Source organism: Crinia signifera, chromosome 6 (genome assembly GCF_055691185.1).
Source record: "Crinia signifera chromosome 6, ASM5569118v1, whole genome shotgun sequence".
NCBI classification, from domain to species: Eukaryota; Metazoa; Chordata; class Amphibia; order Anura; family Myobatrachidae; genus Crinia; species Crinia signifera.
Window position 1 is genome coordinate 145,907,213 of NC_139222.1, and position 144,179 is coordinate 146,051,391.

General features: G+C 44.6%; 3 protein-coding genes across 5 annotated transcripts in view; 1 reads left to right on the forward strand and 2 right to left on the reverse strand.

The window, feature by feature from the left end:
- The first annotated feature begins 1,988 nt into the window (after positions 1-1,988).
- Positions 1,989-60,330, forward strand: VAT1 (vesicle amine transport 1). The gene is made up of 6 exons (XM_083147549.1): positions 1,989-2,569; positions 35,208-35,415; positions 43,480-43,650; positions 48,974-49,063; positions 50,945-51,186; positions 54,846-60,330. The coding sequence occupies exons 1-6, from the start codon at positions 2,132-2,134 to the stop codon at positions 54,945-54,947; spliced, it is 1,251 nt and encodes a 416-aa protein (XP_083003675.1). The 5' UTR covers positions 1,989-2,131; the 3' UTR covers positions 54,948-60,330.
- LOC146008348 (uncharacterized) lies at positions 59,937-115,552 on the reverse strand. 3 transcript variants are annotated; one of them, XM_083147547.1, is made up of 7 exons: positions 115,519-115,552; positions 112,365-112,467; positions 88,011-88,210; positions 86,709-86,812; positions 73,894-76,650; positions 67,684-67,892; positions 59,937-65,400 (listed from the first exon to the last, which is right to left on the reverse strand). In XM_083147547.1, the coding sequence occupies exons 1-7, from the start codon at positions 115,535-115,537 to the stop codon at positions 65,331-65,333; spliced, it is 3,462 nt and encodes a 1,153-aa protein (XP_083003673.1). In that variant the 5' UTR covers positions 115,538-115,552; the 3' UTR covers positions 59,937-65,330. The 3 variants fall into 3 exon arrangements, with proteins under 3 accessions (XP_083003673.1, XP_083003672.1, XP_083003674.1); XM_083147546.1 differs by having other exon boundaries at positions 88,011-88,213; XM_083147548.1 differs by lacking the exon at positions 115,519-115,552 and adding an exon at positions 94,073-94,129 and having other exon boundaries at positions 88,011-88,213; positions 112,365-112,511.
- Positions 115,553-135,241: 19,689 nt separating this feature from the next.
- IFI35 (interferon induced protein 35) overlaps positions 135,242-144,179 on the reverse strand; it is a 77,623-nt gene continuing 68,685 nt past the window's right edge. Inside the window, exons 7-11 of the mRNA XM_083147551.1 lie at positions 142,418-142,562; positions 142,066-142,172; positions 140,050-140,236; positions 138,287-138,393; positions 135,242-135,915 (exon numbers count right to left, since the gene is read on the reverse strand). Coding sequence (XP_083003677.1) covers positions 135,724-135,915; positions 138,287-138,393; positions 140,050-140,236; positions 142,066-142,172; positions 142,418-142,562 — 738 coding nt within the window. The 3' untranslated portion in view covers positions 135,242-135,723. The remainder of the gene's footprint in view (positions 135,916-138,286; positions 138,394-140,049; positions 140,237-142,065; positions 142,173-142,417; positions 142,563-144,179) is intronic.

Sequence of the window (144,179 nt, forward strand, 5' to 3'; positions counted from 1 at the left end):
ATTCAGCGACCATATTGCACTGTGCACCTTTTTTTAAGCGACTCTTCAGTTTTGACTGAAAAGTCAGCACTGAAAAGCCTCAATCACAGGAGCATGTGTACAGGGCATAACATATACAGAAGTAGCAACTATCACAGAAGTGACAACTGCATAAACCATGAAGTTGTATCATTAGAACATTAGCTTTGTGTCATACTGTAATTGTGTTTGTTTAACTCAGAGTTTAACACAAATGCAGAATCTTTCTCTGATGATAAAATCCATGTGCACAACAGGTGGGGCAAATGTAACATGTGCAGAGAGAATAAAAGTGCATACACACAGTGAGATTTTGGCTATGTATGATTATGCAATTTCCCTTTAACTCCCCTGAGCCCAGAACCATACAATCTTGACTATATTCACTTGAGAATTTGACTATATTTACTTGAGAGTTTGACTATTGCCAAGTTTGACTATACTAGAATAGTATACTGTAAATAATATAGTCTAAATTGGCTTGCCTGCAAAGTCTATTTTTTTCTTCCGATGCCAATCTCACGGGGGCATGCATCGGCATCACAAGCTTTAAGAGCTGATTTACACACAAATATCAGCTGCTTTACACATCATTTCTCAAATGGACAAAACCATATGCACTGCAGGTGGGGCAGATTTAACATGTGCAGAGATAGTTGGAATAAAAGTGTACCATATTTTCTAGCTTGATATAAGATGTAAGAAAATATAAAATAATGAAGCTAGTAATCGAACACAATGTAAATGAAGATGTAAAACACGTCATACATGGGGCGGGATGTACCAAGCAGCGGGGGTATATCCTGCCCCCCATTGCGCCGATGCTCATTGCATATGTACTAACATATGTGATGAGCAAGACAACGATGCTCATCGCATATGAGCAACAATCGCAATAACCTTGTAGCAGAAAATGAGGGATTGGGTGAAAACTGGAATGGTCAATCTCAGCCACTGTGGAGCTAGTAGAGTGCTTCATCATCCAGCCCATCTAAGGGTGGGGTGTCTCTTCCAGGGGACACACACCACATAGTAAGGCTGTAATCCCTCTCTACAAATGCTTAAATACACTATATATTTTTTTTTTACATATCATGATATATATTGACAGAGGTTTACCCACAGCCACAGTCAGCATATGCATCAAGCCCAGAATGCGATACATTCTAGGGCTTGGATGCCATGGGCAACGCCATCTTCTAATGGATGTTGCCTAAAAAAGCCAATGGGCTTTCTATTGGGGATTCCTGCTGTTGGGTGGCAAGATCACATACGATATATTGTATGTGGTCCTTTTGCGTACAATATATCGTATGCGTTCCCATTCCCCACTGCAAGGAAGCTATTCGAGTCGGAGGTCAGACTTGCAGCAGATCTGATCTACGACTCTGATGCCTACGGGACTGCGCATCAGATCAGATGTCAACCACATGCGATTTGACCACTTTTCACCCGATTTCTCAGCCCAATCCATCGGACTCAGGTGAAAAGTGGCCAAATCGCACTAGTGTATGGCCAGCTTTACCGCAAAACCCATTCTTTGCCAAATTCTTCATGCATATGGCCTTATACTCGATGGCGGTATGCACGCAGAGACTGGCATGAAGCATCGCAGATTGCTGCATTCAACCCAAAGTAATAATTGTCTATTCATATGTATTTACAGTAAAGTAGCAGTAACCTGATTTCTAATCAATTAACTGGTTTAATAAATATTTAATAAATATTAAACCGAAATCACATAATGTTGAATTTCACACACATTGTTGTGGAAATAGGTTGGCAGGTTTGGGAACATGTGACACTAGCCTGTTGCACTTTCAGTATCTGTGTAAGGGAGTGTATCTGGAACAGTGGTGTCAGGAGATCGCTGCATGTAGTTCAGTACGTGTGTATGTGCGTTTGTATGCACGTATGTTTGTATAATTCACGATATCATGTCTCTTTAATCGGGCGGAATAAAAGGCAGTCAGCTGGCAACCCCGAGACTCCTCCCCTGTCTCCCTGTCTCAGCTGAGAACCCGTCACTCCCCACTGGGCTGCTGCTGCTGCTGTACTCATTGTACCGAGCCTGTCTCCGGGATAACACTGCGTCCCCCGCATCCCAGCCACCATGTCTGCAGGAGAAGAAGCGGCCCCAGCCCAGCCAGAGCAGCAGCCGCCGCCGGCAGAGGAGCAGAGCCAGGCTGCAGAGCAGAAGAAGGAAGAGTCTCCGGTGCAGGAGGAGCAGAAGCCGGCAGAGGAGACCGGGGCAGCGGCGGCAGAGGCGGCTGCAGAGCCAGCAGCGCCCCAGCAGCCTGAAGTCACTTACAAGTCCCTGGTCCTCTCCGCGCACGGGGGCTATGACAAAGTCAAGCTGCAGATTAAGAAGGGAACCCCCAAACCCAAAGCCGGGGAGCTGCTAGTGCGGGTGAAAGCCTGCGGGCTGAACTTCGCCGACCTGTTCGCCAGGCAAGGAGTGTATGACCGTCTGCCGTCTCTGCCAACCTCTCTGGGCATGGAGTGTGCTGGCATTGTGGAGGAGCTGGGAGAGGGGGTGACCGACAGGCAGGTGAGTGTCCGCATTGCTTACTACGTGCCGCCATGCTATCCGTGTACTGCATGGCTGGCATCCTGTGCCCTGTTGCTGCTGTGTGCGTGATCCATATGCTGTGCTGGTATCAGGTGCAGTGCATCCCAATCTACTCCAGGGTTGCAGTACACTGGCACTGCCAGCTGATGTGGACTACATAGCGCTACCCACCTGATGGGTCTTAGGAGGGTGCGCCGGAATGGATGGTGGTCGCTGTGGGGGTGGAAGGTGGTAAGGAAATGACGTGGCCGCATTAAGTGGAGTTTATCCTTAATTAAAGCTACTATGGGGTGTCTGTGTAATGCGAACAGTTGTGAGTACTGATTGAGAGGCGTGCTGGCGCTGTCCCTGATTAGCCCCACGAGGGGGCGCTGGTGCTCCCGTAGTAATGGAGCCGCGCGGCATGGTCCCGGTGTCTGGCTGTAGTATGGGCATTAATCCTCATTTTCTGCCTAAAGTAGCTGTGACCCTCCCGCTTCATGGCCAAGCCTAGAACAGCGGCAGCGGAGCAGATTCTGCTTGTTCAGCCAATCCGGTGCCTGCTCATCTCTAGGCTTCATATAGTTGTATATTCATCCTTTGGTGTCTTTGTCTGACGGCCACACCCAAGGATCTGGCATTGTCTCTGTGAGCGAGTGCCTTATTGCGCTGCCCTGAAGGATAATCAGGATAAGTGTAGCCTAGCCGGTGTGAAATAGTGTTAAAGTTGTACTGTTCTCACGCTGTAAATGTGTGAACTGTAATTTGTCTTATTGATTTGCAGAGGGTAAGGTGTGGGTTATTTTTCCAGTTTTTTTTTTTTTTTTTTCTCGTAATCTAAAGCTGGCCATACATCAGAAAGATCGATCTTAAGATCGATTGCGCTTATGATTGTGTACAATTTCCCTTGAAATCCCCGGCAGTCCTTGGTGGTTTTTGGACACACAATCTACACACAATCGATCATACAATCAATCATACAATCCATCTACTGCATGATTGTGTACACAAGATGTGCACACAATCTGCATACAATCCATCAGTCATACAATCCATCTGCTGATTGATTGTATGATTATGTACATAAGATGTGCACACAATCTGCATACAATCCATCTTAAGCTGGCCATACATCAGAAAGATCGATCTTAAGATCGATTGCACTCATGATTGTGTACAATTTCCCTTGAAATCCCCAGCAGTCCTTGGTGGTTTTTGGACACACAATCTACACACAATTGATCATATGATCAGTCATACAATCCATCTGCTGCATGATTTTGTACACAAGATGTGCACACAATCTGCATACAATCCATCATACAATCAGTCATACAATCCATCTTATGATTGATTGTATGATTGTGTACACAAGATGTGCACACAATCTGCATACAATCCATCTTACAATCAATTGAGATTGTATGATTGGGTACAATATCTTTCTGATGTATGGCCAGCTTTACAATCAGTTGAGATTGTATGATTGGGTACAATATCTTTCTGATGTATGGCCACCTTTACAATCAGTCATACAATCCATCTGCTGATTGATTGTATGATTATGTACATAAGATGTGCACACAATCTGCATACAATCCATCTTACAATCAGTTGAGATTGTATGATTGGGTACAATATCTTTCTGATGTATGGCCACCTTAAGTGGTGGCTTCGTCGGTCTGCACAAGTTTTACCACAACCATGTAAAACACAGATCCTTTGGTCTAGTTATGACATTATGCAACAAACTCCTGGTGACCATGGTACACAACCTGGTTTGGGTATAAAAATCCAGAACAAATCCCATCCCCAGAACATCTGGCCATATTCTTGCGGCAATCTTAGCCATTGAGGAGATAGAACTTGAAGTAGCGTGCTCGGCTGGCCATCCCCAGGGAGGTGGGTGGGTGTGAAAGATCCTTTAATTCTACTTGGCTCTAGCAACTACCCACTTAGCTTATTAATGTAGCAACTATTTCCCATTGATTGTGGATATTTTCTAGTGGCTTTTACAGATTTTTTTTTTTTTACATGTTCCCAGGGCGTGGTATGGAATCCATGCTGTATTATAGAAATAGTTGCATGACTGTAGCAGGCAGCTGTCCTAAACGAAGCCATGGAGAGGAAGTACCAGACAATCCACCAGTGTGCATTTTATTTTAACAGTTGGTAACATGGCAGTTTTTGAGCTGGTTGGCTGGTACTTATATCTGCCCCTAAATGTCAAATGCTATGTTATAGCAATCACTGTGGCCTCCTCCCAACTGCCAGCACAATCACTCTAGGAATTCTACAGGTGCAATACTGGAACTCCATACAGTTATCTTCTTGGAAGTATTTTGCCATATACAATGTCTACGGGCCTAATTTGCCATCTCATTAAACGTCTTGGTTGTGTAGTGGTGGCATGCTCACTGGTGGGTGTGGCTGCCAATGGTTTGGCAGAGCTTCAAGCTCATTTTTGTCTTTATGGAAAGATCTTTGGTCCATGGATTAGCTTGTAATTGTGCATTAAAGGCTATAATTTGTTTCTTACCACAGCAAAGTGTTAAAATGTGAGATTCTAGGATCCATTGTAGCTAGGTCAGATGCTTCTGGGCTTTTTTTTTTTTTTTGTATCCCCTCCATAACCACGCCTAATTTCTGAAAGAACACAAGCACTACTGCAGGGCCTGGTTCTTAGTTTAACAATATTCAATGTATGAATAAAAGTCTGACTTGCACCCTGAAAGCATATTTGATTAATGTAACTTGTGGCATGCTATGACTTACAGATGCCTCAGTTTCTACAGGGTAATCCTAGCTATTTCCGTTACCCATGGCTGCAGAGTTTCTCATAGCTGTGGTTTTTCTGGTGCAATACTGTGGATTGCTGACGCCCAATAAACAAAGGCTTAAATATTGAAATATATAGCAATATAAAGTAGCTTAATTACACTATACATGAATGAATTACACGCCTCCGCTAATTTTGTCTAAACCACTGATTGCTCTGAGCAGCTATTTTAAGCTTCAGACTATTTCCTTCTGTAGAATATACAGTACATTGCTGGGTTTTGGACCAAATATGGGGTGTTCACTATTACATATGCTACAGGGGGTCATTCCAGTCTTATCTGATTTGTTTGTATCCACTCACCTTTGTCTGAATGTGTTGAGAATTCAACATTCAATGGGTGGCCTTCCTGAACTCCAAAAAATACGATAGAGAAGGCCCTTGGTGGAAATCCAACTGTGTTTTGCATATATATAGAGATCTAGATCTTTCAATCCGAAGATGAGAATTCATGTTTGAAGACTATCAAACAAATTTTAACCTTCCAGTTTAGTTGGGGGAGGGGGGGGGGGTGGATATCATGACAACGCATGCCTAATTGATTGACCCCATAGTCTGTTCTGGATCCTGGTGGCAGAATGGGCTTCTCTCCATTTAGCTGAATCTTACGTGCTGCACGAAAGATCAGAAGATTTCACATGATCTATAGCAGGCATGTCCAACGTTGGCCCTCCAGATGTTGTGAAACTACACATCCCAGCATGCTTTGCCACAGTTTTGCTATTAGAGAATGCTAAAACTATTGCAAAGCATGCCGGGATGTGTAGTTTCAAAACATCTGGAGGGCCAACGTTGGACATGCCTGATCTATAGGAACGCACACGGGAGCTTAAGAAAAAGTTTTGGTAAATATGTGCTTGCCTGAAATCTTTTGTCCAGGACGGACAAAAGATTTCAAGGCTAATTTATGTGCACATCTTATGATCGCAGATCTTTCGTGTGTGTGTGGGCACCTTCTAGATTCTTGGATCATACGTCTGATCAGTCGTGATTGGGTGCAGATAGTGAGTTGTTTGAACATGTGACCAGTCCTTCGCTAGATCGTACAACTGGCCTTATTTCTGACCGTTTCCCACACTCTTCCAACCTGCCTCCTCTGGTGCATGAGATAATGGATCATAAGTATGATCAGGGCTATAAGCATGATCAGGGCTATCTGAGTTCTAGGGAAATCTTAATACAATCAGAATGGCAAACTGGTCGTTGTAGTGTATGGCCAGCTATAGGGATTAACAGTTACTATGTATCCAAAGTAGTTCAGTCTGCTTCAATCGGTTTATCAGGATGTATTGATCTGTATCCTGGTCACTTTGGAGTAGTGGGAGCTGAAAATGTAAAACTATGGCAGTGGTCCCCAAACTATTTTGCTCTGGGACCCCATCAGACAATAAAAATGAGAGGACCCCAGCAAGTTACTGCAGAAGGTTATCACATGTGTAGTCAGCAGACAGCACATACATGGCAGCTATGGGGAGTGACAAAATGATGGGAGGCATATAAAATAACTGACAGATTTTTGCAGACTCCTTGAATAACTGACTGAGATTACAAGTGGTTGGCATGGAGTTGAGACCCACTTTGGGGCCAGGACCCACAGTTTCAGAACAGCTGAACTAGGGTATTCACACATACCTTGCATATCTCTGAGAACTTTTGCTCTATCATGGTAAAGGCACACATTGTCCTATAAGTATATACAAGTCTTCCTCCCACTCCACTGTCTTGACTGCAGTAACATTGTATAATGCAGTCCAATTGTTATAATCTGTGGGAAGATAACGTTCATGCTAATCTGTTCCCACCATGTTATCTGTCATCTTAAACTAATTCTAACCAATATGTAATTTTCATTCTAGAATGTTTAATATATATGAATAAACTACTTAACTTGTCTTAGGGTTATGTGTTTTTTACTGCAGACCTAGTTTCCCTAAAGTCTGCTGCCACTTCTAAAGGCCCATATACACTGAGCGACTTTGAGCTGAAAGCCGCTCAAAACAGCAAGTTTGAGCGGCTTTCAGCTCAAAGCCGCCCAGTGTGTATGCCCCAGCGATGAGCCGCTTATCAGTGCTATGCAAAGCCATCATCTCCGTGCAGATGTCGCCAGGCAGGGGGAAAGTCGCTCAGTGTGTACGCACTGTAAGTGTTTTTTTTTTTTTTTTTTAATCAACCAATTTCCTAGACACTAGTGACCTAATGTATGAAATTACTTTAGTATTAGCAGAACCTTTCCAGGTCTCTGGAGTTTCTTATACCCCATACACACTAGATTATGAGTGATCTCAGAGAACGTATGACATTGCCAACCCCTCACAGAGACAAGTGGTCATGGTGAGGATTGCCAGGTCTTGTACCCACCTTTTTTTAAATGTTTTGCGTAACATAATCAGACTTTAGTGTGAGGGAACAAAAGGCTTGGTGCAAAACTACAGTGTTTGCAACAACTAAGTAGTCATTCAAAGCTTTAAACAAACGTTTGTTAACACCTACCCACCCCCAATGTATTGCTATGTAGCAAGTCTGTCAGCCTTGTCCCCACCCTACATTATGTGGAACAGCCTGTAATTGCCATTTAGGTGCTGCAGTTTGCATAGTCACCTGCTTTTTGGAGAGTATAGGTCCATACACACTGGGCAATTTTGCCCAGAGTGTATGGACAGTGATTGTGGTCATCACTGGGGCAAAGCCGCTCAGTGCATACACTGAGCACCCCCCCTCCTGTTCAGTGCTGTGGGTGATGTATGGCTTTGTATAGCGCAGCGCTATGGAAAGCCATCCACAAGTTAATATGTAATACAAGTGCCTTCCCCAGCGATGATGCTAAATCGCCGTGTGTGTGTGGGGGCCTTATGAGTAAAATGGTTACTCCTAGATTTGTAATACTGCTGAGGAGAAATCTTATAAAAGTGCAATAGCTGGTAAGTGAGTCATAGCTGTGTAGTTAAATATTCCTGAACTCTGTGTGTGTGTGTGTATGTGTGTGTATGTGTGTGTGTATATATATATTTTTTTTTTTTTTTTTTTTTTTATTCTTGTTAACTCCATCCTATGGCGTCTGATGCAATGTAACTGTTAGGGACCATAATCCTATACCCCTGTCACATTGCAACTAATTATGGGTAAAAGCCGGGTTTCTTGCCAGCTCGACCTGGTAATTTGTGTGATGTTAAAGGGGTTGCCAGGTCCTGCAAAAGTGTCAACACGGCATTAAGAACTGGTTAAAAAGCAGAGTTCTTACCGGTTTGTTTCTGTGCAGTGTGAACGGGTCAAGCGACCAGTTTCCTGTTAACACTATGGAGGATGCAGTGTTGGAGCAGTGCCAACTCTAACCCCTGACTCCCCGCCGCACCACCGGATGCCGGTTCGCTGAGGGGATGTGAATATCTCAAAATGCAGGGTTGTGCCGGGACTGAACAGTGCGACCCTGCATTTTGTGATGTAAAAGCTTTACTAGTTAAAGGAAATGTTTAGTTTTGTTACTTGAAGCAATAATATTTAATAAACAGCAAGCCGTCTCAATCTGGTGGTGGTGCCATCTTGTCTCCAATATGTGCACACTTCCATTATGCAATCCTCAATAGGGAGCTTCTAGTATTCTAGATGATTGCAACATAAATTGCCAAAAAAACTCCTTGTAGTATATAGCAGCTACTGTAGCTAGCACAGGTGTGGATCAGTTGGTAACCAGCAAGTTGTTAGACAGCCATTAGGTTGACAGTCAAAAGGTCAAAATGGGGTTTTTCACTGTTTTGACCTGAATGTTGACTGTGGACATGGTTAAAGTGCACCGTGTCCCCTCACATGGCTCAGCACACTATTTTATTCTCCCCCCGTGGTGAGAGGTCCTGGCGCTCTGAATACATGTTAGGCCTTGCCCGGTGTTCTCAGTTGTGCAGGCTGGTGCGGCTATGTATATCAGGGGATCTGGCGGCACTCTGGTCTTTGAAATGAACTACAACAGATTCATTCTGTGGTTCAACGCCCTCAGTGTTTTTAAAACTGCTGAGGGTGTTGAAACGTTGAACCACAGAATGCATCTGTTGTAGTTCATTTCAAAGACCTAGTACCGCCGTATCCCGATTAGATATTTTATATAAAAAAAAATCTAGCTTCTCGTCATCAGGTCGTAAGCAATCTGCGGTCAAGTCTTATGGTTAACTCAACAATATGATCTGGAATGTCAAAACCTCATACAGGGGGTATTCAATCCCCACTGTTATATTCAACGGGGAAAAGTGGCAGGCGTCCTATTTAATGCTGTCTTGTATGACCGCATTGAAGAGGCAGACTAACAGAACAGGCCCGAATACCCCCTATTCGCCAATTGCAAAGCGGCACATTAAATCTTGCCTGGTATGTTGTCAAACAAAACGGGGCAGGGTCATAACTGTCAGGACAAATCAATAGTCATGACCCGGGATTGAATACACCCACATTTATTTTTATTTTTTCCTTGCATCTCTAAGGTCCCGACAGCTGTGATCCTGGCCCTGTCGGGCAAACCGCAAACGGAAGTCAGCAGGTGGGATTCAATGTCCTGCCTGTTGATCGGCAAAAAGGGGAGTGGCTGCGTAACTGCCATGGATTGTCAAGTTTCGGCTGGGATTATGACAATCCACGGCCATTATCAGCAGTACGTACTCGACTGCTTCTAAAGTCTGCTTCTAAAGTCTGGCCCTTTCTGCCATGATGCCTCTTCAGTGCTGTCTGTAAAGACAACATTGAATAGGCACCCACTGCTATTTCCCTGATCGGAAATGGCATCAGAGGATTGCATACCCCTCTAAAGGGCTATGCAATCCACTTTTGAGAGAAGTATTAACAAATCCAATCTATGTAACAAAAGAGGGAGCAGCTTGGCTAAAGGGAGTCATTAAGGTCGGGTGACAGTGTGCACTGAACAATATGCCCAATATATCATTATTCCAATTTGTGTCCCGATAACATATTGGCAAGTATCACTTAATGTGTACCTGGCCTTAGTAGACTTGGCAAGCCTCCACTTATGAGGGGTCTGTCCCACTGGTGATGGATGGGAGATGTCATTCGGGGTTGGCTGGTTTAAACAAGTTTCTGCTGCTCGCTATCCCCAAGGGTGGTGACATGAAATGCTTGAACTCATCCGTTTGAGTGCTCAAACAGGACTTCTCACATTGTGCCCATTTAGTATGGTCAGGTTTAGCTTCTATCTGTGGCTAAACCCAACCATAATGCACACTATGTGCAAATCCCCAAAAATATCGATTGAATATTGCCCTGCAATCTCTCATTACTTTAAGGGGTGTACACACGGGGGCGATCTGTGCTATTTTCTAAGCAATCTTACTAGATTGCTTAGAAACTAAGCACAAATCTCACCGTGTGTATGCTCCGGGCGATCCCGATGCGCGGGCCCGCACATTGGGATCGCCAGATTAGTAAGTCAGTGCATGCAGACGCAATCTAGTAAGATTGCTTAGAATATCTGCATGTCTGACTGCGTGTGTACAGGACGCGATCACTTCCGCGATCGCGTCCTGAATCCACTCCCCCCTCATCCTCATCACTTATCCCCTCCCCCCCTCATCACTGAGGGAGACTAATTTTGCCACGCGGCTGCCTGCATCTACAGCCACCGCCGGATGCCCGCCCGCCTCAGCTTACCAAGGTATATTGGCTGCACAACAAGTCCGGTTTAGGGATTCAAGTCAGAGCTCAACTCGCCACAGAGCAATGAATGCAATGGGCTCAAAATGGCTGACACAGCTATGACACCCACTTACCAGCTATTGCACTTTTATAAGATTTCTCCTCAGCAGTATTACAATTCTAGGAGTAACCATTTTACTCATAAGGCCCCCCCACACACACGGCGATTTTGCATCATCGCTGGGGAAGGCACTTGTAGGTAAAACAGTGGCCCTGTAACTGGCATATAGCACTGAACAGGGTAGGCATGACTATGTGGCAGTTGCCTTCTATTTGGGCACTGCTAGGTTTAAACCCATTGAGTGCCAAGTGAATTTGTTAAAATTGATGTAAAAATTGGGTACTTGTTTCCTATCTGGGCGCCCAGGTTTTCTACGTACGGCACCGTACTGAAATCGCATCGCATCGTACACATACACGATATTGAGCGATGCGATGCGATGCGATCCGATTCGATTTCCCATAGGAAACAATGTTAAATGGCTCAATTTAGCCAAATTATCATAGGAACAATAGTAAATGGGCCAAAAACACCCCTGAACATTGAAATGTCCCCCCAAAAGTAGTTGACGCCACCCCGCCATCAACGTGAACCCGAAGCGTGGCGAGCGCAGCGAGCCCGCGAGGGGCGGCGGTACGCGTCCTCCGACCTTTTCATGCCCTACTATCCACTAGGGCGTGGAGTGAGAATAGAATAGTGTGGCGAGCGCAGCGAGCCACCGAGCCCGAAGCGTGGCGAGCGCAGCGAGCCCCGCGAGGGGACGCGGATACCTTCACAGCTATACGCGTCCCCTCGCGGGCTTCCCAGGTGTCCATGGCGACGCGGACACCTGGGAAGCCCGCAAAGGGACGCGTTTACCTGTGAAGGTATCCGCGTCCCCTCGCGGGGCTCGCTGCGCTCGCCACGCTTCGGGCTCGGTGGCTCGCTGCGCTCGCCACACTATTCTATTCTCACTCCACGCCCTAGTGGATAGTAGGGCATGAAAAGGTCGGAGGACGCGTACCGCCGCCCCTCGCGGGCTCGCTGCGCTCGCCACGCTTCGGGTTCACGTTGATGGCGGGGTGGCGTCAACTACTTTTGGGGGGACATTTCAATGTTCAGGGGTGTTTTTGGCCCATTTACTATTGTTCCTATGATAATTTGGCTAAATTGAGCCATTTAACATTGTTTCCTATGGGAAATCGCATCGCATCGCATCGCATCGTTCAATATCGTGTATGTGTACGATGCGATGCGATCAGATTTCACTACGGAGAATAGCATGGTGCTCAATTAACTTAGTGGGCGCCCAGATAGGAAACAAGTACCAAAAATTGTTAAGCAAATGTTTTTTTAGTCATCATAATGACCAGTAATGTTTACCTTTTTTTTATACTACAATTTTTTTTTTTATATACAACCTATTTTAGTTCACTTTATATAACAAATGTGAGCGATGCTAAATAGCATCGCTCACAGCTGTTGGCACTCATATTTTGTGCATCACTCAAAGGGTTAATAAGAATCCTAGAAGGGTTTGTTTAGAACATGACTTATGGGGAAATGAAAATGCCTCTTAAGAATGAATGTATGTAATATTCTAGCTTGGCTGCTTCTTATCTAGTATGTGGTGTCTGATATTTGTAGGGCATTCTGGGAAACTGGTTTCCACGGTGACTGAAACCAATTACCTTGGCAAGCTGTCATTTTGGCAGTAAACATAAAAGGTAATTTTAGATGGGATGATGAAATGCAATTTATTTAGTGATGTCTGCTGCATGTGGAACAGATAACTGTTTTGTAGATTCTTGCCTTTTTATATGATAGTTGTGCATTAAACAAATTTTACTTGAATCTATGATGGGAATATATTGCTAGTATTGTACTGGCTTGATGTCTGTTTAAAATGGAATGGTTTTTATTTCCTAGAGGAAGCGGTGTCCAGCAAGGTTCCTCATTACCCCAGGCAATGTATCAAAAGTGTTTTTGCTGGGTACAGAATAAGCAAAATATTTGACGCGGCATATGTGGTAGGTGTAAACTGGGTAGAACCAAAGCTTTTGCTCTTTTCTATGCTTCAGAGTCTACTCCTACGTGGAGTCTTAGTGTTCGTTTTTTTCTTTTTTCACTAAAGTGTTCTGAAACCTATAAGAGTACATTACTCTAGTACAGGGGTGGCCAACCGGTCAGAGGTAAAGAGCCGAAAAATATCGGTAGTCAAGCTAAAGAGCTGACATCATGCGCGCGCCGAAGGCGCATGCACCCAAAAAAGGGGCGTAGTTTATTTTGACCCCTTGGGTGGGTGTGATACAAATATGCCTCCAATAGTGCAGTGCCATATATACATATGCCCCCAATAGTGCCAGATACACATATGCCCCCCACGGTGCCAGGTATGCACCACACGGTGCCGGGTATGCCCCTATGGTGCCAGAAAGCTGGTATACCCCCACAGTGCCACAAACTGCTATGCCCCCACAGTGCAAATGACCTAGCAGCAGCACTCACCGTTGTTGCTGCTGTTGCTGGGCGGGGAGAGGACAGTCTGGTGTCCCCCTGCAGTCCTCCTGTCATGTCACTGATGGGAGGAGAGCACAGCACACCGCGCGTCTACTTCCTCCTCACTTTCCTGTGACTGGGCTGTCCACCAATCAAAGCTCGCTGGCCGCCTCCTGATTGGCTGCTGGCCCACGAGCTCTGATTGGCGGATGGCCCAGTCACAAGGATGCACAGTAAGGGGTAGGAGAGATGTGCGATGCGTGCTCTCCTCCCCTCAGAAGGAGAAGGGATTCAGGGAACCGGTAGCAGGGGGGACTGGGACGGACGGTGGGCGGCGGGCAGCAGTGGGAGCAGGAGCCTCACTTTACAAGGGGGAGAGCCGCATGAGGCTCAAGAGCCACGGGTTGGCCACCACTGCTCTAGTACTACTGCCTGTGGAAGCACACTGCATTCTGAAGAATGCGTTGCTTTTTGAGTGCATTGACTTTACAGAAAAGACAACTTTTTTTTTTTTTTTGTGTGCATCATTCAGTAATTTTTCATCTATTGTGTATGCTATTTTGATCTTATGATTGTGCAATAAACATAAGTATATTAGGAATACTGTACTTCATTCCATGGCCCATGAGTGTTTGCAACTGGTTCATATAAATAGTTTTTGGTGCAGTTTGTCCACTGTATTTGGCCTATTAACACTTCAGGACAAGGATATGAAAACAAATTTTGATAAAGAACATTTCTACCCTCTGCAATATTGAATACTTCATTTTTACTATAGTTCATATGGGAGTTGGTTTGAGGCTTGCCATTAGGGATTTGGAAGACCTTGTCTAGTAATCTGAATGTTCCCTCATGAGTGTGGGTGCTGTTTCCCCACTGATTCAGTTTTTACCTAGATTTAGTCCTGAGGCATTAACCATACATCTGTGATTGCTTCAGAGGAGGAAGGCGTGGCCAGATGTGATCACTTTGGGTGGGGGTGCTGGGTTTAGAGCCTCTGCAGATATGCATCTATACTGTGCCCACTGCCAACCCAGGCTACTGGGACACTTCAGGCAAATCAAGGTGCCACTCACTAGCTTCAGACAGGATTGTGTAACACTCTCCAGCAAATCAATGTACTGAGGAGCTGTTTTGCCAATAGATTACAAATACCAATAGATTATTAAAACATGGTCAACCAAAACTATGCACACCACCACATAATTGAATGAAATTGTGACAAACAAATTTTATTATTTTTACGTATCAATCCCTTTTGGACTAGGAGTGCCGTGAGAAAATGCTAATACTTCAGGTTGCTGTGATTCAAGAAAATTTTGGGGACCACTGGCCCAGAGGGATCAATCAGAACCTGTGAACATAAGGTCACGCAGGCAGAGTATCATTCCCAGCCATTGAAAGCTAGTACTATTGGGGTTTCATGACCTGATTTCTACAAAAACAATAACTTTAATCATGAACTATTACTGCAGCCAAAAAATAGCTGCAACTCAATTACTCAGATCCTCACAGGCTTTAAACTTCAAAAAGATATTTAAACAGTGTACGAAGTACTGCATTAAGAGATTAACGGTTTAAAAATGAGTATCATAAAAGGTGGCATTTGCCAGTTTATACTGTGTAGATTAACACATGATCAGCTTTGGGGGAAAGTTTAAACTGATCATGTGGTTTTTTTTTTTGTTTTTTTTTGTTTTTTTGCTGAGTTTGACATGCTGTAAACTTCAATTTAATGCACTGAAGGGCTCTTTCTGGAAAGAGGATGCTCTCCCAGCACAGAACTTGTCACGCAGCTCAAAGTATGTGCTGCACACACTTTTTTGTACTAGATCTTATCTCCTTGCATTGCAAAATCTGCGCACCTTAAGGTCTGATGCAGGACAGTCACCCTTCATGCTTTCTCATGTGGTCACTAAACACTACTAAAGGACACCAGTCCTAAGTGCCTAGAATGTAGAAGCTTGATCCTTAGCATTGTTGCTAGAATTCATGACACTCGTTTATTTTCAGGAGACAGGATGTCAAATGGGCTTTTAGGAGGTCTAGTTCATGATCAATACAGTAGACTTGCTCTAGGAGTGTATTTATACAACTGTACTTAGTATGGCATGTTTTACACTTTTCATGTATCTGGTCAGGACACTCTCTGGGGTAGATTTATTAAGCTCGGTGAAGTGATAAACTGTCTTTACTGGCCAATCAGCTCCCACCTGTCATATTTCAAATCAAGCCTGTAATTTCACAGGTAGGAGATGATTGGCCGGTGATAAAAAAAACAGTATCACTTCACCGAGCTTAATCAGCCCCTCAAACTGGTTAATGCACGCTAAGGCAAGAAGTGGTCAGCGGAAAGTGTGCAGATGTGTATATTTACCACTTTCAGACAGAAAAATCCCAAAACCCAGGTATTACCCGGATACAAAAAACCTTGGTAGGATTCTGCTGAAAGCTGACCCCCTTTCACAAGGCACACAACCTGAGCATTTCCGGCGTAGACTGTCCTGACTGAGGAGGTGACTGCTGCAGTTCTCTCCCTGGCAGCAAATGCTGCCTGAGTTATGGCACAGCACACTAGCAGCCCCCAAACACTAGTCAGAGCCCTACAGAGGATTAACAGGCGTTCTGTTCTTTCATGACCTGGCACAATCAGTGGGTACCTGTGGCTACAGCTGATGCCGACTTGATATTAAAGTGTTCCTGGGCAACTAGTTAGGCTGCACCTCCTGTCTGTACGGGGGAGGTGACTTGCTGTGTAGATGACTGGTGAGTGCCAGTCACTGACGCTGGTGGAGCCACTCCTTGTCTCTGCCTGGATGAGTCTCTGGGACTGTGCAGTGGTACAGCTCCCTATCTCCTGCTGCCCTGCATCTACAGTGCCTTGCTGTCAACCCAGGTTTTTTAGAATGAAGAGCTGGGGGAAAAAACTTGGTAAATTCTAGGGTCAAAGCTCTGGCATTTCAGATCTGGGTTAACCCTTCCAGACAAACAGATCTACCCTCCTGGGCCAGGGTTATTCAGATTTTATGTTCTGCAGGAAGAGTCTTTTACACGTTTCCCTTAAATTGTGTTAACTAGCTGTATACTGGTGTTAAATGACCTTATTTAGGAAGATGAGTGAATGGTATGTCAAACCTGTATTAAAAACATTTTTAAAATCATATTTGATCACTAAGGACCTTGATTATAGAGGTGTTGCTATAACTATAGTCAGTTATGGCTTCACTATAGATCAACCTGTGAATGGCAATTGTCTTTCCCCCTCCTTCCCCTTCATTTTTGCATCTTATACCCCAGAAAATCCCCCAAAACCCAGGTATTTTCCAGATACAAAAACCCGGGTAGAACTAGGCTGAAAGGTCCTGACCCTTTCACACAGCATCAAAAACCTGGGTATTTCCTGTGTCAACCCCTTTCACACAGAAGCTGGGTTTTTCCGGCAAAACTGTCAGAAGAAAAGGACAGTTTCAAAGGCACACAGATGTCATTAAAAGTGGGATGTGTCTGCTCATTGGTTTAAACATGGCTGACAAGTTGCAGAACCTGGGATGATATGGTGTCTTGATGTAATACGGGGAACAGTTTACGCTGCCTGTCTGCTTTCAGGTGATCTCCAAGCTGCAGCAGGCAGGTATGAGTCTTCCTGCCAATACTGTTCCAATGCGTTTTCTCAAGAATAACTATTTTAGGACAAGCAGACTTGCTCTGGGTATGTGCAAGAAATCGGGGTCTACTTTTTTTCAGTCCACTAATTGAAAAGCAAAACCCCTAAAAAATGTGGGTTTTCAATTTCCTCCTCAATTGAAGCCCCCATTAATTGCACTGTAGCTTAGATTAAGGACATTGGTGAATACTATTGGCGGCAGCAAGTGGTCTTTTGGCTTCCTAATAAACATGTAGACATCTATGTAGTAGGTGTCCTGTGCTTTGTTGCTAAAGGAACCTTAATGTGTGTATTGAAGATTGTCATTGACACTTCCAAGCAGGGCTGCATCTAGAGAAGGGAACAAGAGTAAATTACCCCAAATGGGGTAAAAATTAAATTCCTGGGGTAATGGGCAGTTGCTTTGCTGGGCATGCATATGAATCTATATGCATGCTTGGCTTTGTCTCTGCAGCATGACCATCCATTATCCCCAGGCATTTCATTTCATTGCATATACTAGATTGTAAGCTCCTCCGAGTAGGGCCCTCTTCCCTCCTGTTGTCAAAGCCCACTTCTCTTCACATTTCACTCACAGCTCTCCTTTACTCCAACACTCTGTGACCATCTTCGTCTGCATACTCATCTCCACCATTGGCCTCAAGCCTCTAGTTGTATGTTGATTGGGTCCTCACTACTTACATTTAAGTTGTAATGTGTATTGAACTGTGGTGCTCTGTATTTGTACTGTATTTTTGTTGTTTGTTCAATGTTATGCCAAGTTTTGTCTCCCTGTATTGTTCCTTTTTACGGCGCTGCGAAACACTTGTGGCGCCTTATAAATAAAATTATAATATAGATTCTATAAGCATGTGTGGCTGCAGTAGTGTACAAGGACCCGACGTCGGGCCCTAGTGTAGAACACTCTTCTCTGCGGGATGCATAGGCAGGGCCTGCCTCAATCGGCCTGCTTCAGTAGGGTCAACTAGTTGCACCATCTCGGCAGCACGCAGTCTGTACTGCCACTGCGGTGCTGAGTTTCTTTGCCTGGTTATATGCTCCTGTCAAGAGATTCCCATCTATTGTATAGGGGAAAAAAATTGCACACTGTCACTATATCATCTTGAAATACTGACACTAATAGTTGCATGGCTATAGCACCCACAGCCTGGCAGCCAATTACAGTGTATGGCTTTGTGGTACTAATTGTCATACATGGTCCTCAACAATTGCTGCCAGACTGCGTACTGACTAGCAGGATATATCAATTTTCAGGGGGTACAGTATTAAAATCATGTTTTACTTTCTAAAATCAAGAGGGTAACCCCAGCATATCTAAGTATATTTTGGGGTAAAAGGTTCAATTATCTAGAGGGCTAAAGTGGCACGTGCCCCAGGTACCAGATTTGAGGGTGTGCCAATAAGCATGTTGAAGGCAATCTAAAGAAGCAGCACCTGGGTGGGGGCACCAAATTACTGCCTTACCCCAGGTAACACAACTAGTTCTGTCCCTGCTCTGAGGTATGCTGCTGCTTGGTGTTTTGCCGTGTAAACCTATAGTTCTCAGCAGTTAATGGCTAAAGGCTTTCAGTAAATAGGAGCTGTCCCTGAGGACGCTAGAAAAAATATCCTCTTGGCACTGTTTTACCTTCTCACTTAACAAACTGCAGCTGTGAGTGTTCCTCATGGGCATGTTTATTAACACTTTCAGGTCCAACATGTGGTCAGGCTCAACAGCCCTAGCGCTAGTAGCAGATCCAATGGTAAGCCACTTTCAAATAAGAACATTAACATCGTTCAACATTAAATTACTTTAAACCAGACGGTCTTGCAAAAAAGGGTTAATCAATCTGTTGGGTATATTGTGTAACATGCTGCATGTCACGTTAAAGGCCAGTGATGAGTATCACTAAAATGTAGAAGAAACCACTTTTGATCCTCAGCCCTCACATCAGTGCTGTCAAATCATATCCTACAAACCTGTGAACCTCAATAAGTCCTGCTGTTTGTATCTGTCATTAGGCCTTAGCAAAGCTGGTACCTAAATTGACTTCTGAACATCTTTCCACAATTTCTGGTGACTATGTATGTGCCCCATGAAGATCATGTTTGGGTTTTAAAATAGTCCCTAGATCTGGGATTTATGATTAAACACCCGCAGAGATGGGATCCCTCATATGTAATGGCAGTCTCTTGCTGAGATGCAATCCTCTTCCAGTTCATGGTAAACTGGTCTGTAGCCCACAGACTACAATGGATAATTTTATTTATTTACAGTTTCTTATATATAGCGCAGCAGATTCCGTTGCGCTTTGGATAATGTTGTGGCATTGGCTGCCATGGCAACTATTGTTAAATATCACATGGCAGATAACATAGAAACCGGTGTCTAAATGTGTCCCACAAACTTCTCTAATAGGGCCCCTTTTAGCTTACTCGGAATTGGTATCAATCTGTATGAAGTACTCAGGCACCGGCTGGGAGATTTTCGACTCGGGCAATTCTGGATTTAACCAAAATCAAGATGTAGTTAGCTGTTGGTGATGGACAGCTGCCATCCCCAGCTGTGTAAGCCAGATACTTTGCGGTGGCTAAGTCAAAATTGCTTTGCCAGCAGTCTTTTTGGCCAGCAGATACCTATTCCATGCATCCCTATTGTCCACAGTGTACATGCTGATGCTGGCTAACCTATGCAGTTTTGACTAGTCAAAATCGTCTGGTCAAATGGCGGTGTACATTATTTTAAGCTGGGTACACATTTCTGTCCAATTTTGTCTGGGAACAAAAACCTGGCAATGTAACAGATGAAAACAATTGTTTGGATAAATTTGTTAGAATATTGTTAGTGTGGATGAAGAGACAGACTTTGCACTGGGGATGCACTCGTAAAGAGAAATATGTATCATTCCGTTTAAAACTTTAAGCTTTATTAAAAATTCTTAAAAATAAGAGTAATTTTATTGGTGTTCGTTTATCATATAGGTTCACCAATAGTAGTTCTCCTTATTCGTTTTAGTAACATTTTTAAGAGGTTAAGAGAATTTTGACACGCAATAACAACAAAACAAATGTGAAAATGAGGTGCTTAAATTGCACCGATGAGAGATGTGCATTTAGATTAAAAAAAATAGGCTTATTGCCCAGTGTCAGATTGTAACTGTTGCTCATGTGTCACTGTTTCAAATTCTTTGGCTGTCTGCCTAGGAATTTAGTTATATTTTTCTTTTTGAATACAGTGGATTTTAATTGAGGCTGTTATAATTTGTTAGACAGCTTAACACATGTTTGTGACTGTGATATATATTTATAATCAAACTATTTTGCCTGGATTGCACCCCCGCCACATCGATCTCCACAAAGGCAGACCTCTAGAATCCCTCAATTCAGAGGGATCTAATATAACTGTGCAGATTCCACATACCCTCCCCAATCCCCCTTTAGAATATTGTTAAAAGCTAATTGATTTACTATTATGATCTTTTCCAGTGTTTCGGAGCAAATTAATATCCTATGCTCCCATACACTTCTGGATGTTTGTTTTCACCAGACAGATGAGACAACATTTTGTGTACCCAGCTTTACCTCTTCGGTGGAATACCCAGAAAGTATCCAGGCTAAGGTGCTGGCACAGGCTCTCTGGGAAAATGTCCAGGTATGCAACTGAGTAGGTGTCAGTGGTGCACCACCACCCATTGCTAACCCCACCCATCGCCGGGGACAGCCACAGCAACTCCTTCAATGTTGAGTATTTCTGGGGCAGAACAAACGTGCCCTGGAAAGTTTTTCTTGCCCCAGGAAAATCCACCACTGAAGGTGTTAGGGCTCATACGTGCCTGGGATCAAACGGGCAGGGACTACTGTGCAAGTGCCCTCCCTAGTATTGCCTATTTGTTAACAAGTGATAACACTGATGCTGCAGCATCATAGTCTTGATTGCAATACCTTTTACATATTGCTCCGTGTATGCCCTGCAGTGATGCATTGCTATCGCCCGCAGGGTAAGCCATTGCTTGCACTAGCTTTCCCTAGACTGCTGGCTTTGCCGATTACAAAATGGGCAAAGTCCTACTCAGCACACAGCATTGCAGTGCATTGTGGGTGCACAAAGATGTGTGCTGAGTAATTGTACTGAAGCACATCGCTCAGCCAAAAAGCTGGATTGCCCTGTGTATACAAGGCTTTAGTCTCTGGACAAAACTGAATAGCTTGTTGGGTGCATATAATATTACAATCTCCCTCATTGTGTGTCTAGACAATTTGGAATATATTAAACCTGGTATTAGTCAGCAATATCTTATTAGGACACACATTGACAAAATATATTTAGAAGTCCATGCCCCAGTGAAGTTTAAATATTGGCATGGGTACATTTGGCAAGAAATCTATTAAGTGCCATGGCGCACTAGACCATAGTACTGCATGCAGTGATATTTGCCCAGGACAAACTTGCACTCCTGAACATATTACACTTGTAAACTATGGCTACACTTTTCCATCCTCCTCCCCACAAGCATATTTATCCACTATGGCCAAGCTATTAAGCTGCTAAAACATGGTATAATGCCCACATACTGTTAGTTTGGAACAGAACCCCATGAAATCATGGTTGTAGTGGTTAATGGAAATGTCACTGCAAATATTTGGTAAATGTATCGTTTACACAATGCTGATGTCTGTTCACTTATTTGTAACAGAATACTGGAAATAAGACCTTGAGTGTAACTGTACCAATATTTACATGACTGCCAGCTTGTCACAGATCACATGCAAATATTTCAGTGATGAAGCGGTAGTCATGGGATATTTCTGCACCACAACAGGGCCTGTGGTCTCTGAATGAGCAAAATGTGGAAGGAGCATGATCAATGTGCTCTCCTGTCATGGAGATGCAACTGAACAAGAGCTGCTATGAAGTCCATGCAGACTGCTCTGGGTAGTGGGTTAGATTGCTTTGAGGTGTGTGTGCTGGTCTCCCTCTACCTCATGTTAGATACAGGGATGGGGCAAATTACAGCTTATTGCAAGAGCTGCCCTTTGCATATGTGATTATGGATGCAGTTGCTGGGAAAGTGGGTCTGCGGATATTAGGGCATCCCACCCTCAGACACAAATCCTGAGTTTTCTTTAATGCTGCTGTATGTAGGTACAATATAAACTTAACTTTGTGCTTAAAATGAATAGATGGCACAATAGCAAATGAGTGTTGCTGACTCTACTAGAGGTGTTCTGTTTGCATCCTGTTTAACTGGGCTTCTCCGTTGCTGCCTCTTTGAAAGCTAAAGAGACTATGGGCCAGATGTATCAAGCTTCAAAAAGTGATAAAATGGCTGGTGTTATCACTCTCCAATCAGCTCCTACAGTACCTGTCATGTTAGGCTTGATTTGATAATGACAGGTAGGAGACTGGCTGGTTACTTATCACTCAAGCGCTTTGAGTCCTGTTGGAGAGTTTAATTTATATAGTGCACTATATAAATTAAACTCTCCAACAGGACTTGTTTTCTAGATGGAAAACAATGAAACATTACGGTTTGAATAATTATTCAAATACTTTGAGAAGATGGCCTAATGCTTTCACCTCCCGGACAAGGGCTGGGGGAGTGGGGGGGGGGGGGTGCACAGGGGCCGGGGGCAGCCCAGCAGATTACCTTAGTGCTGGGGTTGCCCCCAGCGATCGGAGATGTCCTCCAAGTGGTGGCTCAGGAACCGCCTGCGCTGGGTGGGAGAGGGGTGCTGGTGTAAAAGGGAACAAATGCTGGGTTGCACCCGGCTTGAAGCGGTCCAAAAACCCGGGTGCAACCTAGCATTTGGTATAAATGTAAGGCCATTGATGGCAGACTATCTAAATGCCCTTTAGTCAGGTCGTGTTAAATATCCAAGTTAATTGAGATTCAATCTAATAAGCCTTCAAATTGCTCTACATGTACTTCAGTCTTGTATTTTCAATTAAAATGTACAGCTAGGTACAGACAAGGCAGCTTGCAAATCTGCATGTTGGGCAGTGTATGCACCTCTGCCATCATTGGATGTCTTATAATGGGCTCTGCTACATGGCTGACAGAAAACCTCTCTAGCATTGCAGCGTTCTGCATTGGAACGTGTGTATGCACTTCCAGTGTAGGGGTAGCTGGATCAGCCAGGTACACATTACCAGACTGCAGTGAGCTTTTTAGCCTCTTCCCTGCTCCATTGCAGTCCTGATGCTAGTGTAGTACCAGTTGGTGAGTTATGCTGCTTTCAGACCGCATAACTGGCTTTGACCCTGTATTTGAAAACGTTTTAAAAAACGGGTCTGCCAGGTAAAACCCCTTTCACACCGCACCTCTTAAACGGTATATTACTGTTAAGTGCTGATTTTTTTTTATTTTTTTTTTTTTGACACTGGCAGACCCATTTTTGGAAACTTTCCAAATACAGGGTCAAAGCCAGTGCAGCCTTCAGCGCCGCCTCCCTCCCCTCCGTGCAGCCGGTACCTGAGTTCGGTTGCAGATCCCGGCACTGCAGTATGGTCGGAAGCACTTATGAAAAAAAGTGTCTTTCAGAAAATGGCTGCCCCATAGGAAAACCTGTTTTAAAAAATTAAAAACTGTCTTTCGTATGGGGGTAGCCATTTTCCGATGGGGGTAGCCATTTTCCCGAAGTCATTTTTCTTATAAGAAAAGTGACTTTTGTAAAATGGCTGCCCCCATACGAAAGACAGTTGTTTTTTTTTTTTTTTTTTTAAACGGGTTTTCCTATGGGGCAGCCATTTTCTGAAAGACACTTTTTTTTTATGAGTGCTTCCGACCATACTGCACTGCCGGGATCCACAACGGAGGTACCGGCTGCACGGAGGGTGGGTCGACACGCTGGGGGGGGTGTTGACACACGTGCGCGGGGCGGCTCCAGTGCTGTGAATATTTAATGAGCGCTCATTAAATATTCACTGCGCTGAATTTAGGACCCAGCTCATTGGCTGGGTCCTAAATACCGTTTCAGACCCGATTTTGATCCCAAAATACCGGGTCTGAAACGGGTAGGACCCTGCATTTTAACCGGTTTGAAAAACGCTATTTTCAAACCGGTTAATTGGATCTGCACCTTTCAGACCGCACAGATTACCGTTTTAAAACCGTAAAAAAACGGCAATATACCGTTTCTTAAGTGCGGTCTGAAAGGGGCATTAGATACGCTGACTAAAGTCTGAATACAACTCTAGGCTACCATTGGAAAATGAAATTACAATCCTAATAGTGTACTAATTTTAGGTAGCTGTCTTTTGAGTCTTGGTTGCAAATACTGGTATCTGCACACTCAATTATAGTGTTAATGAAATTTTAAACTATGATCTTGATCTATACTTCTACTTAGTGTAAAACACCATACATGACTACAGGGATGCAAAAATAAACCAGTTTTTATCTAGACTGGTTATTGCAAGTCTAGTAATAAAGATCAATTTCTTGGCCTGTTGGTCAATTTAGTGACCGTGGACTTTGGGGCTGATTCAACTGTTACTAGGGAGGCACTTTAGCTAGCAGACTCCTGTGGTGTGAGCTGAAATTTGTGTAAACAGTGGTTTGTAGCTAAAGCCAGTGCTAATGGGCGTGAGTACAGGTCATGCACTCAATGCAACAGTTGAATATCCTAAGTGGGTGCCCAATATTTTTAGATGCCCACACAACAATTGAAAATGCCTAGGAGTCAGAAATCTGACTGGCTCCTGACATCAGGAGTACTGTGCAATATTAATCTTTCCTGACTAGAGGCCATGTGGAAAATGCATGTAAAAATGGTCTTTAATGCTGGGTACACACTGGACGATTCCCACCCAGTTATATAAATCGGTTGTGCCACAGAACAAAACAAGGCATACACACTGACGTTGCAATTTTCTTTTTTTAATCAAGGTAAAAGGAACTAGGTGCTGATGTGAGCTGTTTCAATACAAAAAATACACTGACGTATCTAACTATCGGTCAGTGAAGTCACCATTCCATACATGCAGTCGCTGTCCATGTCAGATTGTGCTGCAAGTACAGACAACTGGGGGTGTCATTAATTATGCCTGGGAGCATGTACAATTAATATTAAATGTACACATTGGCTGATCATCATGAGTGTTTAGCTATCAAGATTGTGGTTGTCAAACTATATTGCCCAGTGTGTACCCAACTTTTAAGAATCTTTCATCTAGGAATGTATTTTGTATAATAGAAATTGGATGTTCACGATCACTTCCGCTGTATAAGATGGATCACTTTTTTTTTTTTATATTTTTTTTTTTTTTTTTTTTATTTGGAGGTGTAACTAATTTAGTGCTCTAGTTTTGTTATACAGTGTTCCCACATATGAAGGTTTTATCAGGCTTTTTAAAACAAGTGGTCCCTTATTTATCTGTATAGCGCACATATATTCCGCAGCGCTTTACAGAGAATATTTGAACAATCACATCAGTCCCTGCCCCAGTGGAGCTTACAATCTATATTCCCTACCACATGTGTACAGTCATTCTTTGGTTAATATTGTTGTGAGCCAATTAACCTACCAGTATATCTTTGGAATGTGGGAGGGAACGAGAGTACCTGGAGGAAACCCATGCAAGTATTGGGAGAATATACAAACTCCACACAGATAGGGCCATGGTGGTAATCTAATCCATGACCTGAGGCAGTAATGCTAACACTTACAGTCTGTGCTTACCCCTTTCCTGATTTCTCCATACTGTGCAATATTTAAACAATTGCAGTTCCTATAACAAATTGTGGTAATATCTTACTGCTGTTTTGGTTAACAGCAATCTACAGATGTAATTGGCAGTAACCAATCCCTATAACGCATATGAATCCGACAAGCTTCCCATGTTAACGGACTACACATGCAGGCATTGAATGTTATGCCACAAACCAGTATGTGTAAAAGGCTCGTCCTGCAGAGCCTCAACAGAACTAAAAAAATCTGATTTTTATTTTTGCTGTACGGTGTAGTCCTAATTAAGTGCTCTGTTTTTGATTGCTTCCCATTGCAGTTTCTGGCTGCTGAATATCTGATTGGAGCTCGCCCACCTCCTATTTGCTTCATTAAGGCATGATCCATCTGTTGGGCTGTATGCATGTCAACAGATTTCTGCAAAATAGATACATTTCAGGGGTAACTAAAGTACTTAAGATATCGGTACCAATAGTGTGGTATCTTGTGTTTTTTTTTTTTTTTTTTTTTTATTGGGGGGGGGGGGGGGGGTTAACAGCGATAGTTAAAGGAGTTTGCTAGGTATAACTTTGAGCCTACAGCTGTAGGGCACAGTATGTGATTCCAGCTGGGCCTGTACACAATTGGTGAGCCTAGGGAGAAGGGTAACTGGGGATTTAGGCATTGATCTTGGGATGCCTTTAATTCTCTTAACCATTGACCCTAGAACACACCCTGGGGTGCCTTAGACTGGTGGTCCAGGACCAAGACAAACTTATGCTTGTGACCAGCAAAAACTAGTGTTGGTAGCCATTCATAATTGTGTAAAAATGGTTAATTGGAGAACCCCATCTCTTGCCACATAAGGATGACAAATACAGAACTGAAACTATAAACAGCCAGCCAGCGCCTAGCTCTCCACTTCATCACTTTTTGATGCTTGGTGCATCTGACCCGATTTTCCTACACATGTGGAGCCAATACATTACACTGTAAAGTGCAGTGAGACACAAAGCCCTGCACTATTCTATAACCTGTTGGTCAAAGATGAATAACTATACATCCCAAGCTAATAGCATATTCTGCTACAGTAATAGTTGAAAGTATTTGGAAAGGAAGGAATTGCTTTGTCGGACTTAAGCAAAGAAGTCATGCCAAATTCATACAGGAAGTGAAAGTTGGTGGGGTTTTTTTTTTTTTATAAATATTTTGACATTTTATATTGGTCTTTATTGTCCGATTTAGCAGTTCAGTTAGTAATTGACTAACTTTGGTTTAGTCATCAATACATGGACAGTCAGCCCTATTTGCTATAATCACTTGTTTAACAAATACCAGTCCTAGCAGTGGATATTAATTGATGCTCAACATGGTGAAACCTATAAATAACTTTAACTGTTTTTTTTAAAGCTGAATTCGTATTCTGCAATGGAACTGGTAGCTAAAACTGATCTTGTGGTGCTAGTGTCTATTGCAGTTTTTAAAAGATCAATATATCTAAGTGGACACTACAAACTAGCAACTCTTCATCTTTTGGTAGTCTCTTATTTCAGACAGGGATACTAGTGGCGGGCGCCTAGTCAATTATGTCTTCCTGACTGCATTGAAGAGGTATCTCTGCACAACAGATCCAACTAGCTGTCAGGACTGTTTAGCTGAGAACGGCCATGGATTGATACCACAGCCGTATCGACAATTTGCGGCCATTTATGCAACCACGCCCCCTTTTTAACAATCTAGACATTGAAGCCTGCTGAACAGGCAAGCAGGCTGAGATTGGGCCAGGGTTACCGTAGTATACTATCTATCTGCCAACATTTTTTTGTTCTCTTGTAATTTTTCGAGGGGAACATGAAAGCCTATGCTAAGTTTAAAACTTCACTGCAGTTTTCACCAGGGTACTCTAAAAAACTGGATTGCTCAATACATACTGGCTTTCTTTATGAAAACTTCTGTTGGGGGGCCCCCTACTGTACATCATAACATCAAAGTCCTTGCTGTTTTTTTTTTTTTTTTTTTGCTGTGAAGTGCAGCTACTTTGCATGCAAGCAGGATGCTGTGATAAAGCAGGTTCTTTTCTTCCCACACACCCCCCTGTGACCAAGCGCACCGCGAAACGTACGTCAGACGGGACTCCGATCACGTGGTGCACTCACGTGACCGGCCGGGCAGGAGCTCAGACAGGGACACCGCTACAGAGAGACAGCAGCAGACCTGACGCCAGTACCTCATCGCAGGCGGGTCAGGTCACCAGGTAACCGCTGGCTCAGTCCAGTGGCTCCCACCTATATTACCTACTTGATCTAATTTGTGAACAACGTGTATTATCTACACACTGCCTATTGAACTTATGCTATTCATGTCTCTAACCTGCAAACTCTACCTGTAGCGCTATATCGCCCCCTGCGAGTACTTACCTGATTACAGCTCAGTCTGCCCGATAGGTGACCACCGGTTTTTATACAAAAATGATCCGATGATTATAATCCTTAAAAACCTATACCAGTACCATGGTGAGATTATAGGATAAATGAGGATCAATCACAAAACCCTAAATAAAAACCGGTCGTCTCCCTTTCCCTAGGTGGCATAAATCTGCCCCTACCTAATCAAACACATATTTTTGCGGCGCCCCACGTACTTAGGGGAAATATTTTGAGGAACCTATTTTAAAGTATATCCAATAAACATTAAATTTTAAAGTGTATCAAAAACCAAACTTGCAACAGTGATAGAAGAGTGCCCCCACCCAGAGTTTTCTTTTTTCTCTCTACCTCTCTTGGCAAATCTACATATTGCTTTTCTAACTCCGGGGTGCACCACTGACCGTCCCACAAACAGGCACCCACTGGCGTCCAGCCACTGGGCGCTCTGGGACAAATTTATCCTATCATATAGGCATAGGTCAGTTCCTATCACTACTGCCTTATTCTCTTTGAAATCTTTACCAATACCGGTGCGGTCATACTCCCCCTATCCCAATCCCCTTTTCCCACCCAATATATAAAGCAGGTTCTGCAATCCGTTTTCCATTGGGTTATCCCAAGTTTCAATACCTTGGGATAACCCAATGCAATGTGCCGCCGCTATTTCCGACATGCTAATTAACGACAGCATTGATTCGGGGTCACGGCAGAACGGGCCCGACTTCAGAAGCAGTCGGACCTGTTCTGCCGTGGATTGTCATTAACCGGGCCGCAGATTGACAGTCCATGCCCCCCTTTGCGCCCATCGGCAGGCGGGACATTGAATCCTGTCTGTCGTTATGCGGTCTATCTGACCGCAAACGGGCCAGGATCACAGCTGTCGGCGGGGATCGACAGCCGTGATCACAGATTGCATACCACCCATAAGCTGGTAAAGTTGGGGACCATCCCTGTTTTTGGCTAAAAATATTTAGGACTGGGTCAAAACCCTTGGCCCACCCTCTTAATGACTATTTAGGCACTTTAAGTTCTTTTTAATTAGCCAATAAGGCTGGCAGTTCTGGAAGGAAAGTGATGTGGGAGTAATCAGTTTTAAATTCCCTTAATTTACTTAAATATAGTTGAATACCCCCCAACTTTGAGAACACTTATTTTAAGCAAGCTTGCTATTTCTTGCATATTGTAGCCATTTAAAACGTTTCAAATACCCCCGAATCTGTTATGCCCTTTAATATATACTTCAATTCTGTTATCCTGTATTACTTTAAGCTACAGGCTGTTTGTCTTACAACTAATTGTATACCCCCCAAAGTGTGCCGCTATGAGTAAATTAAATGCAAAGGAAAGGGATGTGTGGTTTTATTTTTTTCACACTATGTATGTAGTTCAGTCTGCACATGCCACAATGTTAAGGTGGTCCTACACTACGAGAAGTCAAGCAGTATATGGCCACCTGATTCTCGGCCCCCCTTGAGCGGAGTCAGGGGTCAGACATGTAGCAGGTCCAATCTCTGACGCGCACAGGACTGAATCGGATGCCCTCAGTTTTGGCCACACTTAACTCTCGGCCCTAGCCATTGGAATTGGGTGAAAAGTGGCCAAATCGGACTAGTGTAAGGGGACCTTTTTAGTGCCTTGTAGGAAGCCACCAACCCCCCCCCCGCACATGTTTAAGCTAAAGAGACTGGATCATAGCTGTTGTACTCAAGACAAATCAAATCAATAGGCAGTTTCTCAATATTCTAGAGCAGTAGTGGCTCTCGAGGTCACATTGTTGCTTCCACTCTAGAGCCACTGCCGCATACCACCTCTGACCTGTGCTGTGCCAGATTTTGATGTCATGACCTCACGCGAGGAGCATGCTGTACCTAGCATCAAGGGGTTGGAACAGATCGTGGGAGCAGGTCTGCGGCTGCTTAGAGTTGGTGTTGGGGCTGTCTATTTACTTTTGAGGTTTTTTTTTGTGTTTTTTTTTTTTTTTTTTTTTTTTTTAACCCTGAAACAAGCTAAATCAAAACATCTCTCTACTTAGAGGCACATGTAAGAACCCCTTTATGTATTTTTTTTGTTTGTTTCTGGTCTTCAATAAAAGCTACTCGCATACATACCAACCATTGGGTGGTTCAGCCTAATATTGGTTATTACAGACATGCTTAGAACTACCTTTTTCACAAACTCGTTTTATTTGGGTGCCGGACGACTCGGTCGGGATTGCGACAGTTATTATCCAGTCGTCGAATCACGACTGCTCCCTCGTGGGGGTACAGCCTATTGTTTGGATGTTTAAAACCTAACTAGCGCTTACTAGTGCACGACCACTTCTAAAGTACTCTAGTTTGTGGAGCCAGACTGCATGTTTAGGAGACTGCTGGAAATGTCACTGGTCCAAGTTCATTTGGCAAAGTACAAAGATCTTTCCATATTCATAACTGCTGTGGGTCAGTGTGGTGTGACATTCCAGCTCCCTTATAAACATACAGTATATAAAAAAAAATACGATAATCCTAAATGAGACTCTGCAACAAGTTGAGCAAAGTAAACTTTGAGAACCAAAATTCATTTAAGATTATCTGCATAGATAAGGGAGCTGCACAACGGTATGCTGGCTTGCTACCAATACACCATATGGCAGGGGTTCCCAAACTTTTTTGAATCACGGCGCCATAGAGCATCAATATTTTCAAGGCACCCCTAGGCCAAATGCTGCTTATCGAGAAATTCAGAAAAAAATATTAAATTTTCAGGTGAGGGACAGGATTTGCTTCTGTTTGTCCACATATTATGGTTAGCAGCAACAAGCACTGGTTTTGCCTGGTACATTGACCATAAATAATATGAATTGATCCTGGTCCACCAACCCAAGGCACCCCCTGCAAGTGTCCTGAGGCACCCCAGGGTGCCTAGGCACAGTTTGGGAACCACTGCCATATGGCATTAATACAGGTCTGGATTAAGAGCCTCATGGGCCAGTGCTAAAGATGTTTGAGGCCCTATTACAAGTGGAGGTGTGAGGTCACGCCTATGTAGTACCCAGGCATCCCAGGTATGGTCATAGGGTTGACCACTATTGGTCGACAGGCGATATGTCAACCCAAGGTACATTGGCCTTATTCATGTGTCGTTCTGAGTTTTTTAATTTTTGTATGTCTGTTGACATGGGCACTAAAAGTGAAGTGCACTGCTTCACTTAGTATACTTTGTGGTGGGTTGTTTTTTTTAACCAGGTGTTTCACAAACACCACAACCACACTTTTTAATGTCTACCCATTGTGTTGTGACCATGTCAACCTAATGTATGTCAACATATGGCCCGTTGACTAATAGTGGTTGACCCAATTGCTGTCTACCAATTCCCCACCACCAGTCATCTGTATGTAGGCTATCTGACTTCTTGAAATTGGTATACAAGACTGTTACAGATATTGCAGATTAATTACAATTTGGCAGAATGACTCTGGCCCAGACTGTAAATGAATAAACTTCAAACAAACTCTGGCAATATTCCAGTTTATAACTATTGTGTTTACAGAACAGCACAGCAACCTTGAGATCAGCTCAACCTGTAATTGCCTCATATTACTTACTGTAACAGAATGATTTTAGTGGAACAGCCCAATGACTGTACATCCTCTAGGACAGGGGTGGGCAACCAGTCAGAGGCAGTGATCCAAAATTATGTCTTATGTAAGACAAAGCAGATGCCATGGATGAAATGGGTGTGGCTTAGCTCCCACAAGGCCAGGGCTGGGCAACACCGGCCCTCCAGATGTTCATGAACTACACATCCCAGCATGCCTTGCATCAGTTTCAGCATGGCCACTTAGCAAAACTAATGCAAAGCATCCTGGGATGTGTAGTTCATTAACATCTGGAGGGCCGGTGTTGCCCAGCCCTGCACAAGGCCATGCACCATTTTTACATGTGAGGCCTAGCTGGCACAAGGCCATGCCCCATTTGAGTCTTTGCAATGACATTTGTAGAACATGTCAAACATCAGATTTTTGAAAGGCTGGGGGATGTATAGACAAGCACATTGAAAATGCACAATTTATGTAATCTCCAATTAAACAAAATATATATCAGTGACACGCCCAATAAGGGTCATCCTGCAATATTGTCAACCCTCCTGACCTACAAATGAACTATTCTTCTGCGCACCCCTGGTGGTGGTGAAGGGTTAATAATCATAACAGGCATCCAAAAAGTCCCAGCAGACCTTCCCTGGCATAATGGCACTTCTAAATTAGATGGTACCTTGATTTTTTTTTTTTCTATTTTATTAAAATTAAACCACCCCAACAATGGCCTTTTTACATATTTGTTGCTGCATACTGACTGGGTCGCTCTGTATGAATTAAATGTGAGGGCTGATTGCCAGCAATCAGGGTGTGTGGTGGTAAAATATTTTCAGCTTATACTGTAGACAGATGAGGGTTAAATATATACAGTTGGATTGTAAATGTGTATAAATCTGGTTCAGGGTCTCCTAGAAGTGACTAAACGTGCATCAACTATGTAAATGTACAAGTGTACCTAGTTTAGGTCAAATCTGATCAATCTGGCTCTGGATACCTAAAACTACATTTGCTGTTTAGCAGTGATAGTTAGGACCAACTTGACATAGGGTCACATTCCTCTTGCAGATGGGTGTTGTACTCCTCTGTAGTTGTGGGCATGAAATTGAAGCCTAGCGTGTGTTTTTCACTCTGCATTGTTACAAGGCACGCTGCAGATGTGACACGTCATAGTTACAGCTTAGATGTTGCCTGCATGTGATAGAACTGCTATTTCCTGGCCAAAACTCCTGACATTGTGTCAATTTCCTCTGCAGCAGCATTAACCCCTTTACATTTGATATATTTTAGACTATGTCTAAACATTGCTGCCGTAATTTAACTGATTTAAAATAGAAAAATCTTAAACAAACCTGACATCTTGAAGCATTCTAGAATTACTACAGTATGGATATAGAGCAAGCCTTTCACACCTGAAAAATGGCAAAAAAAAGCTGAAGTTTAATGGGAAATGTTATACATTAAAGGATCATATAAATTAGAAGATCCAACTCTAATATTGCTGGTGGCAGGGGCCTGGCAAGCATCGGCAAGTGCATACACATTTGCCGATGCAGCATGCAAGAGGAGCAACTGTCAACTGTCATGGTGCAGCATGACCATTGTTAAGTAGCTCACAGTATGTCATATCTTTATTCTCCCTGTGGAGGCAGCACAAGATGAGAATCTGGGTATTCTGAGCAAACAAGGTTGTAATGATCAATGTGGATTAACCCTTTGAGTGCTAACATTTTTGTGAGATCCTCAAATATTTGAATGCCAGCATCTCTAACTAAACTTACTAAACAGTCGCTGTGAGCAACGCTGGCATTTTTAGCAGATAATTTGAGGAGCTCATATCAATGTTGGCACCCAAAGGGTTAAGCTCCTGTGGCCTGCATAGTGCAGAGCAGGCACCCTATCACTGGAGAAAGTTCAGCATTGACGTACCCTACTTGTCTAGTGCATAATTTTTGAAGATTCTTACCAAGGGTGGGACTCGTGCTCTTTTGAAAGTTTTTGAAGTCAGGTAAACTTTCCATACCATTCATTACAAGCAGGTCGTGTAAATGATAGTAATGCAGTTCCTGCATTTTTAATTACCTGGTCAGTTATGGTAGGTGGTGGTACATTTTTACACTGACAAATACAGAAAAGCCTCTGGATCAAAACATTTCACATGCATATTAAGGTGTGGTAAAGTTGAAACATTGTTTCTTTCAGGGATGTCTGATGTTAAAATCCAAAATACTAATGGTAAACTTTTGGGGGGAGGGGGGCTTTTTATATGTATGCGTTTGATCGATGGTATAGAGAAAATGTACTCAAATTACCATATACCTGCTAAGAATTGAGGAGGCAGGTGACATGGAACTGTTATCAACAAATTTATTTATTAACAGTTTCTTATATAGCGCAGCATATTCCGTTGTGCTTTACAAAGGGGACAGTGATACAACAAAACAGGGTATTTACAGACAGTCAAATCTAATTTAACTTTAACTCTGTCAGTGATTAACCACATTGCAAGTAACATTGTTACTATGCTTCCTAGGTTATAATATCTGTAAATATTCTCCGTGCATGGCGAGCGTTTTTTCGCTCGCCATGCACTCACCGTGTATTTGCGGAGATTCTTCATGTTTGGAGATCATGCCCCTTCACAGATTAAAATTCCTGATTTGTTTTTTTTTTTGGACACCAAAATTAAAACAAACCTTTTATTGTAAAAGTTCATATTCCACTTCTCCATGAAAAGATGGAGAATTGCTACACTGAGACACGGCGAGAAGTGCACGTTGAATAGGGTTGCTCGCTTTTTGAGAGCAAAAGTCTGTCCAAGGCGAGAAAAGCACAAACTCGCCATAAAACACGGATCATTTTTCTCATTGAATACTGCCCTTAGACTACTGCACCTTCACTAGCTCCCCTCTTATATTACTATGTTCTGAACACTTGCTTAAACTGGCTCATTGTGGTTAATTCACTTTAGGGTGCTATTATGTCAGAATGCTGGTACTCGCAGGTCTAAAGAGAACTGGAATTCTAATTAAGTGTCCTGCTGTAAGGTTTGCGCCAGCCTAGGGCATTAAACAGCATTTCCAACCAAATTGGCATATTTTTGGTTTGTACACCCAGGAGGGGTGTAAGCAGAAATCCACTAGCCAGATATTCAAATGAGCAAGCTGCTAAGTAAGAGGTCCCTCCCAACACTATTAACACAAGCTGAATTGGTTTGACCCCCACTGAGAATGGTTACACGGGTCTGTCATCTCTAGTGAAAACTACAGACCATGTCATTCACAATAGCTAAAAGTATTCTGAAACGTTTATCTTTTCCAGATTGGAGATAATGTGTTGGTTTTCAGTCGGTTTGGTTTATGGCAAGAATTGGTCACTGTACAATCTAACCACACATATATAATGCCGGAAGGAATGAGCTTCCATGAAGGTGCGGCATTGCTGGTAAACTACATAACTGCCTACATGATACTATTCCACTTTGGCAACCTCAGACCCAAACAAAGTGTCCTAATCCACATGGCAGCAGGTAAGATTTCTGATTACATACATGCAGTGCTGATTGATAAGATGGCCATGGGTGAAATGTTAAATGTAATTCAACTTGCGCTATTATAAGAATTTAAATCCATAATTTACTGTACTTGTTGTTGGGAGAAGTGTCCGTGCTCCATAGCCTAACTAGTTATTTTGAAATTACAAAGGGACAGTTGCTGCTTCCTGCTAAAGCTAATATTTCCATTTAGGGATATAGATGGCTTTAGGTTTTGACCATTCAAATGTTTAGAATTGCAACTTGTAACATCCTTCGATAGTGCATATCAGAGCATTCCAACAATTGACATCACTTCCTGCTGTTTAATAGCAAGCCGTTAACGTGCATCCTTTCTTTCCTGCATGCAATGATCTCTTCCTGTCTGAGAAGGGCAATTCCTGTTTAGGTTAAAGCATTGTACTGAGGAATCTGACTATGGTATTTAAACAAAAGTGAATGGTCCCTTGACTTATTTTGGTCAGTGCAGCCCTATAATGGGATTGTTTAGGGAATGTGCACTAGATTTTGAAAGTCTACTTCTACAATATACAAGGTAAAGTCTTTAGTGCTCAGTCTATTGAGTGTAAGTATGATCCAGTTTTCTGTACTGCTGAAGGTCCACTAGCAAAAAACAATGTGAAACCATACCTCCCAACATCCTAGGAACATGAAACTGACCATATAAGACAATTTGCCACAACACTATTTCATTAGTCCTATGGGATACTGGGATGGTCTCAAGACACTGGGTATTAGAGGGTATCCGCAGGAGACAGGCACATATATAACTTTGTACTGGCTCCTCTGGAGAGGATGCACACTGCTGTAGCTCCAGAGCGTTTTGTCTTCAGTTACTAATTTTGGGTTTGCTGTGTTGGACTTCACAGCATTCCTGCTTCGTGGAAAGTCAGGAGAAGGGTTAAGTTGCAGGTACAGAGCTGTCCCTGCTGCAGGACCACTGTCCTGAGAGGGTTATTGTCATCTGGGCATTGCGCTGCAGCATTACCCACCACCCCCTGCATGCGTCAGTGGTGAAATAAAAAAAAAAGAGTACCCCAGTTCATTGTGCAGCAAGATGGTGGTGGCGGCAGTTGCGGTGTTCCTGCACAAGGACAGCGCAAGCCCCCAGTCAGACTGGATGCTAAGGGCTGCCACTGGACCACCAGGGCAGTTTACTCATAAGCGCTGTTTAAAACTGCCAGTATAAGTCCAGCATCATTGCAGGGGGCGGGGCTTGCTCAGAGCGGGACCAGAGCTCTGTAGGAACTAACACTGCTTCCTGCTGCACCATTGCTGCCTGACACACCTGCAGCGGTGAGGCATTGGAGAGACATCTGCAGCAGAACAGCAAGTGTTTAGAGCCCTGAAAAAGCGATTGTGTGTTACTTTGTGCACTCAATATTGTATGCATATTTGATGTGTATGTGCTTCTAAACTAACTTCTCATTCTGGGAGTTGAGGTTAAGGGTGTGCTGGTCCCCTCAGTATCTGAGTACTCCTCCTCCTCCCCCCCCCCCCCCCCCCCCCCCCCACAGGCTTGTTAAAGCTATGGTTAACACATCGGGAAAAACTCAGTTTCTATATACTTCACTGATTTATATCTGTATTTCACTGTTAGTGTTTGTGGGAAAATTACAGTCTCCAGTATGGTGAGAGAACCTGTGTAATCTGCAGCACAGTTTTTTTTTTCCTCGGTCCACGTTACAAATTACTTGTGAACAATGCATGTCTCCACAACTTAGTGGAGTGTCACCCCAACTTAGGCTCCTGGGAGTCTGATTGTGGCGTCCCACTGAGTGGGCTGCCAGTATTAAAACTATGCTGCAAAATGTGTCCTCACAATTGGCTGCAAATACTGTGCAGACCAAGCAGGTACAACAGTATTTTAACTGTCCTGTCGGCAAGGGTGGAATATCACTCCCACCATTTTGCCTGATTCTGATGTGGATTCACAGGGGTAGGAAGATGAGCAATTACAGGACCCTCATTCTTCCCTTCATGAGCCGGAACCTCTCATTATTGCAATTAGAGAGGTGTTGGATCTCCCTCTGGCTGCATCAGAGGAGGGCGACCCATTTTTTGTTTCACGGAGAAAACAGAACATTGTCTTTCCTGAACAGGCTGATTTAGAGGACACATTTTAAGGAAGCCTGGAAACAGCCGGAAAAGCGGTTTCAGCTATCCAAAAGTTCAAATCCACCTTTGACCCGGTCAGTAGGAAAGTGTGGGAGGAGCCCCTCGGTATCCAGGTTGTCCAAAAATGTGGTACTCCCAGTCCCTGGATCTGCCACTCTGAAGGATACTTCAGATTAAAAGCTAGATACCACCCTGAAAGCCATCTATACGGCAAGCGGGGCGTCTCAAAGGCCAGTCCTCACCAGTTGTTGGATGGCAAAGTCTATTTATACCTGGGCGTCACAAATCCAGGAGGGCATGTTGGCAGATATGTCAGTGGCACAAGTAGCAGACCAACCGCCATATCGGGACACTGCAAAAGTGCTCTGAGGCTCAAAAGGAGCTAGGTGCCATTAACGCTCGCACCTCAGCCATGGGGGTGTCTGGTCGCAGGGCTCTGGTTATGCCAGTGGGTAGCAGGTGCTGACTCCAAGCGTAGAGTGTAAAATCTCCCCTTTTTAAAGGAGAAGCTGTTCGGCAGTAATTTTCAAAGCAACAGCGGGAAAAATCGACATTTCTTCCAACCTCATCCACGCAAACCAGGCTCCCTTTCTCTGGGCCGTTATACCAGTCCTTAAGGCCTAAACAGAGGTCAAGAGGGGCTTCGAGAGGAGCCCGGGGCAAGGTCTTGAAAACCTTCGGCCCCAGCATCACAAGACTGTGCCCCTGTTACAATTGTTTCAAAGCCCTCCGTGTGACTCTGGGTACCCCACCAGAGCTTCTGGAGGTGGGGCGTTTAGCGCACTTCCGCTGAGTGGGATGCTTCTCAACTAGACTCCTGGGTGAGGAATCCTTTTTTTTTTTTTTTTTTTTTTTTTTTTAGACTGCTACAAACTGAGTTTGCCAGACAGTCCCCTCACAGGTTCTTCCTATCGGGATTACCAGCAGCTACGGAGGATCAGGTAATACTATGTCAAGCAGTACAGACTGGTAAAATCACTGGTCACTGTACCGGTCCCAGTTTCGGAACAGGGAAGGGGGGGTTATTACTCCAACCTAACTGAACCTAAAGACTCTATCCTGAACCTGCAAACTACAAAGTCTTTAAGGACAGTGATAGTAAGTCTAGAGGGAGAATTCCTAGCATCAATAGATGCAAGACTCCTACCTCCACATCTCTCTGGGTCCTACATCAGGCATTTCTGAGATTTGCTCTGAAAGAAGCATTTTCAATTCAGAGCCTTGCCATTCAGCCTATTGGCTGCTCTATGTATTTTTACCAAGGTGATGGCTGAAATGATGCTTCTGCTCAGACGGAAAGGCATCCACATCATCCCTTACCTGGACAATCTGATCAAAGCAAGACCAGAACAGGTCCTGATACAGGACATAGCCATCACCAGACAGGTGCTGTCCAGCCACTGATAGAATCTCAATATCCCAAATCATCCTTGACGCCAACACGCAATTTTTTGTTTTTGGGAATTATGTTGGACACCAAAACTTAACGTTGTTCCTTCCCGAGGACAAAATGATTGCCATACTGGCCAAGATGCAGGTATCAGTTCACCAATGTATCCAGCTCCTGGGGGAAATGGTGGCAACCTTCGATGCAATCCAGTTCAGGAGTTTCGCTCCAGAACATTCCAACTTGATTTGCTGAACAAATAGTCAGGGTCACAGCACCTGATGCAAAGAGCATATTCCTGTCGCACCAAGCTCGCCAATAGCTCCTATGGTGGCTCCATGCGCCAAACCTGTTGGCAGGTCGGTGGTTCGGGATCCAGGATTGGATCCTCGTAACGACAGAAGCCAGTCTACTAGGATGGGAGCTGTGACGAAGGGCAGGACCTTTCAGGGCCGATGGACCTCGGGAGTCAAAACTGCATATCAATGTCCTAGAATTGAGGGCTGTATTTTATGTGACCCTACAGGCCCAGTTGCTCCTCCAGAATTGGGTGATACAATTGGACTACGCCACAACGGTGGCATACATCAATCGCCAAGGGGGAACAGAAAGTCCTGTATGCGGGAGGTCACCAAGATTCTATCTTGGGCAGAACTGCATGTGACGGCACTCTCAGCCATCTTCATCCTGGGGGTGGACAACTGGGAGGTGGCTTTTCTCAGTCACCACGAACTCCACCCCGGGAAGTGGAGTCTCAACCCACAGGTGTTTGCAAACCTTGTGGATCGGTGGGGTTGGCCACAGATCGACCGCATGGCGTCCAGGTTCAACAAGGTCGCCAGGTACTGTTCGAGAACCAAGGATCCTCGACTGAGGCCATAGATGCCCTGACTACAGCCTGGTCCTTCGACCTGGTGTACCGTTTCCACCACTTTCATTACTGGCAAAGGTACTCAAAAGGTGGAGGCCATTCTAGTGGCACCAGATTGGCCAAGACGGGTCTTCAAGCTCTGACAGAATACCTTGGCATCTACCTCTCAGAAGCAATCTGCTAACTCAAGGGCACTGCGTCTACCGGGACTTAGGGCAGCTTTGTTTTAACAGCCTGGAGGTTGAGCAGCAGATTTTTGCTCATAAGGGTCTACACGCCTCAGTCATTTCCACGATGACTCGCGCTCAATCTAGTAACAGCGGCTCACTACAATTCTATTTGGAGGAAATCTGTAGGGTGGTGTAAGGAGAATGGACTTCCACCTGTGGAATTTAACCTGGATAGGTTGCTCCGGTTCCTGCAGGCCAGTCTGGATTTGGACCTGCGTCTGGGCTCATTAAAATTTTGTCCTGGTCTATTCTTCCAGAAGAAATTGGAGGCTGTACCAAAAGTGCAGACTTTCATTCAAGAGACTTTCATTCAAGGAGTACTACATGTACAACCTCCCTTTTGTGCCGCCCACAGCGCCTTGGAGTTTGGACATGGTCTTGTCGTTCTTAGTCGTTCTCGTTTGAATCATCTGGTTCGGTGGACATGAAGTACCTCGTCTGGAAGACTATTGCTTTTGGCGATGGACTCTGCACGTAGAGTTTCCGAGCTAGGAGCCCCTAGCCCCCCCCCCTCCCCCCCCCCCCCCCCCCCAGGAAAATTGTTAGACATATTTTAGTAAACAGTGCTTTATCATGTCTTATTGGTTATCCCATACACTACTAGCTGTGTACAATTCCCATGCTTTGTAGTATGCTGGAAGTCTCCTTTCTCTACAAGGACAGTGCAAATATGATAAAGTATCAGATGCAAACAGAATTGGCATACTTTCTGGTCTCTCACAATGTATTTTCCTCCCACACAAACGGGGAATGAATTCCAGGAATTTTCTAGAACAGATGACATAAATTTGGTGCAGACACACAGCAACTGCTTGTATTCACTATCTGAGCTTTCCCTTAGTCCTGCATTTATCACTAAAGCGAATGAAAAAAGTCTTGGAAAGTTGCTTCCGCAACCCCCTTCTTCCTGTTACCTTTGACAGATCCTTCGAGAAACTGTAGTTAGTCTGAAATTAATTTAGCACTCCCAGAACAATTTATAGTGAAGGCTACCAACATACCTCCCAACTTCTGTAGTTGGGAGGTCTGGACTCTCTCCCAAAAAGGGGGCGTGGGATGACGCGTCCTCCGGCCGCGCCCCAGTTTTCCGCCGCTCATCAGCGCTGAACAGACACTGTGCGCATAGCATCTTTTCTTGGCAGGCTGGGGGGACTCCCAACTGTCGCCCCCCCCCCCCCCGCGCGGGACAATGGCGGGAAGTTCCTGCGGGACAGTTGGGAGGTATGTACCAATCTTCTGTTCTGGACTAAGGTGTTAATACTACCGTGCATGAAGGGTGCCATGTCATGTTGCCGTCACTTTTTAACATTGAAAATGGGCTGAGGTCAGTCAGACTTAACGCAACTGTTCGGAGCCCTATGGGGTAGTGAGATTTTTTTGTTTTTATTATTTTTTTTGCAAGTGTCTGCACCTACAAGACCATCATAGCCAATTCCAAGGCTGGAAAACACTGGGCAATGTATATACCAGCTGATGTGAGGTACAATATATCTTGCCGCCATACACACTGCACAATTGGTGTACAGCTGCATGATTAACAATTACTTGCTGTATTTCCAGTCATCGGTGGGGTAGGCTTATCTGACATGCAGCACATCAGTAGGGATAACCCTGCTGAGCACAATACCTGGTCCACAGAACAATATAACCTATTCAATGTGTGCTGAGATTTCCAACAGTCGGAAACATCAGCACATCTCTTCAATGCAGCAGGTTCTAACTGCATTGTGGTGGGGGGGTTCTTAGAATGCACACCCTATATACATGAGGTGCCATGATGGGACTTATAGTTCTGCAAAGAAAAATACATGGTGCAGATGCACACTCCATATTAATAGCGGTTCTTGGTATATTAATTGGCCAAGAAATATTTGCCCACCAACCAGCTTCAGTGACCTAATTTCTGGTGGGTCCCTAATACTAAGTTTGAATCTGGGGCACGGAACCCCAAAAAGGTTGGCATAGGCCAGTCACCCCAGGACAGCACACAAGTGAAAAACTAAGCTAAAGGTGTATTAAGAAAGTAGCAGAAGCTATAGGTTAAAGTGAAGTGCAACGGACCATGCTGCCAAGTACCAGGGAATGGGTGAAAATGGGTTCAGTGTGAAAGGTACAAAACCACTAACTAACCAGGCATATAATGTTTATAACATGTAATGTGAAAGGGGTTTAAACTTGCTCTGACCAAGTTTAAGAATCGTTTCAAAAACTGTCAATGCAGGTGGGATGCAGTCAAAATACCGTCAACCATTGATCGGTCAAAATACCGACAAAGAAAGTAGACAGGTGAAAGTCCAACATGACTTTCAGTCGCGAGGTCGACATGAGTGTTTAAAATAGCATGCCATGCGATAAAAACGATTTCATTGTACATGCACCCTGATAGGTGATTACTATGTAACATGCACCCCCATTGTTACCGCCACTAACGCCAACCCGAATTGTGGCGAGCACAGCGGTACACTTACTCCGACCTTTCATACCCCCACTATCCACGCCGGCGTGGAGTTAATGTTATATAGTGTGGTGAGCGCATTGAGCCCGAAGCATGGCGAGCGCATGCGGAATACATGTGAAGTTTTATGCGAGGCTAGCCACGCTTTAGGCTCTGTGGCTCCCCACACTAAAATCGACTCCACGCTGACGTGGATAGTGGGGGTATGAAAAGGTCGGAAGGACGCGTACCGCTGCCCCTGGCGTTAACAATGGGGGTGCATGTAACATACCAATCACCCATCAGTGTGCATGTACAATTAAACCATCGTTTTGATTGCATTGCGTGCTTTCTGGTCGCATGCGATGTGATCGATGTAATAAGATAAAATTCATGGGTGCCGACAGGCGGTATTTCATGCCCTACCATCAACTAGGGTGTGGTGGGAGAATAAAATAGTGTGCCTAGCGAGGGGCTACAGTTGACTTCCAACTGTGTCCATGTCGACATGCAGGTCAAAAAATAGTGAAAAAACCCATGTCAACCTGACTTTTGGTTGACACTTTCACCTGTCTACATTCTATGTCGGGAATTTGACAGTCTGTATTTCATACCGAATCCACACAGGCAAATGTAGTGGTCGGGCAGCTTCTAGGTGTGACATTTATTTGTTCCCACAATGTCACTTAAAGATCTGCCCAGACATTAAGGGGGCAAGTCTGCCTCAACAGCACACAACTTACAGCCTCTTGCAGTAAAAGTCTTAATGACCATTATCTGGCCAGCAGTATAGAAGGACTTTTATATAGGGCCACATGCCTAATTGGGAATCCACTAGGTGAGCAGACTGCCAAAGATGATTGGTTGGGTAAAATGTTTAATATTTGGGAAACTTTTTTTTTTTTTTTTTTTTTTTTGTCTCTAGGACTATTTCAAAATAGTCCTGGGAACCTTATTCCTCCATACAAACACCTGAACTGATGGCAATTTCTCTTAACAGGTGGTGTTGGCACTGCAGCAACACAGCTATGTAAAACAGTGGAAGATATTACAATATTTGGGACTGCATCAGAAGCAAAACATGAAGCACTTAAGGAGCATGGAGTCACTCATCCAATTGATTACAAGACAAGTGACTATGTTGATGAAATTCGGAAAATCTCGCCAAAAGGTAAAATTGGATAAACTTTAATAGACTGCATGCATATTCAGTTTAATCTCCCTGAAAACAGCAGCTAGTTTCAGCCTCTCTACATTGAATACTCCCCATAGGCGCAAATTCAATTTTGGAGTTTTGGCAGCAAAGAATTCCTTGGAAGTCTTTCACAATCTTGCATTAGTGAACACAGGGATTGAGACTACCGCACTAGGTCTTATTGGTTCATAGGGGATCTAGGAAATCCCTCCTTTGTGTTAGTTAGAAATAAATGGTTGTCTCTTGAGGGGGTGCAGCCTCAGCCTCAGACAGTAATCAATTACTGGATACGAAAAGAGAAAAGGTCGGTTTGTGGAGCACTTGGTGGACAAATATATAGAATATAAATTTTCTAGAATTGGGAGTGGAACACTATACAGTATGCACAGGGAGAGGAAAAGAAGTGATCCAATCCCTGTACACTTCCTCCAACCTTTTCATACCCCCACTATCCACGCTGACACCTCCCCCTCCAGTCAGAGCAGCCGGGCACAGTGTTCCGCAGTGGCTGACCCATCTCCCCCCCCCCCCCCTCTTTAGCTGTTGGATGTAATTACCTTCTGCTTCCAGCCAACAGGGGGTGTGTTTGAATAATGCGCCCTGCTTGGTGATGGGGGGTGGTGTCAGCACCCTGCCCTAAAAAGAAATCCCAGGGTGAACAGTGGCCTGCATTTCCTGACCCCTGCCTCCCCCTCCTGTCAGCAGTGGGAGCATGATGCCCGATCACCGCCTCCCCCTCCTGTTACACCAGTGGCCCGCAGTGCCTGACCCCCTGTCTCCCCCTCCTGTCAGACTAGTGGCTACCTATTTTTCATGCAGGGGCTTAGCCCCCTCCACCTGCCAAAAGTCCCCCATTGGGATGCAGGTCTTTTCCCCGAGCCCTGCAGCTGCACCTCCACTTGTCCAGGGCACTGTTGAGCCCCACCAATGCCACCACTGGTACTTGTTTCCTAGAACGGCCACAATCGCGGGCATTGTGTACCTTAAAGTTAAGGTACACAATGCCTGCGATGGACCCGATTTCCTTTGAAATCAGGTCCATTTTGCCAGCAAAAGTAAAATCGGGGGCGTCCCGTGCATTAACATGGCCCGCGATTTTGCCATAGGCTTCATTGTTAAAATATTTTTAACATTGAAATCGGGAGCATCGCGTCGATCTTGTGCCATTATAATGGCACAAGATGAGATGGACTTGATTAAGTCCATCTCACATAGGAAACAATGTGAAATGGGCCAATATGACCCATTTCACATTGTATGGCCCCGACGCCAACCCGAAGCGTAGCGGGCCCGCGAGGGGCGGCGGTGCACGTCCTCTGACCTTTTCATACCCCTACTAACCACGTCGGCATGGAGTTGAGAATATAAAGTGTGGCGAGCCACCGAGCCCGAAGCGTGGCGAGCGTACGCATATATACCTGTGAAGTTATATGCGGCTCTCGCCACGCTTCGGGCTCGCTGCGCTCGCCACACTTTGTATTCTCAACTCCATGCTGACGTGGATAGTAGGGGTATGAAAAGGTCGGAGGACTCGCACCGCGGGCTCGCTGCGCTTGCCACGCTTCGGGTTGGCGTCAATCAGGGGGTCAAATTGGGGGTCTGGGGAATAGTTTACATTGAATCCAATGTAAAATAGGGTCTATTCACATTTGATTCAATGTAAAAATCGCGTCGGTCGCACCGCATGCGATTTGGTCGCATGCGATGCAACCGATGCAATTTTTCCGACACGATCACCCCGATGCAAATCGGTGTGGCCGTGCTAGGAAACAAGTACCCCACCACTTATTGCTGCTGGACTAGTGGGGCTGCATGGCTTCCAGCATGTAATGGGCAAATTTTGGATGCGCACCTTCGGCACACACTGTCCCTCTTATTATTTTATCTGGCTCCTAAATTTTCATCCTGGCTCCTAGATTTTAAATAAATGTGTCAAGCCATGCCTTAATGAGTTTAAGGACACCAAGTGTTGTAAGTGCACGGGGTAGGAGAATATTTTCTCTCTACCTGATGCGCAAAAACTTAGTGAGGATCTGTCATAACCGCTCATTACCTAAAATAAGAGGACACTAAATATTGTGAGCACACGTGGTAGAACGTTCTCCTTACCTGGTGTGCATAAACCGCAAACTATAAATCATTGTCCACGAACTGCTATCCACAGTGCCAATGGACTAGCACCTTGTTAATTGACAAAATAACAAATAATGGGGCAGATGTATTAAGCCTGGCGAAGAGATCAGCAGTGTTTGAAGTATGACAGTTGGTGCATTATCTCCTTCCACTTTTTCTCCAGTTTATCTCTTCGCCAGGCTTAATACATCTGCCCCATTGAGACTGTCCTTTGCACGCGGCGGGCAATAATTATAGCCCATGATCTGTCATTCTAAATGTGAATTTTTTTTTTATCACTATCACCCCATGAACATTGAAATATAAGTGAGCATTGGGGCATATTGTGTATACACCAACACAACCAATACATATGAATATACTGATATTGATCAGGCAATTGCGAGACCAATAAAATTGTTAGATGTATATCCCCTCTTTCACTGCATAGTGGTGGATCTGCTACCTAAAACATCTACCAACTTAGCAGATAAAGGGATACTAATCATTGCAAATGCACGGGGAGGGAGAGTTACCCTCACCCGATGTGCATATACAGCTGCCCACGATCTGCTATCCTAGCGTGGGCTGCTCACTAGCTTGACAGTAGGCAGAACACTAAATGCTGGAAACTCATAAGATAAAAAGAACATTCTCTGTACCTGACCAGCAGTAATCATAGCCTTTAATTTGGCAATTACAAAAGTGAACTGTATTACTATCACTGTATGCACACTAAGATATAATTGATTAGTGGGATATTTGTCGCATACGCTGATAAGACCCACAACCCACTTATGGGATCAAGGTAGTATTTACCAAACAATTGAGATCATTCAAGTGTCCTGAGATAGAGCTCTATCTATTTATTCCTGGTTATCAAACTACTCTCTGATATAAGTAATATTTCATCTTTATACGCCTAACACCAGACATTGAATAAATAATTATACCGAAAAATTGCCAAATATTAATATTTGCAACATAAGACATTAGAAGCAAATTCATTCTGGGCTTAAAGCCAGTGATTCCCAACCTGGGGTACTAGTACCCCTGGGGGTACTTGAAAATAATATTGGTAATGGCGGACGATGAAAAGGTCTTTTGATGGCTGAAGACCCATTGCCATGGAGACAAACCATGTTGTGTCATATATACCTGACCAGCAATCCACTGGGAGCTTCCCATGCTGCCCTCAGACATCAGCAGTCATCTGCTCAGCACTGACAAAGGTGGAGGAAGCAGCGGCATTAATCCTACCGGTGTTGGTGAGAATACACAACCAGTGTCTAGAGTAGACACAGAAGGGCATGATTCCTTGCTGTATACTGCTCCTCCTTAATATAAGGATCCGCATACCGCTAAGTACTGTCCATATTTCAAAATGAGAGGATGGGGTACTTATCAATGAAAATCCTAATCAAGGGGTACGGGAGCGAAAAAAGGTTGAACCACTATATTAAATAATAACAGATACATTGTGAACCTGTAACATCCAAAGTGATCTACTTTAGATTTGGCATACAGCCAATAACTATATAACATTTCACTATATGAATACATTGTACAAATAAATGAAGTGATCTGTCATACACTGTTGCATTATACCATCTAAAAACCTATTCCAGATAAATGAGAAAACTACGAATAACATCGGTCCAGGTGGGCCGACAAGTTATAATTGTCTGGTTAGGAAATTATACGATTAAATGATAAAATAAGCACAACAAATTGCACACACATTGGCAGGTATTCAATGCTGTGGGCGAGCAGGGCTTCCTGCTCGCTGTCCCCACTCACCCTGTCAGTATTCTATGCACACTCGCTCCATTGTTTTGAGCGAGGGGGAATTGGTGTATGTGGCTAAATACAGCGAGTTTTCTGCATTAGCCGCGGGTCTCTGTTTTGGCGAATTCTCGCCGTCCTGTGACAGCGAAGATTTCCCGATAACATTGAACAGAGCGGCCGGCGAGGGGGTTAAACAGTGAGGATCGCTGGTTTTCTGCAATCCTCGCTGTTTAACCCCCTCGCCGGCCGCATTGAATACCTGCCAGTGAGGTGATAACACAGCCTCATTTTTATTTCTTTGCACCAATCTTTAAACAGATTTTGCTGAAGTCTAGCATTTTAAAACAAATTAATAAAAGTTAATACTATTTTATTTTTCTTAAGTGTACAGGGATTGGATCAATTCTCTTTTCCTCTCCCTGTGCGTACTGTATAGTGTTCCACTCCCAATTCTAGAAAATTTATACTCTATATATTTGTCCACCCAGTGCGCCACGAACAGACTTCTGTTTTTTTTATCTAACAATCTTGCATTACCATAGGTATGTATGGTACTGATACCTGTGGCTATATAGGCAGCACAGCTAACTTTGACAGACCTAAGGAGCAGGAAAAATTACTCCCAGGAGGCCTTCAAAGAATGGCAATGCCCAGGGGACAGTGGGTCGCAGGGAGTGGTGGGGGGTGGATCTCTGACTCAAGCTGCCACATTATCCAACATGGATAAAAAAAATTCAGACACTCTGCTCAAACACTGCATGTAAGTCCCCCAAGATGTCAGTTGCACATGCCACCTTTAGTCATTGTGAATGGGGGTGTCAAGGGGTTCTAATTCTATTTTTCAGAAAAATTTAGGAACATTTTCTATTAATGCCTTCACTTAAACTGGCATTATACTTGGCTTTATAGGAGGGTTCTAGAATGTAGGACATTTTGACAATGCTGTGCCAGAACAGTTGACTGCCAGTAAGCTTAAATTCCAGTTTCTGTAAGTCTTCATTGCTCCTTTTATTTAGTGTGTAATGTCTTTTTCAGGTTGAATTTCCATTATCCAAAAATGCTTAGGGCCAGAAGTATTTTGGATAATGGATTATGTATTTCAGGATATTTTTATATTTCAATGGGGTATCTTGCATTTATGTTGTATAAACATATCATGTGCATGAAACAAGGTTTCTAAACGTGAAAGTTTACTTCGCATTCAAATTCAGTGCCTGAGACAATTTTGTACATATTTAGTAAGATATCCCGTATTGCTTTTCTCAAAGTAAACTATGTACCATAAGCCGTCATTTGAGTGAAGTTTCTGCATAAAACCACATGCTGCTACTGTATATATGGCTGTCACTTAAAAAAATAAAATAATAATTTCCCCCATAACTAACAACATTTATCTTAGGTGTAGATATTGTCTTGGACCCCTTGGGAGGATCAGACACCTGTAAAGCATACAACTTATTGAAACCTATGGGAAAGCTGGTAATTTATGGTGAGTAATGTGTAAGCTTGCAAAAATATTTCACCATACTGTTAGTATCTAGAGTTTGTCATACTGCTGAATCGCTTCAAGCTCCTCAATACAAGGTGCACATTGCTGTATTATAAACTAAGCTTGTTAATGTTATGTAGCACTTGATCAGAAAGTGGAGTGAGGGAGTTTGACCTCCTATTACTGGTCTATGCTTTTACCTCATATAATAGAATAAGCCAGAATGAGCTGGGCTAATTGAATCCTTAGCCTCCTTCAGAAGCTGACCTTGTTGTAATGGGTAGCCACAGCAGGCCCAGTGTGGTAGATATAGTGCTTGTTCTCAGTGCTCAATTATTGTAGTTTTAGTTTGTCAGGACTTATTGATTTAACTGTGATATTGGGGTAGATGTATTAAGCCTTAAGAGATAAATGCAAGGGTGATAAGGAGAGATAAATGTCCAGCCAATCGGCTCCTTACTGACTTTTTTCAAACACTGCCTGTAACATGGCAGTTAGGAGGTGATTGTTAAAGCTTAATAAATCTGCCCCGGTATGTGCTGTAGCACCTTCAATTGTGGTCAGAGGCCAAGTTAGTGCAAATTCAAGACTGCCGTAGAGCTTTGTCCCAATAAACACTTCTCAGTTTACCCAGCTGTGCAGGAATCCAATGGGCCCACACCTAGTATAAAAGTTATGATTTGTAACCATATAACTTATAAGTGGTGGTTGCCAGCACCGTCCTTCCTTGTGCTAATGTTTTGTTTAATGAAGCAGAATAACCCATGCTTTTATGTCACTAAACACCAGTCTGGGTAGTGGGGGTGTTGAAGCCAAAAATGTAATTTATAGTCCTGTTGAAGGAGGCTTAATTTTATCTAGTAATCTATCCTACAAGAATATTAAGCTTCATCTTTTTTGGTTTTAAAATGTTTAATGACTCTCTAAACTGTTAAGCATAAACTTCATAGAGCTGCATGTGGGGTATTTTTGGCAAATACCTTTTTTAACATTGCTTTTCTGGGTTGGACCTGGCATTTGTGCCAATGTGCAACTTGGCTTCAGACTGGCAGCCGTACCCTGCTTATGGCCGCATTGATGATGTCACTAGAGGCAGGTCTCGAGCTGGCTCTTGTAGATGAGAAAATCTCTCATGCCAGTCGTGCCGCATCAACTTGCCCATGTACACTGCAGCATGACCCTACTCTCTATCCAGGCTGAAGTTTTTTTTTTTTAACATGGGTAATTTCATTAGGGTGCTTTTTAAAACTGCACAATTATCCCAGGTTGCTGTGAGTTTACCTGTAATAACCTGTGATATCTATGATTGTTTAAAAATGGTATGTTTTTATTAACCTAGTGGTTCCTAAATTTTCATGAATTTCAATTTTTGGTCCTTTGTTCCTAGGCACCTTTGGGTGCTGCAGAATGGAGGTAGTTTGGTAACCACTTTGGTGACCTATTGCTTAATGTAGCGCCACCATGTAAATGAGCTTGCTAAATGGTATATGCATGAATAAATGAGGACTAGGCCACCTTCAAGTAGATCCAGACTTGAGCCTGCGAGCAGCATTTCAGAATGCAGTAATTTGGCAAGTAGCTTTTTAATTTGCTGTGTGCACTTGGTAAGACTAGCTATGCAGAATAGTCACATCCTGTCAAGCTTTAAATAACACTTGACAGGACTTCTGCAAAATACTGTGCAGGAAGTAAATAAAATGAAAATTGCAGATTTATATATTGTCAACATTGCTTTTGAATTATGTCCATGCGTTAATTTGAGAACTGTGGTTTCTCCACTTTCATATTTGAACACTAAAGACATTGACCAACTTTACTCATATATATTCTTTCTGTGGACAAGTTGTAACGGTCTTTTGGGAAAACCTTTTTGTTCTGCAGGGGCTGCTAACCTGTTGACCGGCCAAAAGAAGAACCTCATGGCTCTTGCCAAGTCTTGGTGGAACCAGTTCAGTGTAAATGCCATGCAGCTTATTCCATCAAACAAGGCAGTGTGTGGCTTCTACCTAGCCAACTTGGATAATGAAATGGAGATGATTACAGAGGTTGTGAATATTCTGTTTGATCTCTACAAACAGGGGAAGATTAAGCCCAAAATTGACAGTGTGTACCCCTTTGAGCAGGTAAGTTGGATGACCATACTGCAGTAGGATGAATTGTACATTTGCCACCTTAGTTTTAATAGCATTGAGGAACCAATATCTAAACTAGTAATTGCATTCGCTCATTCTGATGCATTGCTCTCTGTATGCCACTGACTTAAAATGGTACTTTCATAGTAGTAGTGACCCCTAAACATGGTTTTAATTGATCACCTCAAAGTAGTGCTTAGTAGGTCATAACTGTTATGGCTTTACAGACAGAAGCTAGATAACCTGAGGTGTAATGGAGCATATTAATTGCAGCTGTAGCTATGCTTGATGTGTAACTGTAACGGTGCCCATACACCGTACATTTGCCGGGTGCGATGAGATGCATGTTCCCGCACAGCTCAGTGTGTGCTGCACATACTTTGTACTAGATTGCATCTCATTGCATTGCAAAATCACAGCATCAATGTTTCTAATTGATGGCAGTAAACTGGAAATCAAATCACGTTGGCTATATTAATTTTAAGCCAAGATATGTATAGCCCAGATCCATTTTCTGCAAACAAGGTGAAAAACTCCAGTGTTTAAAATGGCACTATTATGGAAACTGACATGGCAAATGACAAGGGTAAAGGTGGCGGAGGCTGGAGGGCTTAGTGTCCTGGTGTAATGATGTGGCAATGCCCGGCCAGAGGCAGGTGGTGCTGAGGGCCCCAGGCAGAGCACCATTAGCAGCTCGGTAAATGTTCCCCATGTCAGTGCCCCTCATCAGGATACGTCTAGTGCGTTTCTGTACGTGTTATATAAATCTGTACTGTTACGGTGTACATGTTGCTAACCTGGCTGTTGCTATACAAGGAATGAGATTTGGATTGCTGTGAAAATATACTTGACAAAGCGGATTCTGAAATAAAATTGTATACTTGCCCTTCAGATTAGAAGCCAACCTATTGACCATTTTGGAAGGATTGGTTTGTTTTATAATCGATATGCTGTGAATTTGTTTAATGTTTTTCATGTTTTAGAATAGGTGTATCAATAGTGATATGAATCAGTCCCTAGTGGGTTTTTTTTTTCTGAGTAAAGTAACTTTTATCCAAGGTGCTCTGAGGTTAGGCAACCTAAACTCCAATACATAGTCACAATTCCGATGTTCGGTTAAATAGTCTACACAATATTTTGAGATTCTTGAGGCAGGACTGCTGGTGTATTTTGCATTTTGACAACCTTGTTACGATATGATTGTCACTCAAGTCTGTATAATAAAGTGTTTGGTCTTGTCCAGTCGTAGCATTCCCATGTTCTGTCTCGCTGTGGACAGACAGTTTGGCAATCAGTTCAATTTTTTTTACCCTCCAGTTTGCTAGCAAAGTCTTATTGGCATGCTCGGTCACATGGGGGACAATTTAATTTGGTGGCTAACAACCAAACCAACTAGCCTTATGGTGCCCACATTGCAATATGATGCGCATGCTCATAATGCACCAAATTCAAAAAGTATATGCAACACGTGCAGTTTGAGCCAAATGCAATACAATCTAGTACAAAACACATTGGCGCACATAACACCATTAGTGTGTTGTGCAAAAATGGTGGTCGTAGCGTTTCACAACAGGGAAACAATCTGGTTAGGGAAAAATTAACCCATGTAGATGACTTTATTGAAGGTTTAATCTTGGATCATAGATGCCCAGTTGGCAAACTTGGCAGTACATTTTTGCTAGCTCTTGGAATGCACTGTGGCTACAGGGAAAGCATGCCATGAGTATACTTGGTGGTGAAATGGATTAATCCCATCTCTGGGCTGGAAGGTACAATAACATATAAACTTGTACATTTTTTAAGCATTTTATTGGTGTCCTTATTTGGAGGGTTTTCTTTCATTTAATGTGTTATTCCCTCTACCATCTTGGGCAGATTATGACTTGATTGTGTTTTAGTTCTCTGGAATACTTCAAAGGAAGAATATATAGTGTCTACTACTTTTCCGCCTTGTTTCTCTCGAGACTTATCTCGATTGCTTCCCTTCTTGCTGCATCTGGCAGCTGCTCCAAGGAATGAGTGACTATCCAGATGTCTTTACTTTTGGGACACCTTCCTCATGTTATGGAAACATTATTTTGCAACATTAAGAATCTCCCACATGCAGTCTAGCATTCCAGTTGTATTGAAACAGCTTCCACCTGGGCTCTGAATTTTAATGGAGAAAGTTGACTTTTATTGAACATTTAACACGTCTTTTTTGCAAAATGTAATTTCGATCTTGCGGTTTACATATGTGAATGTCTTGGGCAGGGAGAGCACAGGTTAAGATTTGGTTTTTAAGATAATTTGAAATAGGCACACAAACGTGTATTACTGGATCAATAAATATAATTTCTTAAAGGAGCTTGAATGTATGGATTGAAGGCTAGAGTGGATTTACTGTATCGGTCAAAGTCAGCGTGTGTGTGGAACCTTTGAATCTGTCAACCCAAAGGTCCTTGTTGGTGTATTAACTTTGACACTTGTCCTGGTGTCTATATAGGTGCATACACATGTGATTTGAGCTTCCGATTTCGACTATAGTCAGAAAATGTAAATGCGCGCATTTATTTCGGGGGTTTTTTTTTTTTTTTTTTTTGTGTGTATACAGCTTGCAATGCACACCCTGTGGGATTGGCATCACAAGAAACTGTGCCAGTTAGAAAATGTAAACTATTGTATACAATCTAATGTTCTAGTATAGTCAAAATCAAGTAAGTGTAGTCAATATTGTATAGGTCTTGGCTCTGAAGTTCAAAGGAAATTGCATAGTGAAGTGCCTAACGGTAACATGCCATTCAGTAGCCTAACCCTAAATTATGAAAAACAAAGGGTCCACTATTCTCAAGGTGGCTTTTTGGCAGTGTTTACTATATGTACTATCTACCCCAGATACAGTTTGTGTATATAAGATTTGAAAAGCTACCCAATTGTACATGACTATACATAGTGTGGGTAGAGAATACCTCTTCATATGGATCTTGGAGCCTGTTTTTGCTGAATGCAGACCTGAGCAGAGGCCCCTTTCTTCGCTCACAAGGTATTATTCCTCCCCTATGGGGTGCATGGATCCCCACAAGGGAGAATAGACAGTGTGCAGCGGGATTCTGGCTGGTGGTAAGGTCCGCAGTCAGGATTTCAGTACCTGTATTGACCCCTGGGATCCTGACTGTAGGCAATTTAACTACATACCGACTATTTTCATCTGAACTGGTAAGCTGAAATAATAATTACTGACCATTAATAGCTGGTATGGTTTGATAGCTGGACACATCTGGGTGCTGCAGTGCCCAGAACCTTTAATCCAGTTTCTTCTGCTACCACAGGTAAGTATTCAGGTATAATGTTTATAGGTTCCCAGTCAGTGGCAAGAAAAATTTAAGACTTCTAGTTTTATAGAATCTACTCAACAAGTGGAAATTAAGAGTAGTTGCTATAGGAAATGTCTTCATGGGTTGTCTTTTGACACATGCCCCTAATTACTCTTATGTGGTGAAACTTGGTATCATACAGTCTGCAAGATGGCAACTAAGCACATCCGAGTATGTGATCATTCACAAATCTGTGCCGTCCATGTATAAAATCTTGTTAGTATGTGGATCGAATATTTTTTCCCAACAAATGGTTACCTATTTGGATGCATTTTTAGTTCTGTTTTCTTTCTGCAGGTTGGTGATGCCATGAGGCAGATGCAGGAAAAGAAAAATGTTGGTAAAGTGATCTTGGTCCCTGATGTGCCAAAGGAAGAGGATAAAAAGGAAGAGAACTAAAACTACTGTGCAGAAAGGAGCCCAGTATCCTGCAGATTGTGAAAACTGTCCTACTAATGTGTGTGTGTTTGGGGGAGTGACTGAGCCCTGTTGACGTATAACTGATTTCTTGCCAGGATGGCTGTACTAGCACTTGGCAGCAAGTGGGTTATACTTTATTACAAACAGTGTATGCTGGGGAGTGATGATAAATCTTGCTTAAAATCTGTAAACTGCACAAGATTTAGCAAAGAATCCTGAGCCAAGCTGCAGGGTGTTGGTTTTTGATTTAATCTGCTGCAGTTTTTGATTTTCTGAAAAGGATTTTAATCTTGGTCCTCATTGGGTCTTTATACAATAACATTCCAGGTATTTGTTGCAGTCTTGCTGAGGGCGGCAAAGTTTTCTATCCTGTCTTTCCATCGGACAATTTTGTAAGACTCCATTCTGTAAATGCTTAACTTCGTACAAACTGTGGTTGCTGATATCTTGTTTCATTAAATAAACGTACTCCTCTGACTGTACCGCTTTGTTTCAATATGAACACTATCAATGGGATATACATATAATAATCTGACCTTGCAGGCAACCACTTGACCTAGTGGTCTCTTTGAATAGAGATACTTTATTGTAAGCTTTAAATATCATTTAGAACTGTCACCAGTGCAAACTGCAGAATATTTTTTTTTTCTTTTCTAATAATCTGAAACTGTTATGAATGCTTAGCTTTCATAGTAGTTTAGCAAGCATTAGATTTTATGGCCATATAACACTTGCCAAAATGTCACAATGGCACTAGTGGCCTTCTAAAGTGAACATCAATAGTGATTTGAAGCCAGTGCGGGTGTCCTTCCATTGTATAGGCTATAGAGTTTAAGAAATTCTGCTGGTGGTCCAGGTTATTGGGATACAGATACTTAATCACAAGTGGGGAAAAAAATGTTATTTTGATAATCTCTGTGCACAAGCATGGATATAATTACAATGTGGAATGTAATGGCATGGTTTGGGAGACTCTCTTCTGAGAAGATTCTCACATTTTAGGAATAATTTGCTTAACTGCAAAGGTCTTGTGTATTTGCCAAGCATTTCTGTTACTGTCAGAAATGTGCCCATGTAACCGGTCCATGGTAAAATGGTGATAAGGAGCTTAAACATCAAACACCTGTTGTGTATGAAATGGTATCTATCCTGTTTATGGTCTCTCACTTTAGCAGTTAGGCAGGCTCTAAAGGTTAGGAAATTTGGAAATTATTTCTATGGTGCATGCAGAGCCTCATAGGAGAAATTGTTTAGGAATGGCTGTAGGACAGGTGGGTTGGTCAGCTGGTCCTTTATACAAAGGTAACAGGTTGGTTTCAATGGAAAGAAATAACTTTTCTGCACACTATTCCCAAACTTTATTATTGGCTGAAATGTGTTCCAGGTGTATCTGTGCTTGACCACTGTGCTGCATTAAACCTTCTGGCTGTATTGTATAACTAACAAATGATCTATGTTGTAACAAATCTGATAAGTGCATTTTAATGGTTAACATTAGCGGATTACACTATGGGTGCCCAAAGTATGAAAAGTTCTAGGATCTGATAGTTTGTCATAACGTTGGCTGTGAAGCTTTGGCTACTTGAGCAGTTTTGTTATCTTCTTGCATGTAAATTTTAGATCTTGGTTTTTCATCCAAAAAGCATACTCAAGCTATTATAGGTTATACTTTGGTTTTTAGACTTCCCTCATACTCACTGGTTGCCTTATTTCAAAGTGCATTCATTAACACTTTTTACTAGGATAGATTATAGCTGGACCACTGCCAATTGTTTACCAACATACCAATGTGCCAACCAACTCGTCAGTGCCAATGACAGTAACTGCTTGTCTTAAATGTAATCTATTTTAAAATGTCGTTTTTTTTTTTTTTTTTTATTCTAGTTCTACATTACAGATGACAGAGCCAGTTACCCCAAAATCCTTTTTAAGGGCTACATTACTGCAGCTTTATGCCAAAAAGGCTACAGACTTCATAGAATGGTGGCTCCAGATTTGCGTGGTTTTTTTTTGTTTTTTTTTTTTTTTGTTTTTTTTTTACTTTATGGTGTATTTATCCATTGCAGATGACATTAAGCATGGTTCTAAAATGTTTACACACCTATCAACTTGTATTGAATAGCTAGCTGAACATTTATCCACTGTCTTATATTTCTGCCTTTGAGCCCTAGAAAGGCCGTAATTGTACAAAGCACAATTAGTAAATTTTAAGTCTAGAATTGCTAATTAGTATTTGAGATCAGTGGTCCTGCAAATTAGGTGTGGGCTTGAGATTCCTTCAGCTAGCTAAGTAGTCTTGAAAATAACTTGGATCTAAGCTGGGTTGGTAAAATATGACATACCATCCATTGAGTTTTAGGCATGAAAAATGGTACGCCGGTCCTCCTGAGAGCTGGAACCAGTTTCTTGCCAACAAGGTCTTCAATACCCTTCCTGATCTCTTCCAGGGTAGTATAGTGTACTAGAGGAGTTAATTGGGTGAATATTAGGCTAGTTCTATAGTGCATGGGCACTGTAGGTAGCACTTGACCAGGCTTGTTTTTGGTACAAGATTGCTTTGTTTGGAGATTTCAGGTTTCCTAAATGAAGGTTTTTAATGCTCAGAATAAGCTGTGTGCCTTTATGCATATCTTTCACTTCTGTTTATGCTGGATATTTTCACATTAAAAGATGCATGTAAAGGAATTATACATTGGAAGAGTATATCAAATAGAAGGGGGTAGTGACTAGGACTTATACCATAAATCAGGAGGCTCTAACTTCATTCATAGACTATAGTCTCACTTAACCCAACCAACTTTTTTTTTTTTTTTTTTTTAAGGCAGTGGTCAGGGAACTCTGTCCTCATTACCCCACACAGTGCATGTTTTGCTGGTAACCGAGCAGGTGCACAGGTGTACTAATTACTCAGACACATTATAAGGTCCACAGGAGGTGTTAATTATGTCACTTGTGATTCTGTGAGGAGACCTGCAAAACATGCACTGCGTGGGGGTAATGAGGACAGAGTTCCCTGACCACTGGGTTAAGGCTACTACCTAGAGGTCTTGGCCCTTACCATTCTACTAGGTAGCAGTGGTCACCATAAATGGCATTGTGATTTTGCAATGCCTTGGATTTCCCTTGAGTTTTAAACTAAACAATTTGTTGTAGGAGAAAATGCCACTAAGGCTAGATCAACCATTATTTTTGGCCTTTCTGCTGGCAATCTAAGCAATTTTTGTATGAGGCATATCACAGTGAGGTATAAAGTAAACCTTTACAAATAGATGGTTTTTTTTTTTTTGTAATGCTCAACAATCGATAGCTAGAAAATTTTCACACCCCATCTTTTTTTCCCCCTATAAGCACTCGCAGTTTAACCCCTGCAGACTGCTCACCCTATTTAATGTTCTGGGGGAATCCTTGCTGTCAGGTTTATGAGGATTCCCCAAACAGCAAGGCTAATGCAGAGAACCCACTGCAATAGCAGTGAGCCTCGCTGTTTGGGCGGCTGCACACACAGTTGAATACTGACCCGAAAGCTGTGACTGCGAGCAATCAGCCAAAGAGCATTGAATACTGCCCAAAGAGTTGGACTACATTAACTAAAACCTTGCATGGCTTTTAATCCTGCCATTGATTTTCTAATTCTTAAGGGAGTTCTTTGAGAGCTAAATTAGAGTAGTATCAGGCAGGTTCTTTGAGTGACTGAAGAGACTGAGCCCATCAATACATTAGGGGTAGGAAAGTCAGTTAATTTCAATTTAGCCAAACTAATATGCAAGGATGAGGTATATGTTTAAATGGGCCTAGGCTTGAATGTTGGTACATGACTAACAAATCTACAATGTTCGTTACTACTACGACTTATATTGAAAGCACAAAGCTTCATGTATGACCAGCTGTGGATTTTGGTTTGTGGTTTCCCTCTAGTAGGTTTAGGGATGCCAATCCCACGGAATTTTTTTTCAATCCTGGTATTTGGGATTGAAAAGTGCTCAAGCCAAGAATTGGCATCACTAAGTTAAAAAAAAACAAAAAAAAAAACCTGCCCACTTAACCACAGATCCTTAGTGTGGCTTTGACTATTGCGTACACATGTACAGATTTATCTGTCCGATCTATCTGGTGGAAACAAAAACCTGGAAATATATGGGAGCAAATGGCTGTTCGAGCTTTTGGGAACAATGTTTGATTGTCAATTGCTCCCATAAATTTCCTGGTTTTTGTTCCTACCAGATCAGAAAGATCTGTGCGTGTACGCATCTTATGACTGTCATAGAAACTGTAAATGTATCCTTGGATAGAATGAATTTCAGATTAAATGTATCCATGGATAGAATGAATTTCAGATTTGGACTATAGGGTCTTGGCAGCCAAAGTGACTAACTTTTTAGAATGCAAAAGTTTTTTTTTAAGTGTATTAAAGGTCTAAAACAAACATTTATGTAACAAGTAAACTTTGAGAAGCCCTTAACGATTTACAGTAAACTGCATTCAATGTCAGTTTAAAACCAGGTGATCCTAAGCTGCCATTCACATGACCTGCCTTTTTTACTTCTAACTATTCTCGGTAAACAGTACTTTATTAAAGTCCATCCCGCTTTCATTACATAAAAGTTTTGTCACTAGGGCACTACAGTTCTTACTGTGAACAGTGCAGTTATTTGTAGCTAATAGCTGAGGCAGCTCACCTCCTAAGAATCCCTGTAAAGAGCATTTAATTGTAGGGAATGGATGGACCGCACATCCTGTCATGGTTGGAATGGGTTTCTTAATCCCTTGTTAGTATTCTGATATAACTGCACTTCTAGCGCGAAAGGATAAACCTTAGGGATGAAAGACCTCAGATCCTTAAATATTTACTACAATTTTTTTTTTTATTGTAAACCTGGCAAATGCTCCTGATCAGTAGATTGCAAAGATATGGACAACTGGCTTCATTGTCCCAGTAGCCATAATAGTCTTGCATAAATGATTTCTCAAAGTCGGCCCTGCTTTAACTTTGCCACTTTTTCTACTATGTCCTACTAACGTTTCACACTGTGAAAACCTAGACTTTAGTTGCTATGTGTGGTCAAGACCAGCTTGACCTGAGGCATCTGTTGAAGCTTGTACGTCAAATTATTAGATTTTATTAAATAAAATAGGTTACCCCAATTCCTATTTTTTGGACAAATGGTAAGCAAATTTTCATCCCACCACCGCTGAAACTGAAAGTAGACAAAATGTGACTGCTTATCAATTCCCTGCTTTGTATGTAAAAGTTGAACAAAAGTTTTGTGCCAATGCTGTTTACATGAAGTGTAAAGCTTTTCTGCCTAATTTTTGCCGTATGCCTTACATGTTTCAAATGTTAATTAAAAGCATATCAAAACTCTTCGATGGGTGTGGTGATTTTTAAAACTCTTCAAAATTCCTTATTCTGGGCAGTTTGTTCAGTGAAAGTTTAAGTCATGAAGACTGGTAGACTTCTGGTGAAATATGGGACCCAGCACATACAGATGTGTGAATTAAGCACCCAGTCGAGGGAGGGTAATTGTTTCATACTAGAGCATTTACTGGGTGTACACAACACTACACAATGACTTCTCTTTAAAAAGAGCAAACATATATATATTCTCTATTTGACCACTGAACTTTTTTTTTTTTTTACCCACTGTCTTTAGTACTGTACTACAAAATGTAACTTGCACTCTTGTTTACATGAATTGTTACACTAAACAGTTGGTTGTACAGGGACACAGCCACAACTTTTCCATAGAAAGCTATAAAAGTTTACATCAAACGCTGTATATGGGTTGATAGGTGTAAACTACTGTAGAATGTTCTTATATAATGCTTTTTATTATGACCATAAAGGAAATGCCTGGGAAATTCATATTAACTTAGACATTCTACAATTAGGTCTCGCATATTAAACTGCACAGTATTCCTGGGTGTTTTTTTCGCTAGGTTAATTTTGGTACTTATATGTTGGGCGCCCACTAAGCTATTTGCTTAGTTTTCCGCAGGATTCGTTGCACTCACCACACTATATAAAATTACCTCCATGCCAACATGGATAGTTGGGGTATGAGCATACTAACTATAGTGGGCACCCAACAAACATATAAGTACCTTAATGTCTTCTGAAAGGCTACGGTCCTCTCCATATGCCAAGAGACAACCAGTTACTCTTCTTGCCTTATAATTGCAGCATACCTGCCAGCCCTCATGTATATCTTGGCAACAAATCTGCATACCACATTTTGCTCTACTGCAGTAACCAATACAGGTTGCTTTAAAGATTATCTGGCACCTGATGTGTCGATTTAAAAAGAGGTGCCATGACCACCAGGTGCCTGTTGGAAGTTATGCTGCAGGGGAAGTTAGCCTCTGGAAGGGATCAAATAGGTTGCAGGGCCACTTTGTTACTCTGTGGGGTAGAGTTAGGCTGAGGGATTTAGATGCTGAAGTAAGGCTTGGTTAGGCTGTGAGGGGGTTGAGCTGTGGGCTATTAGGGTTTAGATAGTGGAGGGAGGGAAAGCTGTTGGGATGCCATTGTGTACTGCAGATGTTCAAGCAAAAAGATAATACAGCACTGTGCTGGAAAACTGGTGGTTCACATATTATATATACTGGTGTGGTTCACACCAGTGTATATATCATTTAAATGCTGCAAGAAGTGACTTCTATACACTATACTCAAGATTTTATTTTTTTAAATAAACTTCTGTCCTAGCACTTTCAATGAAAAACAGTTCTTGGATGCGAAGCAACTGCCAATGCTCCCAATAACTGGGCCATTGACACCAGAGAGTTGGTGGGGAAAATGCATCCATATGTAGATCTTTTAGTTTATCATTCTGTAACATCCATCTCCCTGCAGTTACTTGTAATGGGTTACAGCAGAGGCCTATTAAACCCGCAAACACTCCTGTGTGGGATCTGGTCAGTAGTATTTATGTTTAACATAGATTAAACCCCGGTACAAAACATTTAACCTAAAACTAATAGAAGGATAAGCTGCAAGTACTTGGTGTAATGTCTTGCCTGTTGCAGATCATTAATTTGGGAAATATTGTAATGTAGAACTGCCCATGAGTTACTGAAGACTGACTTAATTTGTCTTTATAAATATAGTAATTTTATATGAACTGGTGTGGTGAGGGTACAGATTTCCTTTTCTTCTAAATACACTTCTGGGGACTTTTTGCACTGTTAGTGTTCACTGTTGCACTAAATGCATGTATAGGTGCGTACACACGTCCAGATTTTCTGTCTGATCTATCTGGTGTGAACAAAACCCTGGAAATGTATGGGAGCAACTGACAATCAAAAAATTGTTCCCAATCACTTGAAGAGACTGATCAGTCTGATAAATTTGTTATATCAGAATGATTTAAACAATTTATCTAAGCATAGTGTTTTTTTTTTTTTTTTTTCAGTTTTGCTGCATTTGGGTGGAAACTGTTGAGCTCCCATACATTTCCACGTTTTTGTTCCCACCAGATAAATCAGACAGAAAATCTGGACATGTGTATGCATCTTATGACTGGTTTCTGTACACCGGTTCAACTTGGGTCAGGCCCTGTTTATATGGCACCTTGTAACTTGGTTATTCACACGTCGGCCACACTTACAATGATCATGGGTCTGTAATGTAGGGGAGCAAATACCGTATATACTCGAGTATCAGCCGAGTTTTTCAGCCCTTTTTTTTTTGGGGGGGGGGGGGTGCCTGAATGCCCTACTCAGCTTATACTCTAGTGTGGGTCTGGGGCAGTAGTGTTAGCACCCCAGTGCTGCACAGCAGTATCCTCTGTGCCCAGCGGGAGGCTCAGCACATATGAAATCTAAGACCTGACACTGCCCAGCGTGTGATGACCGTCGCTTCCGCGGCTACCGGAAGCTCAGCGCTGGAGGAGTTAACATCCCCTGCAGTTGGTCGGCTGGCTGTCTCCATGTTACTGAGCAGCACTAGGTAACAGACAGCTGCGGGACTCGGCTTCAGGGGAGGGAGGTGCTGAGCCTCCCATTGGGTCTTGCGGCTGTCTGTTACCTAGCGCGGCTCCAGTCACTAGACTGGTATCTCCCCTCCCCTGGCTCCCATTGGATTTCTTGCGGCTGTCTAATATCTAGCCTGCCTGGAGAGTGACATCCAGCCAGTATGTCAGGAGGGGGCAGGCAAAGCGCTGGGGAGCCAGCTCACCAGGGGAGATATGGGAGGGGGACGACGACAATATAAGCTTCTAGTAGGTGGCACACACACCACAGGCAGCAGCTCAGTGTAAGGGGGAAGAGACACATGCCTGCTAACATACAGCAGCAGAGTACATGAGATTTTTTTCACATTAATAAAAGTGTGTCTGTTTATGAGCATATTAAATAAATCATGGAACATGCAGGGGATGCATAGAGTAGCCTGTGTTAGGGCTCTTTAAATACATGCTGTTACTGCAAGTGTTGCGTTAGCATTTCCCATACATATGTGGTAATGCTGCATATGCGGGTTACAAATAGCTGCTGCATTTCCCACCCTAGACTTCTACGCAAGTCAATGTTTCCCAGTTTTTTTTTCTGGTAAAATTAGGTGTCTCTGCTTATATTTGGGTTGACTTACATTCGAGTATATACGGTAATCAAACATTTGTGCCCAAACACTGGAAAGCAGACAATGTCCATTAAGACAAATTGAAGTCAAATGGATTTATTTAATCAAACATTTATCCCAATTTTTTTTTTTTTTTTTTTTTAAATCCCTTTACCAGTATTTTGGAGCAAATGGCTGCCAGATTTTTGTTCCCACCAGAATGGACAGATAAATCTATTTATGGCAGCAGGTAATCTACCATTTGTTCACACATGCTGTAAAACCGACAGATGTAACATGTTTAAATGTATATTGCTTTGATTTAGCACATTTGCCAAATCATCTATCCATTTTCCAGCATTAGGGAGCAAATGGTTGATTTTTGTTCTCACCAGCCAGATTGGACACAAATCTATAGTTGTGCACCCATTTTATACCCTTGAGGCAGACCTCTGCATACACAGCCAATTGGCAGCATTTAAGTAGAAACTTGAAATTAACCTTGGCTAATAAAGGTTGAGCTGTTTTTACACTGCAGTTACCAGGGATTAAGGTAATTTAAACATAATTTATCAGAATAACCATCTTTGCCCATTTTGTGGCTTTTGGGTGTAAATGGCTGGTTGTCATTTTGTTACTTTACAGTACCAAAATTTTATTCTAACCAGATCTTGTGTATTCGGCATAAGGATTTAAAATATTAATATTAGTCTTATACTTACCACACTTATTTCTATATATAATATTTTAGTGGATGGATTTTGTGGTGCTCTGTATTTTAAACTTGCTTTCAGTTAAAGTGTTACATCTTATTGACTGACTAAATTCCGCTTTATTTGGATATAATGTAGAGCTTTTATAGCACTTTGGTCACTAAGTAATGGACAACATTTACTTCTGAGGATAATAAAGAAACTTGTCTGCAAGAACTTTTTTATAGTAGCAAGATTAACATTCACTCTATGGAGCTGCCCCTATTATATTGTGTAAAACGCCCAATATCACCTGAATGCATATTTTATATCCGGATAAGGCAGACTCAACCTGAGTAAGGTACAATAGTGAATGTTCAAACTAATGAATATCTCAAACCAGGTCGCCTAAACCTGGCTTTATTCCATTTGTTTCACAATGCTACACAACATGGTCTAAGAACTATGATACATTTTAGAATGAAATTCCTGCTTAAACTGTGTGACCCTCTCCTTCCTTGCCTGGTATAAGAGGCTTCAAATTAACATCACTATTTGGAGATGTCTTGCTGGAGGCTAGGTTAAAATTACCTGAAAATGTGTGTGGGTTTTTTTTATTAATCAAACTTTATTTACATCAAATCACAAAATATGGAACAGAATAACTGCTCTATCATAAACTATATAAAATCAACAAGTGACATATTTTACTCAAGTGCCTAAAATGTATTTACTCTGATATAGAGCCTTTCACAGGCAACCTACCATTGTAATTATTGCCCCAATGAATATGATTGGTAGGAGATGGGATTGCAATACTCTGCAAAGCATTCACTTGTAATTTTATAGCCTCAATAAACTAATCGTATATCCATTATTATTTTCTAATAACTGATTGGTACCTGGTTTTTTTTTTTTTTTAAAAGGAGCCCTTGGGCTTTACATGAGTAACTTGCTGTAGCATTACACCTTGTATACAGTTAGTAGTCCCCGGAGTTTTTGCCAGTTATTGACTTGCCAATCAACACACTGTCTCTTCCATCTAGTGGTGATTGCAGAAGAAAATGTATTTACAGTTGCAATGCTCTGCCACATTTTGTATTTAAAGAAGTCTCACTCGATGCCTATAGCCTTCAGCTGGGTTATTGTAGACTTCATGTACGCAGAGTCTGGATATCCATTCCTATGTAAAGTAAAGAAAAATGATCACCTGAATGCACAAAATTTAAATATGCAAGTCTTAAAAAGGGCTCCTTGATCGTACCTATAAAATCCTTTTTCCTAAAGCCATGGTGGATTTTGAGATTATGGGTATGGGTGTGCTGGGTCTGGAGGACAAGGGCCCCAAGGAGATAACTTCTTTAGATAAGTGCATGGCTCCTCCCTCTCATAACCTCCACTATACTCCGGAATCCGGTATTGTAACAAGCCGAGAGTAATAGGAAGAAGAGAGAAGAAATGCACAACAGGAAGGAGCATTAGGGTGGGATCCCAGCATCCACTATGGCTTCAGAAAAAATGATTTTACAGGTAATACCAAAAATCCGATCCTTTTAGCCTATGGTGGATGCTGGGACTACAGGACATCCCAGTCCCCTAAGGGTGTGTATGCTCCTGAGCTGCACTTAACACCCCTGAACATGAAAGCAGCATATGCCAAGATGGTGTCAAATCTGTAAAACTTTTTAAACATGCACAAAGAACCACAGAGCTTCCCTGCAAAGATGATATGTCTAGACTCCTGTACGCGCTGCCCAGGACATGTCCACCGACCTAATAGAGTGGGCTCTCACCAAATTGGCACTGGCTTTCTAGCCAACAGGTAGGTTTGGTGGTCTGGCATACCCAATGTGCCAAAATTTGCTTTCATAAAGGTCAAATAATGAGTTGGTTTTACAAAAAGGGGTGGTCCTGTTAACATATATACACAGTGCCCTAACTATTTCCAATGTCACCAATAATTCTGAAGCAGCAGATGGGTCTGGAGCAAATGCTGGAACAACCATCTCTGATATACGTGAAAACATGACACCACCTTAGGAAGATATTCCAAAAGAGTGCATAACACCATTCTTCCCAGAAATGTCCAACGATGAAACAAGGCCCCCAAATCAGATACCCTGTGGGCAGATGCAATGGCCAGTAGGAAAAAAAAAGTTTTCCATGGGAGAGCAACTGCTACCAAAGGCTCAAATGGGGCACCTTGAAGATGTCGGAGCACTAATGGCAAATGACAGGGCCGATCTGGGTGATGACATGGACCTGGTGACAGGAAGTCCGAACTTGCGAGGAAGATGCCAGGGAGGAGTGACCGACAACCTGAGAAAATACCTGTACCAGGGCCTCCTGGGCCAATGTGGAGCAATTAAGAGTGCAATTACAGCCTCCTGTTTCAACCTGTGCAGCAATCTGGTGAGCACAGCTACAGGAGGAAATATGTACATCCTTTGAGGGGTTGGCACAGATTGTATCTGTATCTGTGCTCAGAGACGACAGAGTACCACTGCCAGTTTCGCTAGTGTTTCCTTAAGGGCTGGCCGGTAGTGGGAGACCCGTTTACCTGCTGGGAGAGGGTGAGGGAGCTGTGTAGTAGCCACACAGCATGCTGCAGCTACTACACAGCCCACAATTGTAAAAGAAGAAAATAAAACAATCAGGAAATGTAATAAGAGATTTTCAGGACTGCAAAGCAGCCCACTCCTAAAAAGGCCCCGTTACCTCAGTCACCATGAAAAAAAAATGGTTCCTGAGGACAGATGAGGGAGGAGGAGCCACGGGCTGCACTTGTCTAAAGTTAACACCTTGGTGACCGGGTTCTCCAGGCCAGCATACCCAAAGTCCCAGCATCCACCATAGGCTTAAATGAAAAATACTTTATTTTTGCAGGACAGAATATTACATGGAGGTACTGAATTCTAATGCTGACTTGCAGGTCTCTGAATATAGGGCCTTATTCTGGTTGCTTTGCATGGGGACGATGATGGTGATGTGCGCATTTCTTCGTATATGCATATGCAGGGTGTGTGCACCCACGATGAACAGACTGTTTGCCAGGTGCACACACCCAGGACAGCGGGCGGGGGGATGAGAGGAGTGTGAGGTGGCCTCATTGGCATATGAGAACCGCCAGCGTTTCATGGGCATTCTCATGTTAATGAGGCCATGATGTGGGTAGTTAACATCACCGGATGTGATGTCAGCTGCCCGCCGATTTCCTTCCCAGCGTGAACGCATATGTAACGCACGCACCACATATTTGATCTGTGACCATCGAAAGATGTGGGCGTCTCCAGCCAACCATTTGCAAGGCGGGGTTTGGTGGACTCGCAAGGCTGCAAATTAACCAGAATAACCCCTATAGTTTAGTCACTCAAGGTCAAGTCCTATTGGACTGGATGTGTTATATTGGACAGATTTATTGAAACTGGACTATTTGGAGATATGTATAACTTCAAACTGTACTTACTTTTGCTTCCCTCCATATGGTGAAGTCTTATGAGGAATTTTATGCCATGTCACCTTATCTCCTGTTTCAAATGTCCTAATGTGAAATGTGAGACCTTTACTAAGGGCTTTCTCCAGGAGCAGAAGTAGCTTCTTCCCTTCACGGTTGTCTGGCAGATAGGCTTCAAACCTGCCGCCTTTGTATTGGCATCCTGGGTGAGGGTCACCAACCTTATTAAAAATGACAATGAAGTATTTATAAACTTTTATTTTTATACATAAATTGAACTTATGTATTTTGTTTGTATGTATGGTGTCACATGAGGTTCACAGTGCCTTACAAAGAAGAAAATGTGATTTACAGTACAATGCATTGCAGTAGTCCTGCTGCTCGTATAAGCAGGGTGGCAGCACCAAAGAGATACCACTGTGTGTAGTGAGGAGGTGACTGCTTAAGTGTGGGAAGGATAAGCACATGAGGTAGTCCAAGGGGAAGGGACACACTGCATGGGGCATAGACTCAAGCACAGGTGCAATACTGCATATACAAAGGGTTAGGTCTAAATTCAAGTGGGCTCAGGGACCCAGTGACGTGACAGGGGAGAAGAGGAGAGAGGAGGAAGAAGGGGACCCAAATGTATGCTCGCCACGTTACAGGCACATTGGCTCGCTTCACTCGCCAACTGGTTACTGAATGCAACCAGTGGTGGCATGGATGCCCTGGCCTTGCTCCTCCCCCTGGGTTTGGAAGGTCCTTCAGCCCATTACAAATTAGCAACTACCATATACAAAGTGACCTGGGAGAGATCTAACAACTAAAGGAGCCCATACACGCTCAATTGTGTCCAGCTTCGTTCTGTACTATGCGATGTGCGCTCCCGCGCATCACATAGTACGGTACAAAAAATGTGCTGAACATACTTTTTGCACTAGTTACACATCGTATCGGATCACAGTGCATGCACAAGGCATGCGATCCGATACGATGTGTACTTTAAAAGTACATAACGGAGCCAAAAAACTGCGTGTATGGGCTCCTTCAGGCTAATTAAGACAAGCACAGATTGACAGTTACCAGTAAGGGCACAGTACTTGGGGAATACCGCAATAAATACTACAGTACATTATTGGGACGTTATTTACAGCCAAGGCAATCATCAGTGGGGAACATAGGCTCTGATAATGGTTGGTCCGCAGCTTACCGAGCACCAGAGACGCTGCCCATTCGAGCTGGGCCCCACCGACGAGGGGATGTCCAACAAAGACACATCCCCATGCATGGTACCAGATAATCAAATGATTTCTCCTAGCTTTGCAATTAGAAGTGGAAAGTTACTTTTTTTGGGGGGGGAAAAAGACATCGGACGCGCTGACCTTGCACTTAAATGCAGCTTTCTCCTAGATCTTTAAGAAATGTTCCTGTGTAGGTAAGTATACTGGATTCAGTATGAAATCCCGGCGGTCGCGATCCCGGCGTTCAAAATCCCGACCGCCGAAATCCAGACGAGGGGGGGGACGTGGATCGCCCCCCTTGCGGGCTCGCTGCGCTCGCCACGCAGCGGGCCTGGTGCCTCGCTACGCTCAGCACGCTAATTTATTCTCCCTCCAGGGGTGTTGTGGACACCCATGGAGGGAGAAAGTGTCGGGATTTAGGTGGTCGGGATTCCGGCGTCAGGATTCTGAACGCCGGGATCCCGACCGCCGGGATTTTAACTGCATCCCAGTATACTATATATCAGTTATGGGGAACCTTGGCACTCCAGCTGTTGTTGAATTACACATCCCAGCATGCCCTGCTACAGTTTTGATATTTGGCCATTCTAAAACTGTTGCAGGGCATGTTGCAATGTGTACTTCCACAATGGTCTCTGCCCAAGATCTACAGCTGAATTTCACTCATCATTTTCTCCCATTTCTGACAGCTTTCAAACTGTAAATGTATTCCCTCAAAGCCTTTCTTTTTTTCCCTATAGATTGTAAGCTTGTGAGCAGGGTCCTCCTACCTTTTTAACGGTCTGTAAATACCCAGTTTGTTGTATCACTATTTCCAATTGAAAAACACAATGGAATTTGCTGTGCTATATAAGAAACTATTAAGAAATAAATACATTCCATTTGGTGCTGCCAGTCCTTCTTTACTACTCCTTGTTCCTATCTGTGTAGCACTTGAAAATGCTTGTTGTATATGGTAGAAGTATGATGAGATAGAGATATACATATATACATGCATATATACATACATACATATACACTGCTCAAAAAATAAAGGGAACACTAATATAACACATCCTAGATCTGAATGAATGAAATATTGTTATTAAATACTTTGTTCTTTACATAGTTGAATGTGCTGAAAACAAAATCACACAAAAATTATCAATGGAAATCAAATTTATTAACCCATGGAGGTCTGGATTTGGAGTCACACTCAAAATTAAAGTGGAAAAACACACTATAGGCTTATCCAACTTTGATGTAATGTCCTTAAAACCAAAATGAGGATCAGTAGTGTGCGTGCCCTCCACGTGCCTGTATGACCTCCCTACAATGCCTGGGCATGCTCCTGATAAAATGGCGGGTCTCCTGAGGGATCTCCTCCCAGACCTAGGGCCTTATTTTGGTTCATTCTTTCTGACAAAATCCTTCTTAGATGGGCAAAACCATGTGCACTGCAGGTGGGGCAGGTGTTACTTGTGCAGAGAGAATTAGATTTGGGTGGGGTTTTACTTCAAAGTGAGATCTATATTGCAGTGTAAAAATAAAGCAGTCAGTATTTTCCCTGCACAGAAACAAAATTACTCACCCAAATCTAATTCTCTCTGCACATGTTACATCTGCCCCCCTGCAGTGCACATGGTTTTGTCCATCTAAGAAGGATTTTGTCAGAAAGAATGAACCAAAATAAGGCCCCTAGACTAAAACATCCGCCAACTCCTGGACAGTCTGCGGTGCAACGTGGCGTTGGTGGATGGAGTGAGACATGATGTCCCAGATGTGCTCAATTGGATTGAAGTCTGGGGAACGAGTGGGCCAGTCCATAGCATCAATGCCTCAAGGTGCCCATACACGTACCAATTACCCGGTACTTTTTGTGCTAAAATAGCATCGTTGTGCATATGTTGTGCATGGGATGCGATGCTATTTTAGCACAAAAAGTACCGGGTAATTGGTACGTGTATGGGCACCTTTAGTTTAGCAGGAACTGCTGACACACTCCAGCCACATGAGGTCTAGCATTGCCTTGCATTAGGAGGAACCCAGGGCCAACTGCACCAGCATATGGTCTCACAAGGGGTCTGAGGATCTCATCTCGGTACCTAATGGCAGTCAGTACCTAAGTGCGCCCCCCAAAGAAATGCCACACCATTACTGACCCACTGCCAACCCGGTCATGCTTGAGCATGTTGCAGGCAGCAGAACATTCTCTTTGGCATCTCTAGACTCTGTCACGTGCTCAGTGTGAACCTGCTTTCATCTGTGAAGAGCACAGGGCGCCAGTGGTGAATTTGCCAATCTTGGAGTTCTCTGGTAAATTCCAAATGTCCTGCACGGTGTTGGGTTGTAAGTACAACCCCCACCTGTGGACATCGGGCCCTCATACCACCCTCATGGAGTCTGTTTCTGACTGTTTGAATAGACACATGCACATTTGTGGTCTGATGGAGGTCATTCTGCAGGGCTCTGGCAGTGATCCTCCTGTTCCTCCTTGCACAAAGGCAGAGGTAGCGGTCCTGCTGCTGGGTTGTTGCCCTCCTACGGCCTCCTCCACGTCTCCTGGTAGTGTCTCCATGCTCTGGACACTACGCTGACATGTTGAGACTCCCGCGCCACTCCCCCGGAGTCTGTGGGATATGCCAAGGAGGCAAATAACGTAGGCCATATTGAAACACCCGGAAGGGAGAGGATAATGAATAGCGACACATAACACCACCATGTTGGGACTCCCATGTCACGGACCTACCAGAAAAACGGGACTTCTAATAAGAAAAACGTATATATATATATATATATATATATATATATATATATATATATATATATATATATATACTGTATATATATATATATATGTACACACCTTGTGATTTGAGTGTTCTCTATAGATTTTATCATACTGTATGTGAACCCAAAAATTGTTATTTTAAAAGAGTTAGAGAGAAAGTTTCCTCCCAAACAGGAAATGGATATGCCACCATTTTTAATTGGCCACCTCATAAATAGCAAGTCAGAAAGCAGCTCCTCCATGCCTTGATAAAGAGATTTTAATCTTGAAACGCGTAGGAAGGAGAACTTGCTATTTTAAACCCTTTGTTTGCTGAAAGAACTTGGTATCGCGACGCACCCCGGGAGAAAGGTAGGATCCCCGTTTTTCATAAGCACATGCCGTAGAACCGGTCTGCAGCACTGTACTTGGACCATACCAAAACTCCTAGGGATGCGAACCGACCCTCTAACAGCAAAGGGGTGTTTTTATTTTTATCTGTAAACTCTTAGCATATCTTATGCTAAAAGAGGTTTTTTATTAGATGTCCAAATAAAATCTGCACAGAGATAAAAGATACCTTGATGAGAGTCTTCCTTCAATGATAATCGTGAGTACCGGTACGCCATTTTAAAGATACCTTGATAAGAACGTTACAGCATTTTCTCATGTGAGTGAGGTACGCCAACGTACAGCTTTCTCCTCAAAACTGAACATCAAAAGAAACCCAGATAGGTTTCCCCTCACTATAACATTGTGTAAGTGAGGTAGGAACCGCAACACATCCGGGCACAAAAGAATTCCTTTCCTATACTGAAGAATTAATGCTAACATATTTCCCTTAAAAAATCTTTTCTCTCCACATACCCAATGAGGATATACCGACGAAAGATAGAACGAGCTTAGAAGCTGGAATGCCAGGAATCGAAGCTAAGTATTTTCCAGTCCTCTATACTTAACTGATGTAGGGCCAACACGATCACTAAACCCTCTCTGTTAAATTGTAACTACGCTGACAGACACAGCAAACCTTCTTGCCACAGCTCGCATTGATGTGCCATCCTGGATGAGCTGCACTACCTGAGCCACTTGTGTGGGTTGTAGACTCCATCTCATGCTACCACAAAAGTGAAAGCACCGCCAGCTTTCAAAAGTGACCAAAACATCAGCCAGAAAGCATAGGAGCTGAGAAGTGGTCACCACCTGCAGAACAACACCTTTATTGGGGGTGTCTTGCTAACTGCCTATAATTTCCACCTGTTGCTGCACAACAGCATGTGAAATTGATTGTCAATCAGTGTTGCTTCCTAAGTGGACAGTTTGATTTCACAGAAGTGTGAATGTCTTGGAGTTACATTGTGTTCCCTTTACTTTTTTTAGCCATGTATATTTATTTTATTGTTGAAAGGAAGCCGGCTTTGAGGGGTGGAAACATGACATTTTCTGGGTGTGTCTGAAAAAACACAGGTGTGCCTAGGCATACTGTATATTGGGTGGGTCTCTGATGTCAACGATGAACATTTCCAACCTGATTCATGTGCAAATTAGTCCACCTCCCCAGACCACCGCAGATGGAAAAAGATGGTTTGGTTTTTGCAAATGGACCTGCAGATAAATTCCTATTTGAGGTTTATCTTTGGCTGGGCAACGGCTTTCTGCCCTCAGTCCACTGCAAATTCTCGGATTAGTGATCCATACTGAATTAGGCCCATTGTTTGTACCCATCTTACAGATCACATGCCTGCCTTCCAAAAAGGCCGGCAGGTTATCTGAAATATTCCTTTGTCTTAAACTGCAGAGTTCAGTATTTAGTAGTCTACCATTATTTCTGCCACCGATTCATAATCAGTCTCATGTGAATGTTGTTCATGTGTGATGATAATGCTTCAGAACTGCAGTAACCTTTGGACATGCTGTAGTGGCACGTGCTAAGTATTTCTTACTTGGGGCCTGATTCAGACCTGTTCGCAGCCTAATGAACAGGTCGGCGTCACCCAGCCCTGCTGAACCCCCCACCCCCCAGGTACGAGTGGGTCTGAATCGCCAACTTGGAGCATTGCAAAAAAGTTTAGAGAACAAAAAATGAGGACACCACTTCTTAATTTGCTCATAGCCTATATAGCAATATTCTGTAAAATTAGGTACAGCACATATATTCCTTTTTTGTACTAAACAAAATAAAAAATGTTTTTGACACTATATGGACTAAATGGAAAACACAATGGACTATGGCAAACTCTTGTCACTTACCCCCTGTACTCCATCAGACACCTCATATATTATCTTGAAAGATGTGTCTCGTTCATATCCAGGTATGCTTAGGCTCATACTTGTATGAGTCATGGTAACTCTCAGGGTGCTGTTGTCAGCTGATGCTGTACTATCTAGACATAGCGCACACAAGTTATTTTTTGTTGAATGACAATTATCACACAGATAGTGACCACAAGCCAGTTTAACTACTTTGTTGCTGTTCTTGCATAGGTCACAAACCATACCATTCTTCTCAGACTCTTGGCCAACTGCAGGACTTCTCAATTCAGATGATGTGCTCTCAAACTGGGGTAAGTAACCTTCTTGCAAAATGCCTTTTTCACTATTTTCAGTCTCCAGTCTATTTTTAACATCTTGTGAAGGGGAGATGGATTTGTCTATTAAAAGTCCACTGGTATTATAAGCAGCATGATCATAAGTATTCACATCGGCTTTGAAATCTGGCAAACAATGCTTGTATGTGTAGAGGTTTGTCTCAGAATTCTCCAATAAAGAGTTTTTGGTTTTAAAGCAATCTGGATCTTGAAAAAAATGTCCTTTTACATAATCTAGAAGCACTGGAGGTTGCGGAGAGATTTGCATGTTTTCAGCCTGATATGGTGACATCAAACTGCTAAAGAAGGTTTTGGTTTCACTGGTGATTCTAGATAATGTGTCCCTGTCATCAGCGTGAAAAGCTTTCTGATCTTCCAAACTTGTAATACCTTGATAATCATTCATTTCCGATACAACAGCTCCAATCCCCAAGTCAGATAATGGTGGATCTTGAGGATTACTGAACAACATATTTTTCACAGAATCTGGTTTGTTCCTCAGATCTATTGTTTCAAAATGTAAAGAGGAGTGACCATCATCTGCAACCATTGATGGTACATTGCTATTGGACTTCAGTTTGTTTTCTACTAGCTGCCTATACTCTTGTACAATAGTGTCCTGCATTGTTTTGGGATATATAAGAAGAAGCTTATCTTTCTCCACTTTAGTGCAGAGTTTTTGGAAGCAATTCTGGAACAGATTGCACCATTCATGTACTGCACTATCATCTGGACCTTTAATCCCTAATACGGAGTATTCAATACAAGAGTTAGCAATATTTACACCCTCTTTCCAACACAATAATTGCATTTTTTCCTTTGCTATGGATAACATGGGTTTGCTGACTGCCTTTAGTTTTAATACAATGCTTCCATGAACTTGCTCCTCCAATAACAAGACATCTGAACATGCAATTTCAATGTCCAGCTTGTGATGCTCTCTTATGTAATACCACAGCCAATCCTCCACTGTGATTTCATCTTTAAAAGAGAATATGTCATCCCGTTGAATGGGTGAGGTGTTCTCCCTAGAATATATACGGGACAAACTATTGGATCTTCTGAGTTTACCTTCCGGTATTTTAAACTCTAAGTTGGGAGACTCCACATCTACTAGGCTGGAGTAAGATAGTTCACTTGATGCTTTGGTAAATCGTACAGGCTTCAGTGGACCAGAGCTTTTAGTGGTGGATCTGTGCTGCCTTATATCCTCTCTACCAGTTTTCAGTGCTGGAAGAACATCAAGTTTTTTGAATGGTGGTAAACTCTTGTTTCCAGTCTTCTCATCTGTTTGTGAAAGACTAATATCTTCGTTTTTATTAAGATTAAGTGCAGCTGTGTGGGCTTCAGGTGTCTCCACTGCTTTATCACTAATTGCATATCTCTCATGATCAAACAGCTGTCTGTTGTTAGTATTTGATGAAGTCAGATATCTTTCTTCAAGATGTGTTCTTGTTAAATGGGAACTGTGGTCTGTGGGTAAACTAAATGTTGCAGCTATTCTACTTCCAACTTTGGTTTCAGGGTGTTCAAATCTATAAGAAGGGGACCTGGACTTAAATAACTCTTCCCCTGTGGCACCCTCCTGACTTCTTCCAGGTTGTGTGCTATCAAAGTTTAGATATTTGGATGGCTTGTCACCTTTTAATTGTGCATCACTGATATACTGTTTGCCTTGAGCCACATCAAAACCATTTCCAATAAGATACAAGTATTTTTCATCTTCATGGCACAGGAGCAAGGGATACAACTTTTCGAGGTCACATAGTAGGGACCTCTGTAAGTTTTGATATCTATTTATGTATCTCTTATCCATCTGTTCTTTCCGAAGGATTAGTTCCAATCTTTGGTAAAGTCCCATGAGTTCAAAGTGTGCAGTTCCTAAATCTGTCAGATCATGTTGGGCACCGTTTATAGTCTGGAGGTAAAGTGTAGTGATTCCATCTGAACTTTCATCCACTGCTTCAACATAATATTTGCTTAATATATTCTGAAACTCCAAATTATGATATCGTTTTATATACTTGAATATATCAGAATCCCAGACAAACGGTTCCTGTAATTGCTCAAATGTCTCATGTTTCTGAATATGTGGCGCTTGGTCAGCTTCGGAATAAAGGGGCACAGATCTTTTATCTCTGGTCTGTGGAATACCTTGGACACCGGAGTGACTCTTGCCTCTTCTCTGCGTATCCACTGAGTCTTGCTTTAAGCTTTCATATCCAAGTTCTAACTTGTTTACAATCTCCTGCACCACGGCTTGAATCTCTGTGTATGTTCCACTTATATCACATATTTTTGACTTTTCATTAAAGTCGAATTTGACGTCTTTGTAAGTCTTTCTTAAACTTTTCAAAACATTTGCACAGTTTTCTGGGAATCTTTTATAGTGCACAGTCACAGACGATTTTTGAAACACCTGTAAAAAAAAAAGTGAAAAATCATTAATACTTATGCATAAATTAAACATTGCCTAATTAGATATTGCCTATCGAGCAGTAAGAATGTTTACACTGGATATAATTCATTAGAAAATAGTTTAGAGTCAGTAAGGTAAATTCCCCATATTTTATCTATTAGCAATGAATCAGATTCAATCTATTATCTTCTAGAAGGTGCTAAAAAAAAAAAAAAGGTAGAATCTAGTAAATTTACCCGAGTAAGTCATTGTTTCCCAACCCTTCTGCTCACAAACATAGAGGGTGAGATTTAATAGGACAAGAGATTCAGAAAGTGAGAGATTTGGGACGAAATCTCCAGTTTTTTTAAAGCGGCAGTCATTTACACTGCAAAACCAGTTTCATTTTGCAGTGTAAATGATTGCCGCTTTAAAAAAACTGGAGATTTCTTCCCAAATCTCTCACTTTCTGAATCTCTCATCCTATTAAATCTCACCCAGACTGTCATCAATTTCTTAATAACCGTATGTGCAGCACTGTCCATGCTTAACACTATTTAATTGTTTTTACTACTTTAATTAAAATAACAGCCCAGAAATAGATCTTGCCATTTCTGTTACTCCTAATGTATGTGACATGGACCAAACATTTTTGAGACTCATATTAATGGTAGTATCCACTCAAATCTTAAAATGATATTATTCAGTATTAACAAAACATTGGATTGTAGCTCTGTTGAACAGCAAGGTATTACCTCCTACACCAAATTTCAGACAGCTGACACTGTGGCTACATCTGTCCTTCTGTGATCTGATACCGGTCAAAAAATTGAGAAGGCAGTCAGTGAACCACTGTCCATAACTGGCCCAGCTCTGTGTATAACTTAATGCCATAATGCGACCATGTTGGGGTTGTAATGATTAGGCCCCACCCCTTCTAGTATAAACATTGTGGAAATGTTTACAAGCTAGGAAATAAGGGAGAGAGCATTAAAGTGCTGTATCTCATCTATCCTGATACTCCTATACTCTGGGATAGCATCCTTTGGGATCATGAGAGATCATTAGAAATGTAGTAGAAATCAACTCTGTACTGCATAAACCAAGTCCAAGGATAGAGGTATATAGCTTATATTTGTCCCACCCTGGTTTCAAAATACTCAGGGACACCCTTATGTGTAGAATCACTTGAATTTTTTTTTTTGGTACTTGTTTCCTAGCACGGCCACAATCGTAAGTAATCGTGTCCCTTAATTAAGGGACACGATTACCCCGATGGACCCGATTTCTTTTGAAATCAGGTCCATTTTGCCGGCTAGGAAACAAAAATCGGGGGCATCGCGTCGGTCGGGACCATTAACATTGGTCCCGACGCGACCGACGCGATGCCCCCGATATTTGCATTGACTTCAATGGTAAAAAAAATTTTAACATTGAAATCTTGTCGTGAACGGTAAAATATCGGGGGCATCGCGTCGGTCGGGACCATTAACATTGGTCCCGACGCGATGCGACGCGATGCACCCGATTTTTACATAGGATTCAATGTTAAAAAATTTTTTAACATTGAAATGGTGTAAAAATGTAAAAAAATGTGAAATGGGTCAATATGACCCATTTCACATTATAAATGTCCCCGTCGTCGCCCCACGATAGACGGCAACCCGAAGCGTGGCGAGCGCAGCGAGCCCGCGAGGGGCGGCGGTACGCGTCCTCCGACCTTTTCATGCCCTACTATCCACTAGGGCGTGGAGTGAGAATAGAATAGTGTGGCGAGCGCAGCGAGCCACCGAGCCCGAAGCGTGTCGAGCGCAGCGAGCCCCGCGAGGGGACGCGGATACCTTCACAGGTAAACGCGTCCCTTCGCGGGCTTCACAGGTGTCCGTGGCGACGCGGACACCTGTGAAGCCCGCGAAGGGACGCGATTACCTGTGAAGGTATCCGCGTCCGCTCGCCACGCTTCGGGCTCGGTGGCTCGCTGCGCTCGCCACACTATTCTATTCTCACTCCACGCCCTAGTGGATAGTAGGGCATGAAAAGGTCGGAGGACGCGTACCGCCGCCCCTCGCGGGCTCGCTGCGCTCGCCACGCTTCGGGTTGCCGTCTATCGTGGGGCGCTGTGTACGCGCTTCAATTTGGGGGGGTTTGGAATTTTTTCCATTCAATCCAATGTAAAATTGGGTCCCAGGGACCCAATTTACATTGGATTTAATGAAAAAATCGGGTCAAAAATCGGTCGGTCGCGTCGATCGCATCGCATGCGACCAAATCGCATGCGATGCGATCGACCCGATTTTTTTCAGCACGACCACCCCGATCTTAATCGGTGTGGCCGTGCTAGGAAACAAGTACCTTTTTTTTGGGGGGGGGGGGGGGGGGGGGGGGATAACTAGTCATTTTTCCTGCAATCATTTTTCAGCAACCATTTTTTTAATTGGGTAAAAGGTATAGCGAAGACATGCATACCCACAGTAATCCAAAATTGAGATCAAGTTTTTTTTCTTTACCTCACTAAGGGGTATTCAATCCCAGGTCATTTCCACTGACGTGAGCCTGTCCCGTTTCGTTTTGCTGGACCACAAATCACCAGGAGGGATTCAATGTCCCGTCTGTCAATTGGCGAAAAGGGGGCGTATCAGCGTAAACAGCCATGCATTGTCGAGATCTGGCCGTTCTTGGCAAAACGGGCCCGACACATTTTAAAGTCGGGCCCATTCTGTCGATCTGCCTCCTCAGTGCTGTTGTGAATACTTCCCTGAACCTTTATCCAAATTGAAACCCCACTTATTGATTAGTGATCAGACAGGTAGCACTATCAGCCTGCAGTGTAGAAATATTAATAGAGATGGGGATGGCACTTAACGTAAACAATTTCCACCACCCTTGCATACACTCTGGCTGGGATACACTCATTTGAAAAAGGGATGTGCTATTTTAAGCAATATGCTAAATTAATCTGGCCATACACCTAAAGATTTATTGTCTGATCTGGCTGGTTGGAACAAAAAATCTGGTAACTTATGGGAGCAAATGACAGTTGACCATTTGCTTCGAAATGTTGGAAAACTGACAAAAATGGTCATTCAGATATTACCAGAATAATAGAATTATTCAGATATTTTTGTTCCAACCACACAATAACATGGAAGATTACTGGAAAATAAAATCAGTTCAGCAAGATTATATAGGTAAGACAAAAGCTAATGACCAGTTAAATCATGTTTTAGGTCTGTAGGAAAATGAATATAGTATAGATATGAGACTAAAATAACAAACTGACTGCACTAATTTCCATTTAAAGTTCTCCATAGCTTATTTAAGGAGGAATATTGACAGTCTATTGAATTGAAAGAATGATTACAAGGCCTTATATTTAAATATGCCACAACATAATCATTATATACTTCATATTTCACTCTAATAGTAGGAATCTAAATATGTCCCAATAACACATTTATTGCACAATTACTTTTTGCTTGCCAATATTCACAGCTTGACAACAAAAAAACAGTGTGTGTAGCATGTGCAAGTGTTTGCACATGCAAATTAGAAACTCTTCCTTTGACAGAAATGACAGCGTCTAAGCATTTGTTGCAGTGTCTTGCTAGACTTGCTTTAGGGATTGTTTCACTGTTTTTGGGGTGAAGTCTTCTAGACCTTGGATCCTCTTGCAGATCCTCTTGCAGTAACAGTCAGTGTTTCTAAACTTCAGTCCTCAGGACCCCCAACAGTGCACGTTTTTCAGGTCTCCACACAGAATCACAGGTGAAATAATTAGCTCCATCTGTGATCTTTTAAAATGTGTCAGTGAATAATGAGTGCACCTCTGCACCCGCCGGGTGACCTGTAAAACGTGCACTGTTGGGGGGTCCTGAGGACCGAGGTTGAGAACCACTGGTTTAGATCACCCACAGATTTAAAACAATATTGAAGTCTAGTCGCTGCTAAGGATATTACATTCAGCAAATAATTATTGTGCTATCTCTAATGTGCTAATAATATATAATACCTTCCTACGGTCTTTCCTTCCTTCAACATGCACAAGCTGTTGGAGGGGTGGGCAAGTGCCGCCTCTCCAATGGCTCCCAATGCAGAGAGCAACAGCCTAGACAAAAAGGATAGAGAACCCACTGGGAAGGAGTAATTATGCAAGCGTGGATAGTGTGAGGTGTCGACAGTCACCTGGAATCTATATACTACTGTACTAAACAACTGGTAGTGTTTCATTTCTTACTTTCACTTACAGATCCAGTGAAACCTACAATTGGAACAGGTTGCTCAATTGTTATATTATTATGTGTCATATTTTTAACAGGTTTGGATGTATTGGTGCATCAGATTTGGGTTAACCAGAGTAAAACATTTTGTTGCGCCCTGTTCTATGGGTTATTTCTAATTCAAATTTAACATTAATTAACATTACACATGTTCTATTTTCCTTAATATACCAGCCCATATGCACTAGTTACACACAAAACACTATTTTGTATTACTGTTGACATTTCTCTCCACTGTTCTACTTGCCTACTCCTGTACAAGCCAGGAGCTTTCAGAATCTTAAATGGTGCTCCCAACTGCCTGAAAGAGCATTGAAATCTCCCGCAGCTTCCCACCATCCACAAAGTGGGTAGCATAGGAGGCAAATAGCACATTTCCTACTGAAGAGTGTCACTGCAGCCATGCCCCACTTTACAATGCCTGTAATATTGGTATGGGTCATAGGGTCAACAGAATTTAGGGCGATAGTCCTTTGGTCAACAGTCACTAGGTTGACACATGAAATAGGTCAGTACGGATGGTGTAATGGTTAGCATTACTGCCTCACAGCACTGAGGTCATGGATTCCATTCCCACCATGGCCCTAACTGTGCAGAGTTTGTATATTCTCCCGTACCTACGGGTACTCCGGTTTCCTCCCACAATCCAAAAATATACTGGCTGGTCAATTGGCTCCCAACAAAATTACCCTACAATGTGTGTGTATGTGGTAGGGAATATAGATTGTAAGTTCCACTGGGGCAGGGACTGAGGTACTTGTTTCCTAGCACGGCACCCATCACATTGCATACCATAAGGCATATGATGGTATGCGATGCGATGTTATACAATTTTAAATTGTATACCATCGAATTGTTTGACATTGTATGGCATATACAATGGTATACGATTTTAAATTGTATAAGCACCCTAATGGGTGTTTTCAATGTTAAATGTGCCCCCTATAAGATAAATAATTGTATAAGCACCGTAATAGGTGCTTACAATGTTAAAAGCACCCCCACGCCACCCGTACTATCAACACGAACCCGAAGCGTGGCGAGCGCATCGAGCCCGCGAGGGGAGGCGGTACGCGTCCTCCGACCTTTTCATACCCCCACTATCCATGTCGGCGTGGAGTTGATTTTATATAGTGTGGCGAGCGCAGCGAGGGGACGCGGAATACATGTGAAGTAATGCGCGTCCGCTCACCGCGCTTCGGGCTCAGTGGCTCGCTGCGCTCGCCACACTATATAAAATCAACTCCACGCCGACGTGGATAGTGGGGGTATGAAAAGGTCGGAGGATAGTGGCGTTGATAGTGGCGGTGGCGTGGGGGTGCATTTAACATTGTAAGCACCTATTAAGGTGCTTATACAATTAAAAATCGTATAGGGGGACCATTTAACATTGAAAAAACCCGTTAGGGTGCTTATACAATTTAAAATTGCATTGTGTGCCACTGAATGCCATATACAATGGTCTACAATTTTAAATTGAATACAATGCCATACGACTGAATATCGTGGGCGCCGTGCTAGTAAACAAGTACCGGGACTGATGTGACTGTTCCAATATTCTCTGTAAAGTGCTGCAGAATATGTGAGCGCTATATAAGAAACAAAGTGGGGATAAGGCTACTATGACACAATCATGCCTTCATGCCCTCATATTGCTTGTCTATGCCACAAATACCTCGAACCCCCCCTCTTACCCTGCTCAAGGATAACCTGGCTGCAAATCAGTGATCATTAACAAAAAAAAATATGTATTATAAGGAATAACATACCCAATACAGTAATGTATTACACATCTTAGGGTCCCAAGACCTGAATGAAATCACTAAATGACATTGTATAGACACACAGATTTGTTTATGTAATGTATCTAATCTTTGCTTTTTCAAGTTTATTTTTTCTGCAGTGACAGCTCAGCTGTATAAACCTGATCACTGAGTTTTAGTTCCTTAATGATAAATATGGCATGAAAGGGGTATCCTGTTTCCTGTATGTGTACACTGTCCATATCATAAGACATACAGAGCCAGATCTATCTGTTTGTCTTACAGATCCTGTTTATTTAGAGGATTAGACATAAACCAGTCAGCGGGAGAAACCCCAGAATCTAATTACCAATAATACAGTGTAATTTCTAATTAATCAATCACAAATATTCTTCATAACATGGCACCACTTTAGTTATGGGGCCTACACAAGTAGTACATTAGGGGCATTTTCTAAGCAATCTCACTAGGGGCCTTATTCTAGCTCACTCTTAGAGGCAAATTCCTTCTCAAATGGACAAAACCATGTGCACTGCAGGTGGGGCAGATGTAACATGTGCAGAGAGAATTAGTTTTGGGTGGGGTTTTTTTCTTCAAAGTGAGACCTATATTGCAGTGTAAAAATAAAGCAGTCAGAATTTTCCCTGCACAGAAACAAAATAAATCACCCAAATCGAATTCTATCTGCACCTGTTACATCTGCCCCCCTGCAGTGCACATGGTTTTGTCCATCTGAGAAGGAATTTGCCTCTCAGAGTGAACTAGAATAAGGCCCTAGATCTCTTTGATACTGCCCCTACACCGCTCCGTGTGTAGGGGCATAGCAATAGCGATGCACAGCCTCATGCGTCGTTATCGTCTACCGATTAATATCCAGCATGCTGGATAAATCTAGTAATATCGCTGGGTAGGGCCAGTGTTCTCACAGGAGAACACTGGTCCTGACAGATTGCTCAGCACACAGTGCTGACACATCGCTGCGTGCTGATCGACCTTTCTGAGTGTTCTCTAAGTGATCTAGCATGGCTCAGAACGCTCAGCAAATCTCTGCGTGTGTAGGCCCCTTTAGCGTATATGCAGATACTACACATACAATAACCTGTGCCCCGTGTGGCAGCTGGGGCAGCAACTACATTTGTGTTGCTAAATATATTGTTCTAAATATATTGTTTATGAAACTACTTCTAGGCTAAATGGGGTATGGTGTCCCGTTTCCCTTGCTGCTGTACGATTATGCATACCTACAGGTCAGAAGCTCCTGTAATCTCATGGGCCTACTGTTATGCAAATGCTGGTCAACCACCATGATGTCAACCACTAGGGTACGCGTTATAATAATTGGGGGTCCATGCCAACATCTCCACCAAAAACTGTGAAAAACACACGTCGACCTTTTCATGTGTTGACCATTGCCATGTTGACCTATTGCTTGGGTCAACCTTTTGTCAAAGTGGACCTAATGCATGTCGATCTATTGACCATGCCGACCAATAGTGGTCAACCTACTGACTGTCACTCTAATTACTGTCAACCTAACAAACGGAACAAAGCAAATGCATATACTGTAATGAATGTAAAACCATGGTTTTGTGAGACGCTATGGCTAAAAGGTCTGGTCCAGTCTAATGGGAGCAGTTGGGAAGGTGAATGACATTCCATGAGGAGAAAGTGATTGCACCAACATGAATTTGTTTTGCGGCATGAAGTTTAAATTAGATGAAAATGGTATGACGAGTGACCTGGCATCCTTTATGTGCAAATAGTGATAGGCGGAACATCGTATGCCTTTAGGACAGACAGGCTAATGTCATAAACAGACTGAGCTTACTATCAGGGTCAAGCTCAAAAAGAATAGGAGTGCGTGTTGTTTGTGTTACACACATCACCTCGAATTTGAATATTTGGTAATTATGGAAAGGTAGCCAGAGTGGATACATATGGATGTCTGGCAGATGGGATGTCGGCGGTCAAAATACTGATGCTGCCTGAGGCAGCTATCCTGGATGGTGGCGTCAGTATTGTGACTGCCCGGAACCAGGTCGTTGGGATGATAACTGCATCCCACAAAGACCATAATTAAGGTTAAAAAAAGATTAAAAGGTTAAAAAGATGATAGTCCAACTGGTTACTACCCTTTTGCACATTACCATTGAGATCAATGATCCCTATCTTACATATTGTAAGAGACTGAAAGTAGCTTAGGATGAAGGCACTGTAAACCAATAAAAAGCAGCAGATGGGCCCTTTATGCACTTTATAGTAGAATTATAGCAATGAATTATTGCAATGAGACTTAGCTGTCATTTTTGTAGAACGCAATATAGGTAGCATTTGAAATGTTAATTATAGAGCAAGGGTTCTCAAACTCGGTCCTCAGGACCCCACACAGTTCATGTTTTCCGGGTCACCTGGCAGGTGCACAGGTGCATTCATTACTCATTGGGGGTTATTCTAGTTCACTCTTTGTGACAAAATCCTTCTTAGATGGACAAAACCATGTGCACTGCAGGTGGGGCAGATGTAACATGTGCAGAGAGAATTCAATTTAGGTGGGGTTTTTTCATCAAAGTGAGATCTATATTGCAGTGTAAAAATAAAGCAGCCAGTATTTACCCTGCACAGAAACAAAATAACTCACCCAAATCTAATTCTCTCTGCACATGTTTTGTCCATCTAAGAAGGATTTTGTCAGAAAGAGTGAACTAGAATAAGGCCCATTGACACATTTTGAGGAGTCCAACAAAACATGCAATATGTGGGGTCCTGAGGACCGAGTTTGTGAATCTGTGGTATAGAGTATGCAATGCCATTTATCATAGGAGTAGACAGGGTCATTATGCTGCTGGCACCTCTGGAGTCATTCATATAATATCCAGGGCCGGCGCCACCACTAGGCAGCCTTAGGCATTTGCCTAGGGCGCCGGCCACTGGAGGGCGGTAGTGAGCTGCAGGAGGAGCAGCAGCAGGAAAGCTACTGCCGACCGTTGTGTGCGGCAACGCTTTCCAGGAGCTCCTGCACTATGGGTGGGGAAAGATCGCAGCTTCCCTCACCTCCTTATCTCTCCTCTCACCCCTGTGCCTCCCGAGCAGGTCCCCTGACGCCCGGCGGTGCAGGTCACGGAGACGGGGAGCGTCCCTCCAGTCTCCCACGGGTTGTGGCCTAGCATCTCTGCCAGGGCCTCGATTTCCGGCGGCTAGTTCCGGCCACTCGCGGTCTCACCCGGACTCCATCTGCGGCTTCCTCCCGGCCTCCCATGATGCCCTAGTGCCCGACCAGCATGGGAACCTCCGGAGGCGGCCTCCAGACCGCCCGTTCTGCCCCACAGACGCCCGAACGGGTCCCAGCCCCATGACTGCGGCCTGCTCCTGAGAGAAGGCAGAGGTCATACTACAGGTTAGTCTGGGTGGCAGAAACAGTGCTCCTCCTGTGCCCGGCCCTGTATCTGGAGGGTCCTTCTCAGGTGCCTTGTTCAGCTGCTGCCTCTTATGTGCAGGCCTCCTCCACCACCACATAGCCATCTAACTACCTGCATCCTGGTGCAGGCTAGGGAGGTGAATTAACCCTCAAGCACCCCCTCTTTCTATACTGTGGGTTGGTACATACCTGACCATCCCATCTACCATCCCACTGATCTCTAAAAGGTGTATGTATCTCAATTGTGTATGTGAGAAGCGAAGGGGGAGGGGGGTTGTCGTGGGAAACAAGGGCGGTATCCTGTAGGTTTGCCTAGGGCGCCTACGTGCCTTGCACCGGCCCTGATAATATCAGTAACAATAAAAGTCACATATTCACAGTCATACAGTTGGAGCAGTAAGTGGATGAAGGTGCTCTGCAACAATTGTCTGATTTTTTGGGGGGGGCAATTTTATATGACCTATGGAGCAAAATGTTATTCCAAATAATGGTATCTTTTTACTGATATATTTTGTGACGAAAACCGCTGTCTCCAAATTTTATGTCGATAATAATAACTTTTATATATCAATTTTTTTCACATTCATCCACTGGCCTCTTCCGTAATCATATTGGTTTCCATACCTCATCAAGTTCCAACTTGTTGGTGACTTCACTGACCACCATTTTATATGTCTTGTCATGAACTTGCAGAGTGTGAGTCTTGATTCTCAGGACAAACTCAGCCACTATAAATAAACATCAGAACAGTGTTCAGATGGAGACAGTACACAACCAAATGTATTCATATGAGTCAGACATCCTCTCTATGCATCCGAATAACACTCTTGTGTATAGAGAAGCCAATCCTTTCCCATGTTTGTAACCCCGTTATCAGGATCAATAAAATGTCAATGTTCGGATTCCCAATTTATTTCCGGCCATATCATATGGAAAAAAAGCACATATTGGTCTGTACTGGAACCCCCCACAGACACACACACAGAAAAAGGACAATGCCCCAGATGTGTCTAATGGCATGTGGCTGTATTGCCTATGAAGTCACGACACTGCCATGCTGTTTATAGGTCACAGCCCAGGCCTTGTCTAAGCCACAGGAACAGAGCTGCCCAGTCCAAATGAATTTAGCACTGCAGTAACCCCAATCCACAAATTAAAATCCTGGCCTTTCTGAGGCTAAATACCGGGATTCCCCAAATGTGCACATGTGATGTGCAATTTTTTTGTACATTTTTTGTAAATTTGCACATTTAATTGAATCTTTGAATGAAAAGAAGTTAATCCACACTCTACAGGAATTGCATATTGAATTAATAAACTTAAAAATGATGGTAAAATAAGTAGCGGCAAACGTTTGGTACCAGATGCAGGGGTTGGACTAACTACTTTTCTCTTACAGATTCAGTGAATACTTTTGGTGACAAATAGAATTGTATTATGATGTATCTTTCTGTAAAACAGCTGTGAAGGTTTGTCCAGGGCATCCTCATAAATATTCACTCATGTTTTCCCTTATACCTTACTTTGGAAATGTAAAAGAAAACTTTTCATGGCGATCATCTGTCAAAAGTCCTGAATCAGGGTTGTACAATATTACATTGCCACAAGGAAGCTAATTCAGCAGTGATTTGGTGTAAATAGACACCTATCTGCTTCCATGATCAGCTGTTGCATATCAAGGCGCATCATTGGATCACTCTGTGTGAGTCATCTAAGTAACCTTTAAGGTGCCCATACACTTATGCGATTTGGGCCGATCCTGAAGAATTGGTCCGCGAAATTGGCCCAAATTGCATGTGTTTGACATCCCCTCCAAACTGATGCGTGGTTGGATCGGAGTTATCTACAAAATATTATATTTTGTTATCTACAAAATATACCTGCCATCAATACTCCTTGGCACAAGTTACTAAAATGGACTTTTACCTTTGTCTTCTTCAAACGTAACAATGGCATATGATGGAGTTCCAGGGATGATATCAATGTTTTCCACCTCTCCACCCCCATTTCGGTTCCTCAGGAAGTGTATAATGAGTTTATCCTTTAGACGTTCAGCTGCTATGTCAGTCGGAATTCCATCTACCCTGAGCCTTTTCTTCTCCATATCTGCCAGATGCTTCAGGAAGCTGCTAATGAAATTACACAATGGCAAAATAGAATTCAGAACGAATCTTGTAACACAGAATAATGACACTATTTTTGGAACCAAGAAGAAAAGGTCAAAGTGCGAAAACCAGGTATTTCAGTAACCAGGCCTTTTACTTTTTACTCCTTCCTAGACATAATTTATTAATTCATTTTCAGTTGCAGGTATAAGTTGAAATAAAAAGAAATTAGCTGCTCTGATTATGTACTACAATTTTTATCATTTCTATTGATTATACTTTTCACATTTTCAGAACTGTTATTATATTGCGATATAAATAAAAACAATGACATTCCCTAATTCTCTGATTATGACCTAATGTGTGGCGGCCACGGATATCGATTCGGCGCGGCAGGAAGGGATGGCGCGGTGGCCATGCTGCATTGAGCATCTAGCAGATCGAAGCAGAAATAGACTTGCCTGCACAGTCTATTTCTGATTTTGATCCCGATCAGGATTGAATCTCGATCGAATGTGGCTGCACATGTGCCTGTACAGTCCAAATGGAATAGAAAGTGACCCTGAATCGCACCGTGTGTACACAGCAATACTGTATTGCTAGCAGTTTCCAAGCAGTCCTGGAAAAAAGTTACGGCGGGTCAGCCACCAGCCAGGCTCGGTTCATGTCCGATTGTGTTATTAGCTGCATTAAACCGGGCTCCAGGAACTTGGAAGACCTATCGTTTCTACATTATGTGGATCAGAAACTTATAAAGCGGATAACTTTGTATAACCTGGAGAGCAAGGATTATCTATGTCTCTGAATACGGTATCGCCTAATAAGCTTTAATACATTTCTATTCTGCTCTGGACACTGAATAAATGCCCATCATCCGTAAATTGAGCTCTGTAAACTTAAGGGGCATACACATGTAGAGATGTGTGCTAAGCTATATAGGGTAGGCGATTTCCCTGTGTCCAGATCGCCCATGGAGAGCACATACACATGCAGTGATTTGTGCTAAGTGATTTTGCTTAAACAAAAAAAAAAGGCGGGGTAGTGGTTCAGAATGAGAAAACCCTATCACTATCTCTCATTCTGTACACACAGAGAGATTTGCAGTCACTTGCTAAACAATTTGACTGCATTCACTGACTTAGTTAGCAGGCGATAGCAAAGTGTGGGACCACGCATCGTAATCGCTCGGGGCACACACACTGAGCAATCTGTGCTTACTTTCAAAGCAATCTAGTCAGATTGCTTAGAAAAGAGCACAAAATCACTCCATTTTTTTTATAATACTGTAATAAGATCAAATGCAGCCAATGCATTATTGCCTATGAAGCCACTTTAGCTACAATATTTATAAACAGATGAAGCCACGTTCGTTGCACCCACGGTGGGCACACTTGGTGGAGCAGTTCTTAAAAAGTTATTTTACATTGCACGGAACCTTTGTTTTACAAAACTAATTAATATGAAATTAATTAATATTAATGAAAAAATACATAAATAAAAGGTAATATTTGCAACTGCTTCACAAAGCACTTCAGATGTTCCAGGCCACTTGTGTAATTAACTGCAGATTTCGGGATATACTCCCACTCACTAAAGGGTTTATGTCCATCATCCTATATTTAACAAACAGTAGTAAATGTAGCTTGTGTCCAAGTGGCTCTAGCTGGCGCAGTGTGTATAAGTGGCACTAATGTGTGTTGTAATGTGAATTGGTACTATTATGTGGAAACGCCCCTTCCCCACAAAGCTATGCTGTAAATTTTTTATTTTGATTTAGTCCCTGTTTGGGCCATTGATACTCCCCCCTCTCCACAATAGCCACAGTTACCAAAATAAAATAAAAATAGGCTCGGCCCAGCCCTCAGCTCAGGGTATATGCCATGTGGGGGATAGGAGGAGGCTTCTGTATGTGCCATGCGTGGGGAAAGGGGAGAGGAGTCTTTATTCCGTTGGGACCCAGAAAAGGTCAGGTAGGACACCGAACTTTATAACTGAGCAGTTCCAGTGACCCCCTATTTTTGAGGGTTTTCGCGATCACTGGATATCTAACTTGCTTTCACAGGTATACCTTAAAACTAGGTTAACTCAATAGATAAAACTGGCAGGTGTTCTGGAAAATTATCCTCACTGCTGCTAAGGGCCTGATTTTGAGTAGTATGCAGTAGCGCCTATGTTTGTGTGTTTTACCAGTCACACATCTGCAACTTTATTAAAATATGGTCCTTTCCTTGTGTACAGTCATGCCGCAATCATGTCTAGTGCGTCTTTAAATGCAACTAATGGGTAGGGCAATGATAAAACACAGGGTGCCGCAACATTTTCATTGGTCATGTCTCGGCCTGCAATTACGTTGTTATACACCAGTGGTCAGGGAACAAGGGTAAATTACCCCAAATTGGGTAAAAATGAAAATTCCTGGGGGTAATGGATGGTTTCACATCTATATGTATGCCTTGGCAGCACGACCATCCATTATCCCCTGGAATGTAATTTACTTGCATATAGTATCTATATATAGATTCTATTTGCATGCCCGGCTGTGTTTGTTACAGTAGTAGTGTTTTTACAGGGCAAAAAGCACCCTGCTCTGCTAGCAGCGCCCTGCTAAAACAGCCAGGTGCCTGCCCTGGCTGTGTGCACGGGGAAGCGCAGCGCCGCCTTAGATGGCGATTCCCAGTGCTTCGCCGGCAGCACGGTAACTTCGGCGGGGCCTGGCAGGCCCCCTTTAGTGACGGTGGCTGCCGGGCCCGCCCCCTTTAGTGACTGCGGCGGCCGGGCCCGCCCCTTTTCATGACGTTGCGGCCCGGGCACGCCCCTTTTGTGACGTCAGCTGCCCGGGACCGCCCACAACTGTGACGTTGGCGGGCCCGGTCCGCCCCCCCCCCCTGCGCTGCCCCCGTGCAGTGGCGCCCTGCCCGCCCTCATTTCTAGAGGGAACACTACAGTACTGTAGTGTACAAGGACATGACACACTTCCCTGCGTGATGCCCTGGGCCCCGCCTCCTGCCTCCAAGTCTGCACACTTCTTAAGAGTTGACTAATTGCTGTGCTATCTTGGAAGTGCGCGGTCTGAACTGCCACTGCGGTGCCGAGTTTCTTTGCCTGGTCATAGGCTCCTGTCACACACAGCCATACATGGTAATCATTATCAATTGCTGCCAGTCTATGTACCATACTAACAGGATATATCATCAATTTCAGGGGGTACAGTGGACCTTATTCAGATCCATGCGTACAGACCACTTTGTTCGTAAGGGGTCAAATGGTTTGTGTCTGCACATGCGCAGGGTAATTTCTGACACTGAGTGTGTGCGCCCAGAGCGTACAAACTGTTCGCTGGGTGCACGCATCCATCCTTGCAGGCGTGGGCCCTGAAATAACATATGGGCGTACCCATGAGAATGCTGGGCGTTTCCATACTAATGGGCCAATGACGCTGGGGCACGGGGTGAGCAGCTGACATCACCAGATGTCAGCTGTCCAACCACTTTCCCCCCAGCATCCACACATATATAAGTGACTTCAGAGTCACTTTTATATGCGTGCGCCTTCACCATCATTCAATGGTCGCCGACCATAGAATGGATGTGGACGGGTCCCTCAAGGTTGTGAATGGATGTTACTGTGTAACACCCATTCGCAGTCCCTGCAAGCAAATCGCCCTTGCGAATGGTGGGCCAGCGTACGAATCAACCAGAATAACCCCCAGTGTATATTACAATTATACAATTTCCTTCCTTTCACATCAAGGGGTTAACGTCGGCATATCTACAGTAAATATATTTTGGGGTAAATGGTAAAAAAGTTCCCTGACCCCTGTTATACACAGTTGTAAAGGCTCCGGTGGCTTACTTGTGACAGACATTCTGAGCAGCCACAGGGTTGCTAAAGTTTTGTACACAAGCAGGATCAGAGACTCTGTTAGTGGGCATCTATGTACAAATCCCTGTGGCCATCTGGCTCATTAGTATATTTGGAGAAGCACATGCGTCAATCTCTGAATCAGGGGCCTGATTCTGGTTCACTTGCAGAGCACATTTTGTTTGGACAAAACCATGTGCACTACAGGTGGGGCAGATGTAACGTGCAGAGAGAATGCGATTTGGGTGAGTTTTTTTTACTTCTGTGCAAGATAAATACTGACTGCTGTATTTTTAGACTGCAATATAGATATAATATAGATATCAGTATGAAGTACACACCCCACCCAAATCTAACTCGCTCTGCGCATGTTACATCTGCCCCACCTGCAGTTCACATGGTTTTGTACATTAGCAAACCAAGGGGGTTATTCTAAGTGTTACGCTCCCCTGTGTGGTTGAGCATCTGCGCATGCACACTTTCGAGCATATGCAGACGCTGGGTGTGAGCTGACAGTTCGCCATCCCGTTCTCACCTAGCAGTGCGGACGGAGGGCGTACCCATGATGATCTGCCCATGATGCGGATGCGGGGGGGTGGGCAGTGGTGTCAGGTGCCCGCCCGCTTCCCGCACAGGTCACTCGCAAATTTAAGAGAGGTGTCTTACATCGGCGAGCAGTGGAGAAATCATTTGAGGCTTGGCGTCCATCGAATGATTTCAACCCTGCACCCAAGGCAGTGCATGGATGTTTATGCTTAACATCCATTCGCAGCCTTGCGGAAAACTCAGCGAGCGAGGGGGGGCGGGCGGCCGTGCAGGTGGCATTACATCCACACGCAATGCTGTGAATTTCACAGCATTGGGTGTGGACCAGAATAATGGCCCAAATGTGCTTTGAGAGTGAATTAGAATCAGGCCCCAGATTCCATATGGCAGGAGCTGATATGAATTATACATATTCTCTATAGAGCAGTGTGTATATTGTTGGTACTATATTAGGTACTTGTGTATTATCAGGGCGCCCACTAAGCAAACTAAGCTTAGTGCCCTATTCTGCGTAGTGAGATCGCATCGCATACAATTTTGCATGCGATGCGATGGTACTAGTTCATTTTCACTGCACCCCTGGTCGCGAATCGAATTGCACGCAAATCGCATGCGATTTTATAGCGTGCAATGTGATTTAGCACACCCCCCACTATCCACGTCTATGCGATGCAATGCGATTTAGCACACCCACACTATCCACGTCACCCCGAAGCGTGGTGAGCGGGCGCGGAACGCGTCCTCCTGACCTTTTCATACACCCACTATCCACGTCGGCATGGAGTTGATTTTAGTGTGGCGAGCGCAGCGAGGGGACGTGGATTACTTTACACGTATTCCACGTCCCCTCACGGGGCACATTGCGCTCGCCACGCAATCGAAACTCATCACACTTTATAAAGTCAACTCCACGCCGACGTGGATAGTGGGGGTATGAAAAGGTCGGGAGGACGCGTTTCGCGTCCACTCGCCATGCTTCGCGGTGACGTGGATAGTTGGGGTGTGCTTAATCGCATTGCATGGCATTGACATGGATGGTGGGGATGTGCTAAATTGCATCGCATGCAATTTGCGTACGATGCAATCTGTGGCCAGGGGTGCCGTGAAATTTAACAAGTACCATCGCATCGCATGCGATGCGATCTGTACGCCGGCATACGTAGGCAAATGGGGCGCCCTGATAATACACATGTACCCTATATTATTATTATTATTATTATTATTATTATTAATAATAATAAAAATAATAATATATTAAAATTATAACAACAGCAAACAACTAGAGGTGAAAATACTGTTTACTTATTTTTCATAGAATGTTGATTATTTAATAAAACTTGTAGCTATAATTTTTCCCAGTTTCTAAAAAAAAAAAATATTTAATCCCTATGATAGTACCAACTTAACCAATCATAGTTTCATTCATGTGTTCAAATCAAACAGTGATTTTATCCTTGAATTTAAATAGGTACTTACCCACAATAGTTGTGCTTCTGTCTAGCCTGGCATGAAAAGAAACCCTTGCTCTAGCACCTGCCAGATTTAAATTATTTATCTGTCAAAAAGACTGACATAAAAGCACAACTTTAATCCTCAATCACACATGACGTCAACCCAATCTGAAAAATAGGGACAATGGTGCTGCTAGTTCAGAACTCAACTGAGTGTGTGGATTTTATGGTGGGAGAAGTTGTATATTTTACACTGCCAAAAATTCACTAAGCTGATAAACACAACAGAGCGTCACCATGAGGAGCATTGTGTGTGGTCAGTAAGCCAGTTTGATCAGATAAAACAGTTGCTATATAGCCATATCTATAACTCCACCATTTCATGTGACTTACAGGACAATTACAGATTAGCTGATCTGCCATCCTGATCACATTAACTCACAATGTAATTTTTGGACCCCCAGCAAGTTTTATGCAATGCACAGTACAGTCTAATAATGATGGTATCGAAAAGAAAATAGGGTGCGCAGCAAACCCAGCTGTTTATGTAGAGCTCAGTATTCAACGAGGAGATAATTCAAACCTTCAAGAGAGATAAAGTGGGCAAGTTAGATATAGCAACCAATCAGTTTCTGTCATTGTATAGACTGAGTTAGATCTTCTCAACTTTATATTTGTGTTCGGTTTGATACAACTCACCAACAGCCTCATACTTTATGTAATCTTGCATATATATAGAACTCTACATATTAAACGGTAGGCAGTGCAGTCGGAGTATGGTCATAAATTTATGTGATTAAAAAAAGTAAAGAACAAATATGTAAATGGTCCACATAAGAAAAAAAAATACCAATTATTAAATAACTAGTAAAAGCTGTGCAGTGAAACATGCATTGGTATTTCAGGTGTGTGTCTGTGTCTCCTCACATTATTGGCAAAGCAATGTTTGTTATAGCTCCATGTATGTCAGGGAAAATCCCAGCCCAAAAAAAGATTGTCATGCTCTGCTTGCTACTAGACTTCTAGTGCTGCGTATCAACACTCCATTCTATTCTCAGTTACAATGAGATTGTGGATCTCAGCAGCTATAAAACAAATGAACAAAAAGAAGCAGCGCTTTAATTACTATATATATACCTAATGTTCATGTGTGTGTCTCCGAAGCACTGCCATCTGTTGGCAGTGAGTGAAACTACATCTCTTTCTCTCTCACACATGCGCAAACACAGAGGTACTGTAGCAGACTAGCTTTCGAAGCATTAGCTTTGAGCGGGTTTACTAATAATACTGACTGTCAGGCCAATTTCGCTTTAAGATACATGTTATGAAAATAAAATGTTTTGATACAGCTATTAAAAAGATAGCAAATGGTCTAATGGTGTGTACACACTGTGCGATATGGCTTACGATGTTGCCGATATAGTGAACATCGGAAGCCTATCGCATGCCGATTGTGTGCTTTTTAGGGCTTGCAAGCCGGATGTGCTTCCGATGCGCGCTCCCGTGTGAGCACAAATCGGCAGCGAAATAGAGAGGGTGGGCAAGACTATATAGTGCAGATCTGCACTATATAGTCTTTGTGCCTTACATACGCAGATAGCCCCGACGGCCAGAGGGGCTTCTCCTGGGGCTGCAGGGCCGATGTGCAGTGACCCGGGGCGGAAGTTATCCGACGTATAGAGGGGGGGTCACATATACTGCTGTGTGGCCTCTGCTGTATGCATGGGGGGGGGAGGGGGCGGTGGGGGAAAGCGGTCTCTTACCTTGGGGAACTGGGGCATGCCATCACTACACACTGTGCCCCTGCCCGGCACCTGCAGCGGCGGCACTGCGTGTGCGCTCTGCCTCTCTTGCACGCACTCTAGTACTGCCATGTACAGCGCCGCGTTGTGACAGTGGACGGCGCATCTGGGGGGCAACATGAGGATGGTGACTAATCGCCTCTCTCGTTGCAGGTATAGGTACTGTCCTCTCTCTCTCTCCTCCGGTCAGTGATGCATGCCGATCAGACCGCATTGGGACTCGCATCGCACGGCATCTTGACCGTGTGTACACACCATATCTGTAATATTAACTTTATCTCTACAAAAAAAAGTATGTGAAAATGAAAAAAGAGATAACACTGATATATTTTACTTATGGGGTATATTTACTAATGTTTGATTTTGTAATAAATTTAAATTAACTGAAATTGAATCAAATCAGCATTTTTTGCCCACTGTCCAAATAGTTAATTGGCTCGCTTTTAATTCTGAAATCGATTTTAACAAATCAAATCAAATAAATAATTAATTTGATGTGCGTCAGTTTTGACTAGTGGTTTCTTTTTTGGTTTTCGATGTCCATTTTAAAATCAAATGTAAAATCACACATGAAATAGAATAGAATGAAATACAAAAATCAATATACACTTCATAAGGTATTCCTATTGGACTAAACATATCACATGCAAGAAGCAATTGTGGTTCCTCTAAATTCTCATTTGTGTACTTTTCAGATGTTGGGGTTCCTGTACTGTTTTGCATAGATCTGCGTTGGCAGGGTGCTGCATCGTCGCACATAGTGCCCCACAACCTGCAGCTTGTCACCATTTCATGGCAGGGAATATAAAGACCCAGAAGCAATAAATCCCATTATTCCTACAGCTTCAGTGAACCACATGTTTTTATTAGAGAGGTGAACAACCCCTGTGTTTCTTGTTTTTTTTTAAGATTGAAAAACGTTGAAAATAATGTGATTTTGACCTGTCACACAGAGCCGTTACGGTATTATTATCTGGCCTGATTTATTGATGGCCGCTCTGGCATTTGCAGCTGTAATTGGATTGTTATTCAAATTATTGAAATGATGGAAAAAGCAGCCATGAAACAAACAGCGCAGCCATTGCACAGGCACAGCCACTGCATACACATTACCGATACATCCTTTGATTATCATCAGCTTGATAAAATCAGTGGCCACACAGCATGAACAGAGTGGATTTGCAGACTAAAACCCATAACACACGAGCATTTTTGACACCTCTCCCGTCGACTCTAACAAACGGTGCGTGACTGTCACTCATTTTAACATATATCCTATTAGCCCCAATGCTGGCTCCCCTTCTCCCATTATGCCTTCTGTTACAGACAGATTTTTATATTTTGAATCATCGATCCAGAGCACCTGTTGCCATTTTTGTAAACCCCATGTTTTTGTGTATAGCGGAGTCACTTGGACTTATGTCTACATTGAAGGTATGGCTTTTTGCATAGTATTGTATATTACACAAATATACAATCATTTTAACTGATGTAGAAATATGCGTGAACCCCCTGCAGTATTTCCTGTACAAATTATCCCATAACACAGCTTATTCAACTCATCTAAAAATCAGCAATAACCAATTTATACCTCTTTCACACTGCAGCTATAACCCGGTAATTTGCTGATTTTTAACCACTTCAGTGTGAAAGTGCCTATAGCTGCAGTGTGAAAGTGCCAGTTTTAAATGACCAGTTCAAGAGAACCGGTAATTCAAAACGGTTAAAAAGAAGGATCCTACACGTGTTCAGGCCCGTTATTTTTGCAGTGTGAATGGATCTGAACCAGTATTTTGGACCCCACAATGGACCCCCCCTCCCCTGGCCAGTGGTATGTCTCTCCCCCCCCCCCATGAACCTGGCAAGCGGGGTCTCCCCCCCCCCCCTCTCTGGGAACCGCGGGGTCTTCCCCCCTGCCCAGGTACCTGGCAAGCGTGGTCCATTGTATGTATTGATGGGGAGGCAGCGGGGTCCCTTCGGTGAATGGGCTGTGTGCGGACCCTGCTGCTACAGGCGGACACGCGAGAGCAGGTGCTCCGGTTGACCCGGGCGAGCCGCTGCTCCTGCTGTAATACTACCGGGTGTTGTGCCAGCGGGACGGGTCCCCCAGAGATGCTGCATGTCCCTAATGGGGGCACACCGCACTGGCACCCGCTGTTGCCCAGGGAAGGGGAGGTTACTAGGTGCTGGCTGTATTCTGCATTACGGGGTATGGGGGGGCTGCTGCTTTACCGACACCTGTGGCTGCCGCCTCCGAGTCACCCCCTGAACCCGCTCTGCCTACTGCCGGCATTGCAGCTCTAATGCCCGGCAGCGGGGTCCCTTTGCTCTGGTGAATGGGTAGTGGAAGTACAAGGGGAGGGGGGGCCCATGCCAGTACCGGGGGGGGGGAGAGCACAGGCCAGGTATCAGGGGAGAGGGGTGCAGGCCAGGTACCAGGGAGTGGGTGGTATATTACTGGTTAATTACCGTGTACCTTTCACAACGGGTTTTGCAGTGTGAACGCAGCATCAGACAAAATAACATCTTGACACAATGATGCCGTGCCATATACAAAATGTCAATAAATCTTGCTAAAAAAAATATAACAGGGACTACATCGCCACCTTGTGGGAACACATGTCACTAGAAAAATCAGATTTGAACTTGCAGATACTGAATCTAATGCCCCTTTTCCACTGCAGGCTTTACACGGTAAAATGCCGTTTTTTTTAGCCTTTTTAAATGGCTAGAGCTGCAGTGGGAAAGCTCCAGGTTGCTTTACACGGGTAACAAATACCGGTATTTGTTACCCGTGTAAAAAGCAGTGTTTTTACCGTGTAAGAGCCGTTTTTTTGGCAATGGGAAAGGGTTTTAAACGGTATTTAGAAATAATAATAAAGGTTAAGAACCTGATTGGTGCATGTGATGTTTTTAATGACAGGCAAGGTTTACTAGAGAGTTTAAACGTGTTGCTTTGTGGTTTACATGGGTAAGTTTGAATGGGACATTTACTGCTTTTAAACGGTAATTTACTGTTTAAAAGCTGCAGTGGGAAAGGGTCTTTGTGGCTCTTACCCGGGTAAAGACCCGTTTAAAAAAAACGGGTCTTTACCAGGGTAGGCAGTGGGAAAGCAGCATTAGGTATTAGTGAATGGGTAGCCCAATCAAATCACCTTAAGTATTCATGGAAAGTACTCTAATATAGGGGTAAACTCTCAAATGTATACCACTGATATTCATTTAAGAGTTTGCCCATGTTTAAGAGCACTTCCTACTTTCGTTTGTCTATTTCTTTTTTTGCTCTAGGGTGTACCTTTTACCCTCGCCAATGATCATTACTCAGAGACAATGGATTTCTCAGATTAACTTTACCGTTCTCAAACCTAAACTCCTCCGCAGACCTTCATTCACCCTGTCCCTCTACTTTTCTTACACATTAAGTATCCACTAAGATGTCACTGATCCCTGCATTCCTCCTGCTACTGACCACAAATACGCTCAGCACTTCTACATTTTAAATTGCAATGCAAAAGCTGTGTTCTAACATCCTTCAGTTGTAAACATTGGTCCAGTTGTGTGTGGTCCACCCTCACATGGCTCTATAGTGGTCGCTGAAGAATGCCTAGGGGTAGAAATACCCAATCTATGACATGTCCTTTTCCTATGTTTATACACACAATGCATTGCAGAATTGGCATGAAACACAATGCAGGTGATGTAGGTTGGCACCACAGGTGAACTCATTATTGAGAAGATGGACGAGTCACCTGACCATGCTACCTGCCTCCTCTGTGAGATAGTCCATTGCCTGTGCTCTGCTGTATATGGTGTATACTCTTGTTGGACAGTTGTTGATGAACCTTGCACTTAAATCACAGTATCAAATTTGTAATAAATTAATCTGCAGTTGCTTGGCTATATTGTCTTGTACTGCACTTTTGCCCACTATTCTCTTTTTCTGATGAGGTTATCTCTCTGAGTTCCATGTTGACATCAGCCGCTTAGAAAGCTAAACTATATTGGTCTCTGAAGCTACTTTCAAATATGCCATAACAATCGCCAATCTACTGCAGGTGTTCCCTGGCTGTTGCACTTGCCGCAATTACCGGGAACCAGGCAGGTCCAGCATTTTTTTATGTCCCTGGCCATGCAGGGATGTTATTTGCTTAACTAAAGCAGCGGTTCCAAAAGTGGGTCCCAACCATCTCAGCATGGGGTCGCCACTCCATGTTGCTGTTCAACCGGCTAAAATCTTCTCTGATCTCTCAGTCAGTGATTCAAGAAGTCTGAAAAATCTGTTCAATTGACTGCTACCTCAGATGCTCGCATCATTTTGTGCCTCCACCATGCTGCCATGCATGTGGGGTTTAAGACCCCACGTCTCGCGACCATTCTGCAGTAACTTGCTTGGGTCCTTTTATTTCTTTTTTATGTTCTGATGGGGTCCCAGAGCAAAATAGTTAGAGGACCCCTGAACTAAAGCATGAACCCCGTCACTGCTTTTCAATATTGCTGGTGCCCCTCACTGACCATGAGGGTTTAATTTTCTGTCTAACTTGTAGTTACAAAGATCCACGAAGGCCTACCACAAGGTGGCATCGCCATTCCAAAGATTAATGAAAAAGAAGACAGAGCGAGGGCCGCATAGGCTGGAGGGAATATAAGAGCCTGTGAATTTGTTGTCCACAAGCAATGTACAGCAGAAGCATCTGTGTAAAGCCCTATGGAAATAGTAGTGGAGTGGCAGTTAGTTCTGCCAATCAGGTAGCAGGGGGGCGGCAGCCAGAGAGGGTTATATCAGTGATCAGAGACAGGTAGTGAGCCTCTTTGATTCTGGATCAGTCTGGAAGCACAACAGCTAAATCTTGAAGCACAGCTAAATCTTGAAGCAGGATAAGTAACTTTTCAATTGCTCACATTCTCTCTCATGCCTCCTCATTCCTCCCTGTACAGCTTGCTTTTTCTGTCTGTGTACCATAACTGCTCCTGCTTGCACAAAATACCCTGTCCTGTATCACAGCCACATGTAGACAGTGTCAGGGCTGGGGATTTCCATGCTGGCAGTGGTGATAATACAGCACCACTTGCTGGTGCCCTGGTTACTAGGTTTTATTTCACTTGTGGCATTTAATATGGGGGGTGTCTTTGAGGCACAATGCCTTCTGTCTGTGGGCTCCCTGCCTCACTTGGGAGGGTGCAGCCATGCCTGTTACAGTTGGCCACCATTTCTGCCCTCCCTGTTAGCTAAAACAGTGGTGAGAGCTGCTCAATGAAACTAGTAATGCCCCCCAGGTGCTGCAAGGGAGGGGGATTTAACCCCCAGCACACCAAAGGGCATTAGTAATAAGATTTGCAAAACCAACATAATAGAGGGTCATTCAGAGATCTTAGTTACATATATTTTGCAGAAGATATGATAAGCTTCCAGGCCTCGTCACGGCTTCTCTGATGCCGGAAGTCCTACACTGGATATAATTGTCTTACTGTAAGGCTACATGATAACAGCACTTAATATATCTGAGTTGAGAGCCAGCCTATCAGGAGTTACCCCTAAATCCTCCTGTGGCACTACAGGAACCAGCATGCCCTCCAGGGCTCACTCCATGTGGCCTCCCTGCCTACTGGCATAGCCGGGTCCCAGTCTGAGCAGCCTTGCTTACAGGGCCTTATGCCTCTTAATTTTACCACGAGTTTACCAGTAATGTTTTTGTTGCTGGTGGGTCACCAGTTTGCAGAATACATGGTTGTTTACCTCACCTCTGACCGCTGGGCACCTAGTTGTTTATACTGGCTTACAGTAGTTTGGTTTCCGGGCTTTTCCATTGCAGCAGGCTGCATATCAGAAATACGCCCCTGTACGTACCTGTGTGGGCTGGCACATCCCCGCTGCAGTCCCTCGTTTGGTAGTCTGGCGCATTCTCAAGCTTTTCTGGGCTAGTTTCCCTTCAGCTAGGGTCTCTACACATTCCCCTAGTTTCCCAATGTGCCCCCTCGCCCTGAGGGCCGTGGGTCAGTCGAGGTGACATCCCACCATGTTCTTTCCCAGGGTCTTTAGGCTGTGATGTCTCATGCCTGTGTTTTTCTTTCGAGGTCACAGTTGGTGCAGATTGTATTTCCTCTGCGGCTAATCCATCACCACTGGACTTCGGTGCCTGCCGTGTCGGAGGCTGCAGTTACCCGGGTGATGTCAGCAGTCGAACAAGGGGCGGAGTCCGCAGATGCTCCACAGAGTCCACACCACGGCAGCTGCGAGCACTCCCCAAAGCGGCCATGTCAAGCAGGGGGATATCCCCGGCGGCTGAGGGTACCGGCCTCGCAGAGCGTGGATCCGGCATGCCGGCTCCTTTACCTTCAGCCGAATCAGAAATCCCGGCTACGTCTGCTGACGAGCACGGAGGCTCCTCCATCGATGGTGAGAACACTGAATTTTCTGTGTGTGCAGCATCCCCTTTACACTCTTCCGCTAGCAGCGGGGAATTTGGGTCCCCCCAGCGCCCGCACGAATTTGCGAGGTTGGTGGCGCGCGCTGTAGCTCAGCAGGTTGGGGGTCCAAGTGCACCCAGAGTGGGAAGGCCCCATCAGGTTAAGGGAGGTCAAAATACATAATTAGAAGGCGACAGCTTTTTGTAGACCGTTTCACACTAACCACATATGCGGGAAAAGACTTTGCAAGGCCAGACGGTCCTCAGCCAAGGGTGAGTTCGCTTGCCAGGGTTTTAGCAATTGGCTTAAAAGGGGTTGCCTGTTACTAGCCTCGTGTTACCTCAGCACCAGGCCCGATGAAGTCGTGAACATACTACGTTACTTGTTCCCGGTTAACGTCACGTTCATAATGACAAGGACAGCGCATGGCGTGATGACTATGTAAAGTGTTGTCATACTCACGAGGGGTCCAAACCCATCTTAAAGGGTGCAAACACGTTGACATTCAGCTGAGATCATAGGTAGGGGCCTGCCTTCGGTGTAGCCTCTAGGCAAGAAGCCCTTTACAAGGGGGAAACACGGGGTGAGATCCGGCAGCAAAGAGAAGCGCTTTGCCTTTCATGATGGCAAGTGTGACCAAGGGGCAAAATGTAGTTTATGTGGGGCAGGTCACCCCAAAAAATTTTATAGACCTGCCGCAAGCAATGCAGATCAGGGCGGGGTCGGCACTGGCAGCCCGAGGTGACGAGACCAAAAGGTGCTGGCGGGAATCTAATGGGGCAGAATGGCGGGGCCTTTCCCAGTCTGACCCGCTGATTGGGATTTGTTTCTCCCCTCTGGGGGTGGTCCCTAAGAAAACCCCGGGCAAATATAGACTGATTCAGCACCTTTCTTAACCCCACGGGGCATCCATCAATGACGCCATCCCCGAGCAACATTGTAGCGTCCACTACCAATTTGTTCGATGAGGTTCTAGGCATGGTCCGGGGCTTTGGCAGTGGGGCCCTAGTGGCTAAATCGGACATAGAGTCGGCTTTCAGGCTCCTCCCCCTACACCCAGAGTCCTTCAGGTTCATGGGTTTCCATTGAGACGGGGGTATATTTATTGACAAGTGTTTGCCCATGGGATGCGCGGTATCCTGCTCCTACTTTGAGAAATTCAGTTCCTTTCTGCACTGGTACATTCATGACGTCACAGGCTGTAGTGGCGTGGCGCATTATTTGGATGATTTTCTCTTTGTGGGGCCAGGCGGGCAGGGCACGTGTGCAAACATCCTGGCATCCGCCATCAATGGCGTCTTTAGGGGTCCCCATTGCCGCAGATAAGACGGAGGGCCCTGCCATGGTTCTGTCTTATCTGGGCATTGAGATAGACACTGCAGCAGGTTGCTGCCGGCTCCCTGAGGACAAGGTTTGCAAGCTGCAGGCTCTCATTACTGTATGCAGGGAAAAGAAGAGAGTCAGGTTGCAGCTCATACAATCTTTACTGGGCTCTTTCAATTTCGCATGGCGCATTATCCCGATGGGTAGGGTGTTTTGCCATAAGCTAGAAAGGTCCACGGCGGGTGTTAGCCACCCTCATCACACCGTCAGACTATGTGGGGAGATGCGGAACGACCTTTTAGTTTGGTCAGTTTTTCTCGAACAGTTCAGTAGGGAGCTCATCTGGCCTTCTGACCCCGCCTCCAACGTTGAACTGCAGCTGTTCACTGACGCGGCGGGATCCACGGGTTTCGGGGCGTACTTCCATGGGGAGTGGTGCGCCTCGAAGTGGCCTCAGTCGTGGGTTGATCGTGGTTTCACGGTCAACCTGCTGCTTCTTGAGCTTTTCCCGATTTATAGTTTCTGCAGAGCTGAAAAAGGTGCTCCTAGTTAGCTAACCAGAACATAGTGTTCTGGTGTGATAACCTTGGGGTGGTGCATGCCATTAATAATCAGAGGGCGGCTTTCCCGAGGCTTTGCGTCTGCTACGGCACTTAGTTCTGCTCTGCTTACGGCATAACATACAGTTCAGGGCCAGGCATGTCCCGGGGGTGGATAACAACATAGCGGATGCCCTTTCAAGGTTTAAGTTTGCGAGGTTTCGCGAGTTGGCCCCCGAGGCTTCGCCACTTGGGCTTAATTGTCCCCCCTTTTGTGTGGCAGGTCATAGAGCCGGCATGACAGACCTGGCTCTTCTGTCCTTGGCCCCTCCCACTCGTAGAACTTATGGGGCCGCATGGCAGGACTGGGTGAAGTTTCAGGGCTCCCCCGAGGCTAGCGGTGAGTCGGTCGAGGACCGGGTACTCGCTTTTGTTTGGGGTCACCATAGGCGGGGCAGGTCAAAGTCGGCTATGGCGGCGGCGTTGGCAGGCATCGCTTTCTATTCGCGCTTACACGGCGATCCCGACCCCACGAGGTCTTTTGTATTGTCCAAAGCCATTAAGGGTTGGACACGGGTGCGTCCAGTTCCCCCGGATTCACGCAAACCCATAGACATGAGTATGCTGGGGGACCTGGGGGGTTGTTTGGCTAAGGTTGCTGAGAGCGAATACGGAGTTGCACTGTTTAAGGTTGCATTTACATTTGCGTTTCATGGCGCTTTTCGCATCAGCGAGCTGGTGGCAGCCAGCAAACTCTCCCGCACTGGCATCCTAGGGGAGGATGTAGTATTCCGTGAAGGACAAGTGCTATGCGAGATTAAGCGGTCCAAAACGGATCAGATGGGCAGGGGCCACTGGGTTACCCTTACTGCACAGGCTGAAGCGGCTGTGTGTCCGGTTATAAGGATATAGCTCCCGCAGACCAGAGGCCGCCTTGCAGTTTTTGGCACACGTTGATGGGCTACCGCTGACCCGATTCCAGTTTGCGGCTGTGTTTCGGCAATGTTTGGTAGAATTGGGTCTGCGGGAGCAGGATTTCGGAACGCATTCGTTTCGAATTGGGGCTGCTACTTGCGCAGCAGCGGCAGGAGTATCACCTTCTGCCATTCAGGCAGTTGGCAGGTGGAAATCCTGCCATAAGAGTTATGTAAGAATAGATAAGTTAGATAAGTTGTAGTTCAAGCGCCTGTTGCGCCGGCTCAAAAACGATTGTTTACAATCGGTTCTGGAATGACTAGCGTTCCGGAATCGATGGTGTGAAGGGAATTTTTTACTTTTTCCTTCATTGTGGACTAATTCAATTGGCTGTCCCCTAAAGTTCACAGAAGGTTTTTTAAGTTTTTCACCTTCACTTGGGCCGTAGTATGCATTTTGTTGTGTTAAAGTTTATCATGATGTTAACCACTAGGTTTTTCTCTTTTGCAGCCCCTCCCCCTTCCGATATGGCTCTGGGTAGGGTCTGGTTCGTAGGGCACTCTTTTAATTTTTGGGCTGCTAGGCACCCACTAGCCTCCAGTGCTCCTGTTCTGGAGAAGGCACTCGCTGTTAGCTGGTTTGGAGTCATGGGTCTCCTTTGGGATAGTCTATGGGAGCTGTTATCCGCCAAAGCCCGTAAGTGGGGCCGCCCCGATGTTCTGGTGATTCATTTAGGTGGCAATGACCTGGTCAAGAGGACGGGCATCGAGTTCACCATTAAGATTAAGACAGACTTTGTGCATCTGGTGGACCTCTGGCCCGGTGTGAGGATTGTGTGGTCTGACATAATTCCCCGCATTAACTGGCGGGGTTGCCGGAATGTGTCAGCAATCGAGAGGGCCATGAGGAAGTTAAACCATGCGGTGTCTAGGCATGTTGTGGCTCGGGGCGGCAAGGCGGTTAGACATCCTACTATTGTTAAGGACTCTGTGGGTTTGTACAGGCCAGATGGCGTACATCTTCCTGACTCAGGCATGGCAGGTTTTTGGAGGATATTTTCTCTAGTTTAGGTTAGTTTAGTGTAGGTTGTTATTTGTTTGGTATGGCGGGGCCTGGTTACGCGTGGTGACCCTGCGGGGTCTTTGTAACACAGGCTGTGGCGAGAAGGCGCTCTCGACCAGCAAGCAGGTGGGGTGTCAGGTGGTCTCTGTGCGGTATTGCCCCCCCTTTGCCAAGAAGGCGGGCGAGTCCCCAGTTCCGGCTGGGGGCGTTGGCCTTCATGGGAGGTCCACGTCATGCAATAGAAGGGGGCGGTATGTCCGTCACAGCGCAGGCTGTACCCACAAGAAGGGGTGTGGCCATTGGCGGGCGCTGAGTTCGCTACCATGGCAACACCCGCGTTTATGGTGCTGGTCTCAAGCGCTTTCTTTGCCATCCCTTATACAAATAGGGGTCATACCACTTAAATAAACAACTATGACCTTTTTAACCTTACGCAGTTGGTGTCAGTGTCGTTATTTTTAGATAAGGTGTTTGTGTCATTTATTTCTAGGCATAAGAGTTAAGTAATGGTATGAGTTAACAACAACATAATTCAATAGGCGCCTTAGACAGAGCGAGGGCCGCATAGGCTGGAGGGAATATAAGAGCCTGTGAATTTGTTGTCCACAAGCAATGTACAGCAGAAGCATCTGTGTAAAGCCCTATGGAAATAGTAGTGGAGTGGCAGTTAGTTCTGCCAATCAGGTAGCAGGGGGGCGGCAGCCAGAGAGGGTTATATCAGTGATCAGAGACAGGTAGTGAGCCTCTTTGATTCTGGATCCCCACCCTCCCTACCCTTCTTTCTGTGCTACCTGGCATCAAGCCATTTCCACCAAATTTGGTTCTCTATTTCCTTAGCTTTAGTTAACAATCGGCGAGAAGGCGCTCTCGACCAGCAAGCAGGTGGGGTGTCAGGTGGTCTCTGTGCGGTATTGCCCCCCCTTTGCCAAGAAGGCGGGCGAGTCCCCAGTTCCGGCTGGGGGCGTTGGCCTTCATGGGAGGTCCACGTCATGCAATAGAAGGGGGCGGTATGTCCGTCACAGCGCAGGCTGTACCCACAAGAAGGGGTGTGGCCATTGGCGGGCGCTGAGTTCGCTACCATGGCAACACCCGCGTTTATGGTGCTGGTCTCAAGCGCTTTCTTTGCCATCCCTTATACAAATAGGGGTCATACCACTTAAATAAACAACTATGACCTTTTTAACCTTACGCAGTTGGTGTCAGTGTCGTTATTTTTAGATAAGGTGTTTGTGTCATTTATTTCTAGGCATAAGAGTTAAGTAATGGTATGAGTTAACAACAACATAATTCAATAGGCGCCTTATGAGGAATGTGTAAACAAACGGGTATCTGGACGACTGACAGACACAATTTTGTTACATTTTTAGGACTTTTTTATATTTTAAACATCCACAGGGATGCCAATTAGGAATGTTCCACAGCATGGCAACATGTCAGGGGACGCAGTGCTCTAACTGGGGCTCCAGGTACTCAGGTGTCGACATCATCACCAATAAAAGTGAAAAACGAATGTGAACTTTTTCATGTGTCAACCTTGTGCACGCTGACCTGGTACAGTGTTTCCTCCTCTTATATGTAATTGATAGACAAACTGTGCACATTGTGTAATAAGGTACCTCTTCCACACTGATAGATAACAAATAAAAATAGACTTCCTACCCAGTGTACTAAATAAGGAGAATGCTGTAATCCCACCAACACTGCCATCTGTTGGCAGCAAGTAAAACTACATCTACTAGCTTTCGAAGCATTAGCTTTGCGTGGGCTTACTAGTTATTTATATGTATCTACAAGGTTAAGTTAAGTCTGATTGCTATCAAACAGGTCATAGATGTCTGAGGTGACATCCATGATAACAGGTTTCTTACCATCTATATATGAAACTACATCTCTTTCTCTCACACACATGCACAAACACAGAGGCAATCACAAGGTAGCGGACTAGCTTTGGAAGCATTTGCTTCAAGCCTGCTTACCAGTTCTGTATAACGGTCCTCATGTAGGGCCTTATTCTAGTTCACTCTTTCTGACAAAATCCTTTTTAGATGGACAAAACCATGTGCACTGCAGGGGGGCAGAAGTTACTTGTGCAGAGAGAATTAGATTTGGGTGAGGTTTTACTTCAAAGTGAGATCTATATTGCAGTGTAAAAATAAAGCAGCCAGTATTTACCCTGACTCACCCAAATTTAATTCTCTCTGCAGTTTTTACATCTGCCCCCCTGCAGTGCACATGGTTTTGTCCTTCTAAGAAGGATTTTGTCAGAAAGAGTGAACTAGAATAAGGCCCGTATTGAGGGAATGCCGTGATCCCTGATGGCCAGGTTGGGAATCATGTATAATTAAAGGCGGTACTTGTGTATTATAGCGGCGCCCCCGATGTGCATCGCGCGATGTTGCCCCCTATGCGATGAAAGATCGTATAAGCCCCATAAAGGGTGCTTTTAAGCACCCTAATGGGTGCTTACAATGTGAAATGCACCCCCATGCCACCCCCCCCCCCCCCCACTATAAACGTGAACCCGAAGCGTGGCGAATGCAGCGAGCCCGCGAGGGGCAGTGGTATGCGTCCTCCGACCTTATAATACCCCCACTATCCACGTCGGCGTGGAGCTGAGAATAGAAAGTGTGGCGAGCGCAGCGAGCCACCGAGCCCGAAGCGTGGCGAGGGGACACGGATACCTTCACAGGTATCGGAGTCCCCTCGCGGGCTTCACAGGTATCCGCGTCCCCTCGCGCTCGCCACACTTTCTATTCTCAACTCCACGCCGACGTGGATAGTGGGGGTATGAAAAGGTCGGAGGACGCGTACCGCCGCCCCTCGCGGGCTTCACGTTTATAGTGGGGGGGTGGCGTGGGGGTGCATTTCACATTGTAAGCACCCATTAGGGTGCTTATACAATGTTTAATCGCATCGCATTGTATGGCATTGTATGCCATGTACAATGTCATACAATTTTAAAATTGTATGACATTGTACAGTATCGCGCGATATCGCGTTGCATCGCATACCATCGTATGCCTTATGGTATGCGATGCGATGGGCGCCGCCAAAATACACAAGTACCTTAAAGGCTAACACTGCTCCTCACTTTTATGGGGGGAATTAAAGTGTTGCTGTCTTCAGCCACCGAAGCTGCCATTACTGTTAATATTATGTTGTTCCTTGCATTTTGACGAGCTGGTAACTAGTCAGAAATATTAGACAGGTTTGAAAATCTCAACTGTTTTCTGTCTGGATCGGGGATTCTAGCATTTTAACATATTTCATTTCCCTGATTTCTAAACGGAAAGCCGGTCAGTGCTGTCCGCCAATCAGCATACCCAACATGACCTTCTCCAGGAGGGACAGAATGCTCTAATTTCTCAGTGCATCAGGTAGGTTGGGGAATCGGGACATACAGTAGCAGCCGATATTATACTAATAAATACTTAAGTGTTGATATATTGTAAATAAATAAATAAATATACGATCTAACATGCATATATATTTACATGCAGTGGCGGCTGCAGCAAAAACTTAATAGCGCGGGGAATGAAGGGCTTAGCACATATAAACATAAATGCAGAGATGTATGTACAAGGCTGGATTGAAAAGTAATGCCTCCATGGTTGTAAGTTTTTTATTTGAGAACACATTTGAACACTTTTTTGTACATGATAACTCTGTCATGCACTATTCCCTTTTCCACATAGTCCCCATCCCTTTCCACACATGTGCACCAACACTTGACGAGTCGGGCAAACCTGTCGGAAAAGAAAGCTGGTTGTTGTCGAAACCAGGACCGAGTTCAAGTGTTGACCCTTAAGGTCCTCTTTTATCTTTGGGAAGAGGGTTGCAGTATCTGCATTTCAATTTGGTTCTGCCACACCCATCGTACAGCCCCGACTTTCTCCTCTTCCTAAAGATGAAAGAGGACCCTAACGGTCAACACTTCCTCTGACGACAAGGTGAAAGCTGCTGTTTGGTCCTGGTGTCAACAGCAACCGCCAACATTTCCCCGACTCATCAAGCGTTGGTGCACATGATTGGTAAGGGGATCAGCAGCTAGGTGTCTGCCACATACGCCGTGCGGTACCCGGTCATCATTTCCCCTCTAAGCTCACCCCCAGACTCCCATTGGCTAGGTTTCACAGGAGTCTGGGTGTGCTTTGAAGCCAAATGCTGCACACAGAGCTGCCAATTCCCAAGGGACCTGCAGCCTCAACAGTTACATAAACCTATACATATATGATTATATATATTTACTAGGGATTAGGTAAAAACCAGAACAGAACCTTTAACTCTGGACTGGACAGCCTAACGCTGCCATTCCAGAGTTTAAAGTGTGATTCCCTCTCTGGGGCGTGTTCTGTCCTGGGGGGCTGTGACAGCTGTCACTGGGGAAGGGAGAGATTACAGTCTGCCCTTATAATCCGGTCCATTCTGATTATTACTACATCCCTGGACTATACAGGGAGGCTGTAATCTCTCCACGTCTCCCTGGTGACAGGTGTCACAGGCACCCCCACTGAAGGGGACTGACAGGAGGAGCACTACAATCAGAGACTGCTGCATGGAGCCAATCTGGACTGGTGTTAGTGGTGTGGACTGTTCTGGTTTTTGCCCAATCCCTATTTACTAAACGGCTTTCCCCTGCAAAATGTGGTGTGTGCCAGCCACTACTGTATTGTATCCTGCAGTGTAAGTTCTTTCTTCCCTCTAAGTGTCCTCCTTTACGTCCTCCTTTATTGCCCTTAAAAACATTGCTGTGGCTACGGCTTCCGCTATCAGACCTCTCTGATCGTGGCAGAATAGCGGCGGAGAGTACTCACCCCGGGTTGCCAGTCCTCGGTGCAGGCCGGGGATCCACACAGGCGGCAGATGCGGATGACCGGTCAGGCGGTGGGCGCGGATGACACAGCTCTTCGGCTGCAGTGAGGGTGCCGGAGAGCTGCGTCATCTTCATACGCTGCCTGTCCTGTCATCTGTGCCCGCTGCCTGTGTGGATCCCCGGTCTGAGAGCACGCAATGAGGACCGGCAACCCGGGTAAGTACCCCTACCCCTTTCACACCGGCCAGGACCCCAGGTTGAACTCAGGAACAACCCTGCTCCATAGCAGGGTTGAAATCCCCGGAATTTAGGCTAGTGTGACTGGGTTTGTAGGACATGCCCCCAAATTTCAGGCGTGTGCCTATGGCATGCATTGATGTCTCTCCTGCTGTGGACTAGAAGTTGAGAGATATGGGTGCACCTGGGCCTACAAGTCGCTAGTTCTGCCACTGCCCACCCTGCTAGTCTGTTTATTCACGATATTTTTTTATCTTCAATTTAGGGACTATGTAAAAACCGGACCGGACTACACTCCGGACCGCCGGACAGGACATCACCATCTGCAGTCCGGAGCTTGTAGGGTCCGGTCCGGGGGGTGTCCTGTCCGGGGGGTTTCTTGTCCGGGGGGTCCCTGTGATAGCTATCACCAGGGACATGGGGAAGGGGTGATTACAGCCTCCCTGTGTGGTCCGGACCGTCCGGTTTCCGGACCACACAGGGAGGCTTTATTCTCCCCCTCCTCCACTCCCTGGTGACAGGTGTCACAGGCAGCCCCCCCGGACAGGACACCCCCCGGACCGGAGGCTACAAGCTCCAAAATGCATAGTTTGATGTCTGGTCCGGCGGTCCGGGGGTTTTGTCCTGGTCCGGTTTTCACCCATACCCTTCAATTTATTTGTGTCCTCCTTTTCATTGTAAGAAAGTTTGTCACCTTAATATTACAAATAGTTGTGTATTACATTTATGTTCAGGTTGTGAAGTTTTAAAGTCTATAAAATAATACTGATACCACAGGGGATATTTATCAAATATTGGAAATAGATAAAAGTGAAGACGTTTCCATATAAACCAATCACCTGTCATTTTACAGTCTTTGCTAGACCAATGACAGCTTTGGACTGTGGGCTGGTTGCTGTGGGCAACACCTCCACTTTATCTCTCAGGTATTTGATTGATTTCCCCCCAACTACATGCCAAAGCATGTCCTATCAGTTCAGAGTGACTCGCTGGCAGTACCCCGGATAGCTACACGTTGTACGTGCACCCTATCTGGTCTGATCTTACTAGTAATAATTACACTGTTACTATAATGCAATTAATTTGTTGCCTTTCCGGAAAATGGAAAAAATAACGTGCAAGTTCGTAGTGTAACTATTGGCAGGAAGTGAGCCAGGAATAGGGGAAGCTTCTCTAAGAGCAAACTATTAGTGAAATAACAAGGAACTTTGTGTCGCTTACCTCCTTATACACCGGTATATGTGGGTGCTGCAGGGCCGGGTCTCCCCACTTGCTAGCAGCAGCTGTAAGGTGCAGCCAGTCTTGGTGTCGCAGTTGTTGTGAGCTACAAGGAAAAACAGAAAGTTCGTTTTTGCAGAAATGAAAGTGAAAGACCAGAGGGTTGCTGCATATGCTGCTACAGCCACAAGAGGGCGCTGTGGCTCTAATGACGCGCCGATGATGCAGGCAAGCCCAAGCCCCTGGCAGGGGAAACTGTACAGTATATCACGGTAATAGAATAGATCAGAGGTTTATTTTGCTCTGGGATCCAGTCAGACAATAGAAATAATGACAGGACCCCAGCAAGTTACTGCAGAAGGTCATCATTTCACATGTGTGGTCAGCAGACACCACATACAGGGCAACATTGTGGAGGCACAACATGATGGGAGGAGTCTAAAATAACAGACAATTCTACAGATTTTTCAGACTCCTTAAGCATACTTGCCTACTTTTGAAAAGCAAAATGAGGGAGATTTTAGATGCTAGCAAAATGCACCGAGCGCAGCGTCGCGCAACATTGACGGGGTGTGTCAAGTTTCAACCAAAGGGCGTGTCTAGTGACACATATGGGCGTATCTATTTCCACCCAGGGGTGTGTCCTGCAGTGGCTGGTAGAAAAAAATATATGAAGAGCCGCATACCACCAGAGCAAGTATGTATATGGGCAACCTACGAACAGAAACTGTACAATTGAAACCAGCAATCATGTGTTTGCTCCCTCAAGCCAAAACATTTCCTGCGCCCCTCCCCAAAACATTTCCTGTGGCGCCCCCCCCGCCCCCCCCCACATAGCATTCTGGTGAAACAAACAGGGGTGTTTCTAGACGATATGGCTCCCAGTTGTAACAGTAAAAATGTGCCCCACATACAGATATTTTAAAAATAAATAATGCACACATTTCAAAACGTACATGCGGCCTCGCTTCAAGGGGTACTGCCCTTTCCAAAAATGCTGAAACACTGCAATTCGCATTAACAATATGTCCCTTAAACATTATGCTACACATCGCAATGTCCATTACACATTATGACACACTGTAATGCCCATTACACATTATGCCACAAACTGCAATGGGCGTTTCACAATATGCCACACACCACAATGCCCTGTATATATGCCACACACTGCTATGCCCATTACACAATTATGCCACACACTGCAATGCCAATATAGATTAGAAGAAAAAAGATTTTATTCAGCTAGTAGAAAGAATTTCTTTACGGTCAGAACAGTCAAACTCTGGAACTCTCTTCCCAGAGAGGTGGTAACAGCTGGCTCATTAAATGCGTTCAAGGCAAAGTTGGACAAACATTTACTGGAGAAAAACATCCATGGGTACAAATAAGAAATATAATTTGTCTGTAAAATACCAGAACCTACCAAATCAGCAATGGATATCTATACCAGGTTGAACTAGATGGACGCAAGTCTTTTTTCAGCCTTACCTACTATGTAACTATGTAATCACAAACGACTCTATATGACACAAACCATAATGCCACTTAGACGTTAAGTCCCATATACACACTGCTAATCTGTATATATCTGTATATATATATATATATATATATATATATATATATATATAAAAGTACTGCCTTACTGTTACTTGTGTAGATGGGGCGGACAGGCTGTGAACAACTAGAGAGAGCCTGCATCTTCCTCTCCGACTCCTACAGCAGGTCCATGCCTCCTCCCTGCAGCCTGCGTGCTCAGCCAGTCACTGAGCCGCGGGCTGCTGTGTCAGATACGACTGGATAGCTGAGCCGTCGCTCAGCTGTCCTGTCCTCTATGGAGCCGGCGGCTCAGGCTGTCAATCAGCAGCAAACTCGGAGCAATAACACACAGCCTGTCTCCAGGGCTGCCATTAAAGATTTTGGGCCCCAGACAGAATAAGATGGGCCCCTTACCTACCACCCCATCTACCAGAAATAAAACTAAAAACAACCTTAGTGGATGAATTGAGCATACACACTGAATAGTATTTGTGAACAATATCATTCAGTGACATCACAATAACGATATTGAGTGTTCACACTAGGCATTGTTGTTAAACATATCTCGTGCTTGTATGGGGCTTTACACTGTATGGGGCTTTACACTGTATGGGGCTTTACACTGTATGGGGCTTTACACTGTTCATTTATAAAACAATGATGGGAAAAAAATTCTGTTTACACTGAAAAGCATATTTCTCATTCTTATCTATATTATATAATGCAAGGGGGTGTTGGCACAGCGCAGGGAAGCCTAGACTAAGCATTAGTCACAGGGCAGTGAAAGCTGGACTATAGGGGCACAGATCAGGGAGGGCAGGGCTAGGGGGGCACAGGGCAGGGAAACCAGGGCTAGGGGGGCATACGCACAGAAAAGGGAAGGCAGGGCTAGGGGGCACAGGGCAAGGAAGGCAGGGTTAGGGGCGCACAGAGAAGAGAAGGCAGCGCTAGGGTGCACAGGGCAGGGGGTGTTTGGCACAGCGCAGGGAAGCCTAGACTAAGGGTTAGTCACAGGGCAGTGAACGCTGGACTATAGGGGGGGCAGGGAAATCAGGGCTAGGGGGGCACATGGAAGGGAGGATAGGGCAAGGGGGGCATAGAGCAGGGAAAGCAGGGCTAGGGGAGCACAGGGAAGGGAGGAAAGGGCTAGGGGGGGCACAGGGAAGGGTAGGCAGGGTTAGGGGGGCACAGAGAAGAGAAGGCAAGGCTAGGGTGCCCAGGGCAGGGAAGGCAGGGCTAGGGGGGCACACGCACAGAGAAGGGAAGGCAGGGCTAGGGGAGCACAGGAAAGGGAGGAAAGAGCTAGGGGCACAGGGCAGGGAAGGCAGGGTTAGGGGCGTACAGAGAAGAAAGGCAGGGCTAGGGGGCACAGGGCAGGGAAGGCAGGGTTAGAGGCGTACAGAGAAGAGAAGGCAGGGCTAGGGGGGCACAGAGAAGGGAAGGCAGGGCTATGGGCCACAGGGCAGGGCTAGGGGGGCACAGAGAAGAGAAGGCAGGCCGGGCTAAGGGGCACAGGGTATGGAAGGCAAGGCTAGGGGGGCACAGGACAGGGAACGCTGGAGTAAAGTAAGGCATTGAAGTGCTAGTTCTTTAACAGCCACTTCAACCAACTTACTTATTACTCTTGTTGCCATGGGCCCGTTCCTCCTGCAGCAGAGAGATTAAGAAGGAGTCTGCAGGCACACACGGAGAGCTCTTCCCTGCTCCCAGTAGTGCTTTGCAGGAGGCGGGTCTCACACACACACACAGCAGCAGCACTGCCTTATGGAGAGGAAGCTGAGCTCTCTGCTGCCACTACAATCAATCTGCTGCTGTCTCTCCCCAGCGGTGTCTCACACACACTGTTGGGACAGGGAATAATTGCTAGTAACACACAGTAGCTCCCTGATGCTGCTGTGCACTGCAGTGTGAGAAGGAACTTCCTTCTCACACTGCAGTGCACAGCAGCATCAGGGAGCTGTGTGTTGCTAACGATCCTCCTGCCCTCTGGGACATGACAGCCCGACAGCAGCATGACAGCATGACAGCCCGACTTCTTCCCCCCCCCCCCCCCCCTCTGGGACATGACAGCCCGACAGCAGCATGACAGCCCGACTTCTTCCCCCCCCCCCCCCCTCTGGGACATGACAGCCCGACAGCAGCATGACAGCCCGACTTCTTCCCCCCCCCCCCCCCCCCCAAATGCCGCTGCAGTGGCGTGCATTGTGCAGTGTAGGGAGCTCAATAAAAATAAGAAGCAGGTTTAGTGGGGGGAAGAAGTAAGTTACAGACTGTTACTTACTGCTGGTCCCGGCTCCCGCTGCCAAGCACGGTCACAGCTGCTCCTCTCCGCGCTGGCCCCCTACTCTGTGCGGCGCGCTTCCCAGCTCCTGGCTCCCGCTCACTCTGCTCTGCTGCTGCTGCCGCTCGTTGAAGGCAGCTGCTCCTGCTGCCGCACCACGTCTACCCACACAGCCCCGTGCGGTACCCGGCCGGCATAATCAATGACGTCACAACTTCGCGCACTAGGGCCCCGCCCCCGAAACATGCCGCTTGCGCATGCGCAGTACATTTTTTTTTGGAGAGGAATGGGACAAAAACCGGGAGGAACAGAGGGATTTGCGGGAGAGCGGGAGGAGGATTGAAAAAACGGGAGACTCCCGCTAAATGCGGGAGGGTAGGCAAGTATGTCCTTAAGGCTGGTTTCACACACTCCGGTTTTGACCGGACGGAAAAAAGCCGGACACATTTTGTCCGGCTTCTTGCCTGACAGTTGTCTCTTTCACATGCACCGGCTCCGTGAGCCAGTGCTATGTAAATTTGAGGGTAAAAACGGAAGTGACGTCAGTTTGGGGGCGGTGGAGAGCTAAAACCGGACACCAAATGACCGGTGTGTGTGAAAGGCCCCCATCGCCCTCAGCACACACTGACCTGTGAGGACGGGACGGCCACGGCACGGCAGCCGGACACTGCAGTGGAAAGATCCGGCTGCTACCCGGTTACCGTGCCGTGGCCGTCCTGTGTGAATGGACACATAGCTGTCCATTACACACTGTAGGGGCGGCACGGCTTTTAAGCCGTGCGGTAATTTCCCGTCCGGCAGGAGCCGGACAGTGTGAAACCAGCCTTAATCACTGACTGAAGGTGCCCATGCACACATAGGCGAATCTAGAATTATGGTAATGGGTGGTCCCAGATCTAGACATAACAGCAGGGGGTCCTTTGCGCGGCGTAGCAGCGCGCCAAAAAAGGGGGTGTGGCCTCATGGGACGGAGGCGTGGCATCACAAAAAGGGTTGTGGTATTACACTTTAGACCATACACAGTAATGCCCATTACACATTTTAGCAAACTCCGTAATACCCATTACACATAAAGCCACACGCCATAATGCCAATTACACATAAGGCCACACACCATAATGCCCATTACACATTGTGCCACACATCATGATGCCCATTACATACTATATAATAAACCGTAATGCCCATTACATATTTGCCACATAAGTGCTGCTTACCTACGTGCTCCTTGCTAGGGGGTTCTTGCTTGATGGCACCATAGTACCCATTACACATGATGCCGCACACCATAGTACCCATTACACATGATGCCGCACACCATAGTACCCATTACACATGATGCCGCGCATCATAGTACCCATTACACATGATGCTGCACACATAATGCCCCTTACACATGATGCTGCACACATAATGCTCTTACACATGATGCTGCACACATAATGCCCCTTCCACATGATGCTGCACACCGTCATGCCCCTTACACATTAAGCCACACATTATGCGTAATGCCCCCACATACCGCCACTTGTAGCATCCCTTAAGCAATGCCCCCAAAAGTGCCACTTACTGTAAATTTTTATATGAGCCTTCGCTGCTGCTGCAGGGAGAGATGGAGAGCGGTGCAGCTGCATCTATGGGAAGAGGAGCAGAGCGCAGCGCAGAGCACGCTCCCACTCCCCTCCTGGTGTCCCCTCTCGTCGAGTGGACATTTGAAATATTGTGCGCACTGTTGTTGTGCGTGACGTCGGGGGAGCACGCCGGGCGCCAGCACCACATGATTAAAGGGGGGAACGGGCTGAGGAGAAAGCGGGGAGAAGAATTGGAGCGGAAGCTGCAGGGGTGACAGTCATTGACAGCTGGGCAGAGAGCAGGGGGCTGCCCGGCTGTATTCAGAGCACTGCAGGTCACGGCTGTTTGAAATAATACCCCTTTCACAACAGAAAATGCAGGGATTTACCCGGGTATATTGTCTCAGGATCATGCAGGGACATTCCCAGGCTGACCCCTTATACACCAGCCTGCATTTTCTGGTGTGAGGGGGAGAGACAACCACTCCCCTCTCCCTACCCCCCTTTAACCAACCAGCTCTATCTTCGGAACCAAATGACCCATTTACATGAGACCAGTATCATATTGAAGAACTTTTGAGTTGGCTTCGAATGATTTTAGTCCCGTGAAACTGGGCTGTTTGGTTCCAGAGAAATCTGTCCTCAAAGAACATAAACATGTCATGAAATTACATTTAAGAAATGAAAAAAAAAAAAAAACGGTTTAACCTCAATATCCCTGGAACCAATTAACCCATATGGATCCAGCCTGGTATCAACCTCGAGCATCAGTGATGCCGAAGGGGGAACTGGCAGCCGTTGAACTGGGTGGGGGTCTGAATTAGCGGGTCCCATGTTATCCTATAGGGAAAACATTCCAGCTTTGCCTGGCACTATCTCCGGTTCCCAGGGGGCTAGAGACACGGGGCTGGGCTCGTTGGAAAGCCCCACCCCTCAGCTACAAAATGGGTGGTCCTGTGCACCCCCGGGCCACCCCCTAGATTCGCCTATGCATACACATCCTGATGCGGGCGTGTCGACCTTAAGCTTGTGTTGACCTTCTGTAGGTGTCGACCTCGGGTATATTGATTATTATTAGGTGTCGACCTAGTCCAGGGTTGCCGACTTTCTTATTCCCCTCTCTGGGAGAAGCCCGGAGAGGAGAGTTTCAGTAGCCGCTCAGGGGGCGGGGCTTAAGCGTAACATCACTAAGCCGCGCCCCCATGTTGGTAAATCAGCGAATTCAGGGATCTCCGTTAAGGGGGCGGGGCTAAAATGATGCGATTGTGTCGTTTTAGCTCCGCCCCCTCCTCTGAGACCCGAGGATTGCAGCATTTTAATGCCGCGATCCGGGGGTCAGCGGGGGTCGATTTTCGGGAGACTCCCGGAAATTTCGGGAGGGTCGGCAACCCTGACCTAGTCACTATCAACCTGGTCACTGTCAACCATTAGTGGTCGACCTAGTGACTGTCGAACCGGTGACCGCATACCCTGGTACAATGGGGATGATTTCGACCTGATCACACAGACGTGAATTCACAGCTGCCAACGTTCAGGTAGACACTGCTCTGCTAGAGTAAGGTGCCACCTCGCAAATTAATGTGTGCACTGTGTGAATAGATGTGTACGGCTGGCATGCAAATATGTCCAAAACCATTTGTAAGTCGCTCACCATCAAATAATTTTTCCACTGGGCACCACTCATCACAGGCTTAGAGTAGCCAGAGACTTAAGATGTGTATACACCGTTCATGGTTGCCTGCCTGACCCTCTCCATGAGTGAGAAAATGCAGAGCCAGAATAAAGTCTAAATGGGCATGGAGCTGAAAATGATCAAGGGCCTATTATGCGCAATAATAGGGGTTGTGGCCAGCACCTAATAATTTGGGGGGCGTGACCAGTGCTCTGGTTGGGTGGTCTGCTCATGGGTGTGTCTGTATTTGTGTAAATACTTTCAGCTAATTATATATGCCTGGAAAAGGTAGGGGGCTGGCATAGGAAAATGCAGGGAGATATATTGGCGGGTGCACTACAAAGGTGCACCCGAAGACGTCAATGTCCTAAGATACTTGCAGGGTGAGATGGCACTCCAGTCATAAATAAAATACTGAAAGCCGAAACTTGGTAGACAACAATTTATAACCTTTTATGTGGTCACCTAAGTTTACCACACCATATACCCCTTATACAAATCATGCAACACAATAGTAACCCCCTTATACTGTACTTGCCTCTTACACATTATGCCACATGGAATGAGCCAAAATTCACACCGATTAAGCCAAAATTCACACTATGGCACTCGGATTGAGTCAAAATTCACGTTATGCCACACAGATTGAGTCACAATTCACGTTATGCCTCACATTTTGCCACATGGATTGAGCCAAAATACACACTATACCAGGCATGTCCAAACAGTGGCCTCCAGTTGTTGTGAAACTACACGTCCCAGCATGCCTTGACATAGTTTTAGCATTCCCTAATAGCAAAACTGTGGCAATGCATGATGCGACTTGTAGTTTCACAACAGCTGGAGGGCCATCATTTGGACATGCCTGCACAATACCAAACAGATTGAGCAATAATGCACAATATGCTTCATAAATAGGGGCATTGTGTGCCAAAGGCGCACATTAAAAATTGACACCATAATGCCCATTACATGTTAAGCCTCACACCATAATCTTCATGTATTATGCCAAACACCATAATGCCTATTAAAAATTATGCTGCATAAGTGTTGCTTACCTACATGTTCATTGCCAGGGGTTCCATGTTCATTGCCAGGGGTTCTATGCTCGTTGCCATGTGGGATTACATGTTCATTGCCAAGGGGGAATACATGTTTGCGGTAACTGGGGGACAGCTGCCGCCGGGCAGAAATGACAGCCGGGCAGAGAGCAGGGGGCTGCCCGGCTGTATTCAGAGCACTGCATGACTATTTAAAATAATACCTCTTTCTCTTTCAATGGTCCTGGTGACACAGCTCAACATTGGGATGAAGGAGGGTCCGAAGGAGCCAGGCACCTATCCTAAAGCTTTAGAGGGTAGGCTCCTCCCCTACTGCATCCCAGACTCTTCAGTTTGTGTTAGGTGCCCACTGGAGTGGGTGCTATTCTAAAGGGCTGCAGGAGCCGCCGAAGAATTAGAGTAGTTAGGGTTTTTTATTATTTTATTAACTTTTCACTCTAGCTAGGTAGGCACAGTGTGAGGATTCTCATTAGTGATTCTCATTAGTGAACGCTGTCTGGCCTCCCTGTGCAGCGCTTACAGCTTCTTTTAAGAAGCTGCCTGGGCTCCGGAGCGCTCTAAAACCGGCTTCACGCTAGGTGGGGATCATGGGGGACAGGCGCTCTGTGATGGCGGCGGCCATTTTCTGCGGAGCTTACACACTGAGCTCCTATATGAGAGGACAGCAGTGTGTTACAGGCATGTTCCAAGTGGTCCACGGCCGAGGGGGAGATACTGGAACTAGGAGATCCTACTAAGGGAGCGGCTGTCTGGGGGTGGTTGGCGCCAAAAGTCACGGACCCCGCAGCAGCAGGGACTTGGTCTCTTCCCTCACTCTGTTTTGGCGCCATTCGGAACGCTTGCAGCGGAGCTGAGCTGGCTGACAGATCCTGACAGAGTGTTTGGATTTCCTGGGCATCGCTTTCCCTATCTGAAGACTACAGACAGCTAAGTGACTGAGTACATTGGCTCTGTGTAAACGCCTGTACATTTGCGCTGTGACTGTGTTAATTGTGAACATCATGTCTGTGCATCAGTCTGTGGTTTTGGGGGAGGGAGCCCCAGATACATTGAGCGCTTGCAGTGTTTTTACACTGAAATTTATCCCTGAGCAGATGGCCAAGGGGGGCTTGTGTATTGCTTGCGCTGCTGTGAAACCCATGGGGAGTGAACCCCAGAGGGTAGAGCAATTGGAACCATTGTGGGCCAGTGCCCTGGGCAGGTCGGTTAATGCTTTAGTGCAATTGCTGGACAGACAGAGTGATGTCTCAGAGACCTATGTCATCATCTCAGCAGTCCTCTGGCTCCTTGCCTCTTACCCAGGCAGATCCTGCTTTCCTACAGGTGATGCAGGATACTGCAAAGGGGATCAACAGGTTTAGTGAATTGCTAGACAAAATTGATGTTGATGCTGTGGGGACCCCTAAATGGTCTTACTCAGTGCCTTTAATGGTTGATGAAGAGGATGGAGCATATACAGACATCCCCTGGGAGCAGGGTGATGATTCTGAGGATTCCTCAGCCGCAGGGGTGGAGGATTTGATTACTGCTGTTAAACAGGCGTTAAATTTGTCTGTGGAAGATAAAACTCCTGCAAAAGGTGTATTTAAACGGCAGCTTAAGGAAGCTGTTACTTTCCCTTCAGATGAAGGTTTACAGGATTTATTGGAAGGGGCTTGGAAAACGCCCGATAAAAGGCTGCTGATGCCTAAGAGATTCTTAAGTCTGTACCCCATGCCTGAGTCTCATGCGGATCTCTGGGAGAAAGTCCCAGTGGTTGATGCTTCTGTGGCACGTTTGTCAAAAGCTACTGTTTTACCAGTGCAAGGGGGAGCAGCTTTTAAGGACCCTGTAGACAAAAAGCTGGAGGGTAACCTAAAAGCAATATTTGAAGGGGTGGGATACACCCTACGTTCTCTGATTGCTTCAGCCTGGGTCTCTAAGGCCATGATTGTATGGGCCAATGATTTGTGCACTATTTTACATGCTGACCCTTGTGTGTTGTTGCTTGCGGAGAAGCTGAAAGCAGCAGCAGAGTATGTGCTGGAGGCTGAGGAGGAAGCTCTCAAAATGGCTGCTAGAGTTTCCACAGTGTCTGTCAATGCCAGGAGAGTGCTCTGGCTTAAGGCTTGGGAGGCAGATAATGAGTCTAAAAAGGCCTTAGAGGCACTAGCTTTTAAGGGAAAGCTGTTATTTGGATCTGAGCTGGAAGAGATTATTAAGCAGGCCACAGGTGGCAAAAGTACCTTCCTGCCTGCCCCCGCAACCAAGCAGACATCAAGATTTTCTGCTTTCAGGCCGTCCTTTCGGCCCTCCCCTAGAGGAGGTGCGTCCTTTCGAGGACAGTCATTTAGGGGAAAGTTTCAGTCCTCCAGGGGTAAGGCCCCAAAGTCAAAATTTGGTTCCTTTCATAAGAAACCAAACACCAAAGGAGAGGACAAACCCTCCGCATGACTGCCAAGGGAGTTACACGGCGGTGGTCAAGGTGGGGGGGCGTCTGTCACAGTTCAGGGACGCATGGGCATTGTTAGACCAGGATTCCTGGGTATTAGACATTATAGCCCAGGGTTACAGAATTCCCTTCAAAGGTCTTCCTCCGAGAAGATTTATCCCCACACCACTACCAAAGGAGGCTCGGCTCCGCACGGCTCTATTGGGAGCGGCTCACTCTCTCTTAGAGAAGGGGGTGGTGATCCCGGTCCCCAGAGCGGAGTGGAAAAGAGGCTTTTATTCCACTCTGTTTCTGGTGCCCAAACCAGACGGGTCCTTCAGACCAATTCTGAATTTAAAGTCACTGAATGTCCATTTGTGGGTAGACCATTTCAAAATGGAGTCTCTACGGTCAGTGCTACTAAGCCTGGACCAGGGAGAATTTTTGGCGTCTATGGATGTCCAGGACGCGTACCTTCATGTTCCTATACACCCAGAACATCAGGCTCTGTTGAGGTTTGCAATAGGAGACCTGCACTTGCAACTCCAGGCGTTGCCCTTTGGACTGGCCACAGCGCCAAGGGTATTCACCAAAATAATGTCTGTAATGGCGGCTGTGCTTCGACTGAGGGGAATCACGGTGATACCATATTTGGACGACCTGCTGTTCAAAGCAGACAGACATGTTGCAGAGTCACTTGGCAGAAGCCATCAGTTTCTTGCAGGCTCACGGCTGGCTTTTAAACTTACAAAAGTCTCAGTTGGTGCCCTCACAGAGACTCCAATTCCTGGGAGTTGTTCTGGATACCCACCTACATTGGGTATTTTTACCAGAGGCAAAGGCCAGGGATCTGGCTGCCTTGGTCCAGGAGATTCTCGGCTCTCGGAGCACATCAGTATGGAGGTGCCTCAAGCTGCTGGGGAAGATGGTGGCGTCTTTCGAGACATTGCAGTTCGCCAGGTTCCACTCTCGAGTGTTCCAGTGGAACATTTTGACGACTTGGTCAGGAAACACGCAGACCATGAAGTCAGAACAGATAGTGCTGTCTTCAGAAACTCGATCCTTCCTGAAATGGTGGACAGAGGTGGATTCCCTTCAGTGGTGTCGGTCCCTGCAGTCCTGGAGCTGGCTAGTAGTCACCACCGACGCCAGTCTCAGGGGCTGGGGGCAGTAGTCTTGGACCTGTGTCTGCAGGGCTTGTGGACTCCAGAGGAACCTGCCTTACCGATCAACATCTTGGAACTGAGAGCTGTGTGGAAGGTGATTTCTCTGGCGGGAGACAGGTAACAGAGGCTCCCTTTAAGGATTCAGACCGACAACGCCACAGCTGTGGCATATCTGAATCACCAGGGAGGCACACGCAGCAAGCTGGCTATGTGGGAGGTGTCCAGAATCTTCTTGTGGGCGGAACAGAATGTCCCAGCATTATCAGCTATATTCATACCAGGAGTGGAGAATATAGAGGCCGACTTCCTGAGCAGGGAGAAGCTGATGGAAGGGGAATGGAGCCTGAACCCACAAGTATTTCACCAGATTACTTTGAGGTGTGGAACCCCGGATGTGGACCTGATGGCATCCAGGTTCAACCATCAGGTACCCAGGTTTTATGCCAGGATGAGGGACCCACTGGCAGAAGCAGTGGATGCCATGACTACCCCCTGGGAGGGAAATCTTCTTTATGTCTTTCCGCCAGTTCCAATGCTGGCAAGAGTGTTGAAAAGGATACAGGCCCAGGCAATCCCAGTGATTTTAGTGGCCCCAGATTGGCCAAGGAGGTCCTGAAATCGAGGCTTCAGAGATTGTCTGTGGACTTGTGGCGTCTACCTCTGAGGTCAAACCTTCTAAAACAAGGACCGTTCAACCATCGGGATTCAGCTCGATTAATTTTGACGGCCTGGCTGTTGAAACCGCCATTTTGAGGAATAAAGGATTCTCAGAGGCGGTGGTTAACACAATGATAAAAGCCAGAAAGTCAGTGTCTTCTTCAAATTATTATAGGGTCTGGAAGACCTATATTCGATGGTGTGAAAGACAGAAGTCACACACATCACGCTTTAAATTGGCAAAATTGTTGGAGTTTTTGCAGGATGGCTTTTCCTCCGGGTTAAGCCTTCAGTCACTCAAAGTACAGATCTCGGCCTTGTTTATTTACTTCCAAAGAAGGATTGCATTAGTACCGGAAGTACAGACCTTCCTGCAGGGGGTGTCTCGGTTGAAGCCTCCCTACAAACAACCAGTAGCACCATGGGATTTATCTCTGGTTTTGGAGTGTCTTCAAAAGGCACATTTTGAACCATTAAGGTCGGCTGACCTTAAATTCCTTAAATGGAAACTGGTATTTTTGTTGGCAGTGGCGTCAGCAAAGAGAGTATCGGAGTTGGGAGCATTGTCATGCAAGTCTCCCTTCCTTATATTTCATGATGATAGGGCTGTCCTTCGGACAGTACCCCAATTTTTACCAAAAGTAGTCTCTGCTTTTCATCTAAATCAGGAGATAGTTCTGCCTGTGTTCCAACCCCCAGAGGGTTCAAGGAAAAGGGACAAATTGAGAAATTTGGTTGTTGTGCGCGCCTTGCGCATTTATGTGGACAGAGTTAAGAGTGTCAGAAAGACTGATACTTTGCTTGTGTTGTATGACATACACAAAATTGGTTGGCCTGCTTCTAAGCAGACCATTGCTAGGTGGTTGCGCTCTGTTATAGCGTTTGCATATACTAAAGTTGGTAGGCCTGTACCGGCCAGGATTAATGCGCATACCACCAGGTCGGTTGCCACCTCTTGGGCGGTTCGACATGGGGCAACAGCTGAGCAGGTTTGCAGGGCTGCCACTTGGTCATCTGTTCATACCTTTGCCAAATTCTATAGGTTCCATGAGTTCGCGTCGGAGGACGCATCATTCGGGCGAGCAGTAATGAGAGCTGCAGACCTGAGCGTACCCACCCAAAGGACCGGCTCTGGAACGTCCTAATGTTGAGCTGTGTCACCAGGACCATTGAAAGAGAAAAAGGGATTTTTGTAAGAACTTACTGTTCGAATCCCTTTCTCTGATATGGTCCTGGTGACACAGCGATCCCTCCCTTACGCTCAGTAAGTATGCCAGTGTTCATGATGTTTCATGTTATATGGTTAAAAGTTATTTTAAAAAAATGTGCATATAATGTGTGCAGGCGTTTGTACTGAGTTAATGTATTCCAGTGGCTTTGAAAGATTGAACTGAAGAGTCTGGGATGCAGTAGGGGAGGAGCCTACCCTCTAAAGCTTTAGGATAGGTGCCTGGCTCCTTCGGACCCTCCTACATCCCAATGTTGAGCTGTGTCACCAGGACCATATCAGAGAAAGGGATTCGAACGGTAAGTTCTTACAAAAATCCCTTTTTCACACCAGAAAATGCAGGGTCTTACCCGGAAATATGGTCCCAGGATCGTGCAGGCACTGGCCCCTTTTACACCAGCCTAGTCCCTGCATTTTCTGGTGTGAGGGGGAGAGAAAACCACCCCGCCCCCCTTTAAACAACCAGCTATATCTTCGGAACCAACTGACCCATTTACATGTAGGCTTTGAATGATTTTGGTCCCGTGAAACTGGGCCGTTTGGTTCCAGCCGTGCTGGTGTAGGATTGTGCAGTTGGTCTATGATGTACACTATAGTTATGTGGGTTTGGGTTCGACTGAGATCAACCTCGAGCTTCTGGGATGCCGGAGGGGGAACTGGCAGTCGTTGGAACCGGGGTTTTAGCAGGTCCCATGTTATCCTATGGGTAAAACGTTCCAGGCTTGCCTGGCGGTATCTCCGGTTCCCGGAGGGCTAGAAACACGGGGCTGGGCTCGTTGGAAAGTTCTGGTCCTCAGCTACAAAATGCGCCTATTTGGAGAGTGGGCTTGGAGCTGTAGCTCCATCAGGCCAATTGTTAATCCGGCCCTGAGAAAATGCTCTGTTCCTGGGCTTCCCTGGTAATGTAGGATTGCCATCACCTGTGGGGAGCTAGGTAATGGATAAGAAAGGTGTCTCACCAGAGATGATGACAATCATACATTACCAGGGAAGTCCAGGAACAGAGCATTTTCTCCCTGAAGGAGAGGGTCAGGTAGGCAACCATGGGTACGATTTGGCAGGCACCAATATCGATTTGATATCGGCGGCTGGCGAAGTGCCGGCATCCGCTGGCACGGAGGGAGAGATGGCGCATGGGGTGGATGCATGCTGCATTGAGCAGCATGGCACTTGTTTTGAGATGGTAGAAATAGAATGTGCTGCACCAAGGGCGTAACTACCATAGGTGCAGCTGCTATGGGGCCCAGAGCTGTGAGGGGCCCACTTTGCCTGCCAAAGTATAATGTGCTATATACATTTTTCAGCATTAGTTGATGAATAGGGACCCTTACAAACTTTTGCTATGGGGCCCACATGTATCTAGTTACGCCACTGTGCTGCACAGTCTATTTTTACATTCGATTCCGGGGCTGTGTATTGGGATCGGGTGCTGCATATCCCAGTGTGATTTGCACTATGTGCTATGCGATTCTTGTCTATGTAATCGAAATTGATAGCACAAATCGCACCGTGTCTATATAGCATTACTCGGTAGCTGCGATGAATACATATCCATCACGGAGCTGAAGTCAAACACCCTCTCCTAAAATGCTTGGGCACATCTTCGTTATCCTAGGCACACCTAGAGTCTTTTCTGGCACGCTTAGTATCTTTCTTAGCACTCCCACTAAATGGAAAATTACCCTTGATGTGTCCTGCACGAAAGAAAATGTTATAATACATCAAATATCTCACCTGGGTCTGGCTGAAAACCTAGAGATTTGTTTTCTAAACCCAAAAATGCATTAACCCTGGATTTGTGTAATTTGCAGTATTGATTTGTCTACAGGAGGCAGAGCGGTAGCTAGGCATTTTGGTCCCCCCCCTCAACCTTTTTTCAAGATAGGGACAGAGCACATGGTCTTGTGATTTACTGAGCTTGACGGTTCCGAATCCTCAGGCACTGACACCCCATCTTGGGCCCTATTGACAGCCATGGCCCCACACAAAATATAAATCTAATAAATGTATGTGCTGAAATGTGCCCCACCTGTAGTACAACATGGCTGTTGTTTTGGACCAATTGGGAATGATATATCGCGCACATCGTCCCATTGTGTACCCAGCTTAAGTCATGTCTGTGTGCCAAATGCTATTGTTGTAAGTAGGGAAAAGAGGGTGAACATGAGAGTACTATAATTGCAAACCAACTTGATGAGATGTCACCTGACGTATCAGGTATGAACAGTTGAAAGAAGCCGAAGATCGACATATGAAAAGTCGGCAGGAGTTTTTGTTTTTTAGGTGTCATTGTGGACACCTGAGCACGTGGACCACCAATTAGTGTCCCGTGGCCATCGCGTGGCTCACGAAGGGCCCGGTGCTTTGCTCCACTATCTCTGCTCGGCACAATTTAGCATTCCCAATTAGAGTTCAGGTGGATGTAAAATAATGCAAAAGGTCAAAAAATTCTAAAAATCACAAATATGGGGCCCACAGCCACGATGACCTTTTGCTTGTGGTGACCTTTTGACCATATGGTGTTAATCTATTGACTGTTGACCTAAACATTGACTGTCAGCCATCTGGATAGTGGAGAGAGTACAGGCTTCTGTAACTGACTTCTTGGTTTTCTCCACAGTAACCTATCTGTGGTGAATTTTCCAAGATAAAACATAGAAACAAAGCAAACTAAGCTCTCGGGTTATTGCCATCATAAAGATTGTATAAATGTTGTATACTTTTCTCAGTCTGAACTAAGGATTTAAAAAATCTGGTCTAGGACCAAAATAGTAACATGATAAACAAACCCCGTGACCATGGTGCTTTGCCAACAGGAACGATTAAACAGTTGCCACAAGAGTGATGACTACAGGACAAGTGACTGAAACTATCACTGTGACTGGTTCATTGATTTGTCTGGTCAGCATGGCATTTATTTATAATGTGTGGAATGTGGAGCTTATATGGAGGCACTGTCAGAATGTCTTCATTCTGGTGCAGGTGCAGGTCTGTAGCAATACCCCCTCTAACATTCATTGCCTGGCAGCTGTATAGTAGCAAAGTGGCGCATGTAGGAGAGAGAGGAGACTGCTGCTGCTTAGCACTTTGCTGTATACTGAGCTGTGGAGGGGCCAGTCATTTGCAGCCAAGTTGGTGATAGACATTCCCTTATCCTATACTGCTACATGGGAAAGAACTCAAGGGGCGAAAAGTAATAGGGTGGGATTTTTAGACTTTTGTGATTTTTGGTCAAAATCGGCCAAAATAGCAATTTTTCTAAAAATCGCACATGTAATAGGGTGCGATTCGCGGGAAAAATCGCATTTTTTCCCGTGAATTCGCACATTTAAAAGATGCGATTTTCAGTCACCCCTAAGCATAACCAGCCCCGGGCTCAAAAAGCCGGTGCTGGTATAATAAAATCAAAGGAACAATCAAGTTGGGGTTCCCTGGATTTTATAAAACCAGGACCAGGCTCAAGGTCCGGCGCTGGTTCCCAAAATACGGGGGACAAAATGACTAGGGGTCGCCCGTATTTTAAGAACCAGCACCAGACCCAACCAGCCAGCGTGGTAATGCCACAGCCGGGGGACACTTATTATATAAGTTCCCGCGGCCAAAGCATTAACCCCCTGGCTGGTCAGCATGGGCAGGGGTCCTGGGGAAGTGGGGACCCCCCAAAGAAGGGGTCCCCCCCCCCTCCAGGACTTACCAGCCCATGCTGAAAGTCCGGGGCTGTCCCCGATGCCCCTGGGCGGTGGGCATCGGGCTGATGTAAAGTGTAAAAAAAATATTAAAAACTATTGCCTTATGCTGTAGAACTAGGAGTCCCAGCAAGCCTACCCCGCATGCTGGGACTTGGAGAACCACAAGTCCCAGCATGCGGGGCATTAAAGGGCCCGCTGGTACTTGTAGTTCCATAGTACAAGAAATAGTTAAATAAAACACACTGACACCCTGAAAAATAAAAGTGTAATACATACACAGCCCACACATACTGATACTTACCTACCTTGAGCCCGTAGGTCGGTCCCTGGATCCTGGGTCCGGGCTCTGGGGCTCCTGGGCTGAAGAGTCCGGTTCCGGGGCCTTGGTCCTGGTTCCGGGGCTGGTTCGGGGTCCTGGGCTCCAGGGCTGATGTCTCCGGGGTCCAGGATCCAAAGTAGTCCACAGGGGTACCTAAGGAAGGAAATCCTACTCACCTGGTCCCCGGCGACGACCCCGGCATCTTCAGCTCCAAGCGCGCTGCTCCCGGCTGCTGTGGTACCCGCTCACGGACTGGAGAGGTGCAGAGATTTTCATCTTCCGCGCCTTTCCTCCAGATGATTCTATTGGCCGCCTAGCGGCCAATCAGGAGCCGACTTTCTCGGCTCCTGATTGGCCGCTAGGCGGCCAATGAAATCATTCTGAGGAGAGGCGCGGAAGATGAAACATCTCTGCGCCTCTCCAGTCCGTGAGCGGGTACCACAGCAGCCGGGAGCAGCGCGCCTGGAGCTGAAGATGCCGGGGTCGTCTCCGGGGACCAGGTGAGTAGGATTTCCTTCCTCAGGTACCCCTGTGGACTACTTCGGATCCTGGACCCCGGATTCTTCAGCCCAGGAGCCCCGGACCAGCCCCGGAACCAGGACCAAGGCCCCGGAACCGGACTCTTCTGCCCTGGAACCCCGGACCAGCCCCGGAACCAGGACCAAGGCCCCGGAACCGGACTCTTCAGCCCAGGAGCCCCGGAACCCCGGACCAGCCCCGGAACCAGGACCAAGGCCCCGGAACCGGACTATTCTGCCCTGGAACCCCGGACCAGCCCCGGAACCAGGACCAAGGCCCCGGAACCGGACTCTTCAGCCCAGGAGCCCGGACCCAGGATCCAGGGACCGACCTACGGGCTCAAGGTAGGTAAATATCAGTATGTGTGGGCTGTGTATGTATTAAACTTTTATTTTTCAGGGTGTCAGTGTGTTTTATTTAACTATTTCTTGTACTATGGAACTACAAGTACCAGCGGGCTCTTTAATGCCCCGCATGCTGGGACTTGTGGTTCTCCAAGTCCCAGCATGCGGGGTAGGCTTGCTGGGACTCATAGTTCTACAGCATAAGACAATAGTTTTTAATCTTTTTTTTACACTTTACATCAGCCCGATGCCCACCGCCCAGGGGCATCGGGGACAGCCCCGGACTTTCAGCATGGGCTGGTAAGTCCTGGAGGGGGGGGACCCCTTCTTTGGGGGGTCCCCACTTCCCCAGGACCCCTGCCCATGCTGACCAGCCAGGGGGTTAATGCTTTGGCCGCGGGAACTTATATAATAAGTGTCCCCCGGCTGTGGCATTACCCTGCTGGCTGGTTGGGTCTGGTGCTGGTTCTTAAAATACGGGGGACCCCTAGTCATTTTGTCCCCCGTATTTTGGGAACCAGCACCGGACCTTGAGCCTGGTGCTGGTTTTATAAAATCCAGGGAACCCCAACTTGATTGTTCCTTTGATTTTATTATACCAGCACCGGCTTTTTGAGCCCGGGGCTGGTTGTGCTTAGGGGGGGGACGCACGCCGTTTTTTTAAATTTTTTTTTTTTTTAACCAAAATTGCATATATGAAAATGCGCACATTTTCAGGACTGAAAATGCGCACATTTTCATGACTTAAAATCGCCCGAAATCGCGGCAAATCGCATTTTTTGCCACTAATTCGCATCTCATTACATATGCGATTTAGCGTAAAAAAACGCGATTTTTAAAGGTACGATTTCTGGCGAGTTTGGAACTTGTCCAAAAATCGCACCCTATTACATTTCGCCCAAGGAGGAGGAAGCTGAAGGCTACAGGCTAGGGTTGGCCCTGTGACTATCAATGGCTTGCAAGCAATGTTAGATGGTTTTGCCTTCAATGCCCAACGCTCCCAATAGGCTGCAGCTCAGTGAATAATAAAGAAGAGATACCTATCTGTAGGTGAAACCATTGATGGTTGCCCTTACAATGGTGTTATACCATACAGGTTAACCAAAAATGGTAACCATCAACAGTTAACCAGGTTTAGTTACCTTAACCTTACTACAGGCAGCAGCACAGAACTAAAGGTGCCCACAGACGCATCGATCCCGGCGTGCGTTCTGTTCTTAACTAGCACACATAGCATCGCATCGTATGCCTTGTGCATGCGATGCTATGCGATAAAAAGCTAGTACAAAAAATATGTGCAGCACATACTTTTTGTACTGTGCGATGAGGTGCCGCGGGAGCGCGCACCCCATCGCATAGCATCGCACCGCCGGGATCGGTGCGTGTGTGGGCACCATAAGAGCTACTGTGTGAGTCAGTATGCGAGAGGGAGCTTGTGTGTGTGTGTGTGTGTGTGTGTGTGTGTGTCGGTCGGTGCAAGACTGGGAGACATTAGGAACAGAAGTGGATTTAGACCTTATAGGACCATCAAGCCATCCTTAGTGTATGTGTACACCCCTGATAATAACAGGCAGGACCATGACCAGTCAGTGTATCCCCCCCCCCCCCCTCGAAAACAAAAGAATGTAGCATGTGGATGGTAGTGGTACTGGGGTACTTAAAATAACACTGCAGGCACTGGGAGTATGCAGGCAAGGTAACCACTGTACCAAAACACATATTTTATCCTATTCAATCTTATACAAATAGGACACAGATGGGTACTCAGCCGGCCCAGTGCTCAGATGATTTCGCCAGAGAGCTCACAGCTCATCAGAAATCAGAAATGCCTACCCTGCTCTATGTTTCAGTCCTGTTGGTGGGCGCCTGGGACAATATGGTGGCCAATGAAATTACATATTGTACTGTGTGTACACATGAGGACAATGCAATGCAGGATGGAAAAATTGCTCATCCCTTCATTCATTACACTATATGGTGCCGTATTGCAGATGGCATATTAAAATGGCCTACTGATTGGCTTACAATGCAGCACCCTCAGCATGTCCCATGAGTCCAACTTTTGCAGCTGGACTGGAAGAAGCTGGAGCCCAAGTTGATGTTGGAGGGAGGATGCTTAGGTCCAGCTGCTGCAGGGGGAGGAGGCAAGAGTCCAGGCTACTGCTGGCACCAAATGACACAGGAGCCAGGTCTGTCACCAGAAGGAATAAAAACTAAAGAGAGGTGGATCAGTGGTGATAGAGTATAGGCAAATGTCATGTATTAATTCTAACTTTTATCCAAGAAATGCATTTTACAGTATCCTTTAATATATATTATATGCTAAGATATATTCTGCTAAAGGAAGCACATTCCAGAGGTTTGGAAAGACAAGGACATTCAGAAACCACCTGGGCATTCCATACAAGAATATCCAGGCATCCGGGAATGAGATAAGGAACCAGACTAAACCTACTTATTGAACAGCAGATGTTGACCTTGCCCAAGGAACTGTCCTTTGATATGATTTGTAATTCTGTATTGAGAAGACCCTTTAGCTCCAGGAAATAGTTGATTTATTACCACGTATTCAATGCCGGTGCGAGCGGCCGGCGAGGGGGTTAAACTGCGAGGATCACAGAAAACCAGTGATCCTCGCAGTTTAACCCCCGCGCCAGCCACTCACACTATGCAACGTTCCGGGGGAATCCTCGCCATCACAGAACGGTGAGGATTCCCCTAAACTGCGAGAGCCGCAGCTAGTGCAGCAAACTCGCTGTAATTAGCCTCGATTATCGCAGTTTTTGGAGGCACATTCGCAAATTCCCCCTCGCTCAAAAAACGGAGCGAGGGGGAATTTGCGTATGAGGGGGGTCAGTTGAATACTGACAGGGTGAGCGGTGACTGCGAGCAAAAAGTCCTGCTCGCAGTCACTGCTCGCCCACGGCATTGAATATATGCCATTGTGTCCTTGTGATCAGTTGTATGTTTGAATATGTTAATGAATACCTTTTAATTGCTGCCTGTAATCAATCATATTTGTTTGATACTAAATATGAAGGTTATATCCTGTTTTATTGGGGTATAAATAAAGCTTATAAAAGAGCCACTCACAGATCAGAAACTTCTGTTGAGTTTGACCATATTCCGTGTGTTGCCGCATTTCTGATCTCCAGCCTGGCTGTTTGAAGCAAATACTCTGATCATCGAAGGTAGCGTATTTCAGACTGGTGAGGAGTTTGAACCTCATCAATGGAGTTCAGCTAGACTCAGCACACTAAATGGCATAGTAAGTGCAAGATAAGGTTAGTAATAGTTGTTGGAATGGGGAGTCAGTGTACTAAGGAGGAAATGTTTCATTTGGTAGGCTGTGAAAACCCAGGCAGTGTACCTTCACATGAAGATGCTTAAATCACACAGACTATGCTTGCTGGCACATACTATTGAATTAAGATGCGGTTTTATTAATCCTTTGTATTATATTTCACCTGCCATGCCTGCTCTGTGCACACCGGTCACTGAAATACTGGAACAGCTCTGAGTAGCATCCATCACTGACACCAAATCACCTCAGAGTGAGTGACCAGGAGCACTTACGCCAGTTCTGACTGACTACGCTATTTGCGTAGCTTAAGCATATTCACAAAGCATAGATAGGGTAATCTATCAGTGCTCTATGCATATCCATCCATATAAACTACTGAGATTGCATCGCATTGCATCGCATCACATCGCATGGCACTAAAACGGGACATGCAATGCGATTTCCTTCCGCAACCGTACGTATGTAAAGTACCTAATATTTTTATCAAATAAAAGTTGATTAAGTGGATGAAGTTTTATCTTCGCTTTGCTTCTATTATGTTTAGTTTTTGCACTTTCTACGCATTTACAAATACTATGTTTAGGATACTGTATGTGATGTCAGGCCACCATGATCACAATAGATAACTATAACCATCGATATATCTTTGTGTTGGGACTTGATTTTGATTTACCTGTTGGTAAAATTTATCTGCGCATTTGGGGACTAAGTCATGTTTGTAAACACCTTTGTGATGCTGCTAGCAGCTCGGCCGTTTCCAGCCTTCAGCTGCGATCATGCATGTAGAGAAACATGATACCAGCGTCGCTACAGCTGTGGCCAGTCTGCGTGACTACAGACTCACTCGATTAGTCGATGCTCCCCCATATTATGATGATAATGCGCATATTTACACAGTTGCAGGTCTTTCTGATGGCACCGGCTGGTGTCTATATTTTTTTTTAGCAGAATCTTTGCGATGATTAGCAAGTACGTAGGCTGATAAATCACAAATTGCACATGCTTTAGTACAAAAACGAATTAGGCCCTTTACATACATGGTAAACAAGTAGCTAAAAAAACAGATCATATATATATATTAAATAAATGTAACAAGAAACTTTATATGTTAATTCAAATTTGCTTTAATGTTGTAGTAATTCATTGTTTAACAGATTTATAAATGATTAAACATGTATGCAATGAGAGCAATATCCTTAAAATATGACGATCATTGTAATTTGAAGGAAAGAATACAAGTATCTATAGTCCTCGCTATATAAGATATTTTTATGGGAAGTAAGAAATGTAATAGTGTACAGCTGCTGCTGCAGCACCTCTTATTACCAAATAATTCCTGCAGAGATTTATGCTCAGATAAATATATACTGTAATAATGTTTCTATGTGTGTGCTATATGTGCATGTGTGATAAGCTCAATGGTTATGCTAGGCTATGGGAACACATGACATTTCTTTTATGGCCATGCTGAATTAACATTATTAATCAAATACACAATTTATAACATGGGCATATACAGAGATATGTTTATAAAGGATATAAACCACCAACGAAAGCCAGAATCATACCCAGTGAGACTATTTTATTTTGTACAGTGAATTACGGTGTGTTTGGTGTCTCATCGTCCTCAAACAGAGCTACATGGTGCTGTCCTTCTGCACAATACAGTAGTGCCTGCACTTCACCAGACTTCTGAAAGTGGAGCTCCAATAGATCCTGTAGTTCCTCTGCACCGATGATATCAGGAATACCGGTGAGTAACACTGTCCGGTTACACTCCAAATGCTTCATCTAAAATTGTCATAGCAAAGTAAATATTGTTGAACTGGTACAATAGGCAGTTTCTCTCTCCTGTTTCTCACCAGGAGGCAGATGTATTGAATCTTCGAGAGAGATAAAGTAAAGAGGTTTAACACAGCAATCAAAGAGCTTCTAGCTGTCATTTATCTGACACAGACTATAAAATGAGAGCATCTGATTGGTTGTATGGGCAACGTCTTCACTTAATTTCTCTTGGAGGTGCATCAACCCCATGAATGAACATATTCTAAATCAACAGCACACAAGATACTGTTATTACATTGTTTTTCCCCAACAGTTTCCTACTGCTATAACTGCCAATCCGGGGGTAACTGTGGGCCTGATCGGAGCGGAACTGTGTTCTGTCGGTTGTGTTTGGTGGCGGAATGTGGCCGGCCCACATTACCAGGACACAACACTGTGCTAACTGACTGAATAAGCTGCCCACTACCACATCTCTTCCATCAATAGATGTTGTGTACTAGACAGTCTAAGGCCCTCCCATAGCCCTGCCTCTTGCAGTTCCCCTAGGCATTGATGGGAGGACGCAATGAGATCATCATTGTGCATATGTCTGATGCTGCTGGAAATGAATCCACCAACACGAAGAGAAGAGACGAGACTCAGAGAGTTAAATTTACTAAGATGGGAGTTCTATTAAAGATGAGGTGTTACCCATAGCAACTAATCAGATTCTATTTATTTATTTAGCACCTTCTATAAGATAATAGATAGATTCTGATTGGTTGCTATGGGCAACATCACATTTCGAATAGAATTCCCATCTAGTAAATTTACCCCTCAGAGAGACATCATAGGACCCACGCAGAGAAAGAGCTGCATAAGGGAGAGACATGAGGTGAGGTGAGCTATATGGGAATGCCACATGAGGAGAGAAATCTGAGGTAGGAGAGCTCTATGAATGGGGAGAAATCTATGTGATGGATAAACTGTATCAGAGTGAGAGCTGTATCAGGAAATAGCTGTGTGAGGGATAACATGAAGTGGGGAGAGCTGTGTTAGGAGGAAGAGCTGTGTGTACAAGTAGTACTAGTACTGTGGACATCATGTGTAAGGGACACTACTACTGTGGGAATTGGTTATATAAGGAATACAACTCTGTGACCTGAATAATGGTTTACGTGCAGTATAGTGAGAATAAGATTATGCTACTGTGTGGCATAATTTGTATTGGGGGTACTATGGCATGGCCATGCCCCTTTCTTGTGAGACCACACTGTTTTTTTACACCGTGAGCCTTTGCAGTGCACCGTAGATTTGTACAAAGTGTGAGAGGTAGGGTACAAATTAATATTTTGCATAGGGTGCCGAACAACTTAGCACTAACCCTGGCTCTGCCCAATGGTTGGCGAGGGAGGGGGGGGGGGGGGGGGTATGAGTTCCACTACCTTTCCAGGACCACTTTAAGCCCTTTGCCAGGAAAATTGTATTTTCTACCTTGGCAATGTTGGAGACAAATGCTATTGGCGGTCTAGATCTTATATACTATACATAAAAATATATCTATGTACTGTAGAAGGAAAGAGGGAAGCCTCGGTGAATACAAATCTTCTTTATGTTATTTAAATAGTTTTTTCGGACAGAGGGCATGATGCAATAAAGCATATTTTGGGGTCAAACCTCTGAAAATACAGCTTTTGGGGGTTTGGCCACTTACCGCAAATGTAACATGCTCTGGAATGTGATACATTAAGAAGCTTTAATATGGTGGGCGTCACTGTTTTTCCCCTGAGAGGGATCCAATCAGATCCCTCCCAGCACCCCCAGTGGCATGAGCAGCGTGGTCATAAACTCAGAAGTCATTCTATTGCAAAGGACAGCTGTTACAGGGAGAGCTTCCCTTTGTGATTTTCTTTAAGCATACAGCGTTAGTAAACACTGGTATGCTTGTGATAAGTGGCAGGATGCAGGTAAAATGGCTGCACTTGCTGTTACATAACAATAAGAATTAAAATAAATATCAGAAGAATTAAATGAAGCACATAAGAAACACTGCATATTTGTTTGTACTATGTTATTGCTATAGTGACAACTTGTTTTTACAAGCTGTGTACACACACAAGGGCGATTTCCTGCCTCCCGGGATTGCATGCGATATATCGTATGTGGTCCTTTTGCATACCATATATTGCATATGACCCCAGCAAAGCCTGCCTGACTTGGCTGGTGATGCGACACATGTCACCTGCAGCTCGTGCCCTCCTCAGGCTCCGATGCAATGCGCAGTCCCATTTTTATTACCACAATCGCATAAAAAGTAACCAAATCGCATGTGAATGGCTGTAGTGTATGTGCACATATAGAGACTTACTGTAAAGGTATATAGCTAATGAAGGCTTACCTGGTGGTTTCTAAGGCTGCCATTTAATGAAGGTGACACTTGGACTTTGTGAGTAGATTTCCCAAAAGGCACAGCAAAGTGCTTTTTTTCCACCAAGCGTGGAGCAACTGTAGAGAAGTAATAAAGTTATATGAGAAGCATGATTCTGTCACCCAGCCTATGGCACAAATGCTATAATAGACATACATCATCAAGCAGATATCTCCCTAATACAGCACATGTATAGTTAATTCCCCTCTTTAAACTACTTAAAATTGTTATTTAAACTCCTGATAGAGCAAATAAATCCATTAAAAGGACTAGAGTCCTGATTCAGAGATGTATGTTAACTCAATATTACTGCAATCTCCAATGATTTGATATCTGCACTGGTGCAGAATCCACATTTGCACATGTGCAGATCTGGGGCTGGGATGTGCTGTTAGCATTTGAGAGCAGTGACAGGAATTGTCCCAGAGGACAGAGGCCTTTCAAACCCTTTATTCTGGGCGTGCCAAAACCAGTGGTGAGACCTTGGACACGGATCCCTCTGGCCTCATCAGCATGTTTTCACTGGACATTCTGAGTACCTGAGGGTTTCTGAGTGTCCGATGGTAACACAGAAAAGCTGTGGAACCTATTTTTACAAGACACCTCTCAGATTTTAAATCTGGCCCATCTGCAGTGCAGCATACTTACATGCCTTTTCTGACTTTATTATCAACTCAGAATCAGGCCTACTCAGAATGTTCGTATAATAAGGCGACTCTCGCCTCCTGCTAATACTGATACATTTGTCAGGGCATATGCTTCTCATCTACTCAGTCATTAGGGCATGTACCTCTCACCCATGGCTGTAATTAGGATGCACTTGGGGTGGAACTGGCCATGACTATAATCTCTTTGCCAGGTGCCATCTGCAATGTATATTGCAAACATGACTTATAGGACACAGGAGATCAGGTAGCAGCAGAGAGGAGTGAGCAGCAGTGAGCAAGGGAAGACTGGTAGCTGTGCATGCATCACCTTTCAAGCTGATAGGCAGCTACTACAGTCATATACCTCCCTTTATGTCATCCACCCCGGATCATTCACTCTGATGCTGTCATACTGCAGTTGTCCTGATGTACCCGGGGTGAAATCTCTGAGCTTGGCCTGGGGAAATATGCCATCCTGCCTGGCCTGCACATATCAGTGCACATATCAGCCCCCACAGTTACTTCCCTCTAACTGCCGCTCTCATTCTATTCTTCTATTAAGTAGGTACTACTGGTATAATTTGCAAAAGTCATAACTGTGTGACAGGTATAAGGAACACTGAGGGCAGATGTATTAAGCCTTAACAAGAGATAAATGCAAGGATGATAAAGAGAGATAAACGTCCAGCCAATCAGCTCCTTACTGACTTTTTTCAAACACAGCCTGTTAGGATGTGATTGGCTGGACGTTTATCTCTCTTTATTACCCTTGCGTTTATCTCTTGTTAAGGCTTAATACATCTGCCCCACTGTTACTATATGGCACAATGTGTAGGAGGGACAATACTACTCTGTACCATAAAGTGTATAAGGGGTTCTACTACTGTATAGCATCATGTGATTAAGGGGCTGTGCTATCCCTATTCAAAATATGCAGGGGGGGAGGGGGGATAATGCTCTTTCTTGCCGAGGGAATTAGTCACATTGTATAGTAATGTCTCTGCTCCCTCTTCCTCCTAAAACTCAGACATCAGGACACCTTTAGTTAATGATTGGAGTTATAAATATCCTTTAAATTTATTATACCTCCTTCATCTAGGAAACTAAGCATTGCACTTTTGAACTCAGGAATAAACTCTCTTTCGTCCACCTCTCCACCACCATTCTTGACTTTTGAAAAAAACAGCTCCAGCTTGTCCAGGAGATTATCCACTGAAACGGAGGTTGGAAGATTGGACACTAGGATCTTCCGGGTACTCACATTCATATCCATCTGTAATGACAGAAAACACATGACCTTCTGCTCTCAAAAGTGGCATGGAATTACTTGAGTGACCTCTACCACAATGCTTTCAAAGTCATCTGATGCTACTCTCAATATTACTGAAGTTTGTCACCAACATTACTGTTATAATAGTTTCAGCATGTAAACTTTGTATTGGGGAGTCTATGCAAATGGTCTACAAACTTCTTCCCCTGTATACATCCGTATGCCCAAATGCACAAAGACAGTCCCCTTTTAGCAACTACCCACGCTGTAATATTGATTGGTGTATCCTCACACACACCACAGGTCTCGCCATCCAAAATTGCACCCCCTTTTTGGCAGGTGCAGTTTCTCTTTTGATGGCCTCCTTGGTGACCAGCCAAGCTTCTGAGAATGCAGCCACTTTAACTTACACACCTGTGACACCCCCATTATACAAGCACTGAACCACCCTTTTTTCCATGCACTACAAAACACCTCCCATCACTTTTCATATACCTTCTGTTCAATCGCACCCTTGTAAGTACACTCTGTGCGCCATTGATGATTTCACAATTTTCACGCATGTGTACTTTAAAATAATCACTCAACTATGTGAACTTTAGCATTGCATGCCAAAGTTACATTTATTGAGTCATGCTCACAGGTCCATTTATTGAGGAGCTGGGTCTTCAGAAGCTGCCAGAACAGCGTGAGTTCCTACTTGCATACATTTTGTTACACAAGGTGTGTAACATTGTCCCTTAAGCAGCCCATACACGTCCCGATGCGGGCGTGCGTTGTGGGCTTCAATAGCATGGATCACATTGCATTGCATTGCATGTGCATCCGTTGTGCATGCAATGCGATGTAATTTGATGAAACCTAAGTACAAAAAGTATGTGCAAGCACATACTTTTTGTACTGTGCGATGAGGTGCCGCGGGAGCGCGCACCTCAAAGCACAGAACGGACAGCCTGGCATCGCAGCGTGTATGGGCTGCTTTACTCTGGTTCACTCACAAAGGCAAATTCCTTCTCAAATGGACAAAACCATGTGCACTGCAGGGGGGTAAGATGTGACCTGGGCAAAGAGATTTAGATTTGGGTGAGTTATTTTGTTTCTGTGCAGGGAAAATACTGACTGCTTTATTTTTACACTGCAATATAGTAAAACCCCAAACAAATCTAATTCTCTCTGCACAGGTTACATCTGCCCCACCTGCAGTGCACATGGTTTTGTCCATTTGAGAAGGAATTTGCCTTTGCAAGTGAACCAGAATAAGGGTCATTGTCTGTCCATGAGAAATCCTAGACAGACATCATTGCTGGACCGGCCGCTCAACTGCTGGAATCACCAGCAGATGAGCAACAGTGTGGATGGCTTTCCTTAGTGTCCTGCCATGGAAAGCCATCCACCCTTTGGGTAAATAGCTAAAACAGGCAAAAAATGCTCAGTTCGTATGCACTGAGCAATTTTCAGCCAATAGATTTTTCCCATCATCGTTGTCCATACACGCTGGGCAAAATCGGCCAGTGTGTATGGACCTTTACAGGTAGCTCTGTAAGCAATCACATTGAGCTTAATGATTTCAGTTCTACTTGAAATGAATTCCTAATATAATATACATATTTTGGGTATTCAATATTGCTCTACAATCTCTGATTAGTGTGATAGAATTAAGTTGCTGAGAAATTAATATGAAATTTTATTTTGTAATAAAATTATTAAAACAATAATGGGCACTAAATTAGGGCCAGCACTCGTGTGACAGTTATAGATGGGTGGGTGCCAATAAAGTTATTAATGTTCAAATCCATTTGTGGACTATGAAGAGAAAGCACACCATTACTTACACTAAGAGCATCCAATACTAAAAGCTCAACAGGCTCAGCCTTCACATGTATCGAGCACTCTTCAATCTTTATCTTGTGGTTCTTCTGGGCAATCACTTCTGCAGCAACTGACAAGCACAAGGTGATTGCATTTTGTTAGTAACAAATATACAGTAACCATGAACAAGGCTAAAACAAACTATGCTACTTATATGGCTCTTTACTCTTCCAAATTCATACTGTAAAATATGTTGATCTATTGCTACTTTGTATGTACTGTGTATGCAAAATAACACTTCAAAAAGTGTCTGTTCTCTGTATCAGCTAATCTGCCAATTATACACTACTCTCTGCCCATTTCAATAATCCTCACCAGTTGTTTCCTCGAAGGTGATAAGTGCGGTTCCACTAGTGACAGGATATCTTATACGATGTTTGACACTCAGTCCATTTCTGATAATGTTGTCGCTTGTTTTTCCCTTGAAGACCATTTTTCTCTCCATTCCAGATGCACAAATCTATGAAAAATGTGGGAATATGATAATCCAGTTTACTACAAATTTATTGTAATACAATAAACATTGTGGTTATTCAGATGTCATCGCTGCTGTGTGAAATTGCAGAGTGTAATCCCACCCTGTACAAGTCTACAAATGGCTGGTGAAAATCTTGTCGATTGCTGGCCAGCTGCTAATCCATATGTAACTCACTCACCATCTATTCAGTTTTTCCAGTCTGTGTGTAACCCTGACCCTTCCACAACTCCAGTAAACACAAATACTCAATCTAGCACATATTTTAACTTGCGTGCCAGGGACTCAATTTTCCAAAACAAGTCGGTCGTGGGGACGCGCTATACTGCAGCATGGCCAGGGAGCAGTGGAGCCTGGGGGCGAGGAATTAGGAGAGCCCTGCGGCCAGTGCGGGTCCCTGGGAATGCAGAGCCCTCACTCCCTTGATCCGTCACTGTAGCATTCCCTGGGAGCCGGGGAGCACACCACTGCTGGTGAGAATGAGTCCTGCCTCCTCCCCACCTGCTCCTCTTTGGCCTTACTTCCTCTTTCCCCCTCATCACCTCAAGCCCCTTTTGCCTCACCCCCTCTCGGCCCCTGTCACCTTGCCCTGCAATCTTATATGCAGTCACAGCCATATAGGCCATGTTCAGAAAAAAGGCACTACAGCTACAAATGTTGATGGTGAACGTAATTATGCACAGAGGTTGGATTGCTTAGAATCACAGGGGATGATGCTGCATCCAGGGGTCACCTACACAAATGGAGGCCTGAAACTAGCATTTGCTCATTATCATTGCTGCTTCTCTGTAATAAGTCACAGATGTGGCTGGCTGTAATAAAGTGCATCTCTGAAAAAGGCCCTCTGAGCAGAGACAGGAGAAGGGAACATTAGTTCTTTCTTCTGTCATTTATTATTTTTCGAAAAAATTATAATTGTTTTTTGGAATGGAATAACTCATGAAAGGAACGACATGGGCTAGATTGACTGAAACATCTAAAACAGACAAGTGGTGGAGTTGGCCATAACCAATTTTCAAGCCTTTTTGTAGTGTATTGTAAAATGAGCCATGCCTAAAATATTTAGAACATAATAAAATGAGCCAATCTCACACAATGTTACACCCAATAACAGGGAATGTTCTCATTTTACAAAATCCATCTAGTTGAACAAAAGCTTTTGAATCCTCGTATATGTTAGAACGTGAACAGCATATGTAAAATCCTTACAAATATATCTGAAGGTTGAACACCCACGCGGAATATTAGCTGCAGCTGCCAGGGAAATGCAGAAGGGAATTCCAAAGGTATAGTAAATGTTTTCCTACAGTTGGTAATTTGGGGAAGTACAGAATCTGCCACTCTTGTGGAGGCACTGCAAACCTGACTGCAAGGAAGTGGAAGGGAAAAAGAGGAAGTGCATGCCTCCCCATAGGGCGGTGCTGGATGACTGATCGGCAGTCGGGATTCCGTCAGTCATTACACTGGCGTCGGAATCCCGACTGCTAAAAGCCCAACAGATGGGCAGCGGCTATTCTCCCTCATGGGGGTTGACATCCCCCATAGAGGGAGAATAGAATAGGTAGCAAACGTAGCGAGCCACTGTACCTGCAGTGTGGCGAT

What these genes read in the sequence shown, in the direction of transcription:
- VAT1 (XM_083147549.1), top strand. Translation starts at nt 2,132, where the DNA reads ATGTCTGCAGGAGAAGAAGCGGCCCCAGCCCAGCCAGAGCAGCAGCCG. An exon ending in TCGGAAAATCTCGCCAAAAG is followed by an intron (nt 43,651 to 48,973) that starts GTAAAATTGGAT and finishes CATTTATCTTAG; the next exon opens with GTGTAGATATTGTCTTGGAC. An exon ending in GGGAAAGCTGGTAATTTATG is followed by an intron (nt 49,064 to 50,944) that starts GTGAGTAATGTG and finishes TTTGTTCTGCAG; the next exon opens with GGGCTGCTAACCTGTTGACC.
- LOC146008348 (XM_083147546.1), bottom strand. An exon ending in ACAAGTTGGAACTTGATGAG is followed by an intron (nt 76,651 to 86,708) that starts GTATGGAAACCA and finishes TTTTTTTTACAG; the next exon opens with GTGTTTCAAAAATCGTCTGT. An exon ending in TGTCTGATGGAGTACAGGGG is followed by an intron (nt 67,893 to 73,893) that starts GTAAGTGACAAG and finishes ATTTTTAATAAG; the next exon opens with GTTGGTGACCCTCACCCAGG.